Below are 144,179 nucleotides of genomic sequence, written 5' to 3' on the forward strand. Positions count from 1 at the left end.
AGTTGACCTAGAGCCCACCAAGGTCATGCATATCAAGTTTGGTCAATGTCAGACCTTGCAATACACTGTAAGGCACTGTAAGGCTCTAACCCTCCCCCACGTCCAGTGATGAAGCTAAGCTATGCTAACGGAGCGTCTATTCCCAAAGCTAAAATGCACGCACAGAGACAAAAAAGGTATGTATCTTCTTGTCTAACTCCAGGGAAGATGTTAAATAAGCTAATTTCCCAAAATGTTGGAGTTCCCCTTTAACCCGGAAAACGGAAATGGGAAATGCTGAAATAATAACTTTTTAGTCAACATAAATTAAGAGAGAATTCGTCATGGTTTTTGTAAACGACATTTTTGTGTCCTTAGTTGTGGTCAACGATATTTAATTAATAATTTAGTGACGTTAGCGTCACATGGTCTTCAATAACGTGACGTCACGTCTTGTTGTCGTCGCGGGAAAAAGCTTTGTTGACGAAGATCTTTCGTCATCAATTTAGTTGACAAAATTAACACTGGACACCTCCCATAAATCTCTACGACAAATGGTCCATGAGAAATGAAAGGGGTGGGGCTCATTTCAATGGACAATGATGGACATTAATTAATTTATTTTTGTATTTATATTTTTAATGCATAGGTATAGCAACAACAATAGGAACACTATGGCATGTCCATGTTGTAAACAGGGGCTAAAGAGCTGATTCACAGAATTTGTTTGTAGCAAACCTGTGTAGTATCCCCCTTGTGTGTTCAAAAGGTGTAACTTTACATTTAATATCTATGAATGAATTCCAATAAGACAGACAGACAGACAGACAGACAGACAGACAGACAGACAGACAGACAGACAGACAGACAGACAGACAGACAGACAGACAGACAGACAGACAGACAGACAGACAGACAGACAGACAGACAGACAGACAGACAGACAGACAGAGACACACACACACACACACACACACACACACACACACACACACACACACACACACACACACACACACACACACACACACACACACACACACACACACACACACACACACACACACACACACACACACACACACACACACACACACACACACACACACACACACACACACACACACACACACACACACACACACACACACACACCTGGTGGATATAATAAGCACAACTCTAGATGTTTTCTCAGCCTGAAGCAAAAACATTCCCCTAACTGGCTTCAGAGCCTTGATACTAGCCCAAACTCCTAACGGAACAATTTAAACCGATTGCTTCATTACACCTATTTTTACGGGAAGGGCACAGTCGACTCCGGGAGGGGGTGGACGTTGTGCGAAGAACACTCAGAAGGTCGGACGGAAATTGGTCTCACGCCCGTTCAAATCGAGAGGCATCAGCCGGAGACAAGCTGTGAATGGAGCCGGAGCGGAGGGCCGGGTCTGAGGGGTCGGCGTGGGGGACGGACAGGCAGAACAGGGTGTAGGTGGACAGCTATGGGTGGGTGGAGAGCTCGCCTCCCTGGCACAATCCCTAACCAACTAGGCAGGCGTCCACCCTTTCGCCCACTCCTCATTTACAACAATTAACTCTCGGCTCAGCTGTCTGGAGGAAGGCAGGAGGGAGGAGGTTGGAGGGAGCCCTCAGGGAGGAGAGAGGGGGGCGAGGATAGGAGATAAGCCAAGAGTGCTGTGTGATTTTTGACGAGATACATCCTCCCTCCCTCACTCCCTGCGCTCCTTAAAATAACCACACTCTCAGAATGTCAGGCTTTTCCACAGGCGTCACATACAGTCTCGGTGATGTCTCCGGAAAAATAACTACAGTAGGGGGAACAACGACATTATAATTACTGCTCAGAGCATGCTTAACAATTTCCGGAAAACATCGGCGATAACACAACTTGCCCTTTTCCACAAGAAAGTAAGTGATATATGTGGCTAGGCCTGCCGCTATTGTGTGACCTCATCGGGCTATACAGTAGTATGTACACAATGGATGAAGTGTGAATATTCCTTCCTTTATACAGAGGCTTTATGCAGAGGATTACGAATATTAATCATTAATCATTATGTCATCCACTAAAATGTTACAGTGTGTTGGATAGATTGAAATAATGAGAGCATAGCTTGTAAACACGTAGAATAGTAGCAACGGAGCAGGCACGTCCTCTCACACAAAATCAATCAGTGGAGCCAGGCAGACAGCTGGAAGCAGGGTTGTGTTGTGACAATAGTTGTCTTACTCACCAGAAATACCCAGAGCAGCACAGTGGTGTCTTCCCGCTGTCTCTCTCTGTAATCTCTCCTATAGAAGAGAAAATCCCAGGCTGAATTCTCATTAATGCTCCATTAATTGCTTGCCAGGGAGCAAAGCGACAGGTTAGAGCTGCTGTGTCATAGTCAAATCCCTCACTTTGCCTCACTTTATAATTAAAGCCTCAATCCGGTATTTTTTTATAAACGTTTTTCTTTTACCATACTAGACTTATTATTATGTATTTAAGGAATATGAATAGGAGATGATTCAAGCTGTACCAGTGGGATGAAAATGGAGAGAAATAGGAAAATATGAAATAGGAGGTTCCAAAAGTCCTGTCTTCTAAGTGGGTGGGACTTTTACACAGGCACTTTGGTTAACACTGTGAGATCGCTGGACAAGTCTCAAACAAACTTGTTTTGTGCTAGATCTACGTGTCAGAATAATGACAATTTAGGTTTTGATTTCTATGGTAGGAAAGAATTGCCACATTTAGTCAAAATCTCTCAATGGGGTGAATGGAACTTGTGCCCCCTGTGTCCCCTAACTCAATAGTATATAAATACAGAGAATAAGAGAATAAAAATGACACTGTAATGCAAAATATTTCTGAAAACCTAAAATTGTATTTTGTTAAGGTATTGTACGGTAGTGTAGTGGCGGCACGGTGGTGTAGTGGTTAACACCGTCGCCTCACAGCTAGAAGGTCCTGAGTTAGATTCCCGTGTTGCCAGGTGGGGTATCTCCTGGGACTTTCTGTCTGGAGTTTGCATTTTCTCCCTGTGCTCGCAAGGGTTTCCCCTCCCAATAAGATAAACCCAATGGGAAAACATGCAGAACAGATCTGACGAAGAAGGACAGGAGCACTCATGTCTCCTCCCGGCTGCTCTTTGGGGGGATGGATGACGGGATGGGTCAAGTGCAGAGAGACATTTCATCGGCGACCCAATGCATGCGTGAGTGTGTGTGTTCCTGTGTGTCGCCCATCTCGCATGTGTGTGTTAATCTGCATGACAAGACTTCTTCTTCTTAAACATAAACGAGCTGAGAGTCAGGGCAGACCTGCAGTCTTCTGGAAGTTTGGCCCAGATATGTGGAGCATAAAAACGTAATAGTTTTGAGACCTGTCCCAGACGACCTGAGAGGTCTGGATGGTTCATAACGTAGCAGCAGATCAATATAGTTTGGTCCTAAAACCATTCAGTGTTTTATAGACAGCAGTACTATTTTAAAGTACATTTTTGACAGAGAGGAAGCCAGAGTGTTATGGTTTGTAACCGACCCCAATCGCACAACACAAGACAGGTATGATGGTTTGCCAAGAAACAGATATTTATTGAACAACAGGGAAATACAGGGAAAAGGGCACTGTCCCTTTAAGGGAGAATCACAAATACAGGAATATAATATGAGGGGAAGGAAAGGTGCCTTTAAGAGGCGGGCAGGAAAAGGGAACACTAAGGGAAAGTAAGGGAACGCCTAAGGGAAGGTTAAGGGAACGCCTTGGGACAGAGGAACTAGAGACTAGGTAAACCAGGGACAAGGAGAACTAGGGAGAGAGGACTAGGGACTAGGAGAGCTAGGGAACAGGAGAAACGGGGACTAGGGGAACTAGGGACAAGGAACTAGGTGGAACTAGAAGGGGAGAACTTGGGACCAGGAACTAGGTGGAACTAGAAAGGGGAGAACTAGGGAACAGGAACTAGGTGGAACTAGAAGGGGAGAACTTGGGACCAGGAACTAGGTGGAACTAGAAAGGGGAGAACTAGGGAACAGGAACTAGGTGGAACTAGAAAGGGGAGAACTAGGGAACAGAGGGGACTGAGGCCCGCGGAGGCGGGCTGGGAAACAGGGAGGAACTGGGAGGACTGGTGGAAATCATCTGGGCCGCTCTGCAGGACAGAGGAGATAGTTAATGCACAAAAGGGAAAAAACAGAGCAGGTGCAGAACAGTCCAAATAACAAAGTGAACAAAGTAATAATATCTTCGTGTGACAAACACACAGGGGGAGATGTAAAGTCCAAAAATACTATTCTAAGTGAGAACCAAAAACAGAGGCAATACGCTGGGGAACAGCAGCGGGACGAGGGCAAGGGGCATTACGCTGAGTGAGTGACATCACAATCAAAACTCACCCAGGCGTATGCGTAAAGGTACAGGGACAGCTGCGGGAACGGGGGCAAAAAGCATTACGCTGAGTGAGTGACATCACAATCAAAACTCACCCAGGCGTATGCGTAAAGGTACAGGGAACAGCAGCGGGAACGGGGGGCAAGGGCACTACGCTGGGTGAGTGACATCACAATCAAAACTCACCCAGGCGTATGCGTAAAGGTACAGGGATAGCAGCGGGAACGGGGGCAAGGGCACTACGCTGGGTGAGTGACATCACAATCAAAACTCACCCAGACGTATGCGTAATGGTACAGGGACAGCAACGGGGCGAGGGCATCGCCACCGGGTGGCTGGCTGTCCGAGCCGAGGAACAGAGTGCTGGAACAGTGGCGGTGACGAGGGAGTCGTCCACCGGGTAGCCGCTGTCGGAGCCGAGGAACAGAGTGCTGGAACAGTGGCGGTGACGAGGGCATCGTCCACCGGGTAGCCGCTGTCGGAGCCGAGGAACAGAGTGCGCGCCACACCTTGGTGTGCGCGTCGGAACAGGGAGCTGGAACAGTGGCGGTGGCGAGGATGTCGTCCACCGGGTAGCCACTGTCGGAGCCGAGGAACAGAGTGCGCGCCACACCTTGGTGTGCGCGTTGGAACAGGGAGCTGGAAACAGTGGCGGTGGCGAGGATGTCGTCCACCGGGTAGCCACTGTCGGAGCCGAGGAACAGAGTGCGCGCCACACCTTGGTGTGCGCGTCGGAACAGTGGCGGTGGCGAGAGCGTCGTCCACCGGGTAGCCGCTGTCGGAGCCGAGGAACAGAGTGCGCGCCACACCTTGGTGTGCGCGTCGGAACAGTGGCGGTGGCGAGGGCGTCGTCCACCGGGTAGCCGCTGTCGAAACAGAGAGACGCCTCGGGGTGCGTCTGCGAGGAGGAGTGTGCCAAGCTCGAAGGTCTGGAAGATGCGCGTCAGTGCGCTGGTACGGAGGAGCGTGCCAAGCTCGAAGGTCTGGAAGATGCGCGTCAGTGCGCTGGTACGGAGGAGCGTGCCAAGCTCGAAGGTTCTTGGAAGATGCGCGTTGCGCGCTGGTCTGGAGAGCGTGCCAAGCTCGAGCGTCCTTGGAAGATGCGCGTTGCGCGCTGAGGACTGGAGAGCGTCTGCGCTGGTCTGGATGTGCGTCAGGACGAACAGCTGCGCGGGGGTCTGCAGTGGAACGCTGGGGTGCCTCCCGTGGAAGTACAGGGAGCGCAGACCAGTCTTCCCCACAGGCAACGGCGACAGCTGGCGAAGGCTGGAGCAAACATCTCGACGCCGGAGAATGGAACAGCATAGGCAGACAGAGGATCTCCCGAAAGAGTCTAGATGTTGAGAGAATATGACTCGGCAAGTATACAACACGACCCCACGCCAAAACGAGGGGAAGCGCCCTGGTATTTAAAGCCCACAGGGGGACTAATTAGCCTGCCACCACAGGTGCGAGAGATAATAGAATATCAAACAGGTGTGGCCACTAAGGGTAAGGAACAAGAGGGTGGGGGCTAGAGAGAGTGAGTAGGGAATTCCTAACAGTAGGCTTAAAGAAGACAGAGAATAGGGAATTCCTAACAGTAGGCTTAAAGAAGACAGAGAATAGGGAATTCCTAACAGTAGGCTTAAAGAAGACAGAGAAAAGGTAGTGAGCAGCGGGCAAAACCTCACAGTATCCCCCCCTCCAACGGGAGCCACCCGGCGACCCAAAACAAATACAGACAGAGTGGCAGGGGGCAAAACAAGAGGTACTGGCCAAGCCAGCAGGGGAAGCCACCACAAGAGTGGGGCTAGCAAAAGAAACAAGGTCGCCGAGGGGTAACTAGGGTAGCAGAGGGGCAACTGGGGGAACTGGTCTAGAGGAACTGGGTCTAGAGAACTAGTCTAGCGAACTGGGCAAGAGAACTGGCCTAGAGAACTGGTTTAGAGAACTGGTCTAGAGAAACTGAGGGGCAAGCAGGGTAGCTAAGGGGTAACCATGGAAGCACCGGGAAAGGGCTAGCAGAGGGAAGGTTAGCTGCCAGGGCACTGATAGCTACAGGGCCTATGCTAGCTGTACTGCTACATCAACATAGAGGCTGCGCAAGCTGCCGGAGCCAGGCTAGCAGAGGGAAAGGGTAGCTGCCAGGGCACTGATAGCTACAGGGCCTATGCTAGCTGTACTGCTACATCAACATAGAGGCTGCGCTAGCTGCCGGAGCTAGGCTGGCAGACAGGGCTGGACCAGCATGAGAGGGGTCCTACTAATCACCCCAAAGTACCAGAAAATACCAGAAAATACCAGAAACTACCCCAAAATACCCCAAAGTATACCCCAAAATACCAGAAACTACCCCAAAATACCAGAAAATACCAGAAACTACCCCAAAATACCCCAAAGTATACCCCAAAATACCAGAAACTACCCCAAAATACCCCAAAATACCAGAAAATACCAGAAACTACCCCAAAATACCCCAAAGTATACCCCAAAATACCAGAAACTACCCCAAAATACCAGAAAATACCAGAAAATACCAGAAACTACCCCAAAATACCCCAAAGTATACCCCAAAATACCAGAAACTACCCCAAAATACCCCAAAATACCAGAAAATACCAGAAACTACCCCAAAGTATACCCCAAAATACCAGAAACTACCCCAAAATACCAGAAAATACCAGAAAATACCAGAAACTACCCCAAAATACCTCAAAGTATACCCCAAAATACCAGAAACTACCCCAAAATACCCCAAAATACCAGAAACTACCCCAAAGTATACCCCAAAATACCAGAAACTACCCCAAAATACCAGAAAATACCAGAAACTACCCCAAAGTATACCCCAAAATACCAGAAACTACCCCAAAATACCCCAAAGTACCAGAAAATACCAGAAAATACCAGAAACTACCCCAAAATACCCCAAAGTATACCCCAAAATACCAGAAACTACCCCAAAATACCAGAAAATACCAGAAAATACCAGAAACTACCCCAAAATACCCCAAAGTATACCCCAAAATACCAGAAACTACCCCAAAATACCAGAAAATACCAGAAACTACCCCAAAGTATACCCCAAAATACCAGAAACTACCCCAAAGTATACCCCAAAATACCAGAAACTACCCCAAAATACCAGAAACTACCCCAAAATACCCCAAAGTATACCCCAAAACACCAGAAACTACCCCAAAATACCAGAAAATACCAGAAAATACCAGAAACTACCCCAAAATACCTCAAAGTATACCCCAAAATACCAGAAACTACCCCAAAATACCCCAAAATACCAGAAACTACCCCAAAATACCAGAAAATACCAGAAAATACCAGAAACTACCCCAAAATACCCCAAAGTATACCCCAAAATACCAGAAACTACCCCAAAATACCAGAAAATACCAGAAACTACCCCAAAGTATACCCCAAAATACCAGAAACTACCCCAAAGTATACCCCAAAATACCAGAAACTACCCCAAAATACCAGAAACTACCCCAAAATACCCCAAAGTATACCCCAAAACACCAGAAACTACCCCAAAATACCAGAAAATACCAGAAAATACCAGAAACTACCCCAAAATACCCCAAAGTATACCCCAAAGTACCAGAAAATACCAGAAAATACCCCAAAATACCCTAAAATACCCCAAAGTATACCACAAAGTATACCCTAAAATACCAAAGTATCACGAAATACCCCAAAGAACCTCAAAGTTCCCCAAAGTATACCTCAATGTACCAGAAAATACTGGCTCAGAGGTAGAGCAGGTCAACTAATGATCATATGGTCAATGGTTTGGTCAGTGGTTTGAATCCCAGCTCCTTCTGTTCACATGCCGAAGTGTCCTTCAAGACACTGAACCCCAAATGACTCCAATAAGCAGGCTAGCACCATCTGGCTGCCATTGCTCTGTGAGTGCATGTGTGAATTGGTGAAGGAGAGGCAATTATAAAGCTATTTGTGCAGGTAGGAAAGTGCTATATATGTGGAGTCCATTTCCCATTCCCAAAGTACCACATATTTTCAAAACAAATGTTTATTTTAATATATTATAATCTCCAAATGTAATAACATCTGTATTGAACACTGAACAAACAGTATACATTTTTTTTTATCAATTTTATTTTAAATGTTCAACAATAACAAAACAACATCAACAACAATAATAACAGAACAGTATAACATTTTTGAACCAAATTCCAGTAAGGACGGAAGAAAAGAGACAACTATAGGCTATACATGACAACATAACAGGACATTCTAACTGTGTCATTACATTACATTCAGGTCCACAAGATGGCTACTTAAAAAACTAGAATACACACTGAACTAGGAAGAACAGCTTTTTCAAGCTTCACACCTTGGTCATGGAATGGGCTACAAGACCATATCCACTTAGATACCCTGGTCTCTCTCAACAAATTTAAATCTGTATTACATAACTTCCTACAAAAAGAATTTCGCTGCTTTCTGTAGTCGGGTCCCAACTGCAAAACTGCTAAATTACTGTATTACCCTGTATTTTACTGTCATACACCTTTACAATTATGTAGACTATTCTGTTTTGTGTTTTTGTGTTTACATGTATTGTATATTGTATACATCACACAAGAACATAATAAAAGTGCATATATACAATAAACAATACATGTAAACACAAAAACATTGCTGTCTGATATATTGCAAATGTTATTGCTGTCATCTTGGCCAGGTCTCCCTTGCAAAAGAGATCTTGTATCTCAATGGGACTTCCTGGTTAAATACAAAATAAATAAAAAATTCTGTGTCATCTAAAAAAAACATATATAAAAAAATATAAAAAACGAAATCAAATCTCTTATGAGCATGCATGAAGTGAACATACTTATGTCTTCACTTTTCTTCTTTTTGAAGTTGTTCGCTCATTTTTTGCCGTTCTTTTTTGGCCAGGCTTTTTGGCTAGCTGGGGTACCACTGGAATGCTCAACTGACCATCATTTGATTCTATTGTTTTAGCCTTAGGTACCATCTTAACTTTCAAGAACTTTAAATATAGCTCATTCTGCTCATCTTTAGTTATAGTGTCCCATATGACATTGGGGACCTCATATCTTTTAAATTCTGGCTTTAAAGTATAATTACCTTGGCCATGAAGGCATCTGCGCACATCTATATTTTGAAGTTGAGAAATTTGTTGGAGTTTTAATATCAGATCTGGTAACTTTTGTGGTTTCCAATTAGTAGCCAGCTTAATTACATGATTCATTGCTTCACAATTATTATTTGTCCAATTATCAGGAATCCATTTCTTTCTGTTCTTTGTCTCCATTATTTTCTTTTTCAATGTAGGTATTAACTTAGAGAAATATGTAGTGAACTCTGGGCAATTTGATTCTATATATGTTTCAAGTTCAAGTACCTTTTCACAAAAGTCATACTCGTTTTTACAGTAGGTAAGAGAATTAGCATTATGGAACAGCTTATTCTCAAGTACTGCTCTCTTTTTTGCATCCATTCCCACTTTATGTGTTAGATAATGTTTCACATTATCCCGAATATGTTTTGAACACAAAATATGACTTGCTTCAGGAAACAAAGACTCTATGGCCTTTAAAATAGCCCGTTCCTGATCGGATCCAATAACTATGTCCTCACTGATATTTATTTCTGTTGCTAAATATGCCACCGACAACTTTGATTTCAAATGGGCAAAGAAATCATGGTAAGTCTCAAAGCTGCCGTCCCAGTGCAAATACAGTGGCCCAATGAATAATGGTGGCTCTCCAGTCTCTTTCTTAAAAAGTTTTGGGTTTTTGAACACAGTCACTGTTAAGAAGCAAGCCCCCAAATTAAATGTGCGATCCACTCCTAAAACAGATGTAGCATCCTGCCCACAACAAAATCTTCTAACATCTTCTAATTGTTCATCAAAGTAAAGGATGACACAAGGTGGTTTTCCCTTCCTAGAAATTATTTGCTGAACATAATGATTTTCCTGCAACATATTCAGAACTGTCTGAAGCTCATCAGCAGTATTGGTTCGATTACCAGAAGGCCTCTGGTCTTTTGATACTTGATGTTTTATATTCCTGACTTGTTTTAAATCTCGAGGTGCATTTTCCTCATCTTCCATAACTAACTGTGCGTATACATCACGAGGTGTCTGGGTTTGTACCGCCTGAGCCACTCTTTCAGTCACCTCTGTTTGTGTTCTGATAAACTGAGATGGATTTTTCTTAGCATTTGCATGATAACTGAGTGTTATGGGGAATGTGCCTAGATATTCCCACACTGCAATGTCGGCCCTGTTCACTGGAAAATATCCTGGAGGCCTCTCAATCCATGTTATCCTCCTCATGAAATTAGTATCCCTCTTAAGTTTAGTGTAATAACGGCCCATTATTACAATATATGTTGCCTCTGGTTGTGGGTCTAATTTCTGCCAGACCTTGTTTCTTATCTTGCCATATACCCCCTGTCTAAAATGTACATGTGTCAGTTGACCATTTTTTAGCACATAGTGTGTTTTTGAGGTGTTACCTGAGGTGCTCTTCCAGACTCCACAGTCATCAACAAAAATGCTGTGTTGATTGTTCTCTCTTCTCATTCTATTGAGGGAATTGTTTATAAAGAAACATTCGTTTTGTTTCATTCCTTTAGGGACATGCCTCAACACATTATCTTCTGGTACACCTGAGATCAAGGCGAAGATTCTGTTTATTTCCATAAAACGGCCTTGAAGACAAGTTGATTCAGACTCTGTTGGGTCAAAGCTGTTTATGGTGTCAACCATAACAGCAGACTGAAACTGATGAACTAGTTCAGACTTAATTGAACCATCATTTTGCCTGAATAAGTTTATGTTGACCATGTTGTCTTGGAGGTCAGGGTCACACTTCCTTTTGTCATTGACTTTAATTGTTGTCTTAGTTGTGTCATGGTTGTCTTCAGTGTTTGCATGTTTTCTGGTTGGAAGCCTTGAAAAGTCTTCTTCACTGAATAGTGATTCACAGTTGTCCTCCTCTTGGCTGAAATTGTTTATGTTAACCATGTTGTCTTGGAGGTCAGGGTCACACTTAATTTTATCATTGACTTTAATTGTTGTCTTGGTTGTGTCATGGTTGTCTTCAGTGTCTGTATAATTTGTCTTTGGAAGCCTGGAAAGGTCTTCAGAGAATAGTGAATCATAGCTGTTGTCATCATCTTGTCTGAAATAGTTTACGTTAACCATGTTGTCTTGGAGGTCAGGGTCACACTTCCTTTTGTCATTGACTTTAATTGTTGTCTTGGTTGTGTCATGGTTGTCTTCAGTGTTTGCACGTTTTCTGGTTGGAAGCCTGGGAAAGTCTTCAGAGAATAGTGAATCATAGCGGTTGTCATCATCTTGTCTGAAATTGTTTACGTTAACCATGTTGTCTTGGAGGTCAGGGTCACACTTCCTTTTGTCATTGACTTTAATTGTTGTCTTGGTTGTGTCATGGTTGTCTTCAGTGTCTGCATAATTTGTCTTTGGAAGCCTGGAAAGGTCTTCAGAGAATAGTGAATCATAGCTGTTGTCATCATCTTGTCTGAAATAGTTTACGTTAACCATGTTGTCTTGGAGGTCAGGGTCACACTTCCTTTTGTCATTGACTTTAATTGTTGTCTTAGTTGTGTCATGGTTGTCTTCAGTGTTTGCACGTTTTCTGGTTGGAAGCCTGGGAAAGTCTTCAGAGAATAGTGAATCATAGCGGTTGTCATCATCTTGTCTGAAATTGTTTACGTTAACCATGTTGTCTTGGAGGTCAGGGTCACACTTCCTTTTGTCATTGACTTTAATTGTTGTCTTAGTTGTGTCGTGGTTGTCTTCAGTGTTTGCACGTTTTCTGGTTCGAAGCCTGGGAAAGTCTTCTTCACTGAATAGTGATTCACACTTGTCCTCCTCTTGGCTGATGATGATCACATTCTCTTTTGGAGGAGCTGAAAATGGAACTAGAGGCACAAAATGATTGACATCAAAAATTTCGTTGTATGGCTTCCAAGACACTGATGTCCACATGATGGTAACATTCGTGCGATTTGCTCGGATCCCTCTTCCTTTGACCAACTGTGTCAATGGAGGCTGTGAAAAACTTCTGGAAACTATAAAAACATAAAAGAAAGAAAATGTGTTATTATTAATTTCTTATTATTAATTATATGCAAAACAATGATTTTGATCATCTTTTACAGTAACATTCTGGTATATTGTGTGTATTGTCTGTTCATTTTCAGGTACATGACACACACACACACATATATATATATATATATATATATATATATATATATATATATATATATATATATATATATATATTGTAGAAGCAGAAACCGACTTGGTGGATTTATATTGTTAGAATATTAGAACTTACATTGTTTAGACTAGAGGTCACTAGAGGTTGTATTTATGTTTAAACACTAGGGGGCAAACCACCTCCATTATAGCCCCACCTCTATAAGTAACCTAGCTAATTACTGTGACAGGTGCACCTGTTATGCACCTGTTATGAAGAATAATTTTTCCTACCTGTTTCACCGTTTGGAACTGACAAATAGAGCAATTGACAACTGTTCTGATTTACCCATTAATTTACTATCATTCATTTTTGGACAATAAAACCTTGCAAACTGTACCAGCCGCAACTTGGACTTTCTTCCATATTTACATCACAAACTTTGTTACTGAGTAGAGAACTAAATACGGGTGCATCGTGACGCCTGTCAGCACATCGAGGAATGACAGGCGGCCACTACATATATATCCATCCATCCATCGTCTTCCGCTTATCCGTGGTCGGGTCGCGGAGGCAGCAGTTCCATACATACACACACACACACACACACACACACACACACACACACACACACACACACACACACACACACACACACACACACACACACACACACACACACACACACACACACACACACACACACACACACACACACACACACATACACACATACATACATACATACATACATACATACATACATACATACATACATACATACATACATACATACATACATACATACATACATACATACATACATACATACATACATACATACATACATACATATAGTATTGCTTAATTATATACTCACCAGGTGGGAAATAGCTCTGTATTGGAATTCCCAGCACTGCTGTGAGGGCAATGATATGGTTCATATCCGAGTAGGTGCCCAGCAAGGGTGTTGTTTCTAGATAGTGTTGGTAATCACAGATAATGATATAGTCATTATCCCGGTATGGAGAGCAATAATTCTTATGTTGTTGACCATACCAGCATGGATGCTCCGCCATTTCAATGGTCACTAGAACTCTTAAGAGCTTGTGGTACTCTTCTGTCCCAAAACAAGCTGCAGAGGTAGCCCTATACAAACAGTTCCCATCAGCACCCGTCTTCAGGGGTCTGTACTCCAATGTTAGAGGAGGCTGATATTTGGTCAAGATGTCGAGTGAGACAGTATCTGTAGGGGCCATGATGGTGTCATTACTGAATGCAGGAAAGTTAATCCCATAATGCTTAAACAAAGCCTTTTCATTTTTACATTTCCTTTGAATGTCTTCCACTCCTGTTGCACCTTGAATTCTTTTAAGACTTTTGTCTAAACTAAATGGGCTTCTTGTGCATTGCTGGCAGAAAAAGTCCATCTTGTTCCAGGTGTGGATCTGTCTTTCAGTCATGGACACACAGGGGGCATGAAAGATTGACTTGCATTCATGACATTCAATAAATGGTTTTTCACACAAATCTTTGCATATCTGACATCTTTTCTTCTTTTGTCCCCGTGTGTATGCCATGGTTTTTTTTTTCCAGAAAGGATGACTGTGATGGTGGTAGATGAAGTTAGAGGAAAAGGGAAAAGGAGGAGCAAGAGAAGAAGTAGCTAGCTCTAGAAAATAGCAGAAGTTTCTTTTGCTGCCCTCTACTGGACAGGTTTTTTTATTGATTGAATTGATTGATTGATTGATTGATTGATTGAAAACTTTAATTAACAGATTGCAGAATGGGTACAGTAGAGTACAACTCAATACACACAATTGTTAAGGGGATGCAGACCAGAGAAAGACTTTCGTCTTGTTTACATCAGGATCCCCCATTTTCAATTAATTAATGACATTTATGACATACACAACATACAGATACATATATAAAAATCTAATCTAATCATCTAATCTAATCTAATCATGACATTTATGACATACATGACATACAGATATACAGTACTGTTACATTTGTGACATACAAGATATGCAAATATACAATACTGTATTTTGGGGTATTTTCTGGTATTTTGGGGTATTTTGGGGTAGTTTCTGGTATTTTGGGGTATACTTTGGGGTATTTTCTGGTATTTTGGGGTATTTTGGGGTAGTTTCTGGTATTTTGGGGTATACTTTGGGGTATTTTGGGGTAGTTTCTGGTATTTTCTGGTATTTTGGGGTAGTTTCTGGTATTTTGGGGTATACTTTGGGGTAGTTTCTGGTATTTTCTGGTATTTTCTGGTATTTTGGGGTAGTTTCTGGTATTTTGGGGTATACTTTGGGGTAGTTTCTGGTATTTTCTGGTATTTTGGGGTATTTTGGGGTAGTTTCTGGTATTTTGGGGTATACTTTGGGGTATTTTGGGGTAGTTTCTGGTATTTTGGGGTATTTTGGGGCCATTTCTGGTATTTTGGGGTATACTTTGGGGTAGTTTCTGGTATTTTCTGGTATTTTGGGGTATTTTGGGGTAGTTTCTGGTATTTTGGGGTATACTTTGGGGTATTTTGGGGTAGTTTCTGGTATTTTCTGGTATTTTCTGGTATTTTGGGGTATTTTGGGGTAGTTTCTGGTATTTTGGGGTATACTTTGGGGTATTTTGGGGTAGTTTCTGGTATTTTGGGGTATACTTTGGGGTATTTTGGGGTAGTTTCTGGTATTTTCTGGTATTTTCTGGTATTTTGGGGTATTTTGGGGTAGTTTCTGGTATTTTGGGGTATACTTTGGGGTAGTGTCTGGTATTTTCTGGTATTTTCTGGTATTCTGGGGTATTTTGGGGTAGTTTCTGGTATTTTGGGGTATACTTTGGGGTAGTTTCTGGTATTTTCTGGTATTTTGGGGTATTTTGGGGTAGTTTCTGGTATTTTGGGGTATACTTTGGGGTATTTTGGGGTAGTTTCTGGTATTTTCTGGTATTTTCTGGTATTTTGGGGTATTTTGGGGTAGTTTCTGGTATTTTGGGGTAGTTTCTGGTATTTTGGGGTATACTTTGGGGTAGTTTCTGGTATTTTCTGGTATTTTGGGGTATTTTGGGGTAGTTTCTGGTATTTTGGGGTATACTTTGGGGTATTTTGGGGTAGTTTCTGGTATTTTGGGGTATTTTGGGGCCATTTCTGGTATTTTGGGGTATACTTTGGGGTAGTTTCTGGTATTTTCTGGTATTTTGGGGTATTTTGGGGTAGTTTCTGGTATTTTGGGGTATACTTTGGGGTATTTTGGGGTAGTTTCTGGTATTTTCTGGTATTTTCTGGTATTTTGGGGTATTTTGGGGTAGTTTCTGGTATTTTGGGGTATACTTTGGGGTATTTTGGGGTAGTTTCTGGTATTTTGGGGTATACTTTGGGGTATTTTGGGGTAGTTTCTGGTATTTTCTGGTATTTTCTGGTATTTTGGGGTATTTTGGGGTAGTTTCTGGTATTTTGGGGTATACTTTGGGGTAGTGTCTGGTATTTTCTGGTATTTTCTGGTATTCTGGGGTATTTTGGGGTAGTTTCTGGTATTTTGGGGTATACTTTGGGGTAGTTTCTGGTATTTTCTGGTATTTTGGGGTATTTTGGGGTAGTTTCTGGTATTTTGGGGTATACTTTGGGGTATTTTGGGGTAGTTTCTGGTATTTTCTGGTATTTTCTGGTATTTTGGGGTATTTTGGGGTAGTTTCTGGTATTTTGGGGTATACTTTGGGGTATTTTGGGGTAGTTTCTGGTATTTTCTGGTATTTTCTGGTATTTTGGGGTATTTTGGGGTAGTTTCTGGTATTTTGGGGTATACTTTGGGGTAGTGTCTGGTATTTTCTGGTATTTTCTGGTATTCTGGGGTATTTTGGGGTAGTTTCTGGTATTTTGGGGTATACTTTGGGGTAGTTTCTGGTATTTTGGGGTATACTTTGGGGTATTTTGGGGTAGTTTCTGGTATTTTCTGGTATTTTCTGGTATTTTGGGGTATTTTGGGGTAGTTTCTGGTATTTTGGGGTATACTTTGGGGTATTTTGGGGTAGTTTCTGGTATTTTGGGGTATACTTTGGGGTATTTTGGGGTAGTTTCTGGTATTTTCTGGTATTTTCTGGTATTTTGGGGTATTTTGGGGTAGTTTCTGGTATTTTCTGGTATTTTCTGGTATTTTGGGGTATTTTGGGGTAGTTTCTGGTATTTTGGGGTATACTTTGGGGTATTTTGGGGTAGTTTCTGGTATTTTCTGGTATTTTCTGGTATTTTGGGGTATTTTGGGGTAGTTTCTGGTATTTTGGGGTATACTTTGGGGTAGTGTCTGGTATTTTCTGGTATTTTCTGGTATTCTGGGGTATTTTGGGGTAGTTTCTGGTATTTTGGGGTATACTTTGGGGTAGTTTCTGGTATTTTCTGGTATTTTGGGGTATTTTGGGGTAGTTTCTGGTATTTTGGGGTATACTTTGGGGTATTTTGGGGTAGTTTCTGGTATTTTCTGGTATTTTCTGGTATTTTGGGGTATTTTGGGGTAGTTTCTGGTATTTTGGGGTATACTTTGGGGTATTTTGGGGTAGTTTCTGGTATTTTGGGGTATACTTTGGGGTATTTTGGGGTAGTTTCTGGTATTTTCTGGTATTTTCTGGTATTTTGGGGTATTTTGGGGTAGTTTCTGGTATTTTGGGGTATACTTTGGGGTAGTGTCTGGTATTTTCTGGTATTTTCTGGTATTCTGGGGTATTTTGGGGTAGTTTCTGGTATTTTGGGGTATACTTTGGGGTATTTTGGGGTAGTTTCTGGTATTTTCTGGTATTTTGGGGTAGTTTGGGGTAGTTTCTGGTATTTTGGGGTATACTTTGGGGTATTTTGGGGTAGTTTCTGGTATTTTCTGGTATTTTGGGGTATACTTTGGGGTAGTTTCTGGTATTTTCTGGTATTTTGGGGTAGTTTCTGGTATTTTGGGGTATACTTTGGGGTAGTTTCTGGTATCTTCTGGTATTTTGGGGTAGTTTCTGGTATTTTGGGGTATACTTTGGGGTAGTTTCTGGTATTTTCTGGTATTTTCTGGTATTCTGGGGTATTTTGGGGTAGTTTCTGGTATTTTGGGGTATACTTTGGGGTAGTTTCTGGTATTTTCTGGTATTTTGGGGTAGTTTCTGGTATTTTGGGGTATACTTTGGGGTATTTTGGGGTAGTTTCTGGTATTTTCTGGTATTTTCTGGTATTTTGGGGTAGTTTCTGGTATTTTGGGGTATACTTTGGGGTATTTTGGGGTAGTTTCTGGTATTTTGGGGTATACTTTGGGGTATTTTGGGGTAGTTTCTGGTATTTTCTGGTATTTTCTGGTATTTTGGGGTATTTTGGGGTAGTTTCTGGTATTTTGGGGTATACTTTGGGGTAGTTTCTGGTATTTTCTGGTATTTTCTGGTATTTTCTGGTACTTTGGGGTGATTAGTAGGACCCGCATGAGAGCACAAGCTAGCTGGAAGGACAGTCCTAGCTGTGTGAGAATACTGACCTTGCTAGCTGAAGGGCAGTCCTAGCAGTGGGAGAAAACTACACAAAAAAGTGGAGGCCATGCAGAGGGACCGGGTTAGCTGCTTGGGCCTGGCTAGCTACAGGGCCTATGCCAGCTGCAAGGCTGCATTAACATAGAGGCTGTGCTAACAGCCGGGGCCAAGCTAGCAGACCGGGGCCATGCAGAGGGAAAACTGGGTTAGCTGCCAGGGCATGGCTAGCTACAGGGCCCATGCCAGCAGCAAGGGCTGCATAAACATAGAGGCTGTGCTAGCAGCCGGGGCAAGACTAGCAGACAGGGGCTCTGCTGAGGGACTGGGTTAGCCGCCAGGGCATGGCTAGCTACAGGGGGGTCAAACAGGGCAAAACGGGAAGCAAACAGGGGAGCTAACCGGGGAGACTAACAAGCTAAACAGGGAAGCTAAACTGGGCTAAACAGGGGAGTAACAGGCTAACAAGGGAGCTAAACAGGACTAACAAGGAAGCTAAACTGGGCAAACAGGGAAGCTAACAGGGCTAACAGGGGAGCTAGAGGGGAGACTAACAAGCTAACAGGGGAGCTAACAGGGCTAACAGGGGAGCTAGAGGGAACAACAAAAAAAAAAGGCAAACTCAACATACACCGTCTGTGCTGGCTGGGGTCGTCGATGAGGTGGGGTCGTACTGTTATGGTTTGTAACCGACCCCAATCGCACAACACAAGACAGGTATGATGGTTTGCCAAGAAACAGATATTTATTGAACAACAGGGAAATACAGGGAAAAGGGCACTGTCCCTTTAAGGGAGAATCACAAATACAGGAATATAATATGAGGGGAAGGAAAGGTGCCTTTAAGAGGCGGGCAGGAAAAGGGAACACTAAGGGAAAGTAAGGGAACGCCTAAGGGAAGGTTAAGGGAACGCCTTGGGACAGAGGAACTAGAGACTAGGTAAACCAGGGACAAGGAGAACTAGGGAGAGAGGACTAGGGACTAGGAGAGCTAGGGAACAGGAGAAACGGGGACTAGGGGAACTAGGGACAAGGAACTAGGTGGAACTAGAAGGGGAGAACTTGGGACCAGGAACTAGGTGGAACTAGAAAGGGGAGAACTAGGGAACAGGAACTAGGTGGAACTAGAAGGGGAGAACTTGGGACCAGGAACTAGGTGGAACTAGAAAGGGGAGAACTAGGGAACAGGAACTAGGTGGAACTAGAAAGGGGAGAACTAGGGAACAGAGGGGACTGAGGCCCGCGGAGGCGGGCTGGGAAACAGGGAGGAACTGGGAGGACTGGTGGAAATCATCTGGGCCGCTCTGCAGGACAGAGGAGATAGTTAATGCACAAAAGGGAAAAAACAGAGCAGGTGCAGAACAGTCCAAATAACAAAGTGAACAAAGTAATAATATCTTCGTGTGACAAACACACAGGGGGAGATGTAAAGTCCAAAAATACTATTCTAAGTGAGAACCAAAAACAGAGGCAATACGCTGGGGAACAGCAGCGGGACGAGGGCAAGGGGCATTACGCTGAGTGAGTGACATCACAATCAAAACTCACCCAGGCGTATGCGTAAAGGTACAGGGACAGCTGCGGGAACGGGGGCAAAAAGCATTACGCTGAGTGAGTGACATCACAATCAAAACTCACCCAGGCGTATGCGTAAAGGTACAGGGAACAGCAGCGGGAACGGGGGGCAAGGGCACTACGCTGGGTGAGTGACATCACAATCAAAACTCACCCAGGCGTATGCGTAAAGGTACAGGGATAGCAGCGGGAACGGGGGCAAGGGCACTACGCTGGGTGAGTGACATCACAATCAAAACTCACCCAGACGTATGCGTAATGGTACAGGGACAGCAACGGGGCGAGGGCATCGCCACCGGGTGGCTGGCTGTCCGAGCCGAGGAACAGAGTGCTGGAACAGTGGCGGTGACGAGGGAGTCGTCCACCGGGTAGCCGCTGTCGGAGCCGAGGAACAGAGTGCTGGAACAGTGGCGGTGACGAGGGCATCGTCCACCGGGTAGCCGCTGTCGGAGCCGAGGAACAGAGTGCGCGCCACACCTTGGTGTGCGCGTCGGAACAGGGAGCTGGAACAGTGGCGGTGGCGAGGATGTCGTCCACCGGGTAGCCACTGTCGGAGCCGAGGAACAGAGTGCGCGCCACACCTTGGTGTGCGCGTTGGAACAGGGAGCTGGAAACAGTGGCGGTGGCGAGGATGTCGTCCACCGGGTAGCCACTGTCGGAGCCGAGGAACAGAGTGCGCGCCACACCTTGGTGTGCGCGTCGGAACAGTGGCGGTGGCGAGAGCGTCGTCCACCGGGTAGCCGCTGTCGGAGCCGAGGAACAGAGTGCGCGCCACACCTTGGTGTGCGCGTCGGAACAGTGGCGGTGGCGAGGGCGTCGTCCACCGGGTAGCCGCTGTCGAAACAGAGAGACGCCTCGGGGTGCGTCTGCGAGGAGGAGTGTGCCAAGCTCGAAGGTCTGGAAGATGCGCGTCAGTGCGCTGGTACGGAGGAGCGTGCCAAGCTCGAAGGTCTGGAAGATGCGCGTCAGTGCGCTGGTACGGAGGAGCGTGCCAAGCTCGAAGGTTCTTGGAAGATGCGCGTTGCGCGCTGGTCTGGAGAGCGTGCCAAGCTCGAGCGTCCTTGGAAGATGCGCGTTGCGCGCTGAGGACTGGAGAGCGTCTGCGCTGGTCTGGATGTGCGTCAGTGCGCTGGTACGGAGGAGCGTGCCAAGCTCGAAGGTTCTTGGAAGATGCGCGTTGCGCGCTGGTCTGGAGAGCGTGCCAAGCTCGAGCGTCCTTGGAAGATGCGCGTTGCGCGCTGAGGACTGGAGAGCGTCTGCGCTGGTCTGGATGTGCGTCAGGACGAACAGCTGCGCGGGGGTCTGCAGTGGAACGCTGGGGTGCCTCCCGTGGAAGTACAGGGAGCGCAGACCAGTCTTCCCCACAGGCAACGGCGACAGCTGGCGAAGGCTGGAGCAAACATCTCGACGCCGGAGAATGGAACAGCATAGGCAGACAGAGGATCTCCCGAAAGAGTCTAGATGTTGAGAGAATATGACTCGGCAAGTATACAACACGACCCCACGCCAAAACGAGGGGAAGCGCCCTGGTATTTAAAGCCCACAGGGGGACTAATTAGCCTGCCACCACAGGTGCGAGAGATAATAGAATATCAAACAGGTGTGGCCACTAAGGGTAAGGAACAAGAGGGTGGGGGCTAGAGAGAGTGAGTAGGGAATTCCTAACAGTAGGCTTAAAGAAGACAGAGAATAGGGAATTCCTAACAGTAGGCTTAAAGAAGACAGAGAATAGGGAATTCCTAACAGTAGGCTTAAAGAAGACAGAGAAAAGGTAGTGAGCAGCGGGCAAAACCTCACACAGAGTAAAGATCTGAGAACTGTAGTGATGTGATCTACTATTTTTGGTTTTTAGTGAGGACTCGGGCAGCAGCATTCTGAACCACCTGCAGCTGTCTAATGGATTTTCTTTTAGGGAGACCTTTAAAACAACATTACAGTAGTCGAGTGGACTGAAGATAAATGCATTTTATTTATTTTTTCTAAATCCCGCCAAGCATCCTTGAATCCTTGATATCTGAGTCCATGATTACACCTAGATTTCTGGCTTGGTTTGTGGTTTCTTTTTTTTTTTTTTTTTTGGTCTTTTTCCCCCTCCATTTTCCTCCGATTTTCTCCCATCCCAATGTTAGTCGTATGCCAATTCCCAGTCCCTTCCTGGTCGCTGCGCACTTACCCCCCACAGTCAGATCATCTGGGAGAGTGGAGGCTACCACGTGCTTCCTCCGACACTCGTCCAGCCAATCACCGCTTCTTTTCACCTGGCAGCGCGGATTCTCATTGAGAGGGCGTAGCGTGTGGGAGGACCACACTATCCCCCTCACGTCCAATCCGCGCTTAGCAGGCGCCCCGACCGAACTGTAGGAGTCGCTGTTTACAACGACCCGGACCCACCCCGCCAGCTTCTCCCACCCTCTGATACAGCCAATTGTATCAGTGCAGACGGCCAGCCAAGCTGGTGACAACCCCGGAGCTGTGAGCTGGATTCGAACAGGCAAATCCAGCTCAGCTCCGGGGCTGGTGACGAACGCAATCTCCGCTCGGCCACCTAACCGCCCTTTGGTTTGTGGTTTCTAACATTAACGATTGAAGCTGATCACTGACTTTGAATCGTTCTTCCTTGGCTTCAAAAGCAGCTGATCACAAATCCTGATGAGCTCACGTTGGAGTTTACTAGCTACTGTACAGTAGTAGCCTACAGCAGAACTATTTTGTAACGCAGTCTATTTGTAATCATTTACAACTTAAATGGGGCGAGACTTTGCAGTCCGCAGTTGTTGGAATAAAATGTCTGGAAGCTCAAAAACCATCTTTCACAGACATCCGTTCTCCTTTGGCTGGTTGTCCTACAGATCGACATAAAGACGGATTGCGATACATTTCACAGGAGAGCATACTGAGACCGGTAAGAATACAGCCTGAGTTTCGGTCTCGGAAAAGTACATTTATCGTGGTTTTTGCAAAGAATTTACAATTGCCCATTGTCTGCTATTGTAGCCCAGTGAGAGCCTGCAGGGAAATTGTAGCTAACTGGACCGATCAGTGAAATTATGGTCTCTATGTGTCAGGTACATGGTCAACGGACCACCAATAGGGTCTAAGGTCCAAAATAGCTAAGTTATTTAAACCAGTTTAATGCTGTACCAGAAAGTCCCTGTTCTCCAGTCTGTCAAGTAAAATGTTGTGGTTGACTGTGTTAAATGCAGTGCTCACTAAGATCCAATAATAGTAAAACTGCCACTATCTGTGTTTAATTGGATGTCATTGAGACATTAACAAAAGCAGTCTCAGTGTAGGTATACTACTGTATTATGTGTATATGTGTGTGTGGTTGGTTGCTCTCACAAAAGATGATTTGGGACAACAGCCCCCTCAGCATCGACGGGGCACCGGTAAGTACCTCGGAGCCCACATATCCGAGGATTTGACATGGACCACACACATTGACAGTGTAGTGAAGAAGGCACGACAATGCCTCTACTTCCTTAGGCGCCTAAGGAAGTTCAAAGTTAGTCAGAAGATCCTTAGGAATTTCTACTTGTGTACAATAGAGAGCATCCTGACTGGCAACATCACCTCCTGGTTTGGGAATAGCACCGCACAAGACCGGAGCAGACTACAGAGAGTGGCCCGTTCAGCCGAACGCACAATTGGAGGTGGGCTTCCCACTTTCCAGGACATCTGGGGGTAGATTTTTTTTGTCAAATCAGTTGTGCAATAGTTAATTTTGGTGAGTTGTTTCTATACAATTCACTTATGACATTTAGGTAACATTAATGAACAAAGGGACAACTACAGTATGTAAGTATAAACATATTTTTTGTTTATTCCAGTCGATCATAATGATCATGATCATACTACGGAGCGCTCACTGCGTTGGAGAGAGAGAGAGGTAGAGAGAGGAGACTCGGTGCAAGTCTCGTAGCGTACTGTGTGTGTCAGAGCGTCGGCGAAACCACAAGCGTACGAATATTTAAGTAGGTACAGTACAACTATCACCATCAATCAATATATGATCACAGTCAATGCAGCCAGGTTTCCAATAGCGCCTACTAGGGATGCTCGATATTGGCTTTTTTACCGATACCGATATACCGATATTGTCCAACTCTTAATTTCCGATACCGATATCAACCGATATCAACCAATACCAATATATGCAGGGTTTCCCCCCCCAAAAAACTGAATAATTTCAGGTAATTAACATTACATATGTCTTGTTGTGGAATTAACATAACATTATGCATACTTTTGACAATAAATAAAATCAGAATTTGTTCTTACTTGCTTGCCTGGGTAAATAAAGGTTATAGAAATGTAAAAAAAATATATATATATATATATATTTTTGAAAACCGATACCGATATTTTCCGATATCACATTTTAATGCCAATATCGGCCGATAATATCTGTAGGCCGATAATATCGGACATCCCTAGCGCCTACACAAACACGCATCTCTCTCTCTCTCTCTCTCTCTCTCTCTCTCTCTCTCTCTCTCTCTCTCTCTCTCTCTCTCTCTCTCTCTCTCTCTCTCTCTCTCTCTCTCTCTCTCTCTCACACACAGCATTAAGTACGTCACATGGAATCCCAAGCAGATCAGACCTAGTAGAGTTAGTATATGAATAACTTCAGCATAGTACAGCATATTTCAGAGTACAGCATATTTTGCATATTGTTAAAAGAGCCAAAGCTGGCTTGTGTAAATTAAACATATGACTTACCATCAGAAGACTTGAAGGAGAAGGGGGCGAGACATTCAGCTGTCCACAAGCCTTAATCCAAAAAAAATTAAACAAGTGTTTCATATCCTTTACTCCAGTAACAGTCCATGGGCATGTTGTATCTGTCCCTGTAGTTTTAAAAAGCAGGCATGGGAAGCAAAATACGGCATTTACATGACTGCATCCAGCTAGCCATATAGCTTCTTGTTGTAGCCAAGTCCAACACTTCTTACCAAACCAGCTAAACGACAGAGTATAGCCTTAACCCTTCGAGAAGCTTTGTGGTCCGGGCTTGAACTTTCCATAAAAGTTTCCATATAAATCCATTTAGTTAGATCCAACACTGTCTGAATGCACAGTATCTTGTGATTATTATCAATTTCCGACAACAACTACTAGCCGAGCGTATTTTCCTGGTAGACCCTCGAGGTGATTCGGGACGTGATGTCACGCGCCACTCTCAGCCAATAGAGTGACTACTTCGAGTGCTAGAGAAAAACACCCTCGGATATCGTATTTGAAGACGCTGATTGGATTAAATTGCCCTGTGAGTTGCCCTGTGAGTTGCTGACACTGGCGCTGATGTCTAGCTCCCTAGAAAAGAGAGGGGAGGGGGCCAGGGGATGAATAGGACGCACAAAGAATTCTTTCTTCTTCTTCCATCCACCATGGAGGGCGGCGCCCTAGCGCCAGCCGCCACTGCTACATAAGCACCTAACCATAGCTCTACGAAGTTAGCTAGCTAGCTAACGATTGCTCTCGTAATGAAGGGAAGGGAAGCTAAATAGACGCAGGTCTGTGTCTGTTTAAATATGATCTATGGCCGAGTCATAGAGATAAAAAGCTAACATTAGCTAGCTAGAAAAACCAGCATAGACCGGCATAGCCAGTCACCAGCATGGCCAGCATTATGCATGCTAGCTGGTTATACCAGCAAAGACCAGCATATGTTGTGTTTTGGTGCTGGTATGCTGGTGACCATCACAATTCACACCAGCACTATGATGCAAAATTATGCTGGTCTATGCTGTTTTCTTGTAGCAGGGAATTTAGTTAACATTAGCTCTCCTAATGAATCAAAGAAGGTAACCTGAAAGCCTGCTCGCTGTGCCCAGTCATACTGGTAAAGCTAACATTAGCTAGTAAACTTAGTTAAACCACCAATTAGGTCAACACCACCAGCATTTTCACCATCTTTATCAAGCATTCATATCACCAATTATTATAGAGCTGTCAACTCTCATGCATTTGTAATGGGGAAGCCCGTGGGTATGTCCACAGTCACGGAAACAGGTGTGTTGACGAGTGACTGTGGCAGTGCGGGCTGGTAAATTAAACTCACTTCCCCATAACAGGGTTAACAGATGCATAGGTACGGTAGTTAGGAGTGAATTCACTTCTTAGTGCAGTGGCCTGTGTCGTCGCCCGCGGACGCGGGAGCCCCCTGTTCGACTCCCCCTCAGGACATTCTCATTTAACATCAACACAACGCAGACCCAGTATGATCCGTCACACATTGAGTGTGAGACACATGTTTTTGGAACATGTGAACAGTAAATGAAATTTCGATTCATTTTCACGATAATGTTCTGTACATTTTGCCTGCATTTACCACCAAAATGAGCTGTCATCCAAACATGTGTGTGCAGTGCATCTGCCCCACTGACCTAGAAATGACCCGTGTGACGCACTACACAGAAGAGAGCTGTCAACTGCAGTCTCCCTCATTGGACAGCATATAACTACAGTAATTATAATAGTATAACAAGTAATATAACAATAGTCTTAGACTATTACTACTGTACGTTGTTTGATGTAGTTTAGAGCAAGTAACGTTACAGTAGGTAAACCTGCCTGATTCGCCTAATGGATAACCGCTGTATGCATTTGCTAGGTAATCTTCCATGTGTAGCCAACTACTCCAAATCTAAATGTAAATGTGCTTATGAATAAATATATGAATAATACAAATAATACAAAAAGTGTGTGTGTGTATGTGTGTGTGTGAGTGTGTGTGTGTGTGTGTGTGTGTGTGTGTGTGTGTGTGTGTGTGTGTGTGTGTGTGTGTGTGTGTGTGTGTGTGTGTGTGTGTGTGTGTGTGTGTGTGTGTGTGTGTGTGTGTGTGTGTGTGTGTGCGTGCGTGCGTGCGTGCGTGCGTGCGTGCGTGCGTGTGTGCGTGCGTGCGTGCGTGCGTGTGTGTGTGTGTGTGTGTGTGTGTGGGTGGGTGGGTCACTCAAGTCTTGACAGAGAACAGACAACAGTATGTCCTCTGAAGATAGGGCATGGCCAAGCAGCAGGAAAAAAGAGGTACCTATTGTTTCATTTTTCAAAAGATCAGCCATCCAAGAAAAGAGCCTCTCAGACAGAACAACAACAACAACAACAACAACAACAACAACAACAACAACAACAACAACAACAACAACAACAACAACAACAACAACAACAACAACTGGGGTAAGGATTAGAAGAAATTGCTGCATGTGCATAAAAAAACCCGCCTCATCTGTTGTGGTGCCACAATTTACACTCTGTTAACAGTAGTTATTTGGTTGATGTGGACTGGACTGCCTTACTTTTAGCTGGTTGTGGGGCTGTCACTTTTGACCAAAACACGAATCCAGAGTATGAGAATTTGTTGCAGTAATTCCAATTTTGATATAATCAGAATCCTTTATTATATCCATTGCCCTGCATAGTCTTGTGCCTTTTCATAATCACAAGCAACCCCAAAACATTGTTATCCGATGCCCCAGATAGAGGTGGAGAATGAATGTGTATGAGAGAGAGGTGGGGGGGGGGGGGGGGGGGTAGTAGAGAGACTGTAACTGAGGGGTTACAAAACCCTGACTGTATTAAAGATTGTGATAGATTAAACCACTGCTAGTTATGTACTTTAATTACTGGCCAGACAGTACATCAAATATAGATGGTGAACACCCACAAGAACACGGCATTGACAAAGAAATAGTATTTGAGGGTAATTTATTATTATTAGGCAACATTAGGTTACAGAATGAGAATTAGGGTCGCGCTTGTATGGCGAAGAATATATGTAAAGTCAGTACTAGCAGGAGGGCTTCGGCTTCTTCTGGCGTCGAGACGCTTTGCAGACAGTTGTCCACGTAGAAACTCCTCTCTACACTTTGTCTGACCTCCTCGTCAGCTTTAGGGTCTTCTGTCACATGTTTTTGAAGTGCGAACGTAGCACAGCATGGGCTGCATGTTGTGCCGAAGGGGAGGACCTCCCATTGGTAGATGGATGGTTGCTCATCGTTGATCCTCTCTCTCCATAGGAACCGCAGCAAGGGCTTGTCCTCCTCCACTAGTCGCACCTGCAGGAACATCCCTTTGATGTCGCCGCTGATGGCCACCTTGTCTTGGCGGAAACGTAGTAGTACGCCGAGGAGAGAGGGGCCGAGTGTCGGGCCGGGCAAGAGTTCTTTATTCAGATTCTGTAGTCCGATCTGGTAGCTGCAGTTGAATACAATGCGATCCTTGCCGTTGTGGTGGACCTTGTGGTGGGGCACGTACCAGGATTCAATCGTCTGGTCAATTTTCTTTATGTGTCCCGCTGTGATCAGCTTGTCAATCTCAGCGCAGTACACAGTGGCTTGAGTGGGGTCTTTGGCTAGACGCCGCTCGGTGTTCAGTAGATATCGCTCTGTCGCTTCTATTGAGGCGTGGAGGGTGGGCATACCCTCTCGCCTCAAGAGTGGAGTTGCGTATCTCATCACTCCGTTGACCTCGACTCTCTTTGTCTTCTGCTCGAGGAAGGCTATGGCATAAGTGTCTTCCTTTGAGCGAACAAGTTTCTTTTCATTCTTAAAGGGCATCGCGTCTAATGTCCATAGCCTCTCGACGTGCTGCAAGAAGGTGGTGTCTTCTTCGTTTATCCTCGTGTAGAGACAGCGAGTGGCTGTCGGTCGGTTGGAAGACCCGGAGAGGGGGCCTTGTAGTGTCCAACCCAGGCGGGTCTCGACCGCTGCTGGACAGCCTCTGGGCCCGATGTGGACCCGGTCCGTTGGGACGATGAGGTGTGCGTGGTCGGATCCTATGAGCAGGGTCGGGGTGGCGTCGTCGATGAGCGGTATAGGTAGTTGACGTAGGTGCACGTATTTCTCCATCAGCTTTGGGATGGGGTAGGTGTACTGTGACAGGCCTATGTCGTGGCTGGTGAAGGCGTTAGTGATGCTATACTGCTTCTCGGGCTGCCCGACCGCTGCTATCGTGAAGGAGACATTTTCACCCTTTATGGTCTTCAGGTCTCTTCTAATGGTACGGATTGTCATTGTTTTTTCGCTCCCCCGCAGACCCAGCCGGGCTGCGGCGGATGCGAGGAGGAGAGTCTTTTCTGACCCATCGTCTAGGACGGCGTAAGTGTCCATGACCTTGTCCTCGTAGCTTAAGAGCACTCGGACCACCTTCAAGAGCACTCGGGAGCTCCCGCTCTTCACAGGGTCTATGTACATGACGTTCACTCTCGAGCTGCTCGGGGGTACGGGTTTCTTCTTGTTGCTGTCGTGTAGGACCTCCAAGTGGGCGCCGTCGCACTTGCTGCATCTTTTCTTTAGGCGGCACTCAGCTGCCATATGGCTGCACGCGCAGCGGAAGCAGCGGCGGTTGGCTTTGATCCACTGACTCACCTCGTCAGCGGTCAGCTTCTTGAAGGTGTCACATTGAGACAGCCAATGTTCATTTTCACAGTACTGGCATACAATCTTCCACTTCCCCTTGGTCTGGGGGGTGCTGTGGTTCTTGTGCTGCGGCACTGACTCGGCCTGGTGCATAACTGTCACTGACCGGCGGTTATCGTTGGACCTCCGAGGTCCATCTCTTGGGCTAGATCCACTCCACACGAATGTGTCCAGTCGTAGGCTACTAACTTCCCTTGCGAGGAAAGCGGCCAGGTCTAGGAGGGATGGCTCTGGGCCGTTGGGATCACGGTGGTCTCTCTGCCGCCGAAAACGCTCTTGGCGGGCTGGAGGGAGCTTCTCCAGTATTCGCTCCACATTAGAATTTGCATACAGTTCATATCTCCCCTTCTCCTTTTGGGACCCCAGCATCCCCACGAGGGATTGTACCTTGATAGAGAGGTCATCCAGTGCTCTATTGTCTTTGGCTGGGGGGAGGCGGTCGATATCCCGTATTTCTTGGATCACGTAATCCCATATGCGTCCATAATGCTGGTCGAGGGCCACCAGAGCCGCGGAGTATGGGGTGCTTGAGTTGGAATATGCCAGCGCTATGTTATGCGCTCTGGGCACCTTGAGATGCTTGAGGAGGATGGCATATTTGGAGGCGCTCTGTTTCCGTGGCAGAGTGTTCGCGCTCACTAAGCGTCTTTGCTTGAAGCCGGTCGCGCTCACCCTGGAGTCGGTCTCTTTCGGTTGAGGCTGTCAGCGTGGCGATCAAGGCTTGCGCCAGTCTCTGGTCCGCCTCGCTGGGGGATGACACTGACGGAGGTGATCGGGTGCTGACAGGGCTTGTTGGAGATCTGTTCTCCTGGCGCGCTCCGAGATCTATCTCCTGGGCGCGGTACTCTTCTCTTGGTTGTGTGTCGGGTTCTATCCCTGGAGCGCTTTCTTTATCCTGGAGCGCTCCGGGGTCTATCCCGGTGACGCTGTCTGGAGGTATAGTCACGTCATGTCCCACTTGGTCCCCCCCGTGAGCTAAGTTAGTTTCGTTTGAACCCACTGGGGTCTCTACTGGCAGGGTCGCCAAGTCGATAGGATTGGACATGCTTAGACTATCCGATTTATCCGTATTTAACGTCTGTTTAGATAAGCTAGGGGGTAGAACGTAAGCGAAGTCCTCCAGATATGGAGGTAGCTGATGTTTGCGCTGCGGGCGTTCTAGCTTAGGGGAGCCGCTTGGAGAGTGTTCACCGCTGGCCATGTCAATATTAATATTATATTAAATATTACACTGATACCATCCGGCTCGAAGGACCAATTGTAACTGAGGGGTTACAAAACCCTGACTGTATTAAAGATTGTGATAGATTAAATCACTGCTAGTTATGTACTTTAATTACTGGCCAGACAGTACATCAAATATAGATGGTGAACACCCACAAGAACACGGCATTGACAAAGAAATAGTATTTGAGGGTAATTTATTATTATTAGGCAACATTAGGTTACAGAATGAGAATTAGGGTCGCGCTTGTATGGCGAAGAATATACGTAAAGTCAGTCAATAGCATGAGTCACTAAGAATAGCAGGAATCCTACGATGGGTCTAAGTTGACACCACCTGTCGTATAGTAGCAACTATATAGGGCAACACTGGTACCGCCTGGAGACAATGGGTTCCCTCCGGGGGTGTAAGGCCTGGAGGGTAGAGGAATGTTCGGGTACTCCGTCTGATTCAATGAGGAATAAAGAGACTCCAGTTACAGGAGTCGGTCCTTGTAAACTCCCTTGATCAGCAGCAAAGCAATAATTGTAATCCAAATGCTCGATAGCATTGATGACAGTTAGCCAGCCTCCGTCCACGAGGCCAGCCCGAGTTGTAATCCTCACGAGGTTGAATCCCAAACGATAGTGGAAATCAACGATGCTCTTCTCCGGGTACCACGTTCCAAATCAATATAATCCAACCAGTAATGGTTCTGCAATCGCCGACGCCGATTCTCCTGTGTACATGTCCAACGGTTCTCCGCCTAGGACTCCTCGGGTGTGGGCGACGTATTTAGGCCACACACCCTGGCTAAGTACACTAGCTAAAGACACGACAAACCGCTGGGTAATGCTACACACGAACGAACTGTGGCCGCACGATATACAATAAACGACTATTTACTTCACATTAGATTAGGTCGAACTCGACGTTACTGCATTAAACTCTGACACTTTACTATTCTATTCGCACGTGGTTCTCAATGCTCTGTTAGACGCAAGGTTGCTCACTTCACTGCACGTTGACTCGTGATGAAGGTGGGTTAAGGTACTGAACGTAACGGTGTGCGCACCTTGCGCTGTATTTATACTTAAGTGAATATCTAGTCCCAAACCGCAGTCTTTGTCTGGTATCACTACGCTGACTCCGGGCATGTCCTGACATGCCTGAACTTGTCTTTGAACCTGCCGTTGGGGGCCTGCGCGCTGGCGCCTGGGGGCGCTGTCCAATAAGGAGAGCGAATATTACTCTGGTTTGAACGCAGGTAAAGGGATATTCCGTGTATATATATAAATAATATACAAAGTATATCAAACAATAAAGGTAGATTATCAGTTTAATCTGGCCCTTCACAACAACTCAGATTGGGTGCTAATCTTTCATGGCTTTAGGTAGACATTTTAATTCCAGTTGACAAAAATACCAGCTGATGCATTATGTGGCTATATTACTGTAGGACAGAATTAGTGGGGGGGAAACTAAATAAATCACTATTATTATTAAGGCATGCCGCCTGGTGAAGATTTGCCCTCTACTGAGCTTGCGTCACATTCAAAATGTGCCTATCTGGAGCGCATGCCGGCACGTAACAGGCAGCGTTGTCGAGAACCGCAGTATTGCTGCTTGCAGCCTTCTCAAGAACCACACATTCAATCAACTTCAGTCATTCAACACTGCACGTACTTCCCTCAGCAATACACCCACGGTTGGATGAATGGTGCTTGAGATATGCAAAGGACAGACTGGAGCATTATGGCTATTTAACCCTTTCACTACCACACTACCAAAGGGTTAACCCTTTCACTGCGACAATACAGACGGTTAACCCTTTCACTGCCACATGACAACGGGTTAACCCTTTCACAACCACACTACAGAAGGTTAACCCTGAAAAGTAATGTGTAATGTGGTAGTGAAAGGGTTAAACATATGATGCTGTGCCACCTATTGGCTAAATGGCACCAACTTTGTCCTGGTCACTCAGACACCATGTCTACATGTGTCCACTATACAGATGTGGTTGCAATAACACAAAGCATTCAGGAGATATTTATTACATTTGTAATTATATTTTAGATTTTTTTTAGGGCTATAACATAACTGTATGGAATATCAAAAATCGGAAAAGGTAATGTTTATATTTGGTGATGATTACTCCAAATCTGCGCAAAAAGGTTATATAGATTTGGACAACATTCTAAATCTTGGATGGCCGTGGCCTACATGAATAGATTGTCTGGACCCACAGAATCCAATAAAAATTATTGTTTCTGAGAGGTACTGTTCAAAATGTACAGACCAAACGTTTGTTTGTTATAGGGCCACTGTAACTGAGGGGTACAATTCCCTGACTGTATTACTAGATATGATACTTACTACCACTACCTTTGTACTTAATATTCGGCCACCCAGTACTCGGCATAAATATATTATGATGAACACTGTCACGTAGATGAAACGGATCCAACACAAATGTACGAATTAGAAATAGGTCTTTATTTCTACACAGCGATGGTGTGTAGAGCAAGCACTTAATCAAATCAATCACATTTATGAATGGGAATTAGTATGCACTTTTATGGCAAGAGTATTCGTCGGTATATCAATAGAGAATGTCCAATCTCTGAAGGCGCAGGTGGTACATATACGACCTGGAATAGTTAAGGAATAAAAGCAATGATACTTTAATGATTATAGACTGGATACACTAGGGGGGGTTAATCCGGTCGCTTGTAAGCCGACAGGAGTAGGAAGGGGGGGGGGGGGTAGAGTCCGGCTGCCTCATCCGGCCAAGGGTATCCCAGGTGAACCCACTGTAGTGCCGTTCAATGCGCCGGCGATCCTTGGACCACAGATGAAAGCAGATGGACTCTTTGTGGGCCGGCGTCCTCCGGTCCACGGAGGAGAGACGTGAAGCGACCTCGTCTTGCAGAGCGTCTCCTCACCTTGCGTCCTCTCCAGGGGGGGGGGTTCCAACACACGGCAGTGTCGGGGGTCTTTATCCATGGAATAATCAACGTATACAAAGCATAATCCGTGCCTGGGAAGGCGGGCTGTCGTCGGTAGAATAATCCGGTATACAGGTCCACTCGCTCGTCGGCTCTGGGGCTCCTCGGGTGCAATCTCACATGGGGTCGATCATCCTGGATAAACAGCCAGTTCTCTGCCCGAAACGATGGGGTACTGACTACGGTAGTATTCTCACCGCACGAAGCACTATATATTAACAGACTATTATTAGCTTAATAGACTACGTCCAACTCGACGATATAGTGCCAAATATGACTATTCAAATATTAATATACACGATGTCTCAATACCGATGGTAGGCCGAACTTGGCCTTACTCCCACACGTGGCGTCGCGGGGAGGCTTTACGTCTGTGACTCTATTGGAGGGTAAGAAACTGGACTGAAAAAGGAAGTCCTACTTTAGTAGCGCAGTATATATACGCATGAACAAATAGTCCCATTAGTGGTGCGGTAGCCAGATTCCTACGCGGAACTAGGACTTGTTCGTACATGTTGAGCGGTACGTTTGAACTGGGTCTGGGGGGTATGGCAGCCTGGCACCAAGGTCTCGACCAATAGTAGAATGGAGACTATTATGGGATGTTCAGTAGGCTAGAATGGATATTCAATGCATATTGTACAAGGAATATACAAGGGATATCAAGGAATATTAGAGAATATACAAATACAATTAAATATATATATATAATAAATATATATATTCGGTTTAATCTGGCCCTTCACAACAGCCACCATCTAGCCAAATGGCACCAAATTCGACACTGTACTCCTCAGCAATACACCCGCCAAGACAAGACAGACACGCATGCAAACAGAGATTCCTGCCTTTATAGTTAGGTTATTTATAGCATAGTATGGCTTCCTGGTTGAGAGCTCCTAAGGGTAGAAGTTAGTAGGAGAAATGCATTGTAGGTTTCGGTCTTTTCGTAGGCTATGTTAACAATAAGAAATGTTTTATCTATCTATAAAATAAAACTACACCAGCCTCATCCTTTAAACACATTTTGATATTTATCTGTCCCTCTAAAAAAAAAATGCCATTGGAATCTGGGCTGATGACCCCCAAAATGTTAGTTTTATCGTTTGTATTTTTCATGAGAAGAACACAAGAATAATGGTGCTCCTCCCTACAAGACACACACACACACACGCACGCACGCACGCACGCACTCACGCACGCACGCACGCACGCACGCACGCACGCATGCACACACACACACACACACACACACACACACACACACACACACACACACACACACACACACACACACACACACACACACACACACACACACACACACACACACACACACACACACACACACACACACACACACACACACACACACACACACACACACCCACACACACCTTTTGATCATTAAATTGTCCATCAAATATAATCTGGAGTATGTCAATCTGGCACATGGCCAAATCTGTCAAATAAATTCAGATGACAATCGGATTTACTCCTAGATGACGGGGGACAGGTTGTCTTGTGTCGTTTGTAATTTAAATGTCCAACAAATTCATGGGTCCACAACGAGAAAATGTTTCCACATTGCGACCTTGGAATTTGCTGCAGGCCAGTCAGGCATGTATGTGAATTTCATTACGTGCGTATCTTGACTCCCTACTAGCATCAACGACATCTGGGCAGGCTGTGGTATATAGTAAATCTAAGAGTGGCTCATACTCTGAAAGGTGCAGCGTGTGCAGAACATTCTTCCCCAAAGATGACTTTGGGGCTGTCGTCGACCAAATGTAATATATTGTTGCTATGCAGATTTCAAAGCCTATGTTTGATTTATTACTAGATAAGCGATAGAGCCAGTGGGGCACACTAAGTGCCACTCTGATCTTCTGAGATCTAATTAGGAGTGAAGGAGATGCCTGAAACACAGTTAAATGACAGGAAGAGATGCAAGGCAATATTCAGTAGTTAAGATGGAAAGATACAGCCATATCTCAAATCTCAGGACAATTGAGGTCACCGTCATTTTCAATGTCGTCGAGACTTACAGACATTTCAATGCATACATTTTTTATAATATAATAATTATAAATAATAACAACTCTATCTATATAGCACCCTTCACACATGGACCACAGCCCAAAGTGCCCCACAGCAAGTAGCACAAAATGAACATATAGTCATAAAATCAGCATACAGCCGAGTCAGCCGACAGAATTAAAATAATGTATAAAATGCAGACATAAGAAGAGGTATAAAAGACAATATATATGGGACGTTCTACTGGACTGACTCAACGGGCCACAGTTACTTACCTGTTACTTATTGGGTATGAAGAATCCAGTTCACGACCTCTCTCCTATATATCCTCTCTCTCTCTCTCTCTCTCTCTCTCTCTCTCTCTCTCTCTCTCTCTCTCTCTCTCTCTCTCTCTCTCTTTCTCCCCCCCCCACCCCCCATCTGTCCACACTCACTGTTCATAATATACAGTCTAAAAATGTGTGTACTTTACTGTTACCTTGCACTCTGATTAGATGCCAGCTTATTTGCGTTGTACTGTACTTGTGCTGTACGATGACAATACATTTGAATCTAATCTAATCTAATTTAAAGCACAAAATAACTTCTAAATACATACAGCTATAAAAAGTAGGTATATTGTGCTCATTTATAGAAATATAGCAAAGAAAGTATTAATGAGGTCAGTAGTTGTACATTTTCAAACCTCTGCTAAAAGTATCACGATCGATTGTGATCAGGGAATAACAAAGCCAGACAGAGAAAAATAAAGTTGATTTATTGATATTTCTACTAAGTTACCATGGAAACCGTGTCAAACATGGCCTTGGTCCATTTCCCCATGTCTTCTCTCTCCACACAAATGCAAAGCAGTGTGCTTGGAGTCTCGTCCAAGTCGGTGTAAAGAGAAGTCGGTTCACGCTGCCACCATCTTGATAATAGGGACTCGCAAGACCCGACCCCTATCTTTTTGAATGTCATACATATTGTCTTTTCTTTCTCAATGGCAAATTACTGACAACACAGAATTAATTCTGTCCCAAAATATTTTGTGCTATTTTTCCACTTCTATGCGTGTTCCATCCAGTGGTTTCTACCAAAGAGACTGAAGTTCCCTATGGGAATGAATATCTTATATTATTACATGGCGTTTTAAAATTAGCCAAAATGCTTGATTGTGATTGGTCAATAGCGCTCCGTTGCCCCTAGCAGTGGTCAATTATTTCTCGATAATTCACCGCTGCTAGGGGCAACTATACAGATGTGGTTGCAATAACACAAAGCGTTCAGGAGATATTTATTACATTTGTAATTATATTTTAGATTTTTTTTTAGGGCTATAACATAACTGTATGGAATATCAAAAATCAGAAAAGGTAATGTTTATATTTGGTGATGATTACTCCAAATCTGCGCAAAAAAGTTATATAGATTTGGACAAAATTCTAAATCTTGGATGGCCGTGGCCTACATGAATAGATTGTCTGGACCCACAGAATCCAATAAAAATTATTGTTTCTGAGAGGTACGGTTCAAAATGTACAGACCAAAACGTAAAGTTTGTTTGTTATATGTCCACCATCTTGCCAAATGGCTATACATAATGACCGCTGTTAGGGGCAACGGGGAAAGATAGCCTCGCAACCGGACTCTCGCAGCGTTATACCATGCACAGCTGCACTGCATCAGGTGCAATCAAGCCCACACACACACGCCAGAGGAGCAACAGAACCGCGTCTGCATTTGATCTTGTCTTGTCGATGGTGTAAAATGAATTACGTATATTGTTAGTAAGTTAGCCCTGTAATAAGCGGGATAATGTATAGCTATACTCGGTCATTGTCGCAAAATAATTGACCTTCACTGCGTTTAGAACACCTCGGCGCGGCGCCTCGGTGTTTAAGGATGCATTGTCGCTATACATTATCCCATACTTATACAATGGCATGCACATTTCTTTATTCTGATTGGCTGAAACAGTCAAGTTAGACGTGGTTATTTCTCATAACACACGCTCGTGATCCCAGAACCCGCCCACAACCGAATTACAATCACTCCGCCAGTTAGAGTTTTTAGAAATGAAACCAAGATGGCGGACAATAATCTTTACGAATGGATGTGTTGATAGCGTCATAACGAGTCATTCAAAAACGATTCTGTCACGTGGAATGTGTTGCTTACACAATGTTGGATTATGTAATTGGTCATGTGGAACAAAATATAAATCGCGAAGCAGACTACAGAGAGTGACACGTTCAGCCGAACGTTTACAACAAGCGGTGCAGGGGTAAGGCTAAGATAATCATTAAGGACTCCAGCCACGCAAACAACTGCCTCTTTGAACTGCTGTGGTCAGGCAAGCGATACCGGAGTCTCATGGCAAGCACAGAAAGACTCAGAAGAAGCTTCTATCCCCAGGCCATCAGGCTGCTCAACGAACAATAACACTATGCAACAACCATCAAATGCACACATCACACACATCCACACGCACACACTCACTTTAAACAAACAACACACTGCAGCACCCACTCTTCACACTTTAAAACACCTAAACACACTTTATATTTATTGGTAAAGGATTTGCACTACAACACATGTAAATTGTACCTAAATTGTACCCCATCCCATTTCTGCTTTGCACTATATAGTATTGTATATTAGTACATTGCATAGTATATTGTATATTGTATGGTAACTCAGTTACTTCTATTCTGCATCGAACATTGTACATATGTATATACTGAACACTGTGACTTCTATTTTTACTTCTATTTTACATGCTATTGTGGTGTCACATTAAGGGAGTCTCTCACGCCAGAGTTGAAGCGTCACAGGGGAGGAGATATAGGGGAGTGGTATGTGTGTGTACGGGGTTGATTCTGTGAATGAATAAAGTAGGAAGTCACTGAAGGACCTGTCACGCGCATTATTGTATCGCCTCTTCCTTCAACTTCCCACATTGGTGACCCTGATCGTTGGATTATTAATATTATTATTATTATTATTATTATTATTATTATTATTATGAGTAATAATGACGAAAACGCTGTTCGGCCCGCTGCGGTGGCAGCTGCGGTGTCTGTCAAGCTGCCCGAGTTTTAGCAGCACGACCCGGACCCATGGTTCCAACATGTTGAGGCTCAATTCCATCTGCGAGGTGTCACAGTGGACGACACAAAATACTATCATGTCGTCGCTGCATTGGATGCACAAACCACCCGTCGCGTCATGGGATTTTTGCGAGATCCACCAGCCATGGGGAAATACGCCGCTCTCAAACAACAGCTGTTACGTCTGTTTCAGCTGTCAGATACAGAGCGGGCGGAGCGCCTGTTGTCACTGAACGGTTTAGGTGACAGTAAACCAACCGAGCTCATGGAGAACATGTTGGCGTTGCTCGGCTCAGGTGACGCATCATTTTTATTTATACAGTTATTTCTGCGTCAGCTTCCACCTCCAGTACGCACTGCCTTGGCCAGCTCGCCGCTCGTGAGAGCCAAGGATTATCGGGGGATGGCAGAAGAGGCTGACAGAATATTGCTGGCAACCCGCCACTACAGCGTTAACGTTAACGCTGCGCTGCCGGCGGGGGAGATGACGGGAGCTGCGGTATCGGATCACCGGAGGGAGAATGAACTTTGTTTTTTTCATCTGCGTTATGGTGCCAAAGCCAGGCGATGTGAGCAGCCTTGCTCTTTTTCCGTCCAGGGAAATGCCAGAGCCGGCGCTCATTAGCAGCTGTGAGTGCTGGCGACACGACGAGGCTGCTGTTCATTGAGGACATGTTGTCCAGTAGGCGCTTGCTGGTGGATTCGGGAGCCCAGCGGAGTATCCTGCCAGCTTCAGCTGCGGACGGCTTGAGTGGCAGTCACGGCCCCCCGCTGGACGCCGCCAATGGAACTCCGATTCGCACTTTCTGCACCAGGTCAGTGACTGTTTGTTTCAATGGACATGCTTTTAATTGGGATTTTGTAATTGCTTCTGTGTCGATGCCTATACTGGGCGCGGATCTTTTATGTGCTCATAGACTTTTGGTGGATGTGGCGAACCGTCGCTTAATTGACGCTGTGTCATTTGCCACTTACCCCTGCACTCTGGGGGGGGGGGGGGGGGGGGGGGGGGTGCGGCTCGCCCTCGCCAACATCCTCGCCACAGGGGACGTGTACCAGCGGCTTCTCGCTGATTTCCCCGCTCTGACTGTGCCCACGTTTTCTGCTATGGTCGCAAAACATGGGGTGGAGCATTATATCCCCACGGCTGGTCCGCCAGTTTTCGCGCACGCACGCTGCCTTGACGCCGCTAAACGGGCCATCGCTAAAGGGGAGTTTGACACAATGGAGCAGCTCGGCATTGTGCAGCGCTCCGACAGCCCGTGGGCCTCGCCTTTGCATATGGTTCCGAAAGCTGATGGGAAGTGGCGCCCGTGTGGAGATTTCCGGCGCCTCAATAGTGCCACGGATCATGACCGCTACCCTGTTCCGCACAACCAGGACTTTTCTGTTCACCTGGCCGGGACCACCATTTTCTCCAAGGTGGATTTGGTGCGGGGCTACCACCAGGTGCCAGTCCATCCCAGAGACGTGCCCAAGACCGCCGTTGTTGTGAAGGATCAGATTAAACCGAATATGTATATTTATTTATATATATATATTTAATTGTATTTGTATATCGTTTGATATCCCCTGTATATTCATTGTACAATATGCATTGAATATCCCTTTAGTCTACTAAACAGCCCATAATAGTTTCATTCTACCATTGGACGAGAACCTGGCGCCAGGTTGCCATACCCCTAGGTCCAAGTTCAATCGTGCCGCCTAACATGTCGTGGCAAGCCCCGGTTCCGCGCAGGAATATGTCGGGCGAAATACGAATGGTACTATTTGTTCATAGCGCATATATATATGGCGCAAGTAAAGTAGAACTTTCCTTTTTAGTCCAGTTCTTTACCCTCCAACAGAGTGACAGACGCAAAGCCTCCCCATGACGCACGTGTGGTGTAGTAAGGCCTACTTGGCCCAGAATAGGCATTGAGATATCGTGTAGATTAATAGTTGAATAGTCATAGTTTGGCACTATACCGTCGAGTTGGACGTATTCTATTAAGCTAATAATAGTCTATTTATGTATGGTGCATCGTTCGGTTAGAGTTCTAAAGTTATCAGTACCCCCATCGTTCCTGACGTTATCTGGACGCTTAACCAGGCTGGGCAGACCCCTAGTGGTGCTTGCATCCGAGGAGCTCCGGGCCAAGAGCGACTGGACCTGTATATTGGATTACTCTACCCGGACGACGGCGAGCCTTCCACGGCTTGGATTATGCTTTGTGTGCTTTGATTATTCCATGGATAAAGGCCAACACTGCGGAGTGTTGGAACTACCCCCCGGAGAGGACTCCAGGTGAGACGGCGCTCTACACCAGTGAGGTCGCCTCACGTCTCTCCGTTGTGGACCGGCAGCTACCGTCCACAGAGGGTCCAGCTGTATTCGTCTGCGGTCCGAGGTTCTGTGGGCACCGTGTCCAAGACTTTGGATTCTCCCAAGACACCGTCGGCCAGATGGGATACCGCCAGCGGCTTCTCTAACCCCCCCCTCCTACTGTCTTACAACCAGCGGGACCCCCCCCCCCCTTTAGTGTATCCAGCTATAATCATTTAAGTACCATCGCTATCGTTTCCTAAATATTCCAGGTTGTATACTTACTCCCTGCGTAACCAGAGATTGGACATTCAATGTTGATTTACCTACGAATACTCATTTGCCATAAAAGTGCATATTTCATATTTCAAATCATAAATGTAATTAAGTGATCGTTGTATACACCTTTTGCTGTATTAAACCTTCGATTTGGTACATTTGTGTGGATTCGTTTCATCAGGTGGGAAAGTGTTCATCATACTTATATCTTGTACTGGGTGGCCAGAAGTTAAAGTACATGAGGTAGTGGTATTAAATATCATATCTAACAATACAGTCAGGGAATTGTACCCCTCAGTTACAATTGGTCCTTCGAGCCGGAGGGTAACTAGTGTAATATTAATATAGTGTTATTAATATCGAAATGGCCTATGATGAACACTCCACGAAACGATCCTCCTAACCTAGAACGCCCACGGCGCAGACGACAGACACCTCAGTACTTAGAGGCTTACACTGTCAGTCAACTACCTAGCCTTCGACAAACGGTAAACGCGGTAGAAGTAGAAAGTAAAATTATGTCTGACCTTAACGACCAGGTTTCCCCGACCACAGAGGCCCTAGTAGGTCCTAATGTAACTGACCAAGCTCACGGTGGGGACCAGGAGGGAATTGACATGCCTTTACCCCCCGCCACTACCCAAGAAGTAGTCCCCGACCAGCCCCGGGAGGAAGACAACCCTACAGAGAGAGAACTCTGCACGGAAGAAGAGGAGGAGAGCGCCGAGGAACTAGAGCTCCAGGACTCCCCAACGAGTAACCCCAGGAGCGGCTCACACAGGAGCGGCTCACCTCCACTACCGCCTTCCCCCAACGAAGCGGAGAGGATACTACAACAGGCGTTCCTCGTCAGCCTGACAGCCTCTACCGAACGCGATCGTCTCCGAGCACAGACGCTTAGCGAGCGCGAACAACTCCAAGCGCAACAACGGAGCGAAGAAGAGCGCATACGCCTGGAGATGAGACGCCTTCAGATGGAAGAGAATATGGCAAGAGACCGAGCAGACACCCAGCGTGCCGCTGCCGGTGCCCAAAGAGACGCAGAGCGCGAACTCGCTCTCATCCAGCGCGAAGCCGAGCGCGACAGAATACAAGCCGAGCGCGACAAGCTACAAACGCAGCTAATGGAGCAGCTGATCCGCAAGGCAACACCCTCTCCCTCCACCAGGGGTTCAAGGAACTCGTCGAGACAACAGTCAAGGGCAGCGTCACCACAACGAGCAAGCGACCCTGAACTTGACCAACAGACCGAGCCTATACCCCCCGCAGACCCCCTTCACAGACCGGTCCAAGCGAGACCCAGCTACAAGGAAGGAGCGGCATACACTGCGGAGAAGCTAAATAAACGATTACAGGATCTGGAAGATCTGATAGAGGAAGAAGAGGGAGAGGAGGAGAACCAAGCCCGACGACAGCACAGTACTCCACCGGACCAGGAGGTCCCATACAGTCCAGGCTATACCCCCGCGGCGCTGCGCTACAGACCCCCGACTCTATTCACGGGTGAGCACGACGCACGACCAGCCCCGAGGAACAGCACCTGGACCAGCGGGCCATGGTACCCTGCCAGTACCAGCCCACAGCGAGGCGCAAGAGGGGACTCGCCCAGGAGGTCTCTCCCCCAACGCTCGCCGATGTATCAGCCATCCACGGCGTCATACAATGCCACACCTTCATTCCCAGACTTCGCCTATGAGAGTCGAGCACAGTACACGGAGCTCCTGATGTGCTTAGAGACAATGATGGTGGATGTCGCTGATGAACGCCACAAGTATGCAATATTACTGAAGCACCTGAAAGTACCGCGAGCGCACAATATAGCGCTAGCCTATGCTACCTCTTCGACCCCATACACAGCGGCCCTTGCAGCGCTGGATCAGAGATATGGACGTATATGGGATTACGTAATCCAGGAGATAAGGCATATTGACCGCCTACCCCCAGCCACAGACAATCGCTCACTAGACGACCTGTCAATCAAAGTGCAGTCCCTGGTAGGGATGCTGGGAGCGCAACGGGAGAAGGGCATGCATGAGCTATACGCCAACTCTAACGTCGAGAGGATTTTGGAGAAGCTGCCACCCGCAAGACAGGAGCGCTTTAGGCGGCAGAGGGATTACCGGGATCCCAACGGCCCCGAGCCATCCCTCCTTGATCTAGCCGACTTCCTGGCGAGAGAAATCAGCAGCTTACGACTGGACACCTTCGGGCGGAGCACGCCAAGCTCCAGAGAGGGACCCAGGTGAATAAATGATGGAAGAAGATCGGTGACTGTCATGCACCAATCAGAGTCAGTACCGAGCAGTAAGAGTCACAGCACCCCCTCGAGAAAAGAGAAGTGGAAGATAGCGTGTCCCTACTGTGAGAAAGAACACTGGCTGTCACAATGTGACCTATTCACAAAGATGAATGCAGAAGAAGTGAGTCAATGGATAAAGTCCAACCGGCGCTGTTATCGATGTGCGCGGCCCCACATGGCAGCCGAATGCCGCCTAAAGAAAAGGTGCAGCCGGTGCGATGGAGCCCATCTAGATATACTACACGAAAGTAACGGAAGACGGCCTATACCTGCACCACGGAGCGGCACCAAGGCAAGTGTCATGTACATTGACCCCGCCAGCAGCAGCGGAGCCCAAGTGCTCTTAAAGGTAGTCCGTGTGACATTGAGCTACCAAGATAAAGTCATGGACACTTACGCCGTCCTTGATGACGGGTCAGAGAAGACCCTTCTGCTCGCCTCCGCTGCGACCCAGTTGGGACTGCGGGGGAGCAAGAACGAAATGACGATTCGGACAATAAGAAGAGATTTAAAGACGATAAAGGGCGAGAATGTCTCCTTCACCATCGCAGCCAATGGGCAGCCAGAGCGACGGTACAAGATCACAAATGCTTTCACCAGCCAAGAAATAGGACTATCGCAGTACACCTACCCTGTCACCAAGTTGATGGATAAATATGTGCACCTGCGCCAATTACCTATCCCGCTCATAGACGGCGCTACCCCGACCCTGTTGATAGGCTCCGACCATGCAGAACTCATAGTCCCGATTGACCGGGTCCATACAGGCCCCCGAGGCTGTCCTGCAGCAGTCGAGACCCGCCTAGGGTGGACCCTACAAGGCCCCCTCGCTAAATCTCTCAACCGAACAGCAGCCACTAGCTGCTTCCACTCCAGAACGACAGAAGAAGACACCACTCTCCTGCAGCATATTAAGCTAATAATAGTCTATTTATGTATGGTGCATCGTTCGGTTAGAGTTCTAAAGTTATCAGTACCCCCATCGTTCCTGACGTTATCTGGACGCTTAACCAGGCTGGGCAGACCCCTAGTGGTGCTTGCATCCGAGGAGCTCCGGGCCAAGAGCGACTGGACCTGTATATTGGATTACTCTACCCGGACGACGGCGAGCCTTCCACGGCTTGGATTATGCTTTGTGTGCTTTGATTATTCCATGGATAAAGGCCAACACTGCGGAGTGTTGGAACTACCCCCCGGAGAGGACTCCAGGTGAGACGGCGCTCTACACCAGTGAGGTCGCCTCACGTCTCTCCGTTGTGGACCGGCAGCTACCGTCCACAGAGGGTCCAGCTGTATTCGTCTGCGGTCCGAGGTTCTGTGGGCACCGTGTCCAAGACTTTGGATTCTCCCAAGACACCGTCGGCCAGATGGGATACCGCCAGCGGCTTCTCTAACCCCCCCCTCCTACTGTCTTACAACCAGCGGGACCCCCCCCCCCCCTTTAGTGTATCCAGCTATAATCATTTAAGTACCATCGCTATCGTTTCCTAAATATTCCAGGTTGTATACTTACTCCCTGCGTAACCAGAGATTGGACATTCAATGTTGATTTACCTACGAATACTCATTTGCCATAAAAGTGCATATTTCATATTTCAAATCATAAATGTAATTAAGTGATCGTTGTATACACCTTTTGCTGTATTAAACCTTCGATTTGGTACATTTGTGTGGATTCGTTTCATCAGGTGGGAAAGTGTTCATCATACTTATATCTTGTACTGGGTGGCCAGAAGTTAAAGTACATGAGGTAGTGGTATTAAATATCATATCTAACAATACAGTCAGGGAATTGTACCCCTCAGTTACAATTGGTCCTTCGAGCCGGAGGGTAACTAGTGTAATATTAATATAGTGTTATTAATATCGAAATGGCCTATGATGAACACTCCACGAAACGATCCTCCTAACCTAGAACGCCCACGGCGCAGACGACAGACACCTCAGTACTTAGAGGCTTACACTGTCAGTCAACTACCTAGCCTTCGACAAACGGTAAACGCGGTAGAAGTAGAAAGTAAAATTATGTCTGACCTTAACGACCAGGTTTCCCCGACCACAGAGGCCCTAGTAGGTCCTAATGTAACTGACCAAGCTCACGGTGGGGACCAGGAGGGAATTGACATGCCTTTACCCCCCGCCACTACCCAAGAAGTAGTCCCCGACCAGCCCCGGGAGGAAGACAACCCTACAGAGAGAGAACTCTGCACGGAAGAAGAGGAGGAGAGCGCCGAGGAACTAGAGCTCCAGGACTCCCCAACGAGTAACCCCAGGAGCGGCTCACACAGGAGCGGCTCACCTCCACTACCGCCTTCCCCCAACGAAGCGGAGAGGATACTACAACAGGCGTTCCTCGTCAGCCTGACAGCCTCTACCGAACGCGATCGTCTCCGAGCACAGACGCTTAGCGAGCGCGAACAACTCCAAGCGCAACAACGGAGCGAAGAAGAGCGCATACGCCTGGAGATGAGACGCCTTCAGATGGAAGAGAATATGGCAAGAGACCGAGCAGACACCCAGCGTGCCGCTGCCGGTGCCCAAAGAGACGCAGAGCGCGAACTCGCTCTCATCCAGCGCGAAGCCGAGCGCGACAGAATACAAGCCGAGCGCGACAAGCTACAAACGCAGCTAATGGAGCAGCTGATCCGCAAGGCAACACCCTCTCCCTCCACCAGGGGTTCAAGGAACTCGTCGAGACAACAGTCAAGGGCAGCGTCACCACAACGAGCAAGCGACCCTGAACTTGACCAACAGACCGAGCCTATACCCCCCGCAGACCCCCTTCACAGACCGGTCCAAGCGAGACCCAGCTACAAGGAAGGAGCGGCATACACTGCGGAGAAGCTAAATAAACGATTACAGGATCTGGAAGATCTGATAGAGGAAGAAGAGGGAGAGGAGGAGAACCAAGCCCGACGACAGCACAGTACTCCACCGGACCAGGAGGTCCCATACAGTCCAGGCTATACCCCCGCGGCGCTGCGCTACAGACCCCCGACTCTATTCACGGGTGAGCACGACGCACGACCAGCCCCGAGGAACAGCACCTGGACCAGCGGGCCATGGTACCCTGCCAGTACCAGCCCACAGCGAGGCGCAAGAGGGGACTCGCCCAGGAGGTCTCTCCCCCAACGCTCGCCGATGTATCAGCCATCCACGGCGTCATACAATGCCACACCTTCATTCCCAGACTTCGCCTATGAGAGTCGAGCACAGTACACGGAGCTCCTGATGTGCTTAGAGACAATGATGGTGGATGTCGCTGATGAACGCCACAAGTATGCAATATTACTGAAGCACCTGAAAGTACCGCGAGCGCACAATATAGCGCTAGCCTATGCTACCTCTTCGACCCCATACACAGCGGCCCTTGCAGCGCTGGATCAGAGATATGGACGTATATGGGATTACGTAATCCAGGAGATAAGGCATATTGACCGCCTACCCCCAGCCACAGACAATCGCTCACTAGACGACCTGTCAATCAAAGTGCAGTCCCTGGTAGGGATGCTGGGAGCGCAACGGGAGAAGGGCATGCATGAGCTATACGCCAACTCTAACGTCGAGAGGATTTTGGAGAAGCTGCCACCCGCAAGACAGGAGCGCTTTAGGCGGCAGAGGGATTACCGGGATCCCAACGGCCCCGAGCCATCCCTCCTTGATCTAGCCGACTTCCTGGCGAGAGAAATCAGCAGCTTACGACTGGACACCTTCGGGCGGAGCACGCCAAGCTCCAGAGAGGGACCCAGGTGAATAAATGATGGAAGAAGATCGGTGACTGTCATGCACCAATCAGAGTCAGTACCGAGCAGTAAGAGTCACAGCACCCCCTCGAGAAAAGAGAAGTGGAAGATAGCGTGTCCCTACTGTGAGAAAGAACACTGGCTGTCACAATGTGACCTATTCACAAAGATGAATGCAGAAGAAGTGAGTCAATGGATAAAGTCCAACCGGCGCTGTTATCGATGTGCGCGGCCCCACATGGCAGCCGAATGCCGCCTAAAGAAAAGGTGCAGCCGGTGCGATGGAGCCCATCTAGATATACTACACGAAAGTAACGGAAGACGGCCTATACCTGCACCACGGAGCGGCACCAAGGCAAGTGTCATGTACATTGACCCCGCCAGCAGCAGCGGAGCCCAAGTGCTCTTAAAGGTAGTCCGTGTGACATTGAGCTACCAAGATAAAGTCATGGACACTTACGCCGTCCTTGATGACGGGTCAGAGAAGACCCTTCTGCTCGCCTCCGCTGCGACCCAGTTGGGACTGCGGGGGAGCAAGAACGAAATGACGATTCGGACAATAAGAAGAGATTTAAAGACGATAAAGGGCGAGAATGTCTCCTTCACCATCGCAGCCAATGGGCAGCCAGAGCGACGGTACAAGATCACAAATGCTTTCACCAGACACCTACCCTGTCACCAAGTTGATGGATAAATATGTGCACCTGCGCCAATTACCTATCCCGCTCATAGACGGCGCTACCCCGACCCTGTTGATAGGCTCCGGGGGGGGGGGGGGGGGGGGGGGGGTGGGGGGGGGGGGGGGGGGGGGATACAGGCCCCCGAGGCTGTCCTGCATAAGTCGAACCCGCCTAGGGTGGACCCTACAAGGCCCCCTCGCTAAATCTCTCAAGCCGAACAGCAGCAGCCACTAGCTGCTTCCACTCAGCAAGTGACGAGGAAGGAAGGACACCACTCTCCTGCAGCATGTCGAGCTAGGACTAGAGACTATGCCCTTAACACGAAAGACAGATTTCACGCATCTACAGAAGACATTACGCCAGCACCGACTCGAGCCAGGGGGAGCAGAAGGAGAGTCACTCCAGTCCGCGGAGTGATGAGGATACGCAATCCACTCCTGAGGCGAGAGGGGGAATGCCACCTTTCACGCAAGAAAGACGCCACAGAGCGCTATCTACTGAACACAGAGCGGCGCCTAGCCAAAGACCCCCCAGAGGTGTAGAGAGTGTTTACGAGCTGATCACTGAGAGGACACGTAATCAAAGAGGCGACACGTAAAAGATTGACATTAAAGAGCGGACGAATCATGTACGTCCGCATCAGGCAAGTGCGCATCACAACGGTCAAGGATCGGCATTGTGTTTAACTGCAGCTACAGATCGGATCCCAAAACCTGAATAAAGAGCTCTTGCCCGGCCCCACACTCGGCCCCTCCCTACTAGGCGTGCTACTGCGCTTCCGCCAGGACAAGGTGGCTATAAGCGGGGATATCAAAGGGATGTTCTTGCAGGTGAGACTAGTAGAGGAGGACAAGCCTCTGCTACGGTTCCTATGGAGAGAGAAGATCGGAGATGAGAACCCATCCATCTACCAGTGGGAAGTACTCCCCTTCGGAACCACATGCAGCCCGTGCTGTGCTACATTTGCACTACAGAAACACGTCACAGAGGACCCAGCAGCAGATGAAGAGGTCCAACACAGTGTGAAGAACAGTTTCTACGTGGACAACTGTTTACAAAGCGTCTCGACTCAAGAAGAAGCTGAGGCTCTCCTAATCAAGTTACGCGCCTCCCTGATCAAAGGCGGCTTTGATCTCAGGCAGTGGGCCAGCAGTGACCCGCACGTATTGCGCAGCCTCTCCTCCGCGGACAAGGCTGCCAGCAGCGAGACCTGGATGGCGACAATCCCAGGAGAAGCCCAAGAAATGACACTAGGACTAGTCTGGCGCTTCAAAACAGACTCGCTCCACTATAGACACAAACCCTTGGCTCCAGAGCAGGGAAGGTCGGCGGTGATACCGACCACCAGACGGAGTGTGTACAGAACACTCGCCAGACAATATGACCCGTTGGGATGTATTCTACCTTACACCACCAGGGCAAAGATGATTGTACGAGCACTATGGGACAAGGACCAGGGCTGGGACGACCCAATACCCGCACACCTTGCCTCAACATGGAGAGAGTGGGAGACGGAACTCCGCTCACTCCCAGGTGTCAATATACGCCGCAGCTACTTCCCATCCACAGTGAGGCCAGAGACATGCGAGATTGAGCTACACGTCTTCAGCGACGCCTCCGAAGTAGCCTACGGATCGGTGGCCTACTTGCGTGCCCAAGAGATGGGAGGAAAGATACACACTGCTTTCATCCTGGCCCGCTCAAGAATAGCCCCACGTAAGCAACAATCTATCCCACGTCTAGAGCTCTGCGCAGCCCTCGCAGGAGCGCATCTAGCCACGTTAATCCAACGTGAACTCACCATCCCGGTGCATAGAACAATCTTGTGGTCAGATTCCACGACAGTACTCACATGGATCAAGTCCGATTCATGCAGATACAAAGTCTTCGTGGGAGTCAGAATCACCGAGATTCAAGAGTTAACAGAAGAAGCAAGCTGGCGGTATGTGGACACCAAACACAACCCAGCTGACGTCATCACCCGGGGAATGTCTCTGGATGACCTAACCCGTCGCAACATCTACAGTGACGGACCAGCATTCCTCAAGCTCCCGGAAGGAGATTGGCCTACGCCCACCCCGAGGGAAGCAAGTAACGAGGAGGCTGAGAACAAGAAACCTATGTTCTGTGGACTGAGCACTGTCGCCTCCACAGACCCCAACATAGATGACTGCATTACCCTAGAGAGTGCGCAGCAAAGAACATTCCTGCGGCACCACCCAGAGATTCAGTCCACCACTGACATGTCAGCAGCTGACTACGAAGAAGCAGAACTTCTTCTACTACAACGAGCCCAGAGAGACTCGTTCCCCGATGAGCTAGACTGTCTACAGGGAGGAAACCCCGTCCCATCAGACAGCAGACTGATTCACCTGGCACCAGAGAGTGACGCCCATAATCTCATCAAGCACCCGATCGTCTTGAACAGCCGACACAAGGTCACAGAGCTGATCATAAAGAAATACGACGAGGATGTACACCACGCAGGAGCAGAGAGAGTCTTTGCGGAGATCAGACGTCGTTATTGGATATTGCAAGGGAGAGAAGCAGTACGGCGCTTCCAGCGAACCTGTCTAGACTGCCGTAAGTGGCGCGCGCAGCCCAGCATACCACGGATGGCTGACTTACCCCCCTGTCGCCTCCGAATCGGCGACAAGCCATTCCACTCCACAGGCATGGACTGCTTTGGCCCGTTGTATATAAAGAGAGGAAGAGGCACCGAGAAGCGGTGGGGTATTGTATTCAAATGCATGACCACCAGAGCGATACATATCGAGCTCCTTCCGACCATGAGCACAGACTCATTCCTTATGGCCTTCCGGAGATTCACATCACGGAAAGGAAAACCGTCTACATTGTTGTCTGATCACGGGACCAACTTCAAAGGCGGAGAAAGAGAGCTGAGAGAGAGCTTCCAAGCTATGGGCCCAGAACTTAAGACCCACCTCGCTCCAGCCCAGATTGACTTCCAGTTTAATCCCCCGAACGCACCCCACTTCGGTGGAACCTGGGAACGAGAAGTACGTTCTATAAAGACAGCCCTGTACGCCGTACTTGGAGCCCAGACTGTGGCGGAGGAAGTCCTAATGACAGTCCTCACGGAGATCGAGGGAGTATTGAACTCAAAGCCCCTCGGTTACGTCTCCAGTGATGTAGCAGATGTCGACCCAGTCACCCCCAACACACTCCTAATGGGGCGGCTGGACCCCGCGCTACCCCAGACAATGTACAGGCCCGAAGAAGCGAACGGCCGAAGAATGTGGAGGTACAGCCAAGTACTAGCCGACAAGTTTTGGAGCAGCTTCCTACTTCACTACCTACCGTCTCTACAGACCCGCCAGAAGTGGGTAAAAGAGAGAGACAATTTGACAGAAGGAACAGTCGTCATGATTATTGACCAGTCACTACCCAGAGCTATGTGGCCGGCTGGCCGCGTAAGCAAAGTGATCACCGGTGCCGATGGCAAGGTCCGAGCAGCTGAAGTACTCGTCCAGGGGCGCACCTATACACGTCCCGTGGCGAGGCTCATAGAACTGCCCCGACTCCCAGATACTATCGATGATGACCCTATGACTTTGTGAGTTGACTGACCCTTACAGCGGACCTTGAGTGGTAGACAGTGCGGTTAATCTGTCTCTGCTTAGCTAATTAGGTGGGACTAATTAGGGGGCGGCTGTTGTGAAGGATCAGATTAAACCGAATATGTATATTTATTTATATATATATATTTAATTGTATTTGTATATCGTTTGATATCCCCTGTATATTCATTGTACAATATGCATTGAATATCCCTTTAGTCTACTAAACAGCCCATAATAGTTTCATTCTACCATTGGACGAGAACCTGGCGCCAGGTTGCCATACCCCTAGGTCCAAGTTCAATCGTGCCGCCTAACATGTCGTGGCAAGCCCCGGTTCCGCGCAGGAATATGTCGGGCGAAATACGAATGGTACTATTTGTTCATAGCGCATATATATATGGCGCAAGTAAAGTAGAACTTTCCTTTTTAGTCCAGTTCTTTACCCTCCAACAGAGTGACAGACGCAAAGCCTCCCCACGACGCACGTGTGGTGTAGTAAGGCCTACTTAGGGGCGACAGTGGCTCAGGAGGTAGAGCAGTCGTCTGGCAATCCGGAGGTTCCCGGTTCGATTCCAGCTCCTCCCGGGCAGCGTGTCGATGTGTCCTTGAGCAAGACACTTAACCCCTAATTGCTCCCGATGAGCAGGTTGGCACCTTGCATGGTTGCCTCCGCCGTCGGTGTGTGAATGTGTGAGTGAATGGGTCAAATGTGAGTAACAAATTGTAAAGCGCTTTGGATAAAAGCGCTATATAAAAAAGCAGCCATTTACCATTTACCATACTTGGCCCAGAATAGGCATTGAGATATCGTGTAGATTAATAGTTGAATAGTCATAGTTTGGCACTATACCGTCGAGTTGGACGTATTCTATTAAGCTAATAATAGTCTATTTATGTATGGTGCATCGTTCGGTTAGAGTTCTAAAGTTATCAGTACCCCCATCGTTCCTGGCGTTATCTGGACGCTTAACCAGGCTGGGCAGACCCCTAGTGGTGCTTGCATCCGAGGAGCTCCGGGCCAAGAGCGACTGGACCTGTATATTGGATTACTCTACCCGGACGACGGCGAGCCTTCCACGGCTTGGATTATGCTTTGTGTGCTTTGATTATTCCATGGATAAAGGCCAACACTGCGGAGTGTTGGAACTACCCCCCGGAGAGGACTCCAGGTGAGACGGCGCTCTACACCAGTGAGGTCGCCTCACGTCTCTCCGTTGTGGACCGGCAGCTACCGTCCACAGAGGGTCCAGCTGTATTCGTCTGCGGTCCGAGGTTCTGTGGGCACCGTGTCCAAGACTTTGGATTCTCCCAAGACACCGTCGGCCAGATGGGATACCGCCAGCGGCTTCTCTAACCCCCCCCTCCTACTGTCTTACAACCAGCGGGACCCCCCCCCCCCTTTAGTGTATCCAGCTATAATCATTTAAGTACCATCGCTATCGTTTCCTAAATATTCCAGGTTGTATACTTACTCCCTGCGTAACCAGAGATTGGACATTCAATGTTGATTTACCTACGAATACTCATTTGCCATAAAAGTGCATATTTCATATTTCAAATCATAAATGTAATTAAGTGATCGTTGTATACACCTTTTGCTGTATTAAACCTTCGATTTGGTACATTTGTGTGGATTCGTTTCATCAGGTGGGAAAGTGTTCATCATACTTATATCTTGTACTGGGTGGCCAGAAGTTAAAGTACATGAGGTAGTGGTATTAAATATCATATCTAACAATACAGTCAGGGAATTGTACCCCTCAGTTACAGCCGTTATTACCCCGTTTGGACTTTTCGAGTTTTTAAGGATGCCTTTCGGACTCAAGGGGGCAGCGCAGACCTTCCAGCGGTTAATGGACTCTGTGCTGCGAGGGTTGTCATTTTTGTTTGTGTATTTAGACGACATCCTGGTGGCCAGCACATCTGCTGAAGAGCATTGTTTGCACCTCCGACAGCTGTTTCAGCGGCTGAATGAACATGGGCTGATTGTGAACCCAGCCAAGTGTCAGTTCGGCCGGCCAGACATAGACTTCCTGGGCCATCACATCTCTTCACAGGGAGCTGTGCCTCTGCCCACCAAGGTGGAGGCGATCACTGCCTTCCCACGTCTTCGCACCATCAAGCCCCTACAGGAGTTCCTCGGTATGGTAAATTTTTATAACGGATTCATACCAGGAGCGGCTCTCTTGATGCACCCCCTGTACGAGGCACTAAGGGGCAAGAAGGACAATCAGGAGGTGGACTGGTCCCCTGAGAGGGTCCAGGCATTTGATAGTGCTAAGGCTGCTCTTGCTAACGCTACTATGCTGGCACACCCATACCCGGCCGCTCCAATAGCCCTCACGACCGATGCCTCGGACTATGCTGTGGGGGCGGTGTGTGATCAGTGGGTGGCTGGCGCCTGGCAGCCTCTGGCCTTTTTCAGCAGGACACTGCGGGACAACGAGAGGAAATACAGCACGTTTGACAGGGAGCTGCTGGCCCTTTTCCTCGCCACGCGTCATTTTAGGTTCCTGTTGGAGGGCCGGGAGTTCACCGCCTTCGTGGACCACAAGCCTCTGACCTTTGCCATGGCTAAGACCACGGAACCATGGTCGGCACGGCAGCAGCGCCAACTGTCCGCCATTTCGGAATTCACCACGGACCTGCAACATGTGGCGGGCAAGGACAACCTGGTGGCTGACTGCCTCTCCAGAGTGCGGGTCAACACTGTGCACCTGGGTGTGGACTACGCAGCCATGGCAGTTGACCAGTGCACGGACATGGACATCCAGGCATTCAGGACGGCCACGACAGGTCTGAGACTGGAGGATGTGTTGTTCCAGGACAGTAAGGCCACGCTCCTCTGCGATGTCTCCACAGGCCGACCTCGCCCGATGGTCCCCCCGGGCTGGCGCCACCGCATTTACGATGCTATACATGCTTTGTCGCACCCGGGGGTGAAGGCATCAGTTAAGCTGGTGGGGGCTAGGTTCGTTTGGCCGGGCCTCAGGAAGGACGTCAAGGGGTGGGCTGCCTCTTGTGTAGCGTGCCAGCGCGCCAAGGTGCATCGGCACACTAAGGCCCCCATTTCTCATCCCGGAGAGACGTTTTGATCACGTTAACGTGGACCTGGTGGGCCCGCTGCCCCCCTCCCAGGGGTTCACTCACCTACTGACCATGGTGGACAGGACCACCAGGTGGCCGGAGGCTGTGCCCCTGTCATCCACTACATCGGCGGATGTCACTCGGGCGTTCATCTCCACCTGGGTGGCCCGTTTCGGTACCCCTGCGGATCTAACTTCGGACATAGGGCCCCAGTTCACGTCAGAGTTGTGGAGCGCCGTGGCGGAGAGTTTGGGGGTGAAACTCCACCGCACCGTGGCATACAACCCGCAGGCAAATGGTCTCTGTGAGCGTTTCCACCGCACTATGAAGGCTGCTCTCCGGGCGGCTCTTACGGACAGTAATTGGGTCGACCGTTTGCCGTGGGTCATGCTAGGCCTGCGCTCGGCCCCAAAGGAGGATTTGCAGTCATCTTCGGCTGAGCTCGTGTTGGGTCAGCCGCTGAGAGTCCCTGGGGAGTTCCTCCCAGGTGCCACAGCCCCCTGGTCAGCTGCAACTCATCGCTTGGCCATCCGAGACGCCGCCAGCACTTTCGCTCCCATGCCCGCACATCACTGTTTTCCCCTGTCCTACATCCCCAAGGACTTGATGTCAGCCCTGTATGTGTTCATCCGCCGTGATGCCCACCGATCTCCACTCCAGGCTCCGTACGATGGGCCCTTCCGAGTCCTGGAAGCGGGACCCAAGAGCTTTATGGTGGAAAGAGGGGGGCTTCAGGAGCGGATATCGGTGGACCGTTTGAAGCCTGCACACGTGGCCCCGTACGGGCCGGTGGAGCTGGCTCAGCCCCGACGGCGCGGCCGTCCACCCAACCACACTCCTGCCGCAAGTTTGCGGCCTGTGTCTGCCTCTACCCCGGCAGCAGCCCCGGACTCTCCCCCAGTCCAGCCTCGCCGCCGGCGCAGACGGCCGCCGGCTCGTGCCCTTCCCCCTTCCCCCCTGACTGTTAAGCGCAGCCGTTATGGTCGGGTAGTCAGGCCTCCTACGAGGGGCTGAGTACTTTGGGTTTTTTTTTGTATGGGTTGGGGTTGCAGGGTATGTCTACTCTGGGTGTTCGGGGGGGGCCTGTGTGGTGTCACATTAAGGGAGTCTCTCACGCCAGAGTTGAAGCATCACAGGGGAGGAGATATAGGGGAGTGGTATGTGTGTGTACGGGTTGATTCTGTGAATGAATAAAGTAGGAAGTCACTGAAGGACCTGTCACGCGCATTATTGTATCGCCTCTTCCTTCAACTTCCCACACTATACTATTTTATTTCATACTTATCTTGTCTAGCACAGTCTCTGGAGCGTAACAGTAAGAAGCATTTTGTATAAAAGTATTCTGTACTTCTGTATGACAACTATTAAAGAAACTTGTCTGTTGTTAGATGCCATTCGTCAAAAGGACACTCAGGTCACTCACTGTTAATGAAGAAAAAAGCCGAAGGCCGGACCAGCACTCTCAGATTTAAAAATGTTTTATTTAATGGCAGCCTATAATACAGACATGTTTCGGAACGTGTTCCATTTTCAGTGTAATAGGCTAGCAGTGATAGCTTGTAAAAATGGGAGCTATATACCATTAGGGCAGGAAGTGACATCATAGAGGTGAGCTTGGGAATGCCAGTAAACTTTGACCTCCAGAGTAAGGACTTGATAATGTAGCATGTTGAAAACAAATATATACCAGAAACTTAAATAAGCCTATAGCAAACACAAAATTCTATGAGCAAAGAAAAACAACAACAGAAAGAAAACTTTTCACCATTTGTAAAATAATAGTAATGATAATATACTCATGATAATAAAAGTAATAAAAGTCACTTGTAGGAAACAGGATCAAAACTTTTTTCATTCATTCCCTTTGGTACAATGCCATTAATCAAATGAATATAGTAACCTGTCTCCCCCTCTAGAGGGCATTGTAGACTAACGAGTCCCTTAAACAATAAGAATTCATTAGGAGAAATAGAGAGATACGGTACACCCTTAAGAGAGGACATAGTGGTGCTAATCACTCAAATGTACACTTGCAATGTCAGTAATGGTGTAAATCTCCGGGACCGATGAACTTTTCTTGCATACTCCTCCGTGGTGGAAGAGGGCCGTCTGGAAACATCTTCTACGGAGGGAGCACAGCGGAACTCCTTCTTAGGTCGGTCGCTGCCAATAGGTCTGCGGGAGTGCCGGGGGCACAAAGTGTGTAGACAGTCCCATTCGTCTCCTCGTCTCCAGCCTCTCTTATGCCGCTCGGTGTCTTGCCGATAAGCAGGCCCCTCTGGATGATGGCGTCCTGCCAATAGTTAGTAAGGGTCACGCCATGGAGTAGGATACGAGTCTCTCTCTGCTTCAGGCAAGAATGGGACTTGTGACTCCATCGTTGTAGCTACGAAAGCTGATGTATATCCACTAGGGACAGGGTGAACTGTAAACTCTGGAGCTGCAGGTCTCTAAGCTACCAAAGTAGCTATGTATCAAAGTCAAGTTAGACCGCGCTCTCAGTATCTGACACTGGGTGCTGAAATCCCAAACATTATGAAGAAAAAAGCCGAAGGCCGGAACAGCACTCTCAGCACTGTTAATAAAATGTTCAAGCAATCAATCAATCAATCCAATAACCAGGGATGCGTTATTCATGGGACGGGGTTGCACTCCGTGCACCCAAAGATTTGAGCAGAAGCGCGTGCACGGATGTGCACGGCACGCGCGTGCACACAGGAATGCGCTGCACTCGCCAACTCGCTATACCCACCTGGCAGTGGCGGCCCGTACATTCTTCTCCATGGGGGGCGCTATACCAAAAATTTTGCAAACATGTACCACGAATTGGTGAATATTTAATTAGGTACTTAACTATCACCATTGCCATCAATCAATATATGATCACAGTCAGTCAAATGCAGCCAATATGCCCTACACAATCAGAGAGAGAGAGAGAGAGAGAGAGAGAGAGAGAGAGAGAGAGAGAGAGAGAGAGAGAGAGAGAGAGAGAGAGAGAGAGAGAGAGAGAGAGAGAGAGAGAGAGAGAGAGAGAGAGAGAGAGAGAGAGAGAGAGAGAGAGAGAGAGAGAGAGCGAGCGAGAGAGAGAGAGAGAGAGAGAGCAAGAGAGAGAGAGATATCGCAATTCTACCTTGTTAAGTTGAACTTGAAACGCACAGTGGTCCAGCAGGCAGAAGTATAAAAAGTATATCCACTCCACTGTCCAGACTGTGTTGATGTCCATCTATGTCCACACTGCATCCATATATAGCTTCTTGTTGTTAGCCAACAAGTACTGTGTGAGTGACAAGCTGTGTCTTTGCCCATTTCCGCGTCGAACAGCCTGCAAACTACCTGGCGTTCCTATCGCCATGCTCTAAGAGAAAAACTCTAACCTTAACCAACTTTGAAAAGAGTGCCTAAGCTTAACCGTCGAAAGAACTTGCCGTCACGCTCTAAGACAAATAGCTGCATCACAACAACACAACAGCTAGTATCGAGTAACTATCTACTGTACTAACCAGAAACTAGCGCCGGCCAATAAGAGAGAGCGTCTCCGCGAAATGCGGCTACGGAAAAAACTGACATTGGCCAATCAGAGATCGTCTCCGAGAAATGCGGCTACGGAAATTATAGACGCTGCTTGCTTAGATCGCTTCAAATCGTGCCCGGCTTCCATCATAATACATCATATTTCAACGCACAGCGCGTTACGACGGATACAGCGATGAAACCAGTGCACGGCGTGCACGCCCACTGTAAGCGCTACCTAGCCCGAGAGAAATGCGGCTAGGAGAAATGCGGCTACGGTAACGGAACGTATTCTCTATCAGACAGTGAGTCACTTCCTGTTCAGGAAAACGATTATTTATATTTGATATATTAACGTTATATTGTGCATTGGAAACACAAACATACTTAAAATGAGTAAATATTATTCATTTTAAACATGTTTATATTATTTATAGGGCTATACAAAATAAAAATAAAAAACAGAACTTGTGAATGAAATGTGTTACATTCCATTCGTAGAGGCAATTAGGCACTGTCTTTAGTATGTGCTTAAGCGAGGGAACATTTATGCGCATGTACGGGAGAGCGCGTGCACGTGGCGTCATTAGCGTGCGTGCAATCAGAGTTGATATGAGGAACGCACCTCTGCCAATAACACACGCTCACTTCACTGTTAAACGGCATGCTTTAGCAGCTCGGAGGTGCATGCCATCTAAGAATGAAGTGAGCGTGTGTTATTGGAATGATTGATTGAAAATTGTATTAATGTCCGCCTTGTTTCGAACTGGTTATGCTTAGGCCCTCTTTCGAAGTCGGTTATGCTTAGAGTTTATCTTTAGAGCAGGGCGATAGACCACCAGCCCTGATTACAAACTCTAAGCATAACCAGGTAGAAACAAGGCGGCCATTAATAAAATGTTCAAGCAATCAATCAATCAATCCAATAACACACGCTCACTTAAAACAGCGCACCTCCCAGCTGCTTCTATAGAAAGTAAAAAAACGGCTCTTATTTTTTTTTTACCTACTTTTTCTGAGGATGGTTTTGTGAATAAATCTCCATTATGCTTCAATTAATGTGTGTTTATTGTATAGCAATAAGGTTGGATGAATTCGGCAATTGCATAAAGATGTAAGCACTGTCTATCTGTAATAAAATGTTCAATCAATCAATCAATCAATCATTCCAATAACACACGCTCACTTCATTCTTAGAAGCAGCATTCTTTGAAACAGCGCACCTCCGAGCTGCTTCTATAGAAAGTAGGTTCTATTTCATACTGGTTTCCTCTCAGCGTCATCTGCACACATCTCACTCCAGTGACGTGCACTGAATAAAAACTTCACAATGTACCTTTACATACCAACATCCGTCTGACCACACCCCCATCTGCTACTCTATATAAGCAGGGGTGGGGCCACACACTCATCTCCTTCTCAAAATTTCACCACAAGGAAGTGCCTGTTATATACCCCACTTGACGTGGAGAAAAATATTTATTGGAGGGAAGGAAAACAGAAGACAAGGAGATACGTTGACATTATATCTTTATTTTCTCTCTCACTATTTTCGAGAAAATACGGCGATATTGTCTTCGTCACTGGAGTGTCAGGAAGATGATGATCATTCTGACCTCCACTGGCTTTTTCGTATTAGGGGCTCGCGCCGCTGATATACTCCCCAACTGCAGTCCTCCTTGCTGCGGCTGGATGGGTTTTGACCCTCCGGTCATACAGCTGGACTGTGGGAGGCACCGGCTGTTGTGAGAAATCGGTTGCTTCCATGTTGGGTGAGTACTGTTTTGCTTGCGAGCGCTAGTTGTCTGTTTTCGCTATGGGGGTTAGCTGACAATTTTACGAAAGCCGACCCCGGACTGCTCGGCTTCTTAAGCGGCGGACGGAGGATCTTGGTCTGACGCCCATGATGGTCAACCTAGTGGGCCGCGACCGAGACCTGGTTAAAACCCGGGATTCTCTGGACGAGCGGATGCTTCCCGTGCAGGCCCCATCTTTCACGTGAATGTGAAAGTACACCCTAAGGCAGGGGTGTCAAACTCATTTTCACAGAGGGCCACATCAGCATTATGTTTGCCCTCAAAGGGCCAAAGACCGTATAAATGTTAATGTAATGTAAAATAAATGTAGCTACAAATTTACATATTGTTAAACATGGTGTTTCTGTATTTATTACTTATTCAAGTTATACATATTGCATATTAATTTGCATAAATGTAAAAATATATGTTAGCTTATGTTATTTTAACAAATAATTTTAGTTTATCAGAACCCCATATTACTCCACCAATCAATGATCAAACCATTCAAGTAAATAACAAAGAAGAATATCATCAAATACAAGCTATGACATTAAGTTTGTTCAAAACCTTTTTGTCACAGTCAAGAGGGGCAGAACTAACAACTGTGAGCTGCAAAGAACACGTGGGACAGATGTAGCAGATGTTACAAAAACAAATGGCTGCACACAACCTTGCAGAGGCCATACATCCAACTAATGGAAGATAGTTTAATTAACTTTAATTAACAGATTGCAGAATGGGTACAGTACAGTACAGCTCAATACACACAATTGTTAAGGGGATGCAGACCAGAGAAAGACTTTCGACTTGTTTACATCAGGGTCCCCCATTTTCAATTCGTAATGAAATTGCTATTATGTGTCTGCATGAACACACAACTGTAACTGTACTAAAAAATAACAAAATAAGGGTTGTCTCAGTTCACAACTATATTGGTCAAGTTTTGGGTGGGACTTGTTTGCGTCCCTACAGCTTCTTATTCAATTGAGCGAGATGCTCGGTTATGTCACACAGCCAGTTTGCATCTGACAGTTCAGACAATATTTCTTCAACCCTTTGTTACCTATTCCGCCTGGATCTTTTTTGTATTTTGGGCTGTAAAATTGTCAAAGAATGTCTGAGGAGTAAGTGCTTTTGGCTTTTTTCCTTTGTTACCTCAGATGTTCAACATACATGTATGTGTAAGAATGTGTAATAACTAAGGCTGTCAAAGTTAAAGCTTTATTAACGCATTAACCCACAATTATTTTAACACTGCTATTTTTTAACCCAATATTAATGTAAAAAAAAAATAAAATTGACCTGAGCTCTTGGGGGGCCACATCAAATGACGTGGCAGGCCGGATTTGGCCCGCGGGCCGTGAGTTTGACACCCCTGGCCTAATGCATGAGGAAAAGTGGGCATGGATCTTCATTATCGGGAGTTCCATGCTCAAGTCGGCTGCAGCCCGGATGGGAATTGTGCCGGCTCCGCTGTATGTCTGGTAAATCACTGTTGAAAACTGTGTTGACATTTCTTTTTCTCTTCCCTCTTAGGATGGGGAGGGACTCAGGCGGCGGCCTGTCTGAAGTGTGGCTTGTTATGTAGTTGTGTACAGTTCAGGTGATAGCTGCTTAGCTGGCGTGCTAGTTTGTGGCCTACTGTGTTAGCCAGTCAGCTGTCGGCTGCGGCGCTAGCTCGTTGTGTTTACTAGGCTAGTAAACGTTAGCTTGTTGCTATCAGTCGGACGGCTGTTAGCTTAATGCTACACTGTTGAAACGTTACTGTGACTATAACATGCCTTAAACACTCTGACTACGACGTCATCTTTGACAGAGGATGTCGACCCTACACCCGGGTGCCAGTGCCAGCGAGGACTTCGTCAACATGGAGAACGGCGGTTGGGTGGCGTAGCGGACATACCCTCGTCACCAATGCAGGAGATGCTGGGTTCGACTCGGTGTCCCGTTAACCGGTGTTGCAGTTCTCTCGGCCTGCGCTCAGGGTGAAGGTAGGAGTCCTGACCGGACTTTAAACACTTCTTCTTTTCTTCCCTTCTAAATGTTTTGTAATAACGATGTTTCCAAAACATGTGTTGCTGCAATACATTGAGGATACGACGCGTGTTGTGTGTGAATTGTCTTGTCACTGGTATAGCTTCTATCTCCATAGTAACTCGCCGTTGTTTTTTACATGTGTAAAAATGAACTAAGAGGGTTAGTTAACCTGTGAAGCTATGCTTAGTGACATGTGATTGAGGAATGAATTTTTTTCTCAGCTTGTGATGACAGAATGAACAGCATGTTCACATATTAACAGGGGTGCCTGTTCACCTTGGTCGTATCAAGGGTAAGATAGGAGGGGTGACCCCCCGGTTTCCCTGGGGCTTCCCCCCCCTCCTCTCAGACATGTTGTTTACAATATATTGTGTCACTGTGTTTGTGGAGATACGATGTAACTCTCAGCTTAAGTTGCTGGGGTTGTGCTTCCGCTTGAGAAACTATTTTTTTCCAAAAGAAAAGGTTGTTTGGTCACTTATCATGTGTGCTTAGCAAGGTCTGTGGCCATTACATAATCGAGGACTTGTGTCTTCTCTCGTTATGAAAAACGGCGTTCCTCTGTAGTAAGAGTGTACTTTTGCCATTTTTTGTTGTGATGAAGGGTTGTGTGTGTTGTTGTGATCTACAACTGGGTTAGGTTTGGTCCACAGAAGCACATGTGTAAGTCTGGACCGGGGCTCTTAAAGGGGCCCTCTCTGTTCTGTGTTTTTTCCTTGGTAAAACTCAGATAGCAGGTTAGCACATGAGCTATGTGAAGCTGTTAGATGCTTCATGTAGCATGCTATGACTGTGTCATGCTCTACTTTGTCATTACATCGTATCAGGGGTGAGGGGTCGTAAAGGGGTGAACTGGTAATCCTTCCTCCCCTTTTCTGATTGGTCAGGGGTTAAAACCCCCTGTCCTTCAGGGTTCCTGTTACGTTGCTGTTCGGCACGTTACAGGGTAGGGGGGGGGGGGAGTTTCCTGGTCCCACGCCCTAAAAAATTGGGTGTGTGCACCGTGGAAATTTCCCCACCATAGAGTATGTCACTGAGCCCGTCTCTATTGGTAAGGCTTCTGTGAGTTGTTCAGGTCCATGTTATGGATCTGTTTCAGGGAGTTGTCAGAGCTCCTCCTCACGAAGCTCCTCCTCAGAGAGAAGTGCCTTCTGTGAGTTCGGACTTTCCTTCCCAGTGAGGGAGCCTCCTCAGAGTTTCAGAGACTCCTCCTCAGATTGTCAAGGTGAGTAGAACTTCAAAAAATGAGTTCTTCTCTATTGTATGTGTATTCGATTCAATTCGATTGTTGAGTGTGTATAGGTTCAGTGCCTCCTCCTCGGAGAGCCCTAACCCAAGTGTTACATGGCACAATGTTGCAATATTTCTTTTCAATATATACAGCTCGCGTGGGAAGTCTCTCTGGGGATTCCCGTCTCCTCCCTGAGGCAAGGGTGGCGGGATGTAAAAATGAAAAAAAAATTACCCTCAGCTGTGTCACGTGGGATTCATGTCAGTCTGTGTTTATTTCTTTTTTAAATAAAAAAGAGGGAAGAACATGAAGCACGACGGCTCCTTGTCGTTCTCCCAGGCAACTTGGAGGAACAGTCTGGTGTCTTGTTAGACTATCCATTGATGTGTTTGGGTCTCGACGCGTACAGTACATAGTGCTGGCTCTGGGTGTTTCTGATAGGAATCACGCATGAGGCTGGTGCGCCTTGTTTGCTCGTTATTAAAACGGTGTTTTTATAGGGCAAACTGGGATGGAGTTTGTCTCTTCCGAGCGCCAGTTTACTGGATTTGTCTCGACGAATTCTCGTTCATATCTGGGGGATGTTAACGGAATAGATCAGAACATAGGTAGAGGGGTCTCACGCCCTTGGGGTGGGCCACTGAGCGCGGTACAAATGGGACCGTCTGGGTGGCGCCCTCTTTTCATGTTTAGATCGACACGCATGCCTACCCCCTCTCCTGGAGTGGGGCTGTCGGCGTGGTTAGGGCACGGGACTGGTTCTGGTCGCGCTAGTCCAGGTCAGTTAACCCGCTGTCCGCCGGGGACGCAGATCTGCTGTTCTGGTACCCTGAGGGACTTGTGCTTTTTTCGGGGGGAAAAATGCCGGGTCGGCCCGGGTGTCACTGGGTTGGGCGTTATGGAGACCCTGTTTGGATTGGGTACATGTTGTACCCTGTGCTGTCATGAGGGGCTGGTTCTCCTTTTCCTTTCGCCCCTCTCTTCTCCCGCTTACGCATGGCGATGAGGGGGCTGTTGGGGTGGTCTTATGGACCTCCTCTGGCATCCCTGTGTGCTTCCCGGGCCGCCGGGCCCGGTCCGAAGTTGTGTTTCGTCGACCCGTAGGCCTGGAATAACCCCTTTTTTGAAAACTGAAACACTTGTACTGCGGTATAGCCAGTGTATACCCGCAGGTGAGTTTTGGAGTTTTTTCTTGAGGGGTTATAGGAACAACCACTGCATGTGGTACCAAGAGGGTGGTTGATTCCCTGGTGTGTTGGAGCAGAGTCAACTCCCGGGTTACCCGGTTGAGTGTGCCCCTGCACGTTCATGATGTCTGCCAATCGTGTCAGCCTTCTCTGCCTCGACCCCTCTGGGTGGGTTTTTTTTGGTGGAGGCTTTGTCATGGTGCGCAACAATGCCAGCATACGCCCCTTCCGCCGGGGTGCTGTTTTCAGTTGACCCCTTTGGTGCCTGTCTCATCCTCAGTGCTCCAGGCTCGGGTCTAAAGCCTGCTGCCTGGTTTAAGGGATCGACCCCTCTGGGGTCATCTCCCCGGTGCGCTGCCTGCTTCCGTTATGGTTAGCCTTTTGAGTGCTTCAAGTTACGGCCATGCTGACTGCCTGTGTTGCAGGGTCAGTGTGCCAGGCGGCGTACTAGTGGGGGGAAGGGCCCGCTCTTGGAGGGGCCCTGTCCGAATACGCTGGCGATGTGGGGGGCGGTGTCACTAAGTGACCGCCTGGTGAGGTCTTGATGCTTGGCGTCATTGACCTCTCCGGGCCCCCTTTTTCCAGGGGATCCAGTCCCTTCAGTGGGTCTGGGTCTTCCTTCGCGCTCCGCTGCTACGGCCTTGCCACGGGGTTGAGTTTGCTCTTGACCCCGTGATTTTGGGGGCAGTAACGAGGGTTGTTCCTTCTGTTCGTTCCCTGGTGGCATGCGGGTTGTGCGTGTGCGTAGTCGTGGGGTCAAGCCACGGTTTGCTCACCCTGTGCGTTGAGTTGCTCGAGTTTCTCTTCGCACGGTCGGATCCGTCTCCCTCCCGTCCTCCAATAGGGAGGGTATCCTCCATTAGGGAGGGTCGGGGGGGCTCGGTCCTCTCCGGTCTGATGGTTGTGGGGGGCCTCAGCGGGGTACATTTGTCGAGCTTCTGGCTCCCGCTCAGCTCCTGTAGTGCAGATGACGCTGAGCGGAAACCAGTATGAAATAGAACGTAAGGTTATGTATATAACCAAGTTCTATGAATACTGGTGACGCTCAGCGTCGGGACGCCACTGCGGCCCTTGATTTTTCATTGTGGTGACATTTTTTGGGAAGGAGATGAGTGTGTGGCCCCACCCCTGCTTATATAGAGTAGCAGATGGGGGTGTGGTCAGACGGATGTTGGTATGTAAAGGTACATTGTGAAGTTTTTATTCAGTGCACGTCACTGGAATGAGATGTGTGTAGATGGCGCTGAGCGTCACCAGTATTCATAGAACTTGGTTATATACATAACCTTACGTTAAAAATAATAATAATTGCCTCCTATCCCTATAGGTTGGCAACTTGTCTTTTTTTTTTTTTACCTACTTTTTCTGCAGATGGTTTTGTGAATAAATCGCCATTATGCTTCAATTAATGTGTGTTTATTGTATAGCAATACGGTTGGATGAATTCGGCAATTGTATAAATATGTAAGCACTGTCTATCTGTAATAACATTTTCAATCAATCAATCAATCATTCCAATAACACACGCTCACTTCATTCATAGATGGCATGCCTTGAAACAGCGCACCTCCGAGCTGCTTCTACACACGGAGGCAACTTCTCTTCTTTTTTTTTAACTACTTTTTCTGCAGATGGTTTTGTCAATAAATCTTCAATTAATGTGTGTTTATTGTATAGCAATAAGGTTGGATGAATGCGCCAATTGTATAAAAGCCAAAAGCCAAATCGGCTGCGCCTCGGGCCTAACAACCACCCCTAGGCATGCTCTAATTCTCATAACACACTGCTGCACGTGATGTAATGCTTAATTATCTTAGTTACCATGGTAACCACTCAATGTGTGATTTGATCAGAGATCGTTATTCATTTTAAACATTGATTTAAACATGAGCCCATTGCCGTGTTTACAAAACAAAAATTCTCTTATGAGCAACCTTAGAAAACAATACCTCATACATAAAAACAATCATTAATCATGAAATCATAATAATGATGGTGAAAGGCACTTATAGGAAACAGGTTAACACGTTCTCTTCATTCATTCCCCTTGGTTCAATGCAATTGAACAAATGAATATAATAACTAGAGGTGGGCATAGATACATTTTTTTAATCTAGATTAATCTATCTGCAACCCTGGATTTAATCTAGATTAATCTAGATTAAAATGGCTCAAAAAATAAATAAAAAAACTGCCGAAGGCATTCAAAATATGTGTGTTCTACCCAAATAATGACCAGAAGTAAGTCCTTACTTTTTCTTTCCTCCTTATGTTTCTCAGGCCAGGTGGCCCATTACACCATGAGCCCATCTCCCGTTTCCAAAATGCATTACAGACTGTTTGAAAAAGCTGTTTTGCTATGATAATTGGTAATGAAATATCAAAATAACTACTTGTTATGTGTGTTTAATAAGTAGTTTTATTCAGAAGTTAACACAAATAAATAATATTACCAGTACAGTACAGTATCTAGCACACTCTCAGGAGCAAAACAGAAAGAATCATTTCAAACTTGAACTATGTGACATGGCTTGAATCAACTGCTCCAGTGGAGTTGCTCAGTGGCCAATGGTGTCAACTGTGGTTGTACTGGGCAGCTCCCAGGTGTAAATGGAACTGTGTGAATGTGAAGCAGGGCGTTCCTGAAAAAGAGCATCTGTGCTCAGCGAACCTACCATGGGTAAATAAAGGTAAAAAAAAAAAAAAAAAAAAAAAAAAAAATTTAGATTAATGCGTTAATTATATTATCGCGCGATACTAGTATAGCGTTAACGCAGCATGTTAACGCCGTTAACGGCCCAGCTCTAATAATAATATTCACGTTGCAATAATAACTTATGCCTGTCACCCCCGAGGGCCTGTGGACTAACTCGAGTCCCATGTATTTAAGATCATTAACGTAAGGTTATGTATATAACAAAGTTCTATGAATACTGGTGACGCTCAGCGTCACCTGCACTAACCTCACTTCGTGCACAGCACTGAATAAAAATCCACAATGTACCTTTACATACCAGCATCCGTCTGGCCACACCCCTATCCGCTTACCTTCATAAGCAGGTGTGTGGCCACCTACTCGCCTCCTTCCAAAACTTTCACCACAAGGCGAGGTCAAGGGCCGCAGTGGGGTCCTGACGCTGAGCGTCACCAGTATTCATAGAACTTGGTTATATACATAACCTTACGTTCTATATCATACTGGCTCCGCTCAGCGTCATCTGCACTACAGAAGCTCGACAAATGTACCCTGCTGAGGCCCCCCACAACCATCAGACCGGAGAGGGCCGAGCCCCCCGACCCTCCCTAATGGAGGATACCCTCCCTATTGGAGGACGGGAGGGAGACGGATCCGACCGTGCGAAGAGAAACTCGAGCAACTCAACACACAGGGTGAGCAGACCGTGGCTTGACCCCACGACTATGCCACCAGGGAACGAACAGAAGGAACAACCCTCGTTACTGCGCCAAAAATCACGGGGTCAAGAGCAAACTCAACCCCGTGGCAAGGCCGTAGCAGCGGAGTGCGAAGGAAGACCCAGACCCACTGAAGGGACTGGATCCCCTGGAAAAAGGGGGCCCGGAGAGGTCAATGACGCCAAAGCATCAAGACCTCACCAGGCAGTCACTTAGTGACACCGCCCCCCACATCGCCAGCGTATTCAGACAGGGCCCCTCCAAGAGTGGGCCCTTCCCCCCACTAGTACGCCGCCTGGCACACTGACCCTGCAACACAGGCAGTCAGCATGGCCGTAACTTGAAGCACTCAAAAGGTTAAACTATAGCGGAAGCAGGCAGCGCACCGGGGAGACGACCCCAGAGGGGTTGATCCCTTAAACCAGGCAGCAGGCTTTAGACCCGAGCCTGGAGCACTGCGGACGAGACAGGCGCCAAAGGGGTCAACTGAAAACAGCACCCCGGCGGAAGGGGCGTATGCTGGCAATGTTACGCACCATGACAAAGCCTCCACCAAAAAAAACCCACCCAGAGGGGTCGAGGCAGAGAAGGCTGACACGATTGGCAGACGTCATGAACGTGCAGGGGCACACACAACCGGGTAACCCGGGAGTTGACTCTGCTCCAACACACCAGGGAATCAACCACCCTCTTGGTACCACATGCGGTGGTTGTTCCTATAACCCCTCAAGAAAAAACTCCAAAACACACCTGCGGGTATACACTGGCTATACCGCAGTACAAGTGTTTCAGTTTTCAAAAAGGGTTATTCCAGGCCTACGGGTCAACGAAACATTACTTCGGACCGGGCCCGGCATCTCAGGAAGCACACAGGGTCACCAGAGGAGGTCCAGAAGACCACCCCAACAGACCCCTCTTCGCCATGCGTGAGAGAGGAGCGGAAAAAAAAGGAGAACCAGCCCTTTCATGATAGTGCCAGGTACAACCTGTACCCAACAAAGGGTCTCCATAATGCCCAACCCTGTGACACCTGGGCCGACCCGGCATTTTTTCCCCCGAAAAAAGCACAAGTCCCTCAGGGTACTAGAACAGCAGATATGCGTCCCCGGCGGACAACGGGTTAACTGACCTGGACCAGCGTGACCAGAACCAGTCCCGTGCCCTAACCACGCCGACATCCCCACTCCAGGAGAGGGGGTAGGTATGCGTGTCGATTTAAAACATGAAAAGAGGGCGCCACCCAGACGGTCCCATTCGTACCACGCTCAGTGGCCCACCCCAAGGGCATGAGACCCCTCTACCTATGTTCTGATCTATTCCGTTAACATCCCCCAGATATGAACGAGAATCCGTCGAGACCCAGTAACAGGCGCTCGGAAGAGGAAAAAAAACCCATCCCAGTTGCCCTATAAAAACGCTGTTTTAATAACGAGCAACCAAGGCGTACTAGCCTCCTGCGTGATTCTTATCAGAAAACACCCCGAGTCAGCACTATGTACGCGTCGAGACCCAAACACATCAATGGATAGTCTAACCAGACACCAGACATTGGTCCTTCAAGTCGCCTGGTAGAAGGAGTTGTCGTGCTTCATATTCTTCACTATTTTTATTATTAAAAAGAAAGAAACACCGACTGACATGAATCCCACGTGACGCGGCCGAGGGTAAAAATTGTTTACATTCTTACATCCCGTCTCCCTCACCACAGAGAGGAGACGGGAATCCTCAGAGAGACTTCCCACGTGAGCCACAGATTGAAAAGTCACTGTAACATTGAGTCATGTGACCAACAGACTCAAGTCACACGTATATCGAGCGTAGTAGAACAGTAAGTTCCTACGCTCTGTCCCGACAACTTGACAATGACAGACCCTACATACGGGTCTGAAAAAACTCACGGAAGCCGTCCTCCAATAGAAACGTGCCTAGTGACATTTTCTATGACCGGGGGAAACCCATGACTCAACCGCCCGTGATAGGTGCGGAGTCAGGGAAACCCCCCCCGTGCCAAGCTGCCTAACAGCTTGGCCCTGACCGAATGAAAAGAGAGTCCAAGAAACCCCCTGACCAATCAGAAGAGGGAAGGAGGGGTTTATCCGGTACCCCCTCGCAAGCCCAACCCTTGCATACGACAACAACAAAATAGCCATATGATACCTTAAGTAGCCAGTATGCTAATGAACAGCGCAAAGCTAATTCAATGCACGCTAGCCACAGACACGTCTGTGAACAGGGTTTATAACAAGGCCAAGTTATGTATGTGTGAACCCGACACCCGTGTTTATGTTGCAAGACACAGAAAATCTGATAGAGAGAGAGAGCGGCCTGAACCGCGGTACCTTTTCATACACGAGCATTACTGCAGACCAACACAATAGTGTTGCGGCTCAATATCACTGTTTAAGCAACAGAGCACACAACTAACCTCTTTCAACCGAGTGTAAGCTGCAGGCCTTGCTTAAGCTCTAACATGAATGTAGCGACCAACAAGACTTAAAGTCTAGCCCTCCTATCAAACCCACACTAGCGAAAGGTTCACACGTCGTATCCCCATCATATGTTTGGTGTAGGGATGTCCGATATTATCAGCTGACCGATATTATCGGCCGATATCGGCAGTAAAATGTGATATCGGAAAATATCTGTATCGGTTTAAAAAAAAAAAAAAAACAATAACAATATTTGTTATATATATATCCAGTGAAATTATTAGTTACCTGAAATTATTCAGTTTTTTGGATGGGGAAACCCTGCATATATCGGTATCGGTTGATATCGGTTGATATCGGTATCGGAAATTAAGAGTTGGACAATATCGGAATATCGGTATCGGTAAAAAAGCCAATATCGAGCATCCCTAGTTTGGTGAATAAACACACAGTTTGTAACAAAAAATACAGTCCCTCCTTTTAGGAGGGACTCTTTATTTCTTACAAACAAAATCATATTTGGGCCGGGAAGGGAACAGGGGGGGACCACAGAGGGAAGAAGTCATTACTTGCCACGAGCCGCTCGGGACTTGCCACCCCGGGGAGCCCCGTAGGGACGGTAAACGATAGGAGGCTGGTCACGACGATCCCTACCGTCACCTCCGGGCGTAGATGGGCCGGCTGCAGTGGCGGAGTCGCCCTCTCTCCTCCTGGCCTTCGTTGCCGAAGGTCCAGCAGTGGCGGTGGTAGCAGCGGCGGCTACGGCGGCGGAACCCCGACGACGAGCCTGCCGTCTGACTCCACCGGCGACATCGGGCGGGGGGAAATGAGGCTGGAGCACGGAACGCTCCTCCTGCATCTCCCTGCAGGTTGAGGTCATCAATTGCAGAGCCGACCCGAAAAGTCCAGCATCGGAGAGGGGTGCCGTCAGAAGTGGAGTCCTCTTCTTCTCCGGCACACGCGCCTGCTCCAGCCAAAGGTGGCGCTGGACTAGAGTGGCCAGGGCGCGTACTTTCCCAGCGGCTATGGCCTGCGGCTGGATCAGATGCAGGATGGCTCCTGCCGACTGGGCGAGCTGATCATGTTGCAAATCAGTCAGCTCCATACCGCCCGTCAGTATCCCGGACATGAATCTCGCCAGCTGCGCGATGTTAGAAGTGGCAGCCAGAGATTGCGTCGTGGAGATAAATGACTGGTCACTCCAGAAAGCCAACCGCCTCGCCGATTTCCCTTGGGGAACCGGCTTCCGTAACGGCTCCCACACCACCTCAGGACAAAGGAGCGCTGCCATCGGCCTATCAAGCCGAGGCACGCCCTCCTTCATGCCTTCTACCAAACCCACCACCCTCGTGACTTGCACGTAGGCGGGGGTGAGGCCCATGATGTGGGAGACCACCTGTCCCTGACGGACGTAGGCCTCCATTGAGGGGAAAAATGGACAGACAACGTCCATCCCTCTCACAGGACGGCGTTGCCATAGATGACCTATGAGATCGTCAGGAATAGGAACAGGCAGTGGCTGCGGCAGCGGCACGCCGTTTGCGACTGCCGCCACTGCCATGAGCTCGGGGAACAAAGCATGCAGTTCCCCCTGCATACTTTCCCCCACCGAGCTCGCGTCCCTCACATGCAGCAGACTACTGGTTACAGAGCCACATTCTGATGTGGCTGATAGCAGGGCATCCCGCCGCCGAGTCGGAGGTTCTAACCCAACATCTGCATACGAGGAACCCCAAGGAGACCTCTCACCCCCCTCCAGTGTTACCTGGACGGGCGGCGGACATGTCTCCACCGGGGCGTCGAACAAGAACCCGTCCGCTTCTACCATGTAGTCCTCTGTTTCCATCGGCCATGGAGAATCAGACGCATCCTCATCCGGCTCCAGCAACTCACCAAAACCAGGCCGTTCGCGTCTACAAGCCACCATCTTGCGACGGGAGCGAGCCGACGCAAAAAGTTTGCATCTCAAATCCTCCGCCACCAGAGGAGCCGGCCGCCCAACAGCGGACGACTCTCCGGAGGCAAAGGAACCAGAGCCGGAACCAGGCCATCGCACAGGAGACGGCGCTGGTGCACCAGCTCCTTGGAGAGGCAAACTATCTATCGGACGCCTACCGGGCGTGGCTGCCGACCACGAAAGAGGCCTCAACCCCGCTCCAAGACGCACGACAGAGGAGGCAATGGAGAACCGCTGGTGAAGGGTGACGTTGCTAGCGCGACCCTCCGAGGTAAACATTATGACTTAGCTTTTTTCTTAAAAAATGTATGAGAGAAAGAAAAAAGCAAGAAAAAATGTAAACACGTAACTCAACTTTCTTCAGCTAACAACCTCGTCAAGTGGGGTATACAACAGGCACTTCCTTGTGGTGAAAGTGAAGAAGGAGGCGAGTAGGTGACCAAAAACCTGCTTATGAAGGTAAGCGGATAGGGGTGTGGCCAGACGGATGCTGGTATGTAAAGGTACATTGTGGATTTTTATTCAGTGCTGTGCAAGAAGTTCTCTACAAAGTTCACTAATTCTCGATTTAAAGGCTCTAGTTGTTTTACCCACATAAGAAAAATTACACAGACATTTCAGCAGATACACCAGATTTGAGGAATTGCACGTAATGCGTCCTTTAACAGGTATACGTTTGCCCGTTTTTGGGTGTGTGTAGAATTTATCTTTGATCATGCCTTGACATTGTACACAGGCCTGACAGGGGAAATTACCATCTGGGATGTTGGACATAAAATGTGTGGGTTTCTTTATGGGAAAATCAGTTTTGACTATAGAAGATTAAAAATATTTTTTATTTGGTCTGGTTCATCAATTGATATTCATGCCTTCCTAGAGTTCCTTAACACTCGCAGAGAAACGATAAAGTTTACACTGAAGTTTGATATGCATACTCTATCTTTTCTTGATGTTTTAATCAACAAAGCCCCAGATGGTATTTCATTACACACAGAGGTCTTCAAAAAGGAGACAGACCGCAACTCGTTCCTACATTATTCTAGTTACCACACCCCTGCTTTAAAGAATAGTCTACCCTTCAGCCAAATCCTACATTATAGGAGAATTTGTGACACGGAAGACAGATTTATTGCTCAAGCAGAAGTCCTCCGAGGTAGTTTTCACGACAGATGCTATAGTGATGCACTGACACTTAAAGCCCTGAACAAAACCAAACAGATAGATAGAGCCTCGTTGTTTACCCTCAAAAAGAAAAATGAAAACTCGGACAAAGTATCTTTTGTTTCTACTTATAGTCCCATCACGAGAGACATACGTAGCATTGTCAATAAATATTGGCATATTCTTCAGTCCGATCCCCTTACTGGGGCAGCGTTTCAGCACTCGCCTAATTATTTTTATAAATTACATAATCTTCTAGTCAAAACTGATTTTCCCATAAAGAAACCCACACATTTTATGTCCAACATCCCAGATGGTAATTTCCCCTGTCAGGCCTGTGTACAATGTCAAGGCATGATCAAAGATACATTTTACACACACCCAAAAACCGGCAAACGTATACCTGTTAAAGGAGTATCTGCTGAAATGTCAGTATAATTTTTCTTATGTGGGTAAAACAACTAGAGCATTTAAATCGAGAATTAGTGAACATAAATGTTCAGTTAGAAATTCAGATGTCATGTCTTCGGTAGCTAGAAATTTTTCTAAATGCAAACATGCCGTTAATGATCTTAAATACATGGGACTCGAGTTAGTCCACAGGCCCTCTAGAGGGGGTGACAGGCATAAGTTATTATTGCAATGTGAATGTTATTATATTAATTTGTTCAATTGCATTGAACCAAGGGGAATGAATGAAGAGAACGTGTTAACCTGTTTCCTATAAGTGCCTTTCAACATCATTATTATGATTTCATGATTAATGATTGTTTTTATGTATGAGGTATTGTTTTCTAAGGTTGCTCATAAGAGAATTTTCGTTTTGTAAACACGGCAATGGGCTCATCTATTTAGCCCTAGAAACTAGGGGCAAGATGTATTTTGTTTCTGGTATTTTTGTAATTTTGGTATTTATTGGATTTAGGAATTGACTCTATATTTAAATGTCTTTCCTAGGGTCAAAGTTGACCAGCAATCCCAGGCACACCTGTGTTCGATGTAATTTCCTGCCTACCCTGTTATATAACCACAATTTTTTCTAATTGAACACTGCTAGCCATCAACACTGACGAAGGAACACATTGATTCCGAAACATGTATGTTCCAGGCTGCAATTAAAACTTTGAATCTGAGAGTGCTGGTCCGGCTTCCTGCTTTCTTCTACCTAATCTTTGGGATTTCAGCACCCAGTGTCAGACATTGTGAGCGCGGTCTAACTCGACTTTACCTCAAAATGCAGTAAATTACACCTATTACAACAATTATTTTACTCATTGTAGACTTACATCGCATTTAATAATTTTCTCTGAATATGTTTGCTTTGTAGCCACCATCCTTAGTGTTTAAAGATGCTGTAAGTGCTATTTTTAAATAATGTAACAAGGGTCTCTGCTCTGCTGTAAACAGAAAATAAATGTGCTGGTATCCTGTTCCCACTTTATCCAATCAGGAGAGCGGACTCCACACTGCAAAAATGGTCTGACAAAAATAAGAAATAAGAACGAGTTTTAAGCAAATATTTGCTTGAAACAAGTAAAATAATCTGCCAGTGCAGTAAGCGAATCTGGCTTGGCAAGATTTCTTGAAATAAGTAAACAAAAAAAACAAAAAAATAAAATATATATATATATTTTTTTTGTTTTTTTTTTGTTTACTTATTTCAAGAAATCTTGCCAAGCCAGATTCGCTTACTATATATATCTAGGGTTCTCTCTCCTGATTGGATAAAGTGGGAAGGGATACCAGAACATGTATTTTGTGTTTACTGCAGAGCGGATAGACTGGGAGACCCATGTTACTGACTAGACACTAGATACACTCTAACAGTGGCTCGGGAGGTAGAGCAGTCATCTGGTAATCCAGAGGCTCCCATCGATTCCCGCTCCTCCCGGGTAGCTTGTCCTTGAGCAAGACACTTAACCCCTAACTGCTCCCGATGAGCAGGTTGGCACCTTGCATGGTTGCCTTCGCCATCTGTGTATGAATGTGTGAGTGAAAGGGTAAAATGTGACAAACAAAATAGTAAAGCACTTTGGATAAGAGTGCTATAATATATTGATTATCCAAAGTGCTTTACAATTTTGTTCGTCACATTTTAAATAAATAAAATGCACCATTTACCATTTAACATTTATATCAGTGATGGCTGTCAGAATGTAGAGCTATTTAACCTCTTAACTGGCGCCCCCAAAAGTGGCCATTTCTTTACTTGAACTTGAGGACTGCATACTTTCTTTGCAAACCAAAGTACTATACTTTATACTTATAGCACATGCATGAGCCTAAAATTAACTTTTAGTGCTAATGAAATAGAGTAACATAGGTCTGAACTTGAGTTGTAGAAAAACTTGTTACTCACGTTTTTCTGTAGTAGTTGCAATATCCAAAAGTATATTTCCCAAAAAATTGGTATGGCTGAAAAAATACCCTGGTCCATAGCCTGACATATTGTGTAGTACATGTCCAAATTTCATAATAATCCATTCCGAAATGAGTGATATAGAGCGATTCTGGTCAAATGTGAGAAAAAAAAAGTTCTGCAGGTTTCCATTTTCTCATAGACTCCAATGCATTCGGCGCATTTTTTACTTCCTGTTTTTGCTCGTGACTGTTCATCTAGATCCCTGTCCGCCTGTATATTTTCCCCAAAGGAGTTTCACTTCTGCGTTCGGTTTGCGATATCTGATTGGCCACTGACGTTTCTCTCAGCGCCAATCGTGTTACTCCTAACAAACTGGTTAAGCTTGGCGACTCTTTCGAAGTCGCTCTCTTTCGAAGTTGGTTAAGGTTAGGGTTAAGGTTAGGGTTAGGGTTAGGGTTAGGGTTAGGGTTAGTTGGTTAAGGTTAGGGTTAAGGTTAGGGTTAGGGTTAGTTGGTTAAGGTTAGGGTTAAGGTCAGGGTTAGGGTTAGGGTTAGGGTTAGTTGGTTAAGGTTAGGGTAACAGCCTGCTTGTTAGGAGTAACGCGATTCGTGCTGAAAAAAACGTCAGTGGCCAATCAGATTGCGCAAACCGAACGCGGAAGTGAAACTCTGTTGGGGAAAATATACACGCGGCTGGTCCATAGAGGGCGATAGGGCACCGCCCCCCCCTGGTGGAGAGAGAAGAAGAAAGAAGAAATAGTGGTTTTGGATTTTAGATTTCGACCCCTAAAAATATAATAAACATTTTTAAAATAAATAATAATTACTCATTTTAAGTATGTTTGTGTTTAAAATGCACAGTAACGTGTAATATATCAAATATAAATCATTGTTTGTGCGTCCTATTCATCCCCCCGCTCTCTTCTCGGGCGCTAGAAATCAGCGCCAGCGTCAACTCAGCAAATTGAAAAATAAATAAATTAACCTAGCAACTAAATTGAATCCAATCAGCGTCTTCAAATATGATGCCTGTGGGCACTTTTCTCTAGCGCCTGAAGTAGAGTCATTGTCGAATTGTCTATTCTATTCACTCTATTGGCTGAGCGTGGCACGTCCACCAGGAAAATCCCATACGCTCCGCTCGGCTACTAGTTGTTGTCATAGGTCTATGGTTGTTGTTGTCGTCAAAAATTGATAATAATCACAAGACAGTGCTGGACTTGGATCTAACAAAATGGATTTATATGGACACGTTTATGGAAGGTTCAAGCTGCGATACGGCTTAAAAAAAAAAAGTGGATTAACTCTTTAATTGCCAGACCCGAGATATGGTCGTTTATTCTTTTATTTGATATTTGTATTCATTATTCATCCAGGGACCTTGGTGTTACCATAGGGAATGAGTCTGAGATCGCCAAAGTGCAATACCGGCCGCATCCAGCTAGACGGCGGTATCGGGCACCCTTTGAAACCTTATATCTTGCCCTGTGCAAAGGCCATTCTAAGGTTTCTCTCCTCCACACTGCCTGTGGAGCATTTTCCCCTATTGTTAGGTTTTAGTGAGTTTTTCCTTACCTTCGCGTGGGGTATGTCTGGGAGTGCTTGCATTCTTTCATTTATTTGCATTTATTTTAAATTTGTTGGACCTTATGGTGTTCTTGTTCTGTTCTTGACTTATTGTTATGTTTCTTCTTGACTTGTTTAAAGAAGACGTGTACGGCCCATGGGGACATTAGCGTGTGTTGTCGGGCCTTACAAATAAATTTGATTTGATTTGATTTGATTTGATTCTGAGACCTCGAGATTGCAATGCCGGCCGAATCCTGCTAGGTGGCAGTATAGCCTACCCTTTGAAACCTTATTTCACACTGTGTGTTACATTTTATATGGTCCCAATTTATATGAGTCCCAATGATACACCAAGGTCCGTGAGACTGTATAGAATATTAAAATCGAATAAAAGAAAAAACTATGAAAACGATCGAAAACCCGAGTATAGTCGGGTTCTGGTGCTCAACCGCTGGCGAGATAACCCGTCTATAGTCGTGATTGGCAGTGAAAGAGTTCAAACGTCCCGGGCCAGGTCGGTGCCAGTTAAGAGGTTTTAACACTTATTTTAACAAACAAATACCACTTACAACTCCTTTAAGGGTATCCCCATTCAAACCTACCGCAGTAATCTGTCTCCTCATTACATAGACCGTCTCTGGTCTCGTATGCTGTGTCAGCCAGACCTCCTGCTTGGAACACATACAGTAGGAGTCGCAAGCTGCACTGTCAGCCAACCAACCTCATGCATGCTGAAGCTTGATTATGCTGTGTGTACTAAGCCTTTTTAATTAGCTTGATTACTGACAATAGGTCCCATGCTTTGACACGATTGAGTAGACTAAATGCTTGAGGATAACAATGATAACTCATGCCGGTGTATTTGTTGCATCGGTGTTATGCAATCCTCAAGTGGGTTTCACATTATTTGCAGCAAAAGGTCATGGGCAGATATTAAATTGAGCTGAGATATGATTTTATTTGCTTCGGGAAGAAGGTTTATAAGCAGCGATACGGTAGATCCTGTTTCATCAGATGTAGGTCTATTACGGAGATTTCATATCCCTGTGCCTGATGAATTTTTGTGCAATTCCCTTTTTTTTTTTTTTTTTGTTCCCGTAACGTAATGATACTGAATCAGCAATATGTAGTTTCAGAATTCATGTTTTCTTGTTTAAACTTAAATTTGTATTAACATTTATAGACAAACAACACTTATACAATACCTACAATGACATCAATAACATAACAGTACATTAACATGGGCCCCTTGAATTCGGCTGCGTTTAGCCTCCCAGACCCACATGAGAGGGACCCCCCCTCCCGCCATCCACCCCTAGAAACCAGGCTCCCCCACATCCCAGGTCCGCCCCACGTGGGACCGAGCACTCAGCGACACGGGTCCCTTGAATTTAGAATTTAATTGGGCCAGGCTCAGGGGAGGGGCCAAACCGCGGAAACGATGCCCCCCCCCCCCCCCCCCCCCCCAGGCCGATGTGAGCGGAGCCGGGCCCCCAGCGACACGGGTCCCTTGATTTAATTGGGCCAGGCCCAGCAGAGGAGAGGGACAGATTCTCCCCCCCATCGAGCCAAGCCCGCTACCTCCCATGCCACCGAGAGCCCCACCCCACGCTCACAGACCCCGCAACATACAGGACCCCACTGGGCAAAGCTCAGCCGCTCTGACCCCCACAAGAGAAACCCCTCCCTCCCGCCCTCCTCCCCGAGAAACAGAGCACCCCCATATCCTGGTCCACCATGCGCAGAGCCGAGCACCCAGAGCCCCCGCCCCGACCGCCAGCCTCCCGGCCCACGAGAACCCCAAGCCCAGGCCCGCAGAAGGGCTAAGCACCACGCCTCAATGGTCCCCCGACCCCCCGCGACCCCAAGCCCGGTGCCCCCCCGGCCCGGTAGGGCGGGCCATACTTTTTTTGCAAAATCAATCGAGTGGGGTGTCTAAAATATGTGTTTTTTTGTGGGGAATTCAAATATGTGATTCTTTTTCTGATCGGATAACTCTAACCTACATTGTTTTGTATTTAAAAATGGCAGATTTTACCATTTTTCACCCCTTGGCCATACATGGATGCCAACATGAATCTGAAGGAAATCCTAACATGCAAGGTGTCTAAATGATGTGTTTCTTAATGGGGAATTCAAATATGAGTTAATTTGTCGGATCGGATAACTCTAACCTACATTGTTTTGGATTTCAAAATGGCCGATTTTACCATTTTTCACCGCTTGGCCATACATGGATGCCAACATGAATCTGAAGTAAATCCTAACATGCAAGGTGTCTAAATTATGTGTTTATTAATGGGGAATTCAAATATGAGTTAATTTTTGGGATAGGATAAATCTAACCTACATCATTTTGGATTTCAAAATGGCCGATTTTACCATTTGAACCCCTTGGTCATACACAGGTGCCAGAATTAATCTGAAATAAATCCTAACATGCAAGGTGTCTAAATTATGTGTTATTTAATGTGGAATAAAAATACAAGTTCATTTTTAGGATAAGATAACTCTAATCTACATAATTTTGGATTTCAAAATGGCCGATTTTACCATACCCTTTTACCCTAGGTGCCACACCCGCTTATACCCTTTCCAGGTCAGCTCCTGCCCCCTCCCCTCTGCCAACCCCCAGCTCACGCGACTAATAGTGTCACCGCCAGCCCCAGGTATTGATATAAGATATTGCCTACATCAAGGGACAGAGGGAAAAGGTTGGAAGTAAAGGACCACACCAAATGGCTGGAGCTGATCTGCCTGACAACGGATGGAAATTAGCCTCGTGCTAAATCCGGCAATTTTTACACTCCACAGTGTTCATTAATTTTGCATTGTCCCGTCCAAATAAATGAATAAAATAAAATAAAACACTGCTGTGCTCTGAGGATCAAAAAGAGAGAATTGAGGGGGTGGAGAGAATCTTGGCCATCAGGGGAGAGGGGGATCCAGACACTCAGCTGGGAGACTCTTCTGTCAGGATCAGAAGAACACCTCACATCAATAGTGACACTTCCAGCATTGGTGGCTTAATCAGCTGGTCAGAAGATGTGTCAGAGCCACCTCTCACCTGCTCCCTAAGCACCTCGGAAGTGAAGAACTTAATCAACACCCCCATGGAGGTTCTCGACTAGCCTTGCCACACACAAAGCATCGAGAGGGTTGTTAAAATCGTGACTGAGGCCTCTGCTAAGTACTTTTCACAAGAAAAAAGGGATGGAGGGATCAGGGCTCAGGAGACCAGCAGGAGGCTGATGTCCAAGAATGAATCCAAGCAGGACTTGTGCAGCCTGATCAAATTCAAGAAGATAGAGGATTGATGGAGCCCCATGGATTTTCTCAATACGATTGAGACGTTTGTTAAAATGGTTACTGAGGTTTCTGCTGAGTAGTTCTGGAAAGAGCTCACCTATTTATGGCTGACGTTGACTTTAAGTTTGTGTTTGTAGGTTGGTGGCTAAAGCAGTACAGTAGGAGACATTGCTGTCCAAGAATGAGTCCAATCAAGACATTGGAACCTGGCAAAGTTCAAGAAGTCAGGAGATAGAGATTTAGCACTTAGGTGTTTGTGTGCATTACAATTACAATTTATTATTGTTAGTATTATTATTATTATTATTATTGATCTTTAGTTGTATCCAGTTATATACAGTTCACTTGTTAATACATTTGTTGGCTTTGTCATTATAAATGATTTTCCATATATTTTTTTATCTTTGAAAGGGGATGGGTAAATTTGGCAATTTTGTAATACAAAATGATGTAGGTTAGAGTTATCATATCCAAGAAATTAACTCATATTTCTATTCCCCATTAAAAAACACATCATTTAGACACCTTGCATGTTAGGATTTATTTCAGATTTATTCTGGCACCTGTGTATGACCAATGGGTTAAAATGGTCAAATCAGCCATTTTGAAATCCAAGATTATGCAGGTTAGAGTTATCCTATCCCAAAAATGAAATCATATTTGAATTCCCCATTAAGAAACACATCATTTAGACACCTTGCATGATAGGATTTCCTTCAAATTCATGTTGGCATCCATGTATGGCCAAGGGGTGAAAAATGGTAAAATCGGCCATTTTGAAATCCAAAATTATGTAGGTTAGAGTTATCTGATCCGAAAAATTTACTCATATTTGAATTCCCCATTAAGAAACACATCATTTAGACACCTTGCATGTTAGGATTTCCTTCAGATTCATGTTGGCATCCATGTATGGCCAAGGGGTGAAAAATGGTCAAATCTGCCATTTTGAAATCCAAAACAATGTAGGTTAGAGTTATCCGATCCGAAAAATAATCCCATATTTGAATTCCCCACAAAAAAACACATATTTTAGATACCCCACTCGATTGACCTACCGGCCCGGTGACCATACCGCCCGGGCCACGGCGGCTGAGGGGCCCAGGAAACCCCCCCCCATACCGATCCCACAACACGCAAGGCCCCCCCTCCCCCGGGTCCAACCGCCGGAACGATGGCCCCTCCCCCCGGCATTCCCCCCCACCGAACTCAGCCTGCCCGCCTCTGTACTGTACCTCCCATGTCACCGATATCACTATAATTATACATTTATGAAAAAATAGCACTGACAACACAATAAGATTTTTTTTTAAATAAGCCATATGATTAGCACTCTTTCCCCCGTTGGCAGTTTGGAGGGGAATCAGCTCTCCTGTTGAAGAAGCCCCCCCCCCCTAGAGACGGAGATGGGGATTCTCCAATGCCCCTATTATTGTCCAACATTTTCTTTGAATTTTTATCTTTCATATGATAGTACAGTTCCAGAGCTCCCGGTCAGGTCTCCGAATGTTTTCCCCCATGTTCCCCGTCGTCTTAGTTGTGCGTCATGTGTGTTAGTGTCTACAGTTTAGTCTAGTACGTGTTATTTATATTATAAATTATGTCCCAAATCAAGTCCCAATTTTCCCAACTAATTGTGTGTGTTATCTGCAGTGTGTCTCGAATCATAACATCCATTCACTATCAAATAATATGTATATGTGGTATTGAATCTTGGTCAGTGTGTGTGACCTCAGTGCTCGAGTCCTGTTTGGTGTGTGAGATCTCATTATTTGAATCCTGGCTGGTCTCGGTTGATCTCGGCACTCGGCTCCCGGTTGGTGTTTGTGGCCTCAATGCTCGCATCTTGGCCGGCCTGGGCGACCTCCGTGTTTGCATCCCGGACGGTCCGGCCGACCTCGGTGCCCGAGTCCTGGTTGGTCCGGTTGTATCCAGCGTCTCTTTGTCCTTCTTTTGGGGGTCGTTTGTTTTATTTCTTTTGAATTAGCCTCCATGCTCCTCTGAATATTCTGTATTGCATCGAGTCCAGTCTGCGTGTTGGTTTGCGTGTTAGCATCGTTAGCATTCTGTATTGCTTCTAGCCTGTTCCGGATGCTAGCTTGCATATTCATCGTGTTAGCTTCCATGTTAGCTTGTAGCTCCGTCTCCAGCCAGACCTCGCTGTGGTCTAACGTTATGCTGCGTCATCTCCTCGTGTTGTACCTTTCCCTTCGTTGTATTTTCTTTGTCGGGGGTCACTCTTCTCTCAATTCTCCTCGCGTTTTGTGCACTGGGTCTTGTCATCTTTCTTTTATCTTCGAGTTATCATGTTTTATAACTTTTTATTACCTTTCTTGAATTTTGGACCAGGAGCTCTGTTCTGCAGCTGCTCACGTACCTGCTCCTCGCCAAACCGGAAGCCAGAATTCATGTTTTCAAATTTGTATCCATTTATTTATTTTTTATATACTGTATTATGTGAAGCAGCTCATAGACCTCCAATGTCACTAACCCGCTCAGTCAGTCAGTCAGTCAGTCAGTCAGTCAGTCAGTCAGTCAGTCAGTCAGTCAGTCAGTCAGTCAGTCAGTCAGTCAGTCAGTCAGTCAGTCAGTCAGTCAGTCAGTCAGTCAGTCAGTCAGACAGTCAGTCAGTCAGTCAGTCAGTCAGTCAGTCAGTCACTCACTCACTCACTCACTCACTCACTCACTCACTCACTCACTCACTCACTCACTCACTCACTCACTCACTCACTCACTCACTCACTCACCTATGAACCTTTCGCTCCGTAAAGTAAAGAGAGAACAAACATTATGGGCTGAAATCGCTATCTTTGAAGGGAGAACGATTTTGACGCCTAGATTACAGTTTTTCTCAATCGCTTTGGTGCATTTCTTTAACACCTTTAACATTTGCACAACAGTTAGTGCATTTCTCAAAACAATTTGTACAAATTGCAAAACCTAGTTGATAACCTGCAAAAGCATGTCACTTTCTCAAAATGGATAGTTCCTTCCTCAAAAGCAAGTATTCATGTCAATGAAAGTGTCAGTGTCCTGACACCTTATGAACAAGATAGTCAAATGGCTTTGTCATGTTTTCATTATGATAGTGTTTTCCAATGCAAAAAAGTCAGATCTTGGTGACACTACAGTACCTAAAAATGCTCACGACAGCACTATACACTATTTGCACAGCCATTTGAAATCTACAGTTATATTATCATACTGGCCAATCGCGTCTAGCTCTTCGCCATAATGAGATATCTCTTATCTCCTAGCACCTACTGTGCTCACAAACAAACAATTGCACTCACATGCACTTGACCAGGCCACGCCCCCGCGTCCTACTATATGACGCCGGACATGGTCACACTCTACCTTCCTCTTTTTTTGTTTCCAACATGGACGCTGCAGTGCACTCCATGAACTAGTTGTTATGAAATGCAGAGAGAAATTACACAATGTTGGGGTTTCGCCGGAGATTCGTCAGCCCCTGGAATCTTCTCGGCACATCCTAACAGCGCATCGGGCCTGGCCTGGGGTTTCCTCGTCTCGTGACAGCGGATCGAGGGACGTCGTGTGGCGGCTAGCTGTCGGGCTAGGTCGCGCACAGGTAGGGCCTGCGCTGCCAGGCATCAATGCTAGCGTTTGTGATACTGCTAGTTGTCCCGTGAGACAACCGAGTTGTGTATTGGCGCAAGGGGCAGGATATCTGGGTAAACGCTGTCGTCATGACTCTGAGTTGGATGTTTTCCCAGCTATCCTGGAGTGCGCGGCTAATGCTAATGCTACGATGCTGGGTCACTGTTCCTTTGTTTCCCGCCGTGGGCTGTCACCTCTCTTCCCTCCTCTTAACCGGTTCATTGCTGAAGGTCAATCGGTATCTAATGTGGGGGGTTTTGCTGAGGCTTATTTACCCCTTTTATGGGTGAATGGGCTGACAACAGGGCGCAAGGCAGGTCTGCCCTGGCTTGAGAGCCAGGTAGCATCAATCCTTTGCCCTGGCATGGTTGAGCGGTGTCCCACCCGGAAGCCGACGCCTGAGGGCGAGTCGGCCCGGCAGGTGGCGGTATGGGCTGATGAAGTTTATACCGCCACAGGATGGAATTTAGCAGCGACCAGTGTCATTGCTCAGTTGACTGTTTTTCTGTCCACATTGGTGTCGGGTAGTGGGGCTGTAGGGCCAGCCGACACCGAAAACATCGCGCGTGTTTTTGGGGTTATAGAACTTTTAACTCAGTCGCAGGCTATAACCGCAGGGAGGATCAGGATGCTATCAACTCTTATTCACAGGTATCTCTGGTTGGAGCAGTCTTCCCTTGAGGAGGAGAAAAGGTTTCTCCTCCTTAGGGCTCCCATTTCCGCAGAGGGACTCTTTGGTCTTTCCGCGGAAACGCGGGCGGTATTTGACCTGGGCCCCACACCGCCTCGCACCACGCAGCCAGAGGTGAGAGCGCGGCCTCGTCAATGACTGTGGCGAGGCCCTCAACCAGCGGCCATGTTTCCCCCGCCTGAGGACCCTGGACACAACGAAAACAGGTGATCGCAAGGCCGACAGCCTTGGCGGCCGAGGGATCGGCTACATTAGATGAGCACGCCCTAAAAAAACGCCGCCGTCTAGCTGTGTCTAGCTCGCTCTCCGGTCACCCCCCCCCCCAACACTAGCGGGATAAGGGCTCTGATTTGTTTCCTTTGGTTGCGGGCCGCGTGCCTTCAATGAAGCGCAAGCGGCCCCACGTTTCGCTTCTCATGGGGACAGGGGCTGACACCCAGTTGATGGCTAGGCCTGGGTCTGTCCATGAGAATGTTGTGCTATCAAGCGGCTCCCACGCCACACGTTCTGCGTCTGTGTTTGGTGAGCCTGGTGTTATGTCTGTCAACAACAAAGGTTGTCAGCGGGGGAGCTCGAGGCCTCTTGGGGCACAGCGTGGGTTCCCCCAAACCCGCCTTCGCCAGGCCGGGTATCACGTCAGTGCCTCCCACGGCCGGATGACCGGCAGTGGTCAGGCAGGTGCGCGTGATTTGGGTGGTAGTAATATCACTGCAGGGCTACGGTGTGTAGGAACCCACCCTATTGGGCAGTGTGGGGTCCTCGCACCTCGCATGTCCATCTGTAGAACAGTTCCTCAGCAATCCATGCTGGGGATGTGTTCAGTGGGGGAGCTTTTGTCACCCAGTGTGACATCAGCTTCCCCCGTATCAAACCGGCCCTTTCTGTCGGGGTCCCCCCTTGGGTGCGATTGCCTCGTTAGTAGTGTCAGGGTCCGATGTCCCGACTCCACAGGGTTGGCAACGCACAGCGGGTGGGACCGGGCCGCCTATCTACGGTTCCTGGCGGACCAGCGCCAAGTGGCGGCGGGTGCGCTTTGGGATTATCATCACATATGGCTACAGCAGTGGCGGCTACGTGGCGTAGTGGGCAAGGCGCTCGCCATGAAATCTGGAGATGCTGGGCTTGCCTGTTCGAGCCCAGCGCTCCACATTTGCTTTCAGTTTAGCTGGTCGTCCGTACTAATACACATTGGCCGTATTAGGGGGTGGGAAACTGATGGGTGGGGATCGGGCGTTGTGGACAGCGACTCCTACAGGTCGGTTGGTGCGCCTGCGCAGTAGAATCAGGAAGTGTCGGGGGCAGCGTGAGCCTCCCACGCGTTACTCCTCGCCACTCAGAGATCGAGCTGCGCAGGTGAAAAGATGCGACTGCTGTTACCTCAAGTACCGGAGGGGACTTGTGCTATGTATGACTTAGTCCACATTGCAGCCGGCTTGTGGGAGGCAAGAAACAGCGTTCGTGACAGGGGAGGGTTGAATTGGATTATACGAAATTGGGATGGGAGAAAAATATAGAAAAATGGGAGAAAAAGTGGATAAAAAAAAAAAAAACATATGGCTACAGCAATGCCATATGTCGAGGTGGATGGAGAGAACGCTGAGGCGGGGGCTTGTGTTGCAGTTTGCGCTACCCCACCCTCCGTTTTCAGGTTTGGTGCAGACCTTGTTGTCAGGGTCAGCAGCAGTGACAGCTCTGGCCGACGAGATCCAATCTCTGTTAGCGAAGCAAGCCATCGTCGTGGTCCCAAGGGAGGAGGCGATGTGTGGCGTTTACTCCCGGTATTTTCTGGTGCCCAAGAAATCGGGAGGTGTCAGACCTATTCTGGATCTGTCTGCGTTCAATCGGCTGATTGTGACGAGGCGGTTCAGGATGTTGACCGTCAAACACCTGATAAGCTCCCTCAGAGTGGGAGACTGGTTCACCTCCATAGACCTGAAGGATGCGTACTTTCACATCCCGATCTTCCCTCCTCACAGGAAATTCCTTTGCGCTGGAGCCTCTACGTCGTCAGCGGATACGAGTTATTTTCTATCTCGAACGACATTCTGCTCCTCAGCCGGTCGGAGGAGGTCGCCAGGTGTCATACCAGGCTGGTGGTGGAATTCCTCACCAGTCTGGGTTTTGCTGTGAACTGGGAGAAGAGTACTCCTCTTCCCAGTCAACAGGTGGAGTACTTGGGCTTGGTTCTAAGCTCAAGGCCCATGAGGGTAACCCTCTCGGAGTGGCAGCGAGTGGTTATTCTCGACGCGCTCAGGGGTTACGGCGCTGTCCGTGATGCGCCTACTCGGTATGATGGCATCTGCTCACTCTGTGGTCCCTCTTGGCCTCCTCTTCATGAGGAGGATACAGAGGTGGTTTTCCAGTATGAAAATAGACCTGGTGAGAGGCAAGTGGAAACGACTGAAGGTTCCCATGTCAATACTGGGGGATCTCGACCACTGGGGGAGGACTGGTACCCTCACCAGCGGGATCTCCATGGGCAGCAGGCTATCACACGTTGTCTTCACCAACGCCTCCCTCACGGGATGGGGGGGGACGTGTCGGACCAACGCAGTAGGGGGCAGCTGGACGTGCCATGCTACCCGGTCTGCACTGCATATCAATGTGTTGGAATTGAAGGCGGTCCTTCTGGTCCTCAAGCGGCTCGGCAACCTGGTGGTGGGCGAGCACGTGTTGGTCAGGACGGACAACACGACGACAGCATCGTATATCAACAGACAGGGTGGAGTACGCTCCATCCGTCTGCACCGGGCGGCGGTCGAGCTCTGGCTATGGGCGTCTCTCAATCTGCGCAGCCTGAGGGCGCTCTACATCCCTGGCAAGCAGAATGTGGGCGCGGATGTGATGTCGCGGGGCAGTCCACATTCCGACAAATGGGGACTACGTCCAGACATAGTCAGACAAGTCTGGGACCGGTTCGGGGAAGCCACGGTGGATCTGTTTGCGAGCAAACAGTCTCACCAGTGCCCCTTATGGTTCTCGGTCAGTCGGGGGGACAATCCTCCCTTGGGGGTGGATGCCTTCTCGATGTATCCATGGCCGCCCGGGATTCTGTACGCGTTCCCCCCATACATCTGATAGCTCAGCTGTTGGAGCGGATACGTCGGGAGCACAGGACTTTGATCCTGATCGCGCCGGACCGGGGCACGGCTGTGTGGTTCCCGATCCTGATCCAGCTCTTGGTAGCCCCGCCGTGGCCTGTTCCTTGGTCATCGCGGGCCCTCTCTCAGGCACACGGGTCTCTGTGGCTGTTCCCTGTTCTGGAACAGCCACTGATGGTTTGGCTGTTGAGGGGGTGAGTCTGGAGGGGATGGGTCTTGACCCTTCTGTGGTCGACACCATCCGAAACGCGTGTGCTCCCTCCACTATCGCGGTTTACGCGGGTAAGTGGCATACTTTTCAAGAGTGGTGTAAGGTGGGGGGCTGGGACCCGGTGTCCTGATCCTGGACGCTGTCCTTTCCTTCCTTCAGTCTATTTTGGGTAGACTATCGGCCTCGACATTGAGGGTATATGCCGCAGCTATATCCTCTTGTCATGTGGGTTTTGAGGGTGTTACATTGTTCAGCCACCCTCTTGTGAAACGTTTCCTGCTTGGCGCTCTGCGTCTCAAGCCGGTGGAACGTTCTCTGTCTCAGAGTTGGGACCTCAGGGGGTACACTTGTCGGGCCACTCGTCTGCTCTGCCCCATATCTCATTATGGCGAAGAGCGAGATGCGATTGGCCAGTATGATAATATAACAAAAGGTTATCCTATAACCTAGTTATATGAATACTGGCTGAGCGTCTCGCTCTTAGCGCCCTGAGGTCCCTTGGTTGGGTTTTCAGTGTTGGAAACTTTTTCTGAGGAAGGTAGAGTGTGACCATGTCCGGCGTCATATAGTAGGATGCGGGGGCGTGGCCTGGTCACGTGCATGTGAGTGCAATTGTTTGTTCGTGAGCACAGTAGGTGCTAGGAGCGAGACGCTCAGCCAGTATTCATATAACTAGGTTATAGGATAACCTTTCGTTAAGTTACACATTACTGTACACATTGTAATATTCTCTCTGGTTGCTCTCTGTCCAATGTGATTTCTTCCACGCCTTCTACCTTTTGCCAGATTGAAACCCGCCTCATCAACGTATATGAATGTGTGCAGCGGTAACCCTGGTACACGCTTTATCCCAGAAGAGAGAGAGAGAGAGAAAAACTATAACATGTGTAACATAATGCATTTTGGACAACATATTGTACAGTATGAACTGTCATGTAAGTGTACTGCATGGCACTACACAAAGTAACCAGTTTACAGCACTGAACATTAGAGTATGCATAGAACACATAAATGTTTTACCTATACATACTGGCGACGGATCTCCTTCACTCTGTCGCTCCGGTCAAATGGCACATTGTACTATAATTGTTTCATGCTCATTTCATTTCTCCTGAGCACTCTGTCAATTGTAGCAATTGAAACGGATTCAATATTCCCAAAGATATTTTCATCCTCTATAACTGCGCTTTGTATCTCTCTCAACCTTATGGCATTGTTTGCAATCACCATTGTACAAATGGCTTCCTCTTGATGCGGAGTAAAAAGGGGCCCTCTTCTACCTCTGCGAGGTTGTCTTGCAATCCTATGTGGTGCAGAGTAAAATTACAGTAATGTACAGTAAACATGAGTTATACTGCTTCACAGTAACCCATATTACTGTAGTGTACTGTCATGTACAAAGGTCTGATGACCATAGGGAATATAGCTGGAGCGGGCTGTACATGAAACCAGCCCGTCCAGTAGGTGCTTTAAGCACAGGTCCCGGCAGGCAAGAAACAATACAAAGCGTTTTTCAAAAGGTAAATGATATTTATTATATGCAAAAGAGGGAATGAAACCCACAACACAAACAGGGATAAGGTATGGGAGAACAAAATGGGAATATACAATAAACACGAACAGCAAAGTAAGCACAAGTATTAGCAATAAAGCCAACACAATATATATATATCGTTCCACTTAATAGTGGCAAATAGGCACAGAGGCCAACAAGATATATAATTCCACACAGTAGTGGCAAATAGGCACAGAGGCCAAATATATATATAATTCCACACAGTAGTGGCAAATAGGCACAGAGGCCAAATATATATATAGAGTCCCACACGGGTAATTCACACAAAGTGGTAGATAACAGGCAACCTCACATTCCACTCTGGACAGTGGCAATGACAGAATGAGGCCCCTGTGGATATGTGTCACATGCCAGGCTTTATCCACCCGTCTGCACCGAGGCTGACTGCCCGCAGGTGCCACTCCTCAGGCAATCAGCACAATCAGAGAGACGGGCGGCACCTGGCAAAGAGAGAAAGAAATGAAAAGGGATTAATACAAAGGGTGACACACACACCACATACAAATAACAACAACAATATAATGTACCTCTACTAACCTGATGTTCACATGGTGTTACAAATACAATATTAATGATAATGACCAACCCACCTACGTCACACCTCCCCCATAAAAGCGAACCTGTAGGGTTAGCAAAACATTATTATTTATAAACCAACATCAGATTAGTAGCACCATAATATACCCAGGGACGGGGCGCAGAGGAGCAAGAGGCCCCACAAGACTAGGCCTCCCCACCACCTTCGGGACAGCGATATTGTTCCCCAATACAAAATCAATGCCCTTTACAGGGAAACATGGGCGAACAGCCACAGAAAAAAAACCAGACCCTAGGCCTGACTTCAAATGCACCTTGTGCACAGGCGCGACAACCGACCCCATCCCAATACCCCTTACAACAGTACTTGACCGACAGGCAGATTTCTCACTTAATGGCAATATGCCAGCACGGATAAATGACTGAGAACCTCCTGTGTCGTGAAGTATCCGGACTGGGCGTCGATCGGAAACCTTTCCAGAAAGGGACACATAGCCATCAAAAATAAATGGCTTGAAACAGTTTGTTTTTTTCAAAGAGATATTGTGATTCAGGAAGGAGACAGAATCAGCCAACACCTTTCTTGGTTTCTGGGCTGACCCTTTTTTCTCCTGTCGCTTCCTCAGCGTATGACATTCTTTTACCATATGCCTTGGCATGTCATCTTACAATAATTACACATCACCACCAGGGGCGTTTTTAGGGTTAGAAAACATTGGGGGCTTCAGCCCGGGGGGGTGGAGTTTTTTTCTTTTTTTTACACAGAAATAAACTATTTTAGAGTAATTAGAGATGAATACTAGTTAACAGGACCAAATCATCAGTTTCTTATTTATTTAACCTTTATTTAGCCAGATAAAACATTGATCTGGTCCAAGAGGCCCCAACAAGAGTACAAATATACATATATACACATATACATACATATATACATATATATATACATATACATACATACACACATATACACCAATAACAAAATAAAAACACAGTTAAGAATCATACACATAAGCAAATAAACAAACAAACATATGCACAGCCTATGTACAAAAGAAATAAACAGTTAATCTCTAGTCTTTACAGTTTTCTTCGATTGCATAAACACTGAAATCAAAAGTATTACACAATTATCAAAACCTTACACTCAAGGAGCAAAACATAGGCCCAGATTTGCACCCCTATAAGCACAAAGTCAGCCTCACACTTTTTGCAAAACAATACACACAGTGATTTACTAGATTTGCTAGATATGCTTACTTCATATATCTATTCTATTCACATATATGCTTACCACTTGTATCTATTGCTATGTCCGCCCATTACAATCACGCGAGCTGTCTAACGCCTGTCCCGTCTCCCCGTCTCCCTGTATCCCTGTGAGTTGCTGTCCCGGAGTGATGACCAGAGTGTCGGACGTCCTGTGATGAAGACCGGGAGGATGCGACCCTCTCTGCGTGCCCTCCTGTCTCCCTGTCTCCGGCTGTCTCGTAGTGATGACCGGAGTGCTGGACGTCCCGCGATGATGACGGGGAGGTTGCGACCCTCTCTGCGCCGCCCCCTGTCCCCCTGTCTCCGGCTGTCTCTGAGTTATGACCGGAGTGTTGAACGCCCCGTGATAAAGACGGGGAGGATGCGACCCTCTTTGCGCCGCCCCTGTGCCTCAAATAGATCCGCTATCAGCTCTATCTTTAATCTTTCTAAATGTTCAGTTGCTATTGCATACACTCATCTGTGTTTCACTACACACATGAGTGCATGCTTACCAACTGTCCGTCTGCAACACTACTATCACTGACATCTAAGAAGGGAGATCCCCCCTTGAATTGGCCCTTCTAAGGTTTCTCTCCTCCACATTGCCTGTGGTGCATTTTTTCCTATTGTTAGGTTTTAGTGAGTTTTTCCTTACCTTCGCGTGGGGTATGTCTGGGAGTGTTCGCATTGCATTCATTTATTTTGCATTTATTTAAAATTTGTTGGACCTTATGGTGTTCTTGTTTTGTTTCTTGACTTATTGTGATGTTTCTTCTTGACTTGTTTAAAGAAGATGTGTCCGGCCCATGGGGACATTAACGTGTGTTGTCGGGCCTTACAAATACATTTGATTTGATTTGATTTGATTTGCAAAACACTAAACACACTTGCATTACATTACACACAGAATTTATGATACGTATGATACTGTATTGTGCGCTATATCATATCACATTATATAATCATATTATAATTCATTTGTATATTATATTGAACTATATTTGCAGTATGTACTATTATATTATGGTACTATATTGTATTGTATATATAATGTACTATATATCTCACATCACATTATATATGTGCTGTATACACTATTATGTACTATATACTATTATATATACTATTATATACTGCAGGTATACTATACTGTAATGTGTACTGTAATGTGTACTATATGTGTGCACTGAACTATATGTATCTACTATGTATGTATGTAAATAAAAAATAAAATAAAAAAATGAAACGTAAGTCTTCAGGGGTAGGGCCCGACAAGCCTAGTGCTTCTCCCTAGCCCTTTTCGGACAATTGGACAATGCTGCAATAGCAGCTGGTAAAACTTTGGTGATTTATGAAATGACCGTTGTTATGTGTCCAAAGCCCGAAATAAAAAATAACTGAACTGAACTGAATGTCAAATTACCACACATATGAGCCAATTGGTTAAACACAGCCATCAGATGCAGAAAAACACACCATTGCTTAATTGTAGATACACCAATCAGGTTTAAGCACTGTAAAAATGCAGCAGGTGAGTTCACCTGTCTTCAACCAAAATGGAAGGAGAGTGAAGTACTGTACACAGAAAACGTGAAAATATATATCATTTTTGTTGTGATTCTCCATGTTGATGCAGACTGATGCAAATATAAATTTTCTCTCCATATACCCAAATCAGTCAACATGTCAACATGGAGAATCACAACAAAAATGTATCTTGCCAGATCCAGCTAGGCAAATAGATAATGTCTAGTATTTTCTGTACTCTATTTAAATTGTTTCTATTTTTGTTTTTGTTTTACTGTAATTTTAACCTGTACTGGATACAGTATTTTATGTTTGTCTGATATTTGCTGAGCTTACAGTGTTTGCATCATTTTGGGTATATGGAGAGACGTTTTTTTTTTCATCAGTCTGCATCATTGATTTGGGTATATGGAGATAAATAAATTAGATAAATAAATCAGTCTACAGCATTGGTCTTGTGTAGTGTTTGGTGAATTTATTGTATATTTGCACATTCTCTGTGTACTTCACTGACAGTACTCTAATCACTGAGAAGTAGAATTGCTAAATGTGTTTTAGGTTAAGCACAGCAGTGTGTAACTGGTTCAAACAGAATTCATATGGTAACAAAATTTAGTTTTTATAAATTAGTGTAGTTTGTGTTTAATTTAGCAAAGGATCTGAGGTGTTCTGATAATTGTGTGTGTGGTTGTGCTAATTGTGTGTAGTGTTTTGAAACATCGGGCCCTGTTTTCAAAATCGTGCTTAAGCAATGGAAAAAAAAATGTATTGTGTGTTTCATTATATACATATGTTTCAGTCTTCTCATAAAAGAAATATTAGATTTTTGGGTATTTTCCTGCCTTTGGTCCGCTTTGCATTCACATCTCAAATGAACCGCAGCAGGGTTCACTTGCAAGAGTGAATGAGCTTCCACACCACCCCAAACCAACCGGACTATCAGAGGAAATGAACCAGGGTTCGATTAAAGCTTATTATAGTTTATCACAGTATCATGAGCATGTCTTTGTCAGTGGACACTGGACATGGGTATGGATGGCTCCAGGTGCTGCTGCGTTAAAGTGCACCTCTTCAACTGTACTATTTAAAAGCACAGTGCAGGACACACTCAAAGGTTATCGCACCTCAGAGATGGCAGTGGACATGTATGACAGGACAAAGGCCATATGTAATGGCCTTGGGATTGAGGAACATACTATCAGCCAAAGGAGGAAGCAGAAAAGGATGGACGAGTATGTAGTTGAGTCATCTTGTGGCACAAGCTCAGACCTCAGCTCAGGAGATCAGCTGAGACAGAGACTGTTCTATCCAGTCCTCGACAGAATGCTGCAAGAGCTTGAGAGCAGGTTCTCATGAGTTGGAGAACAACTTATGAGAGGCATACAGGCATGTTATCCAGCCTCAGACCAGTTTCTCTCAGTGGAATTGCTGCAACCCTTCGCCACACATTACAATATCCAACTACTGCCAGAGGAGATCACAGTTGCAAAGTGTTTCCTGGCCAGGACAGGCAGAGATGCAGTCCCTACTATCCAAAGTGTATTTTCCCTCCTGGATGATAATAATAATAATAATAATAATAATAATAATAATAATAATAATGCATTTTATTTAGAATGCGCCTTTCAGGACACTAAAAAAAAGTCCACAAATCTTTGTCCACAAAATATTTTTTTAGATCCGGGGATAGGAGAAAAACATCCGGGGCTAAAGCCCCGGAAGCCCAGGGCTAACAACGCCACTAATCACCACAGTCTCTTAGACGGCGGTAAGCATGGCTGGAACGCTGACTCACGAGGAGTGAATGAGCCGCCTCCAACACATACATCAGGACGTACAGAAACATGTTTGTGTGACAATACAAACTCATCTGCCAAAATCGCAGCTTGCCGGAGTGTTGACACCCTCTGCTCATTTAAATAGTTCACAGTTCGGTCTGGCATGCAGGCTTTGAACTGCTCAACGAGCACCAATTCACTTAATGATGCAAAGTCCTCTACCTCACACGCAGAACACCACCGATCAAAATTAATTCTCTCCTGAGAAATCAACATGGGTTTGGGAAGGAGACTTACGGAGGTTGCGAAAACGCTGCCTATATGCTTCTGGTACTAGTTCGTACACACGCAAGACAGCACTTTTCACACGCTCATAGTTTAAGCTGTCATCCAATGACAACGCAGCATATGCTTCTTGCGCCTTCCCTGTGAGCCTGCACTGCAACAGAATTGCCCACATGCCCACTGGCCAACATACAAGAATGGTTTACATCAATCAAAATGTGCAGCACGGAAAATGGATATATAATAATATAACTTACCAATGAAAAAACGCAACCTACCTGACACGCTCCAATTGACAAGTCCACATGTTACATAAAAAACAAGGAACTATACAACTGTGCCAATTGACGAGCCCCCATGTCATGTACAAAGGTCTGATGACCATATAGAATATAGCTGGAGCGGGCTGTACATGAAACCAGCCCGTCCAGTGAGTGCATTAAGCACAGGTCCCGGCAGGCAAGAAACAACACAAAGCGTTTTCCAAATGGTAAATGATATTTATTGAAGCAGGGATTTAAACCCACAACAATATCCAATAAGGGGAAAGGGTAGGGGATAACAAACAAGGTATACATACAGACAAACAAACAAACATTAAGCAAAAATATCAACGTGTCATAGGACACATAAACCATTAAATGGATTAATCCACACCAAGTGGTAAATGGCACAAGGCCACACAATATCGCTCCACAGACACAGCTAGGCAAGAAGGGCAACCTCCCCACTCCACTCTGGAACGTGGCAGTGATTCAATGAGGCGCCTCGATGTGTGTCATCTTCCAGGTTAATAACCACTCGTCTCAGACTGACTGCCTGCAGGTGCAATCAGCAGGTGCAATCAGCCCAATCAGTGAGACGAGTGGCATCTGGGAAGGGGAGAAAGAAAAAAGGGTTTAGAAGATGACACACATCACATACAAACAAAATAACACATATTACATATACTAACCTGATGTTTACATGGTGTTAAAAATATGGCAATAATGATAATGAACAACCCACGTACGTGACATGTACAATAACAGTGCTTCCCACTTCCCAAATGCTACAGTAGAGTACCATACTGTAAATATGGCAAATCCTTACTGTAACACTACTTTACACTACAATACAGTAAATATGTTCTGCAGTAAAGCTGTAAGTCTAAATGTAAAATGTAAACAAGTTCTTGTCCCACTGTAAGCTTCATGTATGACACAATGGCAGTAGTGCAGTGCAGATTGTTTAGTGCTGAATTACTGTCCAATGTACACACCTGCTCTCCTGATTAAATGTTTGAATAATTTAATTTACAACATTTGACTGCACCCTTCGACCAGCCTCAGCCTCTTTGATGTGGGACCAGAGTTAAGGGCATGGCTACAAGATACAGAGTTGGACCTCTGACGTTACACGAAAGAAGAAGCAATGAAATGAGGACTATTAGTTTTATAGAGAATGACTATTCAGCATTCATAAGTATAGTTAATTTTTTGACTGACATGACATAAGCAAATGATAATGTTATAAAACAGCAGAGAATTGTATGAAAGCAATTGATGAATGTCCAAAAGCATTTGCAATTTGTTCGGAGGAATGAGAAACTGCTACTATGTGCACAAATTACTAAATGTTGTGGAGGTTGAACTAACAGTTATGAGAATTTTAATTCTGATCTGAGAAATGCACCAAAGCAAAAAAAACTGGTATTTGGCAGCAATGCACTCGCATTCATCTAGAGGCAGATGTTTTAACTGGAGGACCAACCGACACCCTGGCGTGCACTGTCTTCCACTACACAGACTAGGGTTTGTCAACAGGGGCGGTGCCACACCCCAGGGGACGTACAGAGAGTGTTGGAGGGGCACTGGGTGTGCAATTGTTGAAAGGGGGGGCGTTGAGATGCTCAAAGCGGGAAATAGTTTGTTTTATTGGTGTTTTAATATCATTGTTTTAATATCAGGACAACAACTTGACTGGAACCAGAGAGGAGCCTGCATGCAGTGAGCACAATCAAAATACAAAAACCCACTTCAGAAACCAGCAAAGAAAATGTTGACTTTTTATAATGTTTACAGTCATTTAAACTTGGTAGTAAAAAGTTAAATGAGTAAAAACCAGAATCCAAGAAAAATAAACAATAATACCCATTGTTTGAAGCCTTCATCTGACACACAACGCTGACAGACTTAACGTAAGGTTATGTATATAACCAAGTTCTATGAATTATGGTGACGCTCAGCATCAGTTGCATATATCTCGCTTCAGTGGATATGCACTGAATACATTTCAAAATGTACCTTTACATACCAACATCCGTCTGACCACACCCCCATCTGCTGCCTACATAAGCAGGGGTGGGGCCACACACTCATCTCCTTCCCAACAAATTTCACCACAATGAAAGAGCAAGGGCCGCAGCGGCGTCCTGATGCTGAGCGTCACCATAATTCATAGAACTTGGTTATATACATAACCTTACGTTCTATTTCATTATGGCTCCGCTCAGCATCAGTTGCATAACAGGAGCTGAGCGGGAGCCAAAGCTCGACAAATGTACCCCGCTGAGGCCCGCCACAACCATCAGACCGGGGAGGACCGAGCCCCCCGACCCTCCCTAATGGAGGATACCCTCCCTATTGGAGGCTTACGGGAGGGAGACGAATCCGACCGTGCGAAGAGGAACTCAAGCAACTCAACGCACAGGGTGAGCAGACCGTGGCTTGACCCCACGACTACGCACACGCACAACCCGCATGCCACCAGGGAACGAACGGAAGGAACAACCCTCGTTACTGCCCCCAAAAATCACGGGGTCAAGAGCAAACTCAACCCCGTGGCAAGGCCGTAGCAGCGGAGCGCGAAGGAAGACCCAGACCCACTGAAGGGACTGGATCCCCTGGAAAAAGGGGGCCCGGAGAGGTCAATGACGCCAGGCATCAAGACCCCACCAGGTGGTCACTTAATGACACCGCCCCCCACATCGCCAGCGTATTCGGATAGGGCCCCTCCAAGAGCGGGCCCTTTCCCCCCAATAGTACACCGCCTGGCACACTGACCCTGCAGAACAGGCAGTCAGCATGGCAGTAAGCACTCAAAAAGTTCAACCAACGGAAGCAGGCAGCGCACCAGGGAAACCAGGCAGCAGGCTGTAGACCTGAACCTGGAGCACTGCGGACGAGACAGGCGCCAAAGGAGTCAACTGAAAACAGCCCCCCCCGGTGGAAGGGGTGTATGCTGGCGTTGTTGAGCACCATGACAAAGCCTCCATTAAAAAAAAACCACCCAGAGGGGTCGAGGCAGAGAAGGCTGACACGATTGGCAGACGTCATGAACGTGCAGGGGCACACTCGACCGGGTAACCCGGGAGTTGACTCTGCTCCAACACACCAGGGAATCAACCACCCTCTCGGTACACAGATGGTGGTTGTTCCTATAACCCCTCAAGAAAAAACTCCAAAACACACCTGCGGGTATACACTGGCTATACCGCAGTACAAGTGTTTCAGTTTTCAAAAAAGGGTTATTCCAGGCCTACGGGTCGACGAAACATTACTTCGGACTGGGCCCGGCGGCTCGGGAAGCACAGGGTTACCAGAGGAGGTCCAAAGACCACCCCAACAGCCCCCTCTTCGCCACGCGTGAGAGAGGAGCGAAAAGAATGGAGAACCAGCCCTAAGCTCACCGCACTTGGTATTCCCAAACGGTCTCCTAACCAAGTACTAACCAGGACCGAGCCATTACGATAGTGCAGAGTACAACATGTACCCAACAAAGGGTCTCCATAACGCCTAACCCTGTGACACCCGGGCCGACCCGGCATTTTTCCCCCCGAAAAAAGCACAAGTCCCTCAGGGTACCAGAACAGCAGATCTGCATCCCCGGCGGACAACGAGTTAACTGACCTGGACCAGCGCGACCAGACCAGTCCCGTGCCCTAACCACGCCGACATGCCCACTCCAGAAGAGGGGGTAGGTATGCGTGTCGATCTAAAACATGAAAAGAGGGCGCCACCCAGACGGTCCCATTTGTACCGCGCTCAGTGGCCCACCCCAAGGGCGTGAGACCCCTCTACCTATGTTCTGATCTATTCCGTTAACATCCCCCAGATATGAACGAGAATTCATCGAGACAACCTAGTAAACTGGCGCTCGGAAGAGACAAAACTCCATCCCAGTTGCCCTATAAAAACGCTGTTTTAATAACGAGCAACCAAGGCGCACTTAGCCCCTGCGTGATTCTTAACAGAAACACCCCGAGCCAGCACTATGTATGCATCGAGACCCAAACACATCAATGGATAGTCTAGCAAGACACCAGACATTGTTCCTCCAAGTCGCCTGGGAGAACGACACGGAGCCATCGTGCTTCATGTTCCTTCGTCTTTTTATTTAAAAAAGAAAGAAACACAGACTGACATGAATCCCACGTGACGCAGCTGAGGGTAATTTTTTTTACATTTTTACATCCCGCCACCCTCGCCAGGGAGGAGACGGAAATCCCCAAAGAGACTTCCCACGCGAGCTGTATAGATTGAAAAGAATATATTGCAACATTGAGCTATGTAACACTTGGGTTAGGGCTCTCCGAGGAGGAGGCAATGAACCAATACACATTCAATAATCGAATTGAATCGAATACACACACAATAGAGCAGAACTCCTTTTTGAAGTTCTACTCACCTTGACAATCTGAGGAGGAGGCTCGAAACTCTGAGGAGGCTCCCTCACAGGGAAGGAGAGTCCGAACTCACAGAAGGCACTTCTCCCCGAGGAGGAGCTTCGTGAGGAGGAGCTCTGACAACTCCCTGAAACAGATCCATAACATGGACCTGAACAACCCACGGAAGTCTTACCACTAGAGACGCGCTCAGTGACGTACTCTATGGCGGGGGAATTTCCGCGGTGCACACGCCCAATCTTCCAGGGCGTGGGACCAGGAAACTCCCCCCCCCCCCTCTTACCCTGTAACGTGCCGAACAGCAACGTGACAGGAACCTTGAAGGACAGGTGGTTTTAACCCCTGACCAACAGAAAAAAGGGGAGGAAAAGATTACCAGTTCACCCCTTTACGACCCCTCACCCATGATACGATGTAATGACAAGTAGAGCATGACACAGTCATAGCCTGCTACATGAAGCATCGAACAGCCTCACATAGCTCATGTGATAACCTGCTACCTGAGTTATACTAAGGAAATAACACAGAACAGAGAGGGCCCCTTTAAGAGCCCCGGTCCAGACTTACACATGTGCTTCTGTGGGCCAAACCTAACCCAGTTGTAGATCACAAAGACACACATAACCCTTCATCACAACAAAAAATGGCACAGTACACTCCTACTACAGAGGAACGCCGTTTTTCATAACGAGAGAAGACAGAATCCTCGATTATGTATTGGCCACAGGCCTTGCTAAGCACACATGATAAGTGACCAAACAATCTTTTCTTTAGGAAAAAATTGTTTCTCAAGCGGAAAACACAACCCCAGCAATTAAGCTGAGGGTTACATCGTATCCCCACAAACACAGTGACACAATATATTGTAACCAAACATGTCTGAGAGGAGGGGGGGAAGCCCCAGGGAAACCGGGAGGACACCCCTCTTATCTTACCCTTGATACGATCAAGGCGAACAGGCACCTCTGTTAATGTGTGAACATACTGTTCATTGTCATCACAGGCTGAGAAAAAGATTCATTCCTCAATCACATGTCACTAAGCATAGCTTTACAGGTTTAATTAACCCTCTTAGTTGTGAGTTCACCCACGGTACAAGTACAACGTTACATGAACACACATGTTCTCATCACAACCAAACCAGTTCATTTTTACACACGTAAAAAACAACGCCGATTCACTACAGAGAGAAGCTATACCAGTGACAAGACAATTCACACACAACACGCGTCGTATCCTCAATGTATTGCAGCAACACATGTTTTGGAAAACATCGTTATTACAAAACATTTAGAAGGGAAGAAAAGAAGAAGTGTTTAAAGTCCGGTCGGGACTCCTACCTTCACCCAGAACGCAGGCCGAAAGAACCGCAACACTGGTTAACGAGACACCGAGTTGAACCCAGCACCTCCTGCGCCGGTGACGAGGGTATGTCCGCAACGCCACCCAGCCGCCGTTCTCCATGTTGACGAAGTCCTCGCTGGCACTGGCAACCGGGTGTAGGGTCGACTAACATCCTCTGTCAAAGATGACGTCGTAGTCAGAGTGTTTTAAGGCATGTTATAGTCACAGTATCATTTCAACAGTGTAGCATTAAGCTAACAGCCGTCCGACTGATAGCAACAAGCTAACAGTTACTAGCCTGGTAAACACAGCGAGCTAGCGCCGCAGCTAACAGCTGACTGGCTAACACAGTAGGCCACAACTAACACGCCAGCTAAGCAGCTACCACCTGAACTGTACACAACGACATAACAAGCCACACTTCAGACAGGCCGCTGTCCAAGTCCCTCCCCATCCTAAGAGGGAAAAGAAAAAGAATGTCAAACACAGTTTTCAACGGTGATCCAGACATACAGCGGGGCAAGCACAATTCCCATTTCGGGCTGCAGCCGACTTTGAGCATGGAACTCCCGATAAAGAAGATCCTATGCCCACATTTCCTCGTTAGGGTGTACTTTAATTTGTATGTGAAAGATGGGGCCTGCACAGGACAGAGAAGCATCCGCTCATCCAGAGAATCCTGGGTTCACCAGGTCCTGGTCGCGGCCCACTAGATTGACCATCATGGGCGTCAGACCAAGATCCTCCGTCCGCCGCTTAAGAAGCCGAGTTTCAGAGCCTCCTGTGAGTTCAGACCCTCCCTCCCAGTGAGGGAGCCTCCTCAGAGTTTCAGAGCCTCCTCCTCAGATTGTCAAGGTGAGTAGAACTTAAAAAGAAGTTCTGCTCTGTTGTATGTTTACAATATGTCTTTTCAATCTATTGCTCACGTGGGAAGTCTCTCTGGGGGTCCCCGTCCTCTCCTTTTTGGAGTAGGTGGACGGGGTATTGTTTGGGGTTTCCCTGACTCCTCGCCTTACAGGTCTGTTGAGTCATGGGTTTCCCCCCGTCATAGGGGTACGTCGCTCACCATCCCCTCTTATGAAGTGTGGTTGACAGGGTGGTGTTTCCCTCAGCCGCGTCGCATGGGACCCATGTCCGTATTATTTTTAATTTTTTCTGTAAAAAAATGAAAAATAAAAAAACAGCGTCTTGTTGTTACGGTATCTGGTGTCTTGTTAGACTATCCATTGATGTGTTTTGGGTCTCGACGTGTACATAGTGCTGGCCCTGGGTGTTTCTGATAGGAATCACGCATGAGGCTTGCGCGCCTTGGTTGCTCATCATTAAAACAGCGTTTTTATGGGGCAACTGGGATGGAGTTTGTCTCTTCCGAGCGCCAGTTTACTAGGCTCGTCTCTACAAATTCTCGTTCATATCTGGGGGATGTTAACGGAATAGATCAAAGCATAGGTAGAGGGGTCTCACGCCCTTGGGGTGGGCCACTGAGCGCGGTACGAACGGGACCGTCTGGGTGGCGCCCTCTATAATGTTTTGCATCGACACGCGTACCTACCCCCCTCCTGGAGTTGGGGATGTCGGCGTGATTAGGGCACGGGACTGGTTCTGGTCACGCCGGTCCAGGTCAGTTAACCCGTTGTCAGCCGGTGACGCAGATCTGCTGTTCTGGTACCCTGAGGGACTTGTGCTTTTTTCGGGGGGGAAAATGCCGGGTCGGCCCGGGTGTCACAGGGTTTTGCGTTATGGAGATGTTCGTGGTTGTGTTACTACGTATTACCCCTCACTGTTGCTTGGTCCATGTTGTGTTGTACCTTGAGCTGGGCTAAGGGGGCCTGGTCCTTTTCCATTCTTTTCACCCCTCTCTTCTCCTGCTTACGAGAGGGGGCTGTTGAGGTGGTACTTATGGAACTCCTCTGGCATCCCTGTGTACGTCCCGGTCCACCGGGCCCGGTCCGAAGTTGTTTTCGTCGACCCGTAGGCCTGGCCCCTTTTTGAAAACTAAAACACTTGGAGTTTTTTCCTGAGGGGTTATAGGAACAACCACCTCATGTTGAACCAAGAGGGTGGTTGATTCCCTGGTGTGTTGGAGCGGAGTCAACTCCCGGGTTACCCGTTTGAGTGTGCCCCCGCACGTTCATGACGTCTGCCAATCGTGTCAGCCTTCTCTGCCTCGGCCCCTCTAGAGCGTCAGGGTTTTTTTGTGGAGGCTTTGACATGGTGCTCAACAATGCCAACATACGCCCTTTCCGCCGGGGTGCTGTTTTCAGTTGACCCCTTTGGCGCCTGTCTTGTCCGCAGTGCTCCAGGCTCGGGTCAAGTGCCTGCTGCCTGGATTGAGGGATCGGCCTCTTCTGGAGGTCGTCTCCCCGGTGCGCTGCCTGCTCCCACTGTAGTGTAGCCTCTTGAGTGCTTCGAGTTACAGCCATGCTGACTGCCTGAGTATGCCAGGGTCAGTGAGCCAGGCGGCGTGCTATTGGGGGGAAGGGCCTGCTCTTGGATGGGCCCTGTCCGAATATGCTGGCGATGTGGGGGGCGGTGTCACTAGTGACCGCCTGGTGAGGTCTTGATGCTGTGGCGTCATTGGCTTCTCCGGGCCCCCTTTTTCCGGGGGGATCCAGTCCCTTCTGGGTCTGGGTCTTCCTTCGTGCTCCGCTGCTACAGCCTTGCCACGGGGTTGAGCTTTGCTCTTGACCCTGTGATTTTGGGGGTGGTAACGAGGTTTGTTCCTTCCGTTCGTTCCCTGGTGGCATGCGGGTTGTGCGTGTGTGTAGTCGTGGGTACCTACCCCACGGTCTGCTCACCCTGTGCGTTAAGTTGCTTGAGTTCCTCTTCATGCAGTCGGATCCGTCTCCCTCCCGTCCTCCAATAGGGAGGGTTCCCTCCAATAGGGAGGGTCGGGGGGGCTCGGGTCCTCCCCGGTTCTGATGGTTGTGGGGGGCCTCGGTGGGGTACAGTTGTCGGGCGTAAGCTCTGCTCAGCTCCTGTTGTGCAATAGACGCTGAGCAGAGCTATGTGAAATATAACGTACGGTTATGTATATAACCATAGTTATATGAACATAGTGACGCTCAGCGTCTGGACGCCACTGCGGCCCTTGATCTTGCCTTGTGGTGAAAGATTGAGAAGGAGGTGAGTGTATGGCCACACCCCTGCTTATATAGGTGGCGGATAGGGATGTGGCCAGACAGATGTTGGTATGTAAAGGTACATTTGAGAGTTTTTATTCAGTGCACAAGTACTGACGTGAAGCATGTGCAATAGACGCTGAGCGTCACTATGTTCATATAACTATGGTTATATACATAACCGTATGTTTCAAACCCTCTCTCCAGTACCCTGCTAAGCTGTTCATTACCAAAGACGGAGTGAGGATACAGATTTCCTCGCCTAAGGAAGCCGCAACCTTCTTGAAGATCCAGGAGGAGGACACGTTCTAGGCTGCAGTATACTGCTTTTGTGCAGAGCACTTCGTTATGGCTTAAACGCCAAGCGGCGTCATATAATCTCTATAACTTTGTTTTTATAAATAGGTTAACTATGTGACGCTGGCTATCGCCTAGATACTTTATTAAAATGTTTCGCTACATCTGATATAAGGGGGGTTTGGTTGGTTTTATTTTGGGGAGATAAACGTTAGCTCTGTTTAAGTGATCTATGACTTTTATGCATGTCACTTACGTCGCGCCATGACTTAGCTTAATACCTCCGTGGGTCCGTGTAGCGTTTTTTTTTTTTTTTTTTTTTGTATTCTGTGTGGGTGTACATATTTTTATTGGACTTCAAGATCCATTAACGTTTCAGACACGTTCTGCCAGCCACTCACTCGGCATATAGTGGTGTACACCGCCAGCTTCATCATCTACTATTCACTTGTTGTTGACATACTAGAAGCTCCGGCTAGACATATACTAAAATTGGAACAATACAGAGAAGATGCTAAAATGTCAGACAAACTGTTGCACAGCGCCCTCTCCTGACACGATTGTCTAATTGCACTATTACTAAGCTGGAATGTTCTGTGACCTCTAGATACGTTCTGCTAACCACACACACGGCATACGTCATTATCTGAGGTTCATATGCTGTTGACCTACTAGGTCGATAAAGAAAAATAAGACGAACTGTTGTACAGCGCCTCTTTCTAATTACACAATGACAATGCTGGAATATTCTGTAACCTCTACTCTATGAATCATAGGAAACAACAGACTTCACAGCGAAACATTGCCCCCCCCTGGCCTGGTGGACGCACTGCACACGTATTATAACCCCCCCCCCCCCCCCCATTCCAATTCTAGGCATTTTATTTCTCTTTCTTCTTCTTGTTTAAACGTAGCCATGTTCTTATAAGGTTTAAGTGAATGTACTCTACTTTTTGAGGCATTTTATCTCCTTTTTTAATTTTTATGGAGAGTGGCTAGCAGCCACTGAGAGAATAATCTACTTATGGTAGATTTGAGAGTTTTAGACTCTATGGTAATATGCATAGGGTTGTTATGGTTGACATGCTCGATATGGGGATACTGGATAAGTACTTTTTTGTTTTATATGTTTGTTTTTATGCTCACGCTCGGATCTCAACAGGACCTTAACAGTTGGATATATATCTATTATGAAGTGCTACTCCAGACGAATTACACTCAGACATACTGCAACCTGTTTAGACTATGGCTAATTTAAATATCTTGATTTGGAATACAGGGGGTCTTAATATTTATCATAAACGCACAAGCGTTTTAACATGGATGAAAAGAAAACAGGTTGATGTGGCTCTTTTAAGTGAAATGCATCTTTTATTGGCTGACAATGCAAAGCTGGCGGATAAAGTATATCAAAACATAAGCTACTCCTCCTTTGGCAACAAGTCCCGTGGTGTAGCTATAGTAGCTAAACGGAAGTTGAATATAAAATTATTAGACATATGGTCTGATGCAGATGGTCAAGTAACTATTGCCAAGATAGATTACTTTAACAGGAAAATTGCTTTATAGCGGCTTACGCCCCCTAATGTTTATGACGCTAACTTCTATGCTTCACTCACTAGAGCGATGCTAGATCTCCCTGAGTATTAATTTATAATTGGTGCGGATTTTAATGCCATCTGGGATCCCTTGATTGATAAATCTAGTCTCACCACAACCTATGACCAGAGACAGGCCTCTACGGCACTACAGGCCTGGCCCAAGGACACAGGAGTAATTGATTTGTGGCGATCGCTCAATCCAACGGCACAAGATTTTTCCTTTTTCTCAGCAAGACACAGGACCTTTTCTAGAATAGATTATGTTTTTGCCTCCCCTAGACTATTTGATAGCTTTGACGTTGAATTGGGGCCCATTGCACTGTCAGACCACAAGTATTTACTCCTAAAGGGCTCAGTCAGTAGAATGACATCCAGAGCCCCAAGATGGCACTTTAACTCGACACTGTTGAAAAACAATGAATTCAACCTGCAATTTTTAAGATAAACTCATTGAACACCTGCAGTTTAATGCGGGATCGGTACAAGACCCCAGAACTTTACGGTTAAGGGTTTTATCAGGAGTAACACTACTATCTTTGCCTCCAACCTCTGCAAGAAACGTCTCTCCAAATTGGTAGAACTGGAAGGGCTTCACTCTTCATTGTTCTCCTCTTTACAACGCAACTACTCGTGTCGACTGGAGTCTCAAATTAAAATGTTGAAAAAGGAGATTAACTCCATTTTAAGACAACAATCTGAATTTCAAATACACAGAACAAGACAACATTATTACTTTCATGGCTCTAAACCTAGTCACCTACTAGCTATGAAGATACGATCCAGTGAACATTTTGCGGATATCCCTGCCATCAAGGACCAACAGAGGAAGGTTACCACCGACCCCAAAAAAATCAATGAGACTTTTCGTACGTTTTACTCTAACCTGTACGAGTCAGAAGTGATCTTCAATCATAATAAACTGGAGGAATTCCTTGATCAAATTAACTTACCACAACTCTCAGAGGAAGACGCTAAACGGTTAGAGGCACCTATTACATTAGACTAGAGGAACTTAGGGAGGCTATTTCTGACTTGCAAAATGGTAAGGCCCCTGGCTGGGACGGCATTCCACCCGAACTGTACCTCTCATGCTGGGATGTAATTGGACCCCTATTACTTGATATGATTTTACACTCAGTCAAAGAGGGAAACTTTTCCAGGGATGTCAATATGGCACTCATATCTGTCCTACTTAAGAAAGATAAGGACCCCACCGAATGTGGCAGTTATAGACCCTTAAGCCTCCTTGTTACCGATCTCAAGCTGTACGCTAAGGTACTAGCCATCCGACTTCAAAAGCATATGACATCTTTAGTTCACCCTGATCAGACAGGCTTCATAAGAGGCCGCCTGATCACGGATAATATTAGACAGTTACTGCATGTGATAGATGCCAGCAAGGATGCCGCGCCTCCTACGGCTGTATTATCCTTAGACGCGATGAAAGCCTTTGACAGGTTGGAATGGTCTTATTTATGGGCAGTACTTAGAAGGATGGGGTTAGGTGATGGCTTCATTCATATGATCAAAGTACTATATACAGGTCCATCGGCCATGATTTTAACAGGTAAACTCTGCTCTCCACTCTTCCCTGTGTCGCGCTTGTCCAGACAGGGTTGTCCTCTTAGTCCCGGACTATTTGCTCTATCCCTTGAACCTTTAGCACAGTACATAAGACAATCCCAGTCCATAGCACCGATCTCAATTAAGGGCACACAGCATCACATTAGTTTATATGCAGATGATGTAATCTTGTTCATGCAAAACCCTGACACCTCCCTACCTCATCTTCTCAAAGTAATAGATGATTTTGGCAATCTATCGGGATTTAAGATAAACTGGCCAAAATCGACATTCCTTCCACTCAATGTGACTGCGAAGGCTACCTTCCTCCCAGCAAATATACCCATGGTAGAACACTTTAAATGTCTTGGAGTTTAAATATTCCCCACTATAAGCCAAACGGTGAAGTATAATTATTCCGGATTGCGAGAAAGGATCACAAATGATTCGGCAGGTGGTCAAAATAAAAAAACTCATTACAGGCCCGAGCGTCAATAGTTAAGATGAATATTTTGCCCAGAATTTACTTCGTCAGCTCGATGTTACCGTTACTCCCCCCCCCCCCCCCCTGCTGGTTACTGGCAAAAACTACACTCCGCTGCATATACATTTATTTCGAACAACAAACGTCCACGATTAAAAAGATCTACTGCACAGAGAAATAAAACCGACAGGGGTTTAGCCTTTCCAGACTTCAATTATTACTTTAAAGCGCTCTCTTTGAGACCACTGATCACCTGGTTTGATTCTCAAGCAGCGGTATCCTGGAGACCATTAGAGGAGAACATAGTGGCACCACATAGACTGCAGGATATAATGTACACCAACTTATCAATTAAGCAATGCAACTTAAGATTTGGCCCTCTTATTACACATGTGATCCGGATATGGCGTGACACACAGAAAACGTGTACTAACCACCATAAATGGCACAGGCATTCTCCCCTATTTAATAACAATTTAATCCTTATTGAACAACAACCTATCAGATACCCTGGATGGGAAAAGAAAGGCATACACACATTGGAGGATATCTTCGATGACCATGGTCTCCGCAGTTATCGAGATATATTCAACAAATTTGACCTCACCAGTTCCACTTATCTCTTCTATCTACAAATAAGAGCAGCTTTAAAGGCTCCCATTAGATGTTCCACTTGAGCACCACAGATTTTACAAATAATTTTATGACAAGGAGACGTCGAGAGGCTTCGTCTCTGAAATGTATCGCCACTTACTTACGTCCTCATATAAGATCCTTCCCCTAGACTCGGTTTGGAGGAAGGATATCCCAAAATCTGGAAGTAGATTTTGATTGGGATGCAGTCTGGGAAAATGTTTGGATATCATCACGCAACCCAGATCACCAACAGATTAATCTTAACTTTGTTCATAGGACTTACCTGACCCCTAGACGATTGCACCTAATGGGTCTCAGACCGGACTCTCGATGCTCCTTGTGTTCAAACGATGCTATTGGTACATATATGCATATGTAACGTTCCCAGGGCCGGGCCTTGCGGGTCCGGCTATATGAATAACTGTGAACATTTCCTCCCTCCTTCATGTTACCTGGTCCTGTGCTGTCGTTGTTCCTGTGCTGTATGTATCAAACATTCGTCCTATTAGTGTTGCTCTGTCCAAAAGTAAGTGTATATTAGTTTCTCTTTTGTCATCTTTGATTTCGTGTGTTATGTCCGTTTTCTGGTTAGGTTTGTTTTATAGTAAGTGTCAGCACGGCTGTGCCTATTGTTGTACTCATGTACTTTTGAGTAAACACTCTGAATTGTGATCATCGACTCTGCCTCATCTCCCTGCTTATTCTTCCTGCTGCCTTGGGTTCTACCACCACGTATCGTATCGTAACATGCATATGTATTGGGAATGCCCTCCTGTCAAGACTTTCTAGGAAAATGTCACCACTCAATTATCAGAATTTTTGTCTCTGACCATACCGACACTTCCTTCTGTATTGTTGTTGAATGATGTTTCTCAGTTATCATCCTCTGTACATGTAAAGAGACTCATTTTGGCTGGCCTTACGGCTGCCAAAAAGTTGATAGCATCACGCTGGATTCAACCGGATAAAATGTTCCGGAAGGTATGGGTTCTCACCTATCTCGATGTGATTTATCTAGAGATATCCGCTGCACGAATTTTAGGTGTTAATGAAGCCAGCATAGCAGTCTGGGTAGCTGTGGTGGATGAGATAAAGGAACGCATATAAATTTGGAATTTTCTGATGATGAATGAAGTAGTGGATGTATAGTCCAAGTGGGGGTCCTGAGGGGGGGGGGGGGGGGGGGGGGAGAGAGCAAGAGCCCATGTATTGTATTTATAATTTTAATCTACTTTCATTCTGATTTAATTACTGGACTGTCATTATTGTTATTATTATTTCTGTTATTGTCCTGTGATTTATCGTTGATTATTACTGTTACTGTATTGTTTCATGTAAAAAAAGGGAAAATAAAAACATTTGTTAAAAAAATATTAAAAAGAAATCGCTGCCAATGATAACTGATGCCAAAATCACCATTTTAATGCTTTGTTGTTGTTTTTTACCACTCCAAAAGGTTACAAAAAACCCAATATTAATTTTGAAAATCTGTTCTTCTCAGACAAGGATAGTCTTGAGAACTACCACATTTAACCACCACGTACTAATGCATTTTTTAACCGGTAACCGGGATTCGGGACAGCCCTAAAAGCCTATACAGAAACAAAAGTCCTCACGGACCTACTGTGTTTATGTTCCTGACCTCCTTTCATGGCTCTCCAGTTACTACATCAGACCTCCATCCAGTTATGACAGCTTCCCCGCTACGCTCCCTGCTAAAGCGATTGCAACTGTCATGACATTTCTGAAAAAAATGTATTGCTTCTAGCAGTGTTGTCTGTGTTGCTGCACGCAGCTTCTGCTCACCAATTGAACGTGGCAAAATACACCACCAGGTTGTAAAATCTTCCCATATGGAAAAGGACTATAAGAAACATACTGTATACTGTAGTTCTGCCATCAGAAGGTTTTATAAGAAACATATACTTTCTGCCTCCAGATATCATCATTACCTTACTCATCTCATCTATGTTTTTATACTACATGTATATATTACTGGTTGCCATATCAAGTTCCTCGTAAGATTTGTATATGGATCTACTGCCATGTGTTTTACTTCCATTTTTCTGGTTGACCATATAAAAGATTTGTATACATCTTTTCCATAGGGATGGGGCTGGTTAGTTACTGTACACTGACAGTCAGGTCCCCACGCATTATAGCACAGGTCTCTTCCGTTCCCTCCCCTGAATGTCTTCCCATCCTGGACACCTGTGTTTCTCATTCTACGTTCCAAAATGCAAAATGGCCACAGGGCAAGTTCCAGCTGGACACAACCGCAGCAGACCAGATGTGTGCAATTAATGACGTGGACAATAACATCGGAACATTGCTCGGAAACGTGTATCAATGATTGATTTTTTTTTTGTAATTGACGGCTGCCGTTGTATCCATTCGTTGAAAATTATTCAAGACCAGAGGCACAGACACACACAAAAAAGAAAGAAAATCAGGAAAATCAGACACGTCTCTATAAATTCTTGAAAAGCTCCAATATGTCTCCATTCTTGAAAAGCTTGAGAAATCCAGTTTATCCGGGAAGCCGAACAGTATGCGACGGTCCAAGGTTATTACCCGCGGGGCATTTTAAAGTATGTCTGGCAGTCTTGCTGTTGAGAGGAAATTGTTCACCCATACACAGATGTAGTCACATTAGAATTCTGTGCAATCTTTGTTGTTCCAGCTCGGCTGGGAATCTGAGGTGATGGCTAATGCTGACCACTGACCCCAGATATGTGTCGCACTGCACAGGATTGGGAACGTGACTGAGAGAACAAGAGGCCCTTAGAGGAAGACTCTAAAGAGAAAAGTTCTCATCTGGATCAGAACATCCTCCACAGGAACGTACTCCAAGAGAAACATTCAAGTCATTAATTGAGTCTTGGCATCCACAAAAGCCACTCGTTTGGGACAAAGGAATAGTATGAACAACAAAACGAGTTCCGGAGGATCAATATCTGTTTTTTTGAAGATCGTTCTCTTGCCTTGGCTTGGGTAGTTATAACTCACCCAAAACAACACCTCTAAACCAGAACCTGCTGGACACAACAAGGATCACAAGAAATTGGATTATAACCAATGCCCTAAACGTGTAAACAACTGTGAGCTGAAATTAGTCTTTCCAGCAGCCAGAGTGTGTACAGAAATGAGCAAGCCAATGTTTAATTCCTTGGCTTTGGCAGGGTCCGTGTGTATGTGTCCAATGCAGATAAAAGTACATCACAAACAGATGCTTTGGGCTGAAAATGTCTCAATGTCTCACAAATGTCAGACACTTTATTAAAACAAGGATCTGCATGACTGTTCACTGGGGTATAGTACAACCAGCTCACTCTATTTTTATTGTCTGACTGTGCCTCTTCATTTATTATTATTATTATTATTATTATTATTATATATATATATTTTTACAAGGATTTTTGTTTATGCTTTTTCTATGCACGACAACTTGGACACATTCCTTGGTTTCTCCATCATGGAGTGGGCATGACATGAGGCTCACACAGGCCTGCGAATACTTCTGGCAGGGCCTCAGAAGACTCAATCAGTGTGATGGCTTGCAAATGTGCGTTACGTAAACTTGTTTATCCAGACTCTTTTCGGATAACTCGATCAAATCTCCATTAATCAATGACAAAAGTGAGACAGACAGAAGTGATTTGAAATAGGATCTGCTCCCACCGATCCCCCTTTCACTGATTTCATCTGTCATTTGAAAGGATGCTAGGGGTTGAGAGGGGGAGATAAACCGGGCCTGGGGTTGTGGTCTTTCAGAACGTGTGCTTCTTGACTAAAACAGTCGTAGGCCCCCTGATGTAGTAGAACAGGAAGGAACCTGTCGTCCTCTTACAAAGTGAAACCCTTCAACACTATGGAATTTCATTAAAGTTTAATTTGACAGCTCCATGAGAGCTGAAGGAGGGATGTGAAAAGTAGAGCAAGGTAGAAACAGGGACAGAGAGAGAGAACGAGAGAGAGAGAGACAGACAGACACTGATAAAGAGAGACAGAGAAGGAAGGTAAAAAGAGAGCTTATCCAAACTGACAGGGGAGAAATGAAACTGGGGGGAAGAGTTCCACAAGCTTTCACAGGCCACATCCAGCCCCCTGCTGTGAAGCCTCCAAGATCAAAAGTGAAATATCCAGCCTTTACCGTCAGGCTCGGTGAATAGCCCAGCCTCCACCGTCAGGCCCGGTCAACAGTCCAACCTCCACCGTCAGGCTCGGTCAACAGTCCAGCCTCCACCGTCAGGCTCAGGAACCCCGGGCTGGGCTCGATACCGCCCTCAACTAACCCTCTCCTCTGTCATCCCAGAAGGTGATACCATGAAGTAATAATTAACGTACTAGCCCAGGGTTTCTCAATGGGGGGTGTTCAGAGAGTGTCGGGTGGTGCTGGGTGCAGTATAGTTAAAAGGGGCGCTTTAAGGTGTTCTCTGGGGGGGGGGGATCTTCTGAAGCGTTTTTGATGAGGCTTTCCTCGCTAAAGATGCTTCTTTCGGAATCGCTTGCGTGCAGCTTTTCATTGTTTTCTATGCTTCTGGCTGAACTAACTTCACTACCTCAGTTCTTTTAACAAGCACCAAAGTAGAAAGCTATCCTACTTTTGCACAGTGGTGCATTGGAAAACAGTGCTTTATAGCAGCAGCATCCCCCTTGTTTATTAATTTTTTTAATCAAGAATGTCTGTCTATAGGGCAGTGGTCTGTACAGTCGGCGCTCGTGGCTCCTTATTAGATGATTTATGCATGATCACAGCCTATTCAAAGGTGGAACTTCCATTTGCCTACTCTGCTATCTCTGTGCAATTATACCATTGTGGAATACAAATCTGATAATATAATTTCAAATTGGATTCATGGTTTTGTAATAAAAAAAAATGTATTGGAGCAAAATAATTATATAATATACCAGGTTCAATTAAATACAGAGGTGGGCCCTCAGGGCCAGCAAAACCTTCTCTGCTGTCAAATTATATTTTTAATAATTTAATATAGCCTATATTTTCATTAATGTTATATGCATTTTACAAAGTTCATTCCCATCAGTTTATTAACACACTCTCCCTCAGTTGTGCTGCTTTCAGTGCAGGCTCGTATACATTTGAGCTTTTATCCAATCAGATTTTCCATCTGTGCTGTCTCCGGCTAAAATAAAGTGAATTCCCTCCGCTGTTGAAACAAAATTTGATGGGGAGATGTTGTTGATTGTGACATTCTTTAACAAATCAGATTTCGAGTTTGGCATATTCTTTGGCACGCTAGATCCTTTTAGCTGGCCTAGCCTGCTACATCAGCAGCATCTTCCTTGATTCCTTGATTGCTATCAGATGGCAAGCTACTGAAGAAAAACTAGAGTATGTAAAGTAGTAGATTTCGATTTCTGATTTGTATTTAGTCCTGTTTTTTTTTTGTTTTTTTTTTTTGCACAATGACGAAAGGGCGAGCAGAATGGATTTGGTGGCAGATTTACTGGCAACGTCTTTCAGGAGAAGGACCTTTCAAGAAAAGCTGGAGACAGCTAGCACTCAGCAGCCCTGTCCCAACCACCAAAGGAACTTTCAATTGAGCAACTACAAAAGGTACACCTGGGCTTACAGCATTGGAGGAACATTACAAATTGTATTTCTGGGAATGCCTGTTATTTGCAACTGACATATTTGATGACGACAATGTGAAGATAATTAGAAAAAAGTTTGAAGCATTTTTTTTTGTAAATAAATGCTTTAGATTTCTTTCAAGTGATGTGAAGTTTTTGAACGTGAGTTGAAGTGAGTGAGTTGCATGGGTGAAGTGGATTTCCTTTGCAAAATACATTAATAATGTTGTCAATTTGCTGCTGGTGAATCTGTTTTCATCTGTGTGGTCAGGTACGTCTGTCACCAAATCATATGTTTTCATCTGTCAAGGTGCGCCTTCACCGAATGTGTTTACAGTTTCATTTGTTATGGTGTTGCGACACCAGCTTTAGTCATATTGCATGGTTTGATTGATTGATTGAAAACTTTATTAACAGATTGCAGAATGGGTAAAATACAGTACAGCTCAATACACACAATTGTTAAGGGGATGCAGACCAGAGAAAGACTTTCGTCTTGTTTTCATCAGGGTCCCCCATTTTCAATTAATCAGGACATATATGACATACATGACGTACAGATAGACAGTACTGCTACATCTATACATTTATGACGTACCAGATTTGCAAATACAGTACTGTTTGTGATACAAAAAGAGTCCAGAAAAGGGAGTACATTTGATGTAAAAACTGTATATTGGAGGAGGTTGGGTGGGGTTGGGTGGGGGGGGGGGGGGGGGGGGGGGGTTGGGTAGGAGGGGTTGGGGGGGGGGGGGGAAACGCTGTACAACTGTACAAGCAAGACTGTACATTGGAATATTGACAACCATACTAGGTAATTTACTGTACATTAGAGGGGGTTGGTGGTGGGGGGGAAACACTGTACAAACAAGCATAACTGTACATTGGAATATTGACAAAACCATACTAGGTAAATGACTGTACATTGGAGGGGGTTGTGTTAGGACATTTACAGGGGCCAGTTTCGAATTGCAGTCTCCCGTAGGTGTTCTTTGAGAGTGGTTTTGAAAGTGGGTAGTGATTCACATTCCTTTACAGCTTTAGGTAGAGTGTTCCACATTGATGTGGCATAGTTGCGAAACGTATTTAGTCCCTTGTTTGAGCCGAATCTGGATTTAACATGATTTGTGGAGCTCCCTCTGGTGTTGTGATCGTGGTATTCGCTGACCTTTGGGAAGTATTTTGACATGTACATGGGTACCTTGGTCGTGTAGTGTATCTTGTAGACCAGGCCCATTGCAAGTTGCTGTACTCTGTCGTCTACTCTAAGCCATCCTAGGTTGTCAAAGTGGGCAGGGGTGAGGTGGGTTCTAGGAGTAAGGTCAAGCAGTAGTCTGACCAGTTTGTTTTGAGATGTTTGTAATTTTGTTTTTAGCGCCTTTGAGGTGCTTTGGTACCATGAGGTGCAAGCATAGTCGTAGTACCCTTGAATGAGTGCTCCTGCCAGAGTCTTCAGGGTATTCTTGTTTACCAGAGAGGAGATCCGGTACAAGAATCGATTTCCTTGGTTGACTTTTTTTATTACATTGGATGCCATTTTGTCACAGGAGAGATTAGCCTCTAGGATGGAACCCAGGTAGGTAATTTCATCTTTCCTTGTGACAATATTGTCACCCACTGTAACTGAGAAGCCGTCGGTCTTGCTGAGTTTGTTATTTGAACCGAAGAGAATGGACTCTGTTTTGCCCATGTGTAATGATAGTTTGTTATCAGCGAGCCATATGCAGATTCTGCCTAGTTCCGAGCTGAGGGTTTTTTCAACCTGTAACTTGTTCTTGTCAGAGACCAGCAGGGCTGAGTCGTCCGCAAACAGGAACAAGTTGCAGTCACAAGCTGACGACATGTCATTTGCATAAATTAGGAACAGTAGCAGTCCTAGTATGCTTCCTTGTGGAACACCACAGCTCACTGTGAGGGGGGGGATAGGGTACCGTTTACCTCTACCATCTGTTCCCTCCCCTCAAGGTAGGATTGCATCCAGCTCACTGATAGACTATCAAAACCGATTGCTTTTAGCTTGTCAATCAGAATGGAGTGATTGACAGTGTCGAAGGCCTTTTGTGGTATGAATTATGTTCAGATTCATTGGCCTGACTGCATGGAGGTATGTGTGTGTTTAAGCTGAGCAGCTTGGCCCGGGATCTGTGAGGAAGCCTGTTGAATCCTGATTGTGTTTTACATGATTTCTGCTTGCTTGATGGTCGTATGAGTAAATTTTTGTTATTGTCTTTTTGGTAATGACATTTATTTGGGCTATGCGATGTCAATTTGTGATGCAGCAACCTGTCGTACTGCGTAATAGTGGTGCATAATTGTTTCAGTCACCATCATGTCTCTGGAATTAATGTATTGTAACTCTCAAGTGTTGAGCTTTTTGTTAAATCACTTTATTCCACTCGATAATGTACTGTCACTGTGAATGTCGAATGTCGAATGACACTAGCCTAATAGCCATAGTGGCATGGTGAGGTTAATCAAAGTCGGTTAAAATGCTTAAAAGGTAAATGGACTGCATTTTATAAAGCGCTTTTACCCAAAGTGCTTTACAACTTATGCCTCACATTCGTCCATTCACTCACCCACCGAAAGCGGAGGCAACCATGCAAGGTGCCAGTCTTGCTCAAGGACACTTCCGGGAGAAGCTGAAATCAAACTGTGAACCTTCCGATTATCAGACGACCGCTCTACCTCCCAAGCCACTGTCGCCCCATAATTGCTTAATTGATAGCACTGAAGGACTAGGTGTAAAATACACTTATAAATAGACAAACCACCCAAACTGGAAAAATACCAACATTGTAAACTCTTAATCAAGAGCGATTTGCTTGGATTATTAGAAAATGTGGTAACACTTTATAATAACACTCAGTTATAAGACCTTTATACGGTATTTGTAGATAATGAACTAATCATGAACAAATCATTTATATACATTCGTAAATTATTATTAAATAATCTATAACTATATTTGTATAACATTTACAAATTAGTTCTACATTATTTATAACTCATTATCAACATTGTTTGTACTTGATTTGTTCATCATTAAATAATGTTGTTTAATGTAACACATTTGTAGATGCTTTGACTTTTTTTTATGAAAAAACGACTATACTGTACCTCCATTTATTTGTTCATGTTCAACTAATTATTTGTTAAGACATTCATAAAACATCTATAAATCATTTGCAGATGCTATTGTGTGCCCTAATCTGAAGTGAAGCCTATTCATCATTAACAAATGTCTAATAGTTAATTATTTGTTTACTTTTTCATCACCTGTTACAAATGTTGTAGACAGCTTTCGGATACACCCTTCTTTGTGACATCAAACAGTGACAGAATTAGGAGGACTATATGTAGCATCCTGAATATTCGACTATTATTCAGAAGTGCTGACTTGCCTTTTATCTCCCCTTTGTGCACAAAGACATGTTAACCAGTTTCCATTGATATTCTCCTGAACAATGACGCGAGTTTCTCCTTCTCTCACCGGCTGGAATATGGATTATAAACACTAAACCGAATCACATTCAATTCACCCAGTTCTTCCTGTGGGGCTAGTTGGCGGTGCCAGCAGGGGGCGGCGGTGGCAGGCGGAGCGCACGAGAGAGGCATGGAGGAGAAGCAAGTCAACTGAAACGGAAGTGGAGAGAACCAGTCTCTTCGACGTTGGACTTGGACCTGAATGGTCGTGTCGTTGGAAGAGCCCCGTAGTGGACCACGCGGGTGAACGTATTGAACTTGAATATATTACGGGTTATACTAGAAATATAAGCGTAGTAGCGTGTTGAATATCCCCACAGAATAACCCTAGTGATACAGCGAGTTATCCTAGAAGAAAGCGGTATAGCCAAGTGGCTTATGTTAACGTTATCCCCTCCAGCGAGGTGCCCGGCAAGCGTTGCCTGAAGAGAACTGGTGGTTAGAGGCACCGTGCGTTGTTGCATGTTTCGTCTAGCAGGAGGGCTGTCTAGGACCCACAGAGTAGCTTCAGTTAAGGTAGCCTCCAGATTATTAAAGCGCGTCAACCCAGCACCGGCAGCCAGCAGCCTGTCAGCGCCGGCAGTCTACATCTTCTCAGCACCGGCGGTCGGCAGCCTAGCACGGGAGTTTGTCCCGTCCAGCAGAGGTCGCCATCACCCAGCACGCGCCTCCAGCCCGCTACTGCCCCCTCTGCCTAACACAGCTTGCTAGCTCCTGGGACGAGAGCGTTCGACGCCATCTTAACACCCGGACTAGTGGTGGTGCGGCGAGGCCGCCATCTTGGTTGAGTACACTGGCGCTTCGGTGCCCAAGATCCTATTGCACAGTACACAGTGTGGTGCGGCCTACGGGCGAAACTAATGTTGCTAACTACAGTTCATAGGGGTACCCCATAAACATTACATGCCGGCATTAGTATAGGACTTTTGTTTGGTAAAGTGGGCCCACCTTTTCATTTCCTTTGAGTGTGATAACGTGTATGGTCATGCCTATTGATTTCCCGTCTAGTTAACCCTGTTTCTTCTTGGGGTACATTAATGCTGCCGTAATATGTAAAGCCTTAGAGAAAGGTATTATTGTATACGTGTTATATATATATTATTATTATAATTATTAGTAATTAGGAATAATAATGTTATATGCCATTTGACTCACTGCCAGTAATACTTGTCACTGCCCAGTATAAGTAACACTAAACGAACTAAGACGGGAATTGTGTGTGTGCGTGTCCATTATTGAGTCTAACCCTAACCCTTTTTGATGCGGGTAATATTATTATTATTTAACCCTTTCCCCTTACAGTCATTAAGGTCTCTAGTGGTCATCAAGGGAGCTGGTACTGCTTGGGGGAGGAACAAATCTATTTATTCATCTATCAGTCACTAGGTGTGGGAGGGTTAACGGGGGTATTGGGGGAAGTGAGAGCAAGTTGGGGAATACTGCTGACCGCCCCGGAAAGGCGAGGAAGACCAGAGTACCAGACCAGGTTGGTAAATCCCGGGCCCCATCCACACTCTCACTGCCGGCCTCCAGTTTGACGCTCCAGGCCCAAAGACGAGGGTGCAGTCAGACGGAGCTCTACTGTGTCCCGCTACCCAGTGACTGTGCACACCCGTTCCCACGAAGCAGGGATAATCCACCCTGCTACATATAGATAAATGCAATTTTATTAACATATAAAATACATGTGCATGACATACTGTATAGTGTAAGCATGATACTAGCAGAGCCAAGTTATTCGTGCTGCCCCACGCTTTTATTAAGGTATGAGCAGGCTAAACACCTTTTTTGTTGGTAAATCTATTCCATCATTTCTGACCTACAACTCTCGTTACTTGATGTGGTGGGCGCTAACTTTACATTTGAAAATGTGTTTGTTCCTAATGTGTGCTCATCATGTGATGATGACACGACACACAAGGGTAATAATTATTTGTATGTTCAGGCTGTATAGGCGCCTATACAGCCTGAAAATACAAATAATTATTACCCTTGTGTGTCGTGTCATCATCACATACCGCAATATACTGAGCACACATTAGGAACAAACACATTTTCAAATGTAAAGTTAGCGCCCACCACATTAAGTATGTCTACACAACAAGAGTTGTAGGTATCGTGCTTCCATTCAAACAGACGGCAACACATGTGAAGTCAAGTATCACTTGCATGAGACTTCCGTCTACATACTCTGTTATTAAGAATTATTTATGTTTTACTTGCCAATGCACTGTCACCTACCCACAACGTCACTTTGGGTCGCGACCCTAGTTTGAGAACCGCTGCTTTAGTGTATTCCTTCTAACATTAGGATGAATAGGCCTTTAGGAGGCTATGCCTACATGTCATCCCCCCCCCCCCCCCCCCATCAGCCTCCGACGTTCTCTCTTGTTTTTTTTGGAACAAAAAAATCCTTCTTGTTTGGCACCAGCGTCAAACTGCCGCCTTCTGATTGTCTGCTGTTTGTAATCAATATTGAGACTTAATTGAAGCGTTGCACTGAAGAACCACATAAGTCTGTTTAACTTCAGAAATGTGTTGGACAGCCCATGTATTTGCAGTTGTAAAATCAATCCAAATCACTTGGAGTGTGATACATCACCAGAAAGTACTCAACCTCTACTGTCTTTAACTATGAATGAACACAACGCTCTAACTTACCATCTTAAGATAATAAAGTACTCAACCTCTACTGTCTTTATCTATGAATAAACACAATACTCTAACGTACCATTCTTTAGATAATAAAGTACTCAACCTCTACTGTCTTTATCTATGAATAAACACAATACTCTAACGTACCATTCTTTAGATAATAAAGTACTCAACCTCTACTGTCTTTAACTATGAATTAACACAACACTCTAACTTGCCATCTTTAGATAATAAAGTACTCAACCTCTACTGTCTTTAACTATGAATGAACACAACGCTCTAACTTACCATCTTAAGATAATAAAGTACTCAACCTCTACTGTCTTTATCTATGAATAAACACAATACTCTAACGTACCATTCTTTAGATAATAAAGTACTCAACCTCTACTGTCTTTAACTATGAATGAACACAACACTCTAACTTGCCATCTTTAGATAATAAAGTACTCAACCTCTACTGTCTTTATCTATGAATAAACACAATACTCTAAGGTACCATTCTTTAGATAATAAAGTACTCAACCTCTACTGTCTTTATCTATGAATAAACACAATACTCTAAGGTACCATTCTTTAGATAATAAAGTACTCAACCTCTACTGTCTTTAACTATGAATGAACACAACACTCTAACTTACCATCTTTAGATAATAAAGTACTCAACCTCTACTGTCTTTATCTATGATTATACAACGGCATGCAAATTTCTCGATTCTGATTGGCTGAAACAGTCAATTTACACGTATGTATTCTTCACAATTCCACGCTCCTGGTCCCAGGACCCGCCCACAACCGAATTACAATCACTCCACCGTGGGATTTTTAGGAAAAAACAAGATGGCGGACAATAATCTTTAACAAATGGATATGTTGATAGCGTCATAACGACTAAATATAAACCGATTCTGTCACGGCGAATGTCTTAGTTCTTTAAACAATGTTGGATGATGTAATTGATGGGTCATGAGTCATTGTGGAACAAAATAATCGCGCGGATTGATTGATTGATTAATTTGCAATTTTCTTTTTAATTTTTCTTTTCTTTCTTCCCCTTCCTTGCCCCTGACTGCAGAGTTCACTCTCTCACACTGTCTGGCACACTCACTCGGTCGCATACACACCCACACACACACACACACACACACACACACACACACACACACACACACACACACACACACACACACACACACACACACACACACACACACACACACACACACACACACACACACACACACACACACACGCTCCTGTCTGCAACGGCGGAGGAGAGTCAGACTGAGAGACATAGAAGCAGCTGGGTGCTGCACTGTTTTAAGTGAGCATGGCCTATTGAATTGATTGATTGATTGATTGATTGATTGATTGATTGATTGATTGATTGATTGATTGATTGATTGGTTGATTGATTGATTGATTGATTGATTGCTAATTTTATTACTGTCCGCCTGGTTTCCAACTGGTTAAGTTTAGGCCCTCTTTCGAAGTTGGTTAAGGTTAGAGTTTGTCTTTAGAGCAGGGCGATAGACCACCAGCCCTGGTTCCAAACTCCTTCCAAACCAACTTTGAAAGAGGGCCTAAACTTAACCAGTTGGAAACAAGGCGGACAGTAATAAAATTAGCAATCAATCAATTCAATAACCCACGCTCACTTAAAACAGCGCACCTCCCAGCTGCTTCTATTGAAAGTAGGTTTAAAAAATAAAATAAAAAAATAGGGCGAAGAAAACTTTTTTTCCCCTATAGGGCAAAGAAAACTTTTTTTTATTTGTTTTACCTACTTTCTATAGAAGCATCTAAGAAGGAAGTTCAATAGAAAGTAGGTTAAAAACTAAAGAAAAGTTGGATGTGTTAGTTGGTTGGTTGTCTTAGTTGAAAGACAGTTGGATGTGTTAGTTCGTTGGATGTCTTAGTTGAGAGACAGTTGGATGTGTTAGTTTGCTGGATGTTGCTGGATGTCTTACTGAGAACAGTTGGATGCACTTCCGAGCTGCTTCCACATGGAGGCAACTTCTCTTTTTTGTTGTTGTGGGAACTACTTTTTGTGGCAGATGGTTTTTTCAATAAATCTTCGATTAATGTGTGTTTATTGTATAGCAATAAGGTTGGATGAATGTGGCAGTTGTATAAAAGCATTACACCACTTGCAGTCGTGATTTGTGATTTTTCACAAACCACTCCTGCGCATGATGTAATGCTTAAATAAACAACACTCTAACTTACCATCTTTAGATAATAAAGTACTCAACCTCTACTGTCTTTATCTATGAATAAACAATACTCTAACTTACCATCTTTAGATAATAAAGTACTCAACCTCTACTGTCTTTAACTATGAACAAACACAACACTCTGAAAATGTCAAACAGAGTTACATGCTTCTTTGTCTGAGACCCTCAATTAAAGTTTGAATTTCTCATTTCTAACCGTTGATACAGTTTTTTTCCCTATCAGCCTCAGAAATTTTTCTTGGTAGACTGCCCTTGTTTTCCGTTGGAACAAAATTTCTTTCTTGCTTGGCACCAGCGCCAAATTGCCGCCTTCTGATTGGCTGCTGTTTGTGATGATATCGTGCTGATGAGACCTATTAAAGTTTGAATATCAAATGTCTAAACGTTGCATTTGTTTAACACATCATTTCTATTCAAATGGCTTTTTTTCTCCCTGGGAAAATAATAATAATGATATTCCAAACTGTCCTGTTAAATCAAATCTGTTATTTGGCATTCAATGACATGCTTTTTAAATTATATAACACAGAATGATAAATCAACATTAGGCCTAATATTACTGCATATGTGTGGATAATGCATAGGGGGGCACTGGCCCAGAAAAGGTTGAGAACCACTGTGTACTAGCCAAAGAGAGAAGAGACGAAACAACACAACACAACACAAGTTAGTATAATCCTTTCTTATCTTATAATGTTCCTATTCCCCTTGGGTAATTTATCTGACCATACAAGTGTCGTTGTTGACAGCGGTTGGATAGATCGATTTTAGCGGGGCAAGAGCAGGTGTCTGATCCATTGTATCATGGGAGAACGCCTGCTGCACGCATGCTAGTTTTGCATTCTATCACCCTGAGCAGCAGAGCTATCGGGCCCAGGAGGCGAGCCTTTCATTCCTCCTTAACGCTCTCTGTTCACTGGATCTAATTAGTCACAGAGGGTTTCCTAAAACAAATCACTGAATTGGCCAAATAGCTCTGAGCCTAAGCAGCACCTTTGTGCAGACTCTGGGATTTGCCTTTCAGACAAAGACAGTAAATCCCTCACCCAAGAGACAGGAGAGAGACGGGAGACGGCACAGTGAAGATCTGGCAGCAGCTAAGTCTCGTACATATTTCCCATGATGAAAAATTGTACGCTGGAAGATCCTGCTAGTCATTCCTCACTAAGGTCAGACCTTAGCTTACAGGCAAGTCCAATGTTATGTGTAACAGCCAGAGCTTTAAATGACTGATTCATAACAATCTCTCACAAACATTCTTAGCTGTGACCATTCAACTTTATCTGTCTCTGTGTGTGTGTGTGTGTGTGTGTGTGTGTGTGTGTGTGTGTGTGTGTGTGTGTGTGTGTGTGTGTGTGTGTGTGTGTGTGTGTGTGTGTGTGTGTGTGTGCGTGCGTGCGTGCGTGCGTGTGCGTGCGCGTGTGTGTGTGTGTATTCTCTTATTTAGGCTAGGCTAAACGGAGCTTTGTGGCGATTTATGAATTCCGAGGAAATTGAAGTTGGTCGGTGTGCTTGTTGAGGCAGAACCTCTGCAGCCCGGCCAGCTGGCGTCTCTACGATTCAAATCAAAATATGCAAATGAATCGAGCTCAACTTACAGTTGTTCCGTCCCTATTTTCTTTTTTCACTCTATTCTTTGAAATGGAAAGAGAGGAGGGCAAATGTATCCTTTCTTCACATTTCATGTGCCAAACACTTGTGTAACATTTTCCCTAAGCGATTCTGGTGATTTTCCTACACGTTTAATGCCAATTAGAAGGACAAACAAGAAGACATGTGCAGATTCTGCATGTAGCCTACTGTTAAGTAGGGTGAATTAAGTTATTATATCGTAATATGAAGTAGTACATGAGACACTTAAAGTACATTTTGTTAATTTCTTAGTCTGAAAAGTATCAATACAAGCTGCTGTTACTGAGCCCTTGGACAGAAACATCATGGTAAAGAAGAAAAAAACATTACTGCATGGCTATGACATCACAACAGTGGGAGGGGCAAGTGTGAAACAGGAAGCTCACCCAGCAGAGCACACAGTAAAATTAATGGCGTATGTTATTGCCTATAGAACTGTTGTAAATGATTCACTGCACCCAGTTATGATGCAAATGTGCATAGGATGATCTGTTTAATCATAAAACAGTCATCTGTTTTATTATGAAATAATTTGTAAGTTATCCCATATCACTGAAAATTGTTAAGTGCATGCAGAGTAAGAGTTCTTCTTACCCATTACACAATCCTGTCTCATCTTTGAGTGGCTGCCAAGTCCATCTTTATGCAGATGACACTATTGTCTATTGTATTGCTAACTCTATACAACTAGTAATTTAGAACCTGCAACTCTCATTTAATGCTCTTCAAGATGTGCTTATTGGCCTTAAATGGATATTTCACTTTAAATGGTAAATGGACTACATTTACAGTATATAGCGCTTTTATCCAAAGCGCTTTACAATTTCTTCCTTACATACACACACCGACGATGGAGGCAACCATGCAAGTTGACAACCTGCTGATTGCTAGTAATTAGGGGTTAAGTGTCTTGCTCAAGGACACTTCGACATGCTGCTGGGAGGAACAGGAATCAAACCGGGACCTTCCAATTACCAGATGTCCGCTCTACTGTACCTTCTGAGCCACTGTCACCACCACTTTAATAGAACTAGTAAAAAATTAGCAATCTTAACTTTACCTAAGACCATCTACAAGTAAGCTAGTGACCACTGCTATTCCTGTCAACCACTGTCAACACCACCATTCTTCCCAGGTGTCAGGCTCCTCATTCACGTCTTCTTTTTGAGGGCCTAGTCTAAATATCATACTTCTGAAGTATAAACAAACTATACAGCAATATTATTCTGTGTAATATATGTTTCTGTGTCAAAGGTACTTGTTTTGTCATGTTGTCAACTTATCATTAAATAAACGATTTCTTGCTTGAGGCATAGTTTGACCAACTGTTCACACAGAATGTTTAGAATCTTTCTTCCAGCAAGGCAGTAGGTAACCCAGTAGGTTTATGATGAATTGAAAATGGGGGACCCTGATGTAAACAAGACAAAAGTCTTTCTCTGGTCTGCATCCCCTTAACAATTGTATGTATTGAGCTGTACTGTACCCATTCTGCAATCTGTTAATACACTTTTCAATCAATCAATCAATCAATCAATCAATCAATCAATCAATCAATCAATCAATCAATCAATCAATCAATCAACCATGGTAACCTCTATCCAACATTCCATAAAAGTCAAAGATACACAGCACACTCAAACCTACAACAACATGACCAGATCTGCTTACATTTTTCAGTGGTAATAAATCTGTAAACACATATCAAATGCCAAAACAAATATGTACCTCATAATTGTCTGTTTTATTGAAATCTGCACAGTAAGATAAGATAAGATATTCCTGTATTGATCCCCTTGGGGAAATAGTAGTAGTTTGTTTATACTTCAAAAGTACGATATTTATTTTTAGGCGGTCAGGTGGCGTAGCGGAGATTGCGTTCGTCACCAACCCCGGAGACGCTGGATTCGCATCCAGCTCACAGCTCCGGGGTTGTCACCAGCTTGGCTGGCCGTTCACACTAATACAATTGGCAGTATTAGAGGGTGGGAGAAGCTGGCGGGGTGGGTCCGGGTCGTTGTAAACAGCGACTCCTATAGTTCGGTCGGGGCGCCTGCTAAGCGCGGATAGGATCTAAGGGCGGTAGTGTGATCCTTCCACACGTTACACGCTCTCAGTGAGAGTCCGCGCTGCCAGGTGAAAAGAAGCGGTTGATTGGCTAGACCAGGGGTTCCCAAACTTTTCAGGCCGGGACCCAGAAAATAAGGCGTCAGAGAGCCGCGGCCCAATGCACATCGTCAGGCTTTTTTCTTTTTTTTTTTGCCAGGCGACCGATTTTTTAAGCCAAATATCACTTCAATCCTATTAGTTCAAGTTAGTTATTCATTTATATGTGCTATTTATGAGAGGGCCAACTTGTTGCAAAATAATAATGATAATAATAATAGCCTCATTAAAATACTATTGTTGCTTCGGTTGTTTTCAGCGTTTTATGTGCATAATCTGTTATTTAGTTTGAAATGTTCGTTGAAATAAGTAGTTTTTGTTTATTTATTAAGTTAATATAAAACCATATAGTCACATTTTAGAATACAATAGAATATAATTTTAGAATACAACTAGAAACACTGTCCTGGCCTGCTTCTAAGTTCAGTGTCCTGACAATTTTTTCTTTTTTCTTTTTTTTCTTTTTGGAAATCATCTCGCGGCCCTCCCGTGGGCGTGTTGCTTTTTAACAGCGGAGGAGTGCAAGAATGTGACAATGTGACCATGTGACCGCGGCAGCGCGAGAGAGCGGCAGTGCGGAAATAGGCTGTCTATTGCCATTCTCTAAGACAAACGCTAACCTTAACCAGCTCCTTAACAGCGCCTAAACTTAACCTTTCTAACCTTAACCAACTCCGAAACAATGCCTAACCTTAACCTTAACCTTAACCATGCCTAACCTTAACCTTAACCATAGAAAGAATATTGCCATTCTCTAAGACAAACTCTAACCTTAACCAGCTCCTTAACAGCGCCTAAACTTAACCTTTCTAACCTTAACCAACTCCGAAACAATGCCTAACCTTAACCTTAACCTTAACCATGCCTAACCTTAACCGGCGAAAGAATACACGTTAAAAAAAAATAAAAAAATAAAATTGATGGGATTCAAACTTGAAACCAACGGACCGCAGGACCGCCACGCTGCCAGGTGAGCTAAGCTTTGAATGAGAATCATCGCGGTTTAAGGCCACATAATGCCGCAAGCTCTGCCGCTCCGCTCTGCGGTTGCCGCGCCTGCCGCGGGGCGTGTCGCAGCCAATCAGGGAAAATGCGGAAGCATTCGGCGCACTCCTCCGCTGTTAATAAGCAATAGGCCTCCCGTGGCTGCTTGCGGCCCACCTTTGGGTCGCGACCCCGACTTTGGGAACCACTGGGCTAGACGTGTGTCGGAGGAAGCACGTGATAGCCTCCACTCTCCCAGACCGACTGTGGGGGGTAAGTGCGCTGCGACCAGGAAGGGGATTGGGAACGACTAACATTGGGATGGGAGAAAATCGGAGGAAAAAGGAGGGGGAAAAAGATCAATACATTTTTTTTTTTAAAGTACGATATTTAGATTAGGTCCCCAATATGTGAAGTGAATGAGGAGCCTGACACCTGGGAGGAATGATGGTGTGACACTTGTAGATGACTTTAGATAGAGGTAAGAATGCAGAATTTTTACAAGTTCTACTAAAGTGAAATATCCCTTTAAGCTTGTACATAATGCAAACAAAATAAAATGCATGATATTCTCTATAGGGCTAGAAATATTGTTCATAATAATTTTCATAAATATCGACTGTGAATGAGTCTGACATTGAGAGTGTTACAGAATACAAATAGCTTTGTCACACCCCACCTGGTCCTACTCATTTCCCCCCACCAGTTCATGGACTTATCTCCCCACCTATTAGGGGTGTAAAGGTACACGTATCCGTACCGAACCATTTCAGTGTGTACCGTACCGTAGCGTTCTGCTCTGCTGGGAATCTCATCATTACTTATTGTATCACTGAAAGCTTTTGCCACATGCACCTTCATTTGCCCGGCCACGCCCATTTCCGGTTATGTATATAAGCGAGGAGCGTGGCCGTACTCTTCCTTCCCGAGTCTTGACCTTCATTCGGAAGACACCGACTGTGCGAAAAAGGTAACAGCACCCAAAAAACGCACAAGGTGAGTAGACCGTGGGGAAAAAAGGACCCGCGTCTACCCCACCACGCATCCCGCTCGCTACAAGGGAAACGTACGTGAAGCATATGTTCGCGTTACCGCTCCCACACCTCGTGGGGTCGGGGTCGTTGAACCCTGACTCCGCCAGCGAAGCCTTAGCAGCGGGGCACGGAGGAGGTCCCAGCCCCATGGACCACTCAAGGGCAGGGCCTTCCGCCGAGTCCGGGAGCTAGGACCTGACCAAAGGGACCTGGTGAGGTCAACAAGGCCGCGGAATCGAGACCTCTCCAGGCATTTACTCGTGACACCACCGGGGGTGTCCGGTACGCTGTGTACAATGTCATACTCTCGTGGGGTCATAATCTCGCGAGGTCGGGGTCCCGAACTGCCGGACCGGGTTGGACTGATCCGGTCTGGCGCGACCAGGATGAGTCCCGGGTCCCCAACCTCTTAAAAAAAACGGTTATTGGTGGGGGAGGTACACGTTTTGATCAAAAACCACAGGAGGCGCCACCGAGACGGACTGTAAAAGAACAGCTCACGGTGGCCCACCCATCGGGCGTGAAGCCCCCCTGTGATGCTTGATCTGCCCCGTCATTTCCCCCCGGAAATGCAGCGAGCCTTTGAGCTGGCAGATTCATTTTCACGAGCAGCGCTCGCCTGGCACTCGGCAGAGGTAAACTCCCTCCCGGCCGACCACATAAACACTGTAATGCCGTTCGGACAGACCAGGGCGTGCCGGTCCCTAAGATGGCCATTTCAAATTAATATTTGAAACATCCCCGGGACCAGGCGCTGACATCGAAGAACGGGGAACAGACCCTTACATTTATGCCTATTTAAATGGGCTGTAACTGTCCCGGTTCGAAAAAGAGAATGGTCTCTGCTTGGCCGGGGCTCTTCGTAGCCGCTGGCCCGATAACAGCGCTAGGCTCGTAAAATCCGAGAACGGTGTTGGGCGAATTTCGATAAGAAAGAACCCCCAACCCATCGTCTCTCCCCCCTATTCGGGTAAACCGGGGCGGAGACCGGTCCTCGCAAGGATCCTCGACACATAATCTGTTATTTAGTTTGAAATGTTCGTTGAAATAAGTAGTTTTTGTTTATTTATTAAGTTAATATAAAACCATATAGTCACATTTTAGAATACAATAGAATATAATTTTAGAATACAACTAGAAACACTGTCCTGGCCTGCTTCTAAGTTCAGTGTCCTGACAATTTTTTTTTTTTTTTTTTTTTTTTTTGGAAATCATCTCGCGGCCCTCCCGTGGGCGTGTTGCTTTTTAACAGCGGAGGAGTGCAAGAATGTGACAATGTGACCATGTGACCGCGGCAGCGCGAGAGAGCGGCAGTGCGGAAATAGGCTGTCTATTGCCATTCTCTAAGACAAACGCTAACCTTAACCAGCTCCTTAACAGCGCCTAAACTTAACCTTTCTAACCTTAACCAACTCCGAAACAATGCCTAACCTTAACCTTAACCTTAACCATGCCTAACCTTAACCTTAACCATAGAAAGAATATTGCCATTCTCTAAGACAAACTCTAACCTTAACCAGCTCCTTAACAGCGCCTAAACTTAACCTTTCTAACCTTAACCAACTCCGAAACAATGCCTAACCTTAACCTTAACCTTAACCATGCCTAACCTTAACCGGCGAAAGAATACACGTTAAAAAAAAATAAAAAAATAAAATTGATGGGATTCAAACTTGAAACCAACGGACCGCAGGACCGCAGGACCGCCACGCTGCCAGGTGAGCTAAGCTTTGAATGAGAATCATCGCGGTTTAAGGCCACATAATGCCGCAAGCTCTGCCGCTCCGCTCTGCGGTTGCCGCGCCTGCCGCGGGGCGTGTCGCAGCCAATCAGGGAAAATGCGGAAGCATTCGGCGCACTCCTCCGCTGTTAATAAGCAATAGGCCTCCCGTGGCTGCTTGCGGCCCACCTTTGGGTCGCGACCCCGACTTTGGGAACCACTGGGCTAGACGTGTGTCGGAGGAAGCACGTGATAGCCTCCACTCTCCCAGACCGACTGTGGGGGGTAAGTGCGCTGCGACCAGGAAGGGGATTGGGAACGACTAACATTGGGATGGGAGAAAATCGGAGGAAAAAGGAGGGGGAAAAAGATCAATACATTTTTTTTTTTAAAGTACGATATTTAGATTAGGTCCCCAATATGTGAAGTGAATGAGGAGCCTGACACCTGGGAGGAATGATGGTGTGACACTTGTAGATGACTTTAGATAGAGGTAAGAATGCAGAATTTTTACAAGTTCTACTAAAGTGAAATATCCCTTTAAGCTTGTACATAATGCAAACAAAATAAAATGCATGATATTCTCTATAGGGCTAGAAATATTGTTCATAATAATTTTCATAAATATCGACTGTGAATGAGTCTGACATTGAGAGTGTTACAGAATACAAATAGCTTTGTCACACCCCACCTGGTCCTACTCATTTCCCCCCACCAGTTCATGGACTTATCTCCCCACCTATTAGGGGTGTAAAGGTACACGTATCCGTACCGAACCATTTCAGTGTGTACCGTACCGTAGCGTTCTGCTCTGCTGGGAATCTCATCATTACTTATTGTATCACTGAAAGCTTTTGCCACATGCACCTTCATTTGCCCGGCCACGCCCATTTCCGGTTATGTATATAAGCGAGGAGCGTGGCCGTACTCTTCCTTCCCGAGTCTTGACCTTCATTCGGAAGACACCGACTGTGCGAAAAAGGTAACAGCACCCAAAAAACGCACAAGGTGAGTAGACCGTGGGGAAAAAAGGACCCGCGTCTACCCCACCACGCATCCCGCTCGCTACAAGGGAAACGTACGTGAAGCATATGTTCGCGTTACCGCTCCCACACCTCGTGGGGTCGGGGTCGTTGAACCCTGACTCCGCCAGCGAAGCCTTAGCAGCGGGGCACGGAGGAGGTCCCAGCCCCATGGACCACTCAAGGGCAGGGCCTTCCGCCGAGTCCGGGAGCTAGGACCTGACCAAAGGGACCTGGTGAGGTCAACAAGGCCGCGGAATCGAGACCTCTCCAGGCATTTACTCGTGACACCACCGGGGGTGTCCGGTACGCTGTGTACAATGTCATACTCTCGTGGGGTCATAATCTCGCGAGGTCGGGGTCCCGAACTGCCGGACCGGGTTGGACTGATCCGGTCTGGCGCGACCAGGATGAGTCCCGGGTCCCCAACCTCTTAAAAAAAACGGTTATTGGTGGGGGAGGTACACGTTTTGATCAAAAACCACAGGAGGCGCCACCGAGACGGACTGTAAAAGAACAGCTCACGGTGGCCCACCCATCGGGCGTGAAGCCCCCCTGTGATGCTTGATCTGCCCCGTCATTTCCCCCCGGAAATGCAGCGAGCCTTTGAGCTGGCAGATTCATTTTCACGAGCAGCGCTCGCCTGGCACTCGGCAGAGGTAAACTCCCTCCCGGCCGACCACATAAACACTGTAATGCCGTTCGGACAGACCAGGGCGTGCCGGTCCCTAAGATGGCCATTTCAAATTAATATTTGAAACATCCCCGGGACCAGGCGCTGACATCGAAGAACGGGGAACAGACCCTTACATTTATGCCTATTTAAATGGGCTGTAACTGTCCCGGTTCGAAAAAGAGAATGGTCTCTGCTTGGCCGGGGCTCTTCGTAGCCGCTGGCCCGATAACAGCGCTAGGCTCGTAAAATCCGAGAACGGTGTTGGGCGAATTTCGATAAGAAAGAACCCCCAACCCATCGTCTCTCCCCCCTATTCGGGTAAACCGGGGCGGAGACCGGTCCTCGCAAGGATCCTCGACACAGGATTTATACACAGAGCCTGGAAAAAAACCACCCGTCACTAAGCCGCTCTCACGAGAGGGGAAGACGCCAGTTTATCCCACAGAGACCTCATTCAACAATGTGAGTTGGGATCTGAACCACGCAGGCCCCAACTCAAGAAAACTCGAAACCTGTGACGTTTATTATGGAAGGGGACCCCAGCCCCACTCTTCTGAGTTGGTGGGCATGGGAAACCCCCCCCCCCCCCCCCCCCCCTGAGCAGGATATGTTAATGCTTGCCCTGACGCCGAGGGAGCTGAGGACGTCCACCCAACCTGACAGAGCGGAATCCCACGTATGTGCGTCATCACGCTGGTGCGTACAGGGGATTCCTAAGTGATGAGAGCGCTTGTTTTAAGCTACGTCCTCATCACCTGTACCATCAGAATTTCACCAAATTGAGACAACACACCCAAAAGGAGGGGTTTATATCGGGGTAGGCGGAGGTACCAGGCTGTTCCATACTGGTACCAGGCTGTTCCATATTACAACTAACATACTGTCCCATATTACAACTAACATACTGTCCCATATTAAAACTAACATACTGTCCCATATTACAACTAACAACTGTCCCATATTACAACTAACAACTGTCCCATATTACAACTAACAACTGTCCCATATTAAAACTAACAACTGTCCCATATTACAACTAACATACTGTTCCATATTACAACTAACATACTGTCCCATTATTACAACTAACAACTGTCCCATATTACAACTAACAACTGTCCCATATTACAACTAACATACTGTTCCATATTAAAACTAACATACTGTCCCATATTACAACTAACAACGATAGGTTATGTAGATAACCTAGTTATATTAGTATTGGCTAAGCGTCCCGCTCTGAGCCTTACGAGATACTCTATATCTCCTGTGATACCTAATGTATCTCCCACGAACAAAAAACACATGCACCCCACCTGTATGGGGCCCCGCCCCTTATGGTGGTACCACCCATATAACCATGACTCTGGTCATGAAACACCCTTCCTCGCCAAAAACCCGTCCCAGGAAAAGACCCCTCAAGAGGGAACTCAGGGCGCGCAGAGCGGGACGCTTAGCCAATACTAATATAACTAGGTTATCTACATAACCTATCGTTATATTTCGTATAGCATCGCGTCCCGCTCTGAGCCTTACGAGATAATGGGGAAGAGCGGGCGCGAGACCCGACAGATGTACCCCCTGAGGACCCGTAAGCCCACATCAAGGGGTGCAGGGAGCCCTGTCACCCCATCCTTCCTAACGAAGGGGGGGCGCAGTCAACTCCACCTGAATGCGAACAAGAGGGAGCCAGAACCCCTTGAACACACCGTACAGGCGGAACCACGTGTGACTCAACACACTGCGGCCCATACCCATACACTCCTGCTACCCGACCAAAGGACGGGAAGCAGGAAAGGCCACAGACCCCAGAACCGCCTGGGAGACAGAACCCCCGGTCATGTCCATGAGGAAAAACCTTACAAAGGAGCCCGGGGAGGACCATGAAGCTGCAGCACAGATGGCCTCCACCGAGGCCCCACCCAGGAGAGCGGCAGAGGCAGCCACCCCACGAGTGGAGTGCGCCCTGACGCCCCCAGGGGGATCCTGCCCAGCCAGCGTGTAGCAGAGGGTAACACCCTCGCACAACCAATGGGACAGGCGCTGCTCCGACAGTGCCTTACCAGCACGAGCCCCACCGTAACAGACAAAAAGCTGGTCGGTAACCCTGAAATCCTGAGTACGGCTGAGGTAAATCCCCAAGCACGGACTGGACATGACAGGTGAAGGCCCGCATCTAACTCACCAGTGTGAGGAGGAGGACGAAACGCCTGAACCACAATATCCCGGGAGCGGAAGGAACTCCGGATATTCTTAGGCACGAAAGCAGGATTAGGTCGCAGAGTGACACCGCAATCGGTCCGAAAAGACAGGCACTCTGGACGTACCGAGAGAGCACAGAGCTCACCTACGCGTTTAGCGGAAGTGACAGCCAGAAGGAACGCGGTCCCGAAGGACAGCTGTCCCAACGGCGCCCGCTCGAGCGGCTCAAACGGGGCCAAGGACAACCGACCGAGGACCAATTGAAGATCCCAAGCCGGAGCCAAGGAGCGTTGCACCGGCTTAACGCGTCGAGCGCCAAGCAGGAAACGCTTCACAAGAGGGTGGCTGAACAAGACATCCCCTCAAACCCCTCATGATAGGAGGATATAGCTGCTGCATATACCCTCACCGTCGAAGCCGACAGTCTATCAAGGAGAGACTGGAGGTAACTAAGGACAGCAACCAGGGGGCAGGAGACTGAGTCCTGGCCCCCCGCCTTACACCACACTTGGAACATACGTCATCTGCCCGCGTAAGCGCGACAGTGGAGGGAGCATGCGCATTCCAGATGGTAACACCATCAGGATCAAGGACCTGCGCCCCTCAACGTACCCGTCCCAACAACTGACCTAACAGATGTATGGGGAAGAATCCCTGGCGGCACGGCATCGGTCCCAGACCTGCCGGCCATGTCCAGACGCAATCCTCACCCGTCAGGATGAGGGCCGCCCCGCGACAGTACACCTGCACCCACATCCTCCCTGCCGGGGATGTGGGGAGCCCTTAGGCCGCGCAGATGGAGGACGCCCATAGCCAGCCGCCCGCCGCCTGGTGCAGACAGGGGGAGCGTACTCCTCCCTGTCTGTCGATACACGACACTGACGTCGTATCGTCCGTCCTGATCAACACCATTTGTGGACCAGAAGGACCGCTTTCAACACCAACACATTGAACGTAGCGCAGACCGGGCAGCATGGTTTGCCAGCTGCCCCCTACTGCGTTGGCCCGACGCGTCACCAGCGAGGGAGGCGTCGGTGAAAACGCAACGTGAGACAGCGCCGTAACCGTCCTAGGACGGAACCTCCCGAGCGTGTTGACAACACGCTCTGAGATGGATGCCCATAGCCCTCCAACCGTTGACTGGGAAGAGGAATACTCTACATCCAGTCTACAGCAACCCCAGGCTGGTAGAGACCTGCCTGGTACGAGACCTGACGATCCACCTTGACCGCGAAGGACCAGAACGTCATCAGGGCAGAACACTCCGTAACCCCGGATGACGCAGAGGCCCCAGTGCGGCCTCCACGCACTTGGTGAAGATGCGGGGAGCCAGAGAAAACCGAACGGCAGCCTCTGGTACTCATACGCTAACCCTGCAAAGGAAGCGTAGGTAAGCCCTAGGATGGAAGATCGGGGATGCGCATACGCATCCTACAGGTCTATGGAGGAGAACCAGACCCCCACCTGACAGTGTTCAACAGGTAGGAGACGATCCAAAAAATGCTGAACCTTCCCATGGGACAGGTCCAGCCTGGGTCTTACACCCCTCCCTCCCGACTTCTCGGGCAGAGAACACCGGGAGGAGAACGCCACGACGATGGCTTGCTTCGTCCACAGAGATTGGATCTCGTCGACCAGAGCTGTCCCTGCTGGAGACCCCGACAACAGGGTCTGTACCAAACCTGAAAACGGGTGGGGTTGTGTAAACACAAGTCCCCGCCTCACCATTCTCTCCATCTACCTCGACATATGGTACTGCCGTAGTCATATGTGACGACACTCCCAACGCACCCGCCGTCACGTGGCGCAGGTCCGCCAGGAACTGTAGATAGTTGGCCCGGTCCCCCCCGCTGTGCGAAGACAACCCTGGAATCGTGCGAGGAGCGCGTTCCGTGTCGGAACACCTGACCCTGACACCACCCACGAGGCAATCGCACCCAAGGGGGAACCCCGACAGAAAAGGGCCTGTCTGATACGGGGGGCTTCCGATCAAAAAAGCCCCCCCACTGAACACCCCTCCAGAACATGCTGAAGGAGTTGTTCTGCAGCCGGACATGCAAGGTGTAAGGCCCCCATGGGTTCCTACACACCGTAGCCCTGCAGTGATATCACTACCACCCCAAACCATGTGAGCTGCGACCACTTGCCAATATTCCAGGAGTGGGAGCACCAACATGATACCTGGCCTGGCGAAGGCGAGGCCGGGGAAGCCCGCACTGTGTGCCTCAAAAGGTTTCGAGCCCCCCTGCTGACAACACTTAAGTTGACAGACGTAACACCAGGCTCAACCAACACAGTTCAAGGTGTGGGAGCCGCTTGACAGCACAACATTCTCACGGACAGACCCAGGCTCAGCCATCAACTGGGTGTCAGCCCCTGTCTCCATGAGAAGCGAAGAATGGGGCCGCATACGCTTCAATGAAGGTTCGCGGCCCGCAGCCAAAGGAGAACGCTCAGAGCCCCGCTTCTGGGGGTACCAGAGAGAGGATTGAACGGGGAGCGGGCTGCTCGCGGCAAAATGACGACGGAGTGGTTTACCAACACCGAAATCACCCAAAATGGCCGATCCCTCGGCCGCCAAGACTGTCGGCCTCGCGATACCCTGTCGATTCTCCAACCAGGGCACCACTGGCGGGGGAAACATGGCCGCCTGTCGAGGGCCCCGTCATCGCCGCTGACGAGGCCGTGCTCTCTCTTCTTCTGGCTGCGCGGTGTGAGGCGGTGTAGGGCCTAGGACAATACCGCCCGCGCTCCAGCAGAAGACCAAAATCCCCTGCGGAGAGGGGAACCCTGAGCGGTTATAGCTTGCGGCTGGGTCAAAGCTAATAACGTCAACATCCTCGACGGAGTGGTTTACCAACACCGTGCGCGATGTGTCGACGTCGGCCGGCCCTCAAGGCCCCTCCACCAGACACCATTTCTGTAATAGAAAAAACACCAATTCGAACACAGTTCTAATCGTTGCCAATTCCATACCGTGGCGGTACAAGCCTTAACAGCCCACCAGCCACTCGCCAGGCCGACCCATGGTGTCGGCCGGGCGGGGCATTGTTTCAATATATCAAAAACAAAGGACTGACGTTAACATGGAGCACCAGTGGTGATTGCAAACAGCACCCTCCACTGTGGTGTGGACCATGAAAAGGTTAAATGAATAAAAGAGCTAAACCACAAAAACTGTAGAATGAGCAAACCCATACACACAAAGTTTAAGGGGAGACGGACCAGACCCGTCTTCATTCAAAATATTCACAACAGAACACCAGCCCTAGTTTAGCCCATTTACCAAAAAAGGTAAACAAAGCCCCCCCCCCGCACTACTCCCCCAGTATACCGATTGACCGTCAGTATGAATGGTTTGAGAGGAGAGAAAGCTTGTAGCAAGACAGACCTTCTCATAGCAGAGTGACAAAATGAAACAATAGCCCCCTACACAGGGCCGCGCCAGGAGATGGGGGGCCTCGCGTCTAAAAACGCACAGGGCCTCACATTTCTCCCAAGCGGCCCTGCCCTTACACTACTGCAGCCTAACGCCAGGCAATGTGGAACCCAAGACAACAATTGCCTGTGCACAGACACGCAACATGTTTACCATGTCGGCTGGACCCATAGCCCCACTACCCGACGCCAACCCAGATGGGAACACCGTTCAACAAACCCCGCCGGAACACAAGGTAATACCTGGCTAGAACCTAGCCACGACCTACCCCGTTGTCAACCCATTTACCCGAAAAAGGTAAATAGAACTCAAAACCCCACAACAGCTACCGACTGACCTTCATTGATGAACCGGGCAAGAGGCGGGAGAGTGACAACATCTCACGGCGGAGACATTAAAACAGCATAGCAATTAGCAGTAGTGATAGCATGCGGCAGTAGCGATAGCATGTTAGCATAGCTTTAGATGTTTTAGCAGCACGCCCAAGACAGCTTGGAAACCGTTCCCTGCAGAGAACGTTCACCAAACCATCTTGCCCCCGGCGCCAACACACAACAAGGTTGTGTTAACAACACAAACCAGCATTACTAACACTAATACCCATGCCTGAAGACACAGGGCCTACCTGAGTACAAGCTGGCCCGACAGCCAGCCTTGTACAGCTGAACCTCGATGTGCAGTCATCAAACGAGGAACATCACAGGCCCGTCGTGTCGCCGAAAACATGCGTCGAAGATGCCAGGGGCCAGCAACCTCCGGTAAGCTTCCAACATTATTAATCTTCCTTAATCTTTTCATTCCGCTAGCTCGTATGGTGCAAGCATCCAGTACGCTGGGACGAAAATAGAGGAAGGGTGTTTCATGACCAGAGTCATGGTTATATGGGTGGTACCACCATAAGGGGCGGGGCCCCATACAGGTGGGGTGCATGTGTTTTTTGTTCGTGGGAGATACATTAGGTATCACAGGAGATATAGAGTATCTCGTAAGGCTCAGAGCGGGACGCGATGCTATACGAAATATAACTGTCCCATATTACAACTAACAACTGTCCCATATTAAAACTAACATACTGTTCCATATTACAACTAACATACTGTCCCATATTAAAACTAACATACTGTCCCATATTAAAGCTAACATACTGTTCCATATTAAAACTAACATACTCTCCCATATTACAACTAACATACTGTCCCATATTAAAACTAACATACTGTTCCATATTACCAGACATGGTCAAAAAGCTTCTGTATAATATCACTGTAATGGTGTTCTTAAAAGTAGAATCTGTAATAACCTCGAGGTAAAAGCGCCCCTGATTATATTGCACTTTGTTTACATTTTAGTTTTGTTTTGGTGTGATGTATGTTTGTTGGATCTGAGTGTGTATGGAGGTGGGGATATTATCCAAAATGGTATTGTATTTTGTCTTGCTGTGGGACACCGGCTCATTGAAACACATCACAAACATATTGTAACATTGCTTTGTTTTTGCACCACATTATTGACGACTCTCCAGGCAGGTTGATAGTTCTCAGTTCACTGCTTTATTAGAACGGTTCTCATACAGGTTGCAGTATAAGTGACTCATGTCTACACGTACCCATGCCCCAAGAGGCCGCACCCCAGGTGCTCCACCCTCTTATAGCCTCCCCAGGTCAGCCTGCGCACTCTCGACTCTGTCAACCCGTGGCTGGCACGACCAATAGCCCAATTTTTTTTGAATACATTTTGATTTTTCTTTTTATGTATACAGTCAACGTATTCTTAAATAATAGCACTGCCCGAGGCTGGGCATACAGTCAACATATTCTTAAATAATAGCGCTGCCCGAGGCTGGGCATATGATACATTCAACGTATTCTTAAATAATAGCGCTGCCCGAGGCTGGGCATATGATACAGTCAACGTATTCTTAAATAATAGCGCTGCCCGAGGCTGGGCATACAGTCAACATATTCTTAAATAATAGCGCTGCCCGAGGCTGGGCATACAGTCAACATATTCTTAAATAATAGTGCTGCCCGAGGCTGGGCACATGATACAGTCAACGTATTCTTAAATAATAGCGCTGCCCGAGGCTTAGTGGCAATGCACCTGTACAGTCGTACACCTGGCAGTAACAGGGAAAATGCATAAAACACCCCTGGAACCTGATAAACGACATGCAGATTTGCAGTTTTGTCTTATTTGAATTGAACTCTATAAGCTTAGTACACACGTCACAAACTGCACGAGCACAGTGTGAGCAGACCCTTGCATGATGCAACACACCGAGTGAGAGAGAGAGCGCGAGAGAGAGAGAGAGCGAGAGAGAGAGAGAGAGAGAGAGAGAGAGAGAGAGAGAGAGAGAGAGAGAGAGAGAGAGAGAGAGAGAGAGAGAGAGAGAGATCCACGGCGGGAACAGAATAGATTGCATTAAAAACTCACCAAACGTCCAAGAGGAAGGAGACAACCGTGGAGATGATAAAGTTCACCAGTCCATATTGTCCCCCGTGTTGGGATGAACTTGGGAGTCTGTTCCTAGTTTATCTGCCACACGTTAGCACTCGATAACGTAGCTAACGCTAGTTAGCTGTCCCTGCCTTTAGCTAAGCCGACATGGCTAGCCTGACTGAACTTTCTAACACGCAACAACTTTCATCTTCAGTCCATCTGCCGAACGTCCTCTTCGTCTTGGCATAACCGAATCACTATACTTGGTATTGATAAGCTTACGGCACGTGGCGTTGTTTCTTCTGCTCCGATGCTGCACAGCGCTCCCGTGGATAGCGCCGAATAGTCAGACCCCGTACCTGTAAGTTATGTAACCCCTCCCCTCGCTGAAACCAATAGTATATCTGCAGAGCCGCAGAGCTCCAATAGTGTATCTGCAGAGCCGCAGAGCTCCAATAGTATTATCTGCAGAGCCGCAGAGCCCGGAACAAGTCAGACACATTCTACAAACGTGTCTAATGTGAAATATATAAGCATGTAAGCAAAACTCGATTTTAGGTCTGTGATGGAAAGTGATTGTTAACGTTCTATTTTTTTATTTAAAAAAAAAAAAAAAAAAAAAAATTAATTTATTACAATTTTTTTTTTTTCGCGAGGCCCTGTGCGACCGCACTGCTTGCACACCCCTTGAGGCGGCCCTGGACCCACAATTCACAGTACCCCGTACACAGTTCACAGTACCCAGTACCCACAGTTCACAGTACCCCGTACACAGTACCCCGTACACAGTTCACAGTAAGAGAGTTCCATTTCCATCATGGCTCTACAAATGCAGAGAGTTCCATTCGACCATGGCTCTGTACACGACATAGTTCGCTGTGTGCTCCGCACACTCGGCACGTGTCCTCCTGCCCGCCGGGCCAGGCCACCAATGTCCTCGGCCAACCCCCGCAGCGGCTCCCCAGGTCCTCCGGTCGTCCACGCCGTCGAGCCTGCCATGTGCCATGGGCACCGCCATCTTTGCTCACCTCCTGGGCAGGCATGCAGTCGTGCACAAACGCGGTTAAACGCCGTTTAGGTATAGGTCACTGAGGCAGAAGTGCGCACGGATGTGCCTGCGCGCACACAAAAATGCGTTCACAATTGTCACTGGACTCGTCGCTCCGGCCGGCACTTATCACCTATAGACTTTGCATAATAATAGGATACCGATAGGCGATAGCATAACAACGGACTCCTCTCCTCCACTACCGCCTCTCCACCAGCGTCAATGAGTCCTCGGAGCAGCCGCCCAGCTCCGGCGGGGAGTCGCTGAAGGAAACTGTCCTGTAAACTAACTCTAAGGTCACTTTCACATATAGTTTTGGTGGACTCGGTGCGGTTCTGGGGGTGAAGTTGCAACATTGTTGCATTCTTCATTTGGTTCGCCTGCGTTCACATAGAGAAATCTGTCAGCGCACCGAGACCTTCTGAACAATGTCACGCGGTCGAAAAGGGCGCTTGTCTATTGGACAGTGGAAATGTGTGTGTGGCTGCAAGCCGTGTGTGCGCGCGCGCGTGTGTGTGGACTCACTGTCTGCGAGCCCTCAGATCAGCGGAGCAAGTTTTGACATGGCATTGATCCATTGTTCTATTGAAGCACATTACCACCATCCTCTCGCTAAACAACTTGTAGACCAATAATAATATAATAATAATAATAATAATAATAATAATAATAATAATAATAATAATAATAATAATAATAATAATAATAATAATAATAATAATAATAATAATAATAATAGTATTGACGTGGCATTGATCCATTATTAAGTGGTGCTGCAAGCAGTGGTAATAATAATCACTTCCTATATTTGGTCCGCTGAAGCCGAACCGAGACCTACGTTTTCAGGCGGACTAGAGTTCGCCTGCTTGGTCCGCGGACCGAGTTCGACGCGCATTCACACAGACCCGAAAAACCGGACTATCGAATTCTGGTCCGAAAGTCCGGACCAAACAGCCCCTGTGTGAAAGCGACCTAAGTTACATTGTTAATTTAGTTTGTATTTACTTTTCTAGTTTAAGTTAATTCAATTAAAGAAATTGTAACTACAATTACATTTAAAACATTTATGCATAATAATCATCTGTTCTGTGCGCAACCGAGGGAACATGTACAGTATGCGCGTGCACGTGGCATTTGGGCATTTCCCATATTACGACTGCACCACTGCTCCTGGGTCAACTATGAACCCCGTCCGGCGGGAAATGGCACCCCGCGAAGCCTCCGTGGAACCCTCTCGCCTCCTCCTGGCTCTCAATGTCCTCGTCCATGTCTCCTGATCACCTGCACGTTCCTTCCTCCTCTCCGTCCTCTTTCGAGCCGCCGTCGATATCCATGCCGCTGCGCCTAGCTAGCCGCTAACTGCAGCTAAGCTAGACTTCGCTAAGCTAGCACACCTCCGTCGACTTTCTTCCAGCCACTCCTCTCAGTCTTCTTCTTTCTCTCAGTCCTCCTTCGACCCGCCGCAGATATCGCATGCCGCTGCGCCTAGCTAGCGCTAACTGCAGCTAGGCTACGCTAAGCTAGCACACCTCCGTCGGACTTCTTCTGACGCCGAGCGAAGCGTCTTCCTCTTCCTCCTTTCTTTTTCTTCTGACACCAGTGTAACATTGCTTAGTTTCGCACCACGTTATTGACGACTCTCGAGGCAGGTTGATAGTTCTCAGTTCACTGCTTTATTACAACGATTCTCATACAGGTTGCAGTATAAGTGACTCATGTCTACACGTTCCCATGCCCCAAGAGGCCGCACCCCACATGCTCCACCCTCTTATAGCCTCCCCAGGTCAGCCTGCGCACTCTCGACTCTGTCAACCCGCGGCTGGCGCGACCAATAGCGTCGCCGCCATGCCGGCAGAGTGCAGAGTGGCAGCTCGACTGACCAACCACCCAAATCCCAGGGTCGCTACAATATCACTACTGTTGTCATGTGGGGGGAACCACCAGGAGGCAGTCCCATGTCCCATTTTGGGCCCTGACCCATAGTTCTAATAAAGCAGGTGTTAAGAAGACTTTCCAGCAAAGGGGTCAGTGTGGTGATTACCCAGCAGCACCACTAAATCACACACCCCGGTCAGAGGATGGAAGGACAAGGAGCTAAAAGATTTGACTCACAGTAAATCTGACTCACTAATCCCAGAATTGTCCTTGGTTGATCACAGTGTCGTCCCAAACGATTGCCTTTCTTCCAATGATCCGTTGGGAAAGAGATCCAACAAAGGCAACACATCTGAAATATTGTGTTGATCTTTTGCTGCCCTCTGGTGTAGAGAAAGAGTATGATCTAAATATACAGCTCACGGAATCTATCACTCTAATAGTGATCTTGTACACTTACCTCACATAAAAAACGCCATAATGGGAAAGTAAACTAAGGAAGGACACTCTTTATTTGCCAAGTACTGTACATTTACCATGTAATGCGTCCTCTGCATTAACCCATCCTAACTATTTAAGAGCAGTGGGCAGCCAGGCGAACCAACTACAGTTCTAATGCCAGTGCAATGCAGGAGTTTGCACCTACTAGCATGCATGTCTTTTATGGCAGTGGTTCTCAAAGTGGGGTCCGGGGACAACCAGGGGTCTCTGTGGGGGTTCCAGGCGGTCCCCAGTAAAAGGGGGCATTTTAATTGGACAAAGAATTTAGCACAATGGAAGAATGCATAAAGATTACCTCTGTTATCTCCCCACTGAGTACGACACACAGTTTTGCAATTCAACAACCAATCATATCCAACAACAAGTTATCTTCTCAGATGACGGTCACTGGGACAAAAATATTATCAGATGGGGGTCCATGGCTTGTTGAATATCAATTGGTTGAGTTTGTGACATGAAAATGTTTGAGAACCACTGTTTTACGGTGTGGAAGGAAATGGTACAGAGAAACGTTCAAACAACCAAAGGTTTCTCACAAGTGTTCCAACACTGTGAGGCAGCAGCCAACCACCACGTGCCACGCGGAGGCAAACGGCAGCCTTTTGTTTCTACGTCTGAGAGAGATGTAGGCTACTGTATTTGTGGGGAAGTGCTTTTTTGTCTTTGAAATGCTGAAGCTAAAAGGTGTTCTTTATAACATATCATCAGTATGTCTGGGCCTGGGAGATGTCAGTCTGTCTGCCTATGCTGTCAAAAGTCTTGTTTTAATTACCAACCATTCATTCTTGACAAGCCTTAA

The sequence above is a fragment of the Notolepis coatsorum genome, assembly GCF_963971535.1.
Source record: "Notolepis coatsorum genome assembly, chromosome: 10".
NCBI classification, from domain to species: Eukaryota; Metazoa; Chordata; class Actinopteri; order Aulopiformes; family Paralepididae; genus Notolepis; species Notolepis coatsorum.